The sequence below is a fragment of the Manihot esculenta genome, chromosome 16 (assembly GCF_001659605.2).
Source record: "Manihot esculenta cultivar AM560-2 chromosome 16, M.esculenta_v8, whole genome shotgun sequence".
In the NCBI taxonomy this organism is placed as follows: Eukaryota; Viridiplantae; Streptophyta; class Magnoliopsida; order Malpighiales; family Euphorbiaceae; genus Manihot; species Manihot esculenta.
In genome coordinates, this window is record NC_035176.2 from 2,480,961 (window position 1) to 2,585,147 (window position 104,187).

At 31.4% G+C, this 104,187-nt stretch overlaps 10 protein-coding genes, 1 long non-coding RNA gene and 1 other non-coding gene across 23 annotated transcripts; 3 read left to right on the forward strand and 9 right to left on the reverse strand.

Annotated features, from left to right (window-relative positions):
- Positions 1-1,857: 1,857 nt before the first annotated feature.
- On the reverse strand, positions 1,858-8,659 carry LOC110603736 (secretory carrier-associated membrane protein 3). Its single transcript, XM_021741621.2, has 13 exons — positions 8,378-8,659; positions 7,521-7,586; positions 7,176-7,283; positions 7,015-7,077; positions 5,665-5,698; positions 5,184-5,306; positions 3,260-3,322; positions 3,069-3,162; positions 2,765-2,810; positions 2,609-2,676; positions 2,436-2,484; positions 2,286-2,351; positions 1,858-2,200 (listed from the first exon to the last, which is right to left on the reverse strand). Exons 1-13 carry the CDS (start codon positions 8,432-8,434, stop codon positions 2,114-2,116), a joined length of 924 nt encoding a protein of 307 aa, XP_021597313.1. The 5' UTR covers positions 8,435-8,659; the 3' UTR covers positions 1,858-2,113.
- A 3,343-nt stretch (positions 8,660-12,002) lies between these two features.
- Positions 12,003-12,581, reverse strand: LOC110603971 (secretory carrier-associated membrane protein 6-like). The gene has a single exon (XM_021741978.1). It carries the CDS (start codon positions 12,579-12,581, stop codon positions 12,003-12,005), a length of 579 nt encoding a protein of 192 aa, XP_021597670.1.
- An 837-nt stretch (positions 12,582-13,418) lies between these two features.
- LOC110603154 lies at positions 13,419-20,803 on the reverse strand. 6 transcript variants are annotated; one of them, XM_021740848.2, is made up of 17 exons: positions 20,628-20,802; positions 19,747-19,895; positions 19,296-19,380; positions 19,056-19,172; positions 18,342-18,377; positions 17,910-18,020; positions 17,612-17,695; positions 17,414-17,532; positions 16,821-16,922; positions 16,205-16,321; positions 16,056-16,121; positions 15,584-15,650; positions 15,225-15,278; positions 14,294-14,389; positions 14,165-14,191; positions 14,010-14,045; positions 13,419-13,921 (listed from the first exon to the last, which is right to left on the reverse strand). In XM_021740848.2, exons 3-17 carry the CDS (start codon positions 19,341-19,343, stop codon positions 13,757-13,759), a joined length of 1,245 nt encoding a protein of 414 aa, XP_021596540.1. In that variant the 5' UTR covers positions 19,344-19,380; positions 19,747-19,895; positions 20,628-20,802; the 3' UTR covers positions 13,419-13,756. The 6 variants fall into 6 exon arrangements, with proteins under 6 accessions (XP_021596540.1, XP_021596541.1, XP_021596538.1 ...); XM_021740849.2 differs by lacking the exon at positions 19,747-19,895 and having other exon boundaries at positions 17,414-17,520; positions 20,628-20,803; XM_021740846.2 differs by lacking the exon at positions 19,747-19,895.
- Positions 20,804-28,006: 7,203 nt separating this feature from the next.
- On the reverse strand, positions 28,007-38,347 carry LOC110603531 (katanin p80 WD40 repeat-containing subunit B1 homolog KTN80.1). Of its 2 annotated transcripts, none has more exons than XM_043951805.1 (18): positions 37,994-38,347; positions 37,242-37,372; positions 35,907-36,024; positions 35,078-35,304; positions 34,887-34,989; positions 34,506-34,576; positions 33,354-33,428; positions 33,131-33,274; positions 32,744-32,924; positions 32,102-32,626; positions 31,455-31,511; positions 30,712-31,367; positions 30,061-30,183; positions 29,657-29,731; positions 29,408-29,520; positions 28,993-29,109; positions 28,782-28,850; positions 28,007-28,435 (listed from the first exon to the last, which is right to left on the reverse strand). In XM_043951805.1, the coding sequence occupies exons 1-18, from the start codon at positions 38,016-38,018 to the stop codon at positions 28,321-28,323; spliced, it is 2,925 nt and encodes a 974-aa protein (XP_043807740.1). In that variant the 5' UTR covers positions 38,019-38,347; the 3' UTR covers positions 28,007-28,320. The 2 variants fall into 2 exon arrangements, with proteins under 2 accessions (XP_043807740.1, XP_021596974.1); XM_021741282.2 differs by having other exon boundaries at positions 28,007-28,440; positions 37,994-38,346.
- A 9,836-nt stretch (positions 38,348-48,183) lies between these two features.
- Positions 48,184-49,107, forward strand: LOC110603972. The gene has a single exon (XM_021741979.1). The coding sequence runs from the start codon at positions 48,184-48,186 to the stop codon at positions 49,105-49,107; it is 924 nt and encodes a 307-aa protein (XP_021597671.1).
- Positions 49,108-50,797: 1,690 nt separating this feature from the next.
- LOC110603378 (uncharacterized protein At5g65660) lies at positions 50,798-54,827 on the reverse strand. The gene is made up of 2 exons (XM_021741086.2): positions 54,259-54,827; positions 50,798-51,367 (listed from the first exon to the last, which is right to left on the reverse strand). The coding sequence occupies exons 1-2, from the start codon at positions 54,520-54,522 to the stop codon at positions 51,173-51,175; spliced, it is 459 nt and encodes a 152-aa protein (XP_021596778.1). The 5' UTR covers positions 54,523-54,827; the 3' UTR covers positions 50,798-51,172.
- A 4,159-nt stretch (positions 54,828-58,986) lies between these two features.
- Positions 58,987-60,217, reverse strand: LOC110603660 (kelch-like protein 21). Its single transcript, XM_021741479.2, has one exon. It carries the CDS (start codon positions 60,187-60,189, stop codon positions 59,077-59,079), a length of 1,113 nt encoding a protein of 370 aa, XP_021597171.1. The 5' UTR covers positions 60,190-60,217; the 3' UTR covers positions 58,987-59,076.
- Positions 60,218-66,340: 6,123 nt separating this feature from the next.
- Positions 66,341-70,200, reverse strand: LOC110604251 (protein GID8 homolog). Of its 5 annotated transcripts, none has more exons than XM_021742402.2 (7): positions 69,957-70,200; positions 69,744-69,852; positions 69,079-69,238; positions 68,859-68,962; positions 67,898-68,029; positions 67,484-67,640; positions 66,341-66,708 (listed from the first exon to the last, which is right to left on the reverse strand). In XM_021742402.2, the coding sequence occupies exons 2-7, from the start codon at positions 69,792-69,794 to the stop codon at positions 66,587-66,589; spliced, it is 726 nt and encodes a 241-aa protein (XP_021598094.1). In that variant the 5' UTR covers positions 69,795-69,852; positions 69,957-70,200; the 3' UTR covers positions 66,341-66,586. The 5 variants fall into 5 exon arrangements, with proteins under 5 accessions (XP_021598094.1, XP_021598093.1, XP_021598091.1 ...); XM_021742401.2 differs by having other exon boundaries at positions 67,484-67,637; positions 68,859-68,965; XM_021742399.2 differs by having other exon boundaries at positions 68,859-68,965.
- Positions 70,201-70,669: 469 nt separating this feature from the next.
- TRNAQ-CUG lies at positions 70,670-70,741 on the forward strand. The gene has a single exon. It is a non-coding gene; the product is annotated as a tRNA-Gln (tRNA).
- Positions 70,742-76,707: 5,966 nt separating this feature from the next.
- On the forward strand, positions 76,708-79,747 carry LOC110603466 (serine carboxypeptidase-like 31). The gene is made up of 10 exons (XM_021741201.2): positions 76,708-77,021; positions 77,473-77,580; positions 77,764-77,859; positions 77,944-78,036; positions 78,121-78,206; positions 78,288-78,575; positions 78,653-78,783; positions 78,879-78,974; positions 79,050-79,155; positions 79,347-79,747. The coding sequence occupies exons 1-10, from the start codon at positions 76,745-76,747 to the stop codon at positions 79,491-79,493; spliced, it is 1,428 nt and encodes a 475-aa protein (XP_021596893.1). The 5' UTR covers positions 76,708-76,744; the 3' UTR covers positions 79,494-79,747.
- A 9,718-nt stretch (positions 79,748-89,465) lies between these two features.
- Positions 89,466-91,211, reverse strand: LOC110613231. Its single transcript, XR_002487577.2, has 2 exons — positions 91,150-91,211; positions 89,466-89,743 (listed from the first exon to the last, which is right to left on the reverse strand). It is a non-coding gene; the product is annotated as an uncharacterized LOC110613231 (long non-coding RNA).
- Positions 91,212-99,087: 7,876 nt separating this feature from the next.
- LOC110604223 (NAC transcription factor 25) lies at positions 99,088-100,686 on the reverse strand. Of its 2 annotated transcripts, XM_043952117.1 has the most exons (4): positions 100,448-100,686; positions 100,043-100,359; positions 99,749-99,956; positions 99,088-99,646 (listed from the first exon to the last, which is right to left on the reverse strand). In XM_043952117.1, the coding sequence occupies exons 1-4, from the start codon at positions 100,629-100,631 to the stop codon at positions 99,369-99,371; spliced, it is 987 nt and encodes a 328-aa protein (XP_043808052.1). In that variant the 5' UTR covers positions 100,632-100,686; the 3' UTR covers positions 99,088-99,368. The 2 variants fall into 2 exon arrangements, with proteins under 2 accessions (XP_043808052.1, XP_021598060.1); XM_021742368.2 differs by having other exon boundaries at positions 99,088-99,956.
- Positions 100,687-104,187: the final 3,501 nt, after the last annotated feature.

The window sequence follows — 104,187 nt, forward strand, 5'->3', positions numbered from 1 at the left end:
AAAACTCGCCCGTTTTCGGCTAATGGACCCTTTTATAGTGGCGCTGGCCAGGCCACGTTTGGGGGCCGAACGTGCCTCCGCATGCATGCCATGTTCGGCGGCCGAACCTAGGTTTTCCTCCAAAGCTATCTTCATGCAAAAACTCATTTTCTTTCATGCTTAAAACATAAAACACATTAAAACATTTTATGAAAACATGGTTTTACCCTTCTAGAAGCCTCCGACAACCGAGATTCCACCAGATGGTAGGAATTCCGATACCGGAGTCTAGCCGGGTATTACATGGACCTGCTGTTATTTTTTTTGTTACGTTTTAGGATCAAACTTGTGACGGACAGGCTGGATTTATGAGTGACTCCATCCACTTGGCAAGATTAAGTCATAACTGAAAAACTCAGGCCGGTCCATCAAAGAGAATTCGTGGACCTCGGATCAACACTGTCTTCACGGGTCTGGTCTCGTGTTGAAACGGTGAAACCAACAGATATCAATAAGTAAATATAAATCAATTAAAATTCAAAAATAATTACACTTAATGCAGATTGTGTCTAAATTTTTATTGATTGTGCTATAAACTTTTCTGAAATGACAGAGTTACTCCCGTCATTAAGGATAACTTTACCATTTATAAAAACTCACTTCACAGACAATAAAATGTGGACTACTTATTATTTTATTTTATATGTTTAATAGATTAATTTTTAAATAATATTTACTAAAAAATATTTTCACCATTTCTTACATTTGAAACATTAGAAAAAAATTTATTAATAAAAAATATTTTTTATTAAAAAATAAATTAATTTAAGGAAAATAATTTTCTATCTTAAAAAAAAAGTTATTTTCTGCACTTTAAAAATTTTATTAAAATCTTTATATATAAATTTATTAATATTTTATACCTATTCAACTAATTAAAAAGAAAACAGCAACGCTATGTATATAAGAAAATTTCTTGTAATTAACAAAATTGAAGGAAGAGAATGGGAAACTGAGAGATCTTGTCTTTATGAAAGAGTTTAGTCTCTATCCTGTAGTTGTAGTCCATATTTTGATCTTTTTGCGTTTAATTTTGAGCAAGTATATGAGTTATTTTTAGGTTTTTATCTGTTCTGACTCTCCCTCGTTGTGGATTGATGGATTCACATTATTATTTTTATTTATTCTTGTGTGTATGTTCCGACTCTCTTTCAGATCGTTTGTATTGACTTATTTAGAAAGTGTATATTCCAATAGAGAGGATTGCTCTATATGTGTGACATCGGTATTCTGAAACTAATGTGTGACATCGTTATTCTGGAACTAATGTGTGACATCGGTATTCTGAGACCGCACCAATATATTAAGTGATCAATGTTTCTATCGCCCTTTTTGGCGGAAGTGATCAATGCTTCTATCCCTCTTCTTTGGCCGAAAATCACTTCTATCATTTTTCTTCGGCCGAACTCTATAACGTTTATAGTTTGTCGGAAATAACTTCTATAACATTTACAGTTTGTCGAAAATAACTTTTATCGTTCTTCTTCAGCCGAACTCGGATAAGACTCGGAAATAACTTTTATCGTTCTTCTTCGGCCGGACTCTATAACGTTTATAGTTTGCGGATGTGAAAACCTAATTAATATTTAAGGCAATAAAAGACCTAAAAAAAATTCAGATTAAAGATTGAAATTATTGTCCGCTTCGGACCGGATATAAACTTGGAATTATTGTCTGAACCCTCTAGCTGATTGGATCCAAAATACTTGTGATTCAATCAGGACTTCTGAACGTTTCGAGATAGGTTTAGAAGATTATGCGGTCCAAGCCGGTTCAGATCTCTGAATCTAAGTCGGATATGTCACCAACATATTCATGTGGGCAAATCAATGCTTCTAAAGTTTCCAGATAAGGATCCAAGGTAACAAAACCTTTAAAAATTATGAATAAAGCATTTACAAGCACTAAAGCAAAGCAATAAACAGTAATGGAATTGGTCCAACAAAAGCCAGTCTCATGTTATGCCTATAGCAATCTTTCTATCTGAAATTTACGTGGCTAAGGGAGCTGACATATACAACCAAAACCCACACATAAACTCTTGAACAGTCGTCTCTTCACAAGCACAGGATCATCATATTGCTGCCCTCATTGCTCCTCTAGCGGCTTCTCGCTTCATCTCAGCAGCTTTACCACTGCCTCGGAAATACATGTATACTTGCTGCACATATGAAACCCAGATATGAGCTACCAGTATATTTAACATCATTTCGCCGGAGAAAAAAACCATAGTTCTAGAAATGGACCTGAATGACCCAGAGACTAAGCACCAATTCAACGCAGAATAATCCGAATCCAATGAAGTAGAAGATCTATAAGCAAAGAAATCATAATTATGACATCCCAGTTGAGATCACATATCCAAGTATCATATTCTTGAGCTTGGTTATACTTACCCCGACTAGAGCATGGTTACCCACAACATCTATTGCAGACAAAATGCCACTGTTCCAAAGGCAACCATAAGCAAACAGTCCAAAACTTTTCAGAGAGCCTCTTATTATAACGAAAATGAGCCCAAAACACATCTTAATACAAAGAAATATTTGAAATACTTGAAGAAACGTACGTGAAAGATTTCCCTTTGAAAACTATAGGAGGAGCAACCGCTGCTACGATGCAAAAGCCAACGTGAACCTATGGCATAAAAACAGAATTGTAAAATTAGATGTGTGTAGATTATTGCAGGAGAATGGAAGACCTGTTGAAACAAAGACGAGCTTACCATATAAAACAGGAAAAACCATCCAAACTTCATAGCACTTTCGGTCCTGCAAGCAGGCACATTTATTTATTATACTCATCCCAATAATATGAACTGGATAACAAAAGCCACTGCCTAAAAGTAATCTAAGCCAAGAAAGTGAACAATAAACAAACACTAGATGATGCAAATCAATCTCAATGTTTTCTAAGCTTCATAACAACAATCTTTTGGTCTCAGCAACAATGAAACAGTTCGGTATAAAGCTTCATTGGAAGCTGAAGAAAGGGGAGGTAAATCCATGTATAGAAGTCGAGATCATTACCTAAATGCACGATATAGTGGACGATACCACAAAACATATGCCCCTGGAACTCCAGCTATGAAGTAAATAATAGCAAGAAACCAGATTCTCACCCCTAAACATAAGATCAGATTCCACAGCACATTAAGACATCAATACATAGCGAAGAACTGTTTGGAGAGGAAAAAGGCAACATATATTTCTAAACCAACCTTCGCCTTTAATCCAAGCCGTTGTAACAGCTATAACGTTCCAGAAAAGACAGAGAACCAATCCTGCACAAGATAGAATCACAACTCATCACTTGTTTGGTCCATTCTCCAAGGCATATATCAACTCACTTTATGCAAAAGAACAGCATGTAGATAATTGCATGAGACACACACAGCAAAACAGAAGAGAATTATCTTACACACTTTTTTTAAGGAATACAGCACAATTCCAATAATGGTGAGCAACAAGTAGACAAGAGGTTCCAATCATTTCGTTTGATCAAGAAACTAACCACAAAGGTTGCAGAGTAGCTGACAAAACAACCATTTCCATTCCCAGGACCCCAACTAGCAGCCATAAAGATGCCTTAAAAACACAAGTATACAAGGTTCGACTTAAAACTCTCCTCTCTATGTTTAGACATGGAAGTTAAATTACTTTCTTCAACTTATAGGAGCTCTTCCCAAACAAAGGTTTGTTGTGGAATATGATGCGTTAACTTGTCCAAGCTAGGATATGGCAGGAAATTTGTGAGGAAACCACCAGTAACTGCCACAGTACAAAGGCCATATGCCACTACAGAAGCTCAAAGCTTCTATGCAATTCAAAAACCCCCAGATCTGTTTTGATTAAATGAGGAAACAAAGAAAAAGTTTGTTCCTTTTGGGCAGTTGGCCCATCACCTCAGTTAGGACGTAGCAGTTAGCAGTGGGTGGTGAAGCAGGAAGAGATGCACTTCATCCAGGAGAACTGAGATTTACCAAAATGATAGATTTACATTACAGAAAAATGAGAGAGCCAGTTAGCCACAGTTCTCAAAACTACAAGGCTTAAGCTTCAAGAGGGCTGCACTTAACAAAAATGGATATCAAACATCTTTGAAACTTAATTAAACCCAAACATGAAGATTATGACAGAATTTTTTGGTTATGAGATGATTGATCATTAAAAACATGTAAGACTCGATGAAACTGAGCAAACAATCTTGTGGAAGACACATACTCAAAATTACGCCTCAATATACAAGTTTACTAGATTACAGAAAAGAAAAAGGAGTTCCAATTTTTGGCAGTAATGATAAGTAAAGAGTCATCAGCCACAGTAATGTTAAATTCAATATGATAAATCATACTACCTGAGTTCATAAATACCCAATATGCCTCAAAACAACTGCCAGCATTGCCCTCCCACATTTTTTTTGAAAGAGAAAAATATGGCATCAAATGTTAGGTGGGGAGTCTTGACAAGAACCATGCTAGCACTCTTTATGTTGGAAATCCAAGACCAAATTGAATTATGATTTATAATTAAATAGGAAATTAAAAAGTTAACTTAAAAAAATAATTTTTTTTTTTAAAAAAAAAGAGAGGTTTAGGTGTTGCAATTCGATAAATATGAATTGATTGTGGAAGTGGAACAAAGAAAGTCCAAATTGGACTGTTTTTATCATTGCTGCAGGAGACTAGATCTGCATGCCTAAAAGTAGTTGGTAGGGCATATGTTGAGGCAGTTTGTGGATGTTGAGAAGAGAGCAATTAGGCCACCGAGAATTGTGAGTTTGTGTGCAATGATATACACAGGTTAGCCACATGAGTGATTGTGGGTTGTGTAACATACCGTCTTTCAAGTGATTTGTGAGGATGAAAAAATTTGGTGTTTGCAATTTTTTATGGAAGAGGCTTACGTCAAACCATCTTAAATTTTGCATTTGTTCCTTTGACTTGTGGGGGGTGAATTTTCACAGTAATTTATTTATTTATATTGCAACTTTAACAAGTTACAAGTGGGAAAAAGAAAATATAAATATAATAGCACATTCTCCATATTATAATCTCCTCTCTCACTAAAATTCCTTCTCTAATAAAAAGGGGAAAAAAGCCATTAATGTAAATGCATGGATTTGAACACAAATAGAAAGCTTACCTAAAAATGTTGTAAATGCAACATATTGAATTCTTTGTAGATGAATTGGTATTTCATTTGCAATATCATGATGGATAATGGGGAAAAATGGTGGCCAATTTTTCTCTTCTAAGACAATTCCAGCTGCATAAGAAAAGAGAGAACATGAAGTGTAAATTATACCACAGAACTAAAAAGGAAACTAGTAATGCTGAAGAATGTTCCATATAATATGGTACATAAAAAATTTAGTTTCCAAGTTACAATCAGAAAGAGCTGGTGTGGCAAATTTGAAGAATGCAAAGTTAAGAAGAAACAAGGTGCAAGTTAACTTGTAACTTATAAATGCAAAAGGATGGACTCAACAAAAATATCAAAAACAAAAAGGACAAGTTCATTTTCTTCATCTTTTTTTTTTTTAAGAGAAAAAAAAGTGCAAATGCCAAAGCCAGATAATATGAAATGATCATCCATGGCTAGTTACAATATTAAGAAAATATACCCCGTGCAGCTGCATCTTCACGCCTTTTTACATCCTGCATGTCACCAGAGAATGCAGGATTAATGGGATTATAAGATCCAAAAGTTCAAAAGGGAAGTCAATTAAAAAAAAGCTATTATGCTTAGATCAAATAATCACAGAATGTTTATTACAACACAAATGCTAAAAATAGCAACATATGCTAAACATAATAAACAGATCTGCAAAATCACTACAATTCCACCAAAAGCTTTTCATACAAGTCCTATTAGTATCTGAAATACTTCTTGCATACAAATTACAGAGGAACATGCACAGAACTTAAAAAACCCATGCATAAAATTGTTAATGGTAGTGAAAAAGGAATAAGTCAGCTAATAAGAAACTTAAGGAAACACTTTATGAACCAAAAGAATATGGCTTGTACTTTTTAAAATACAATTCTCAAACCAAAATGTCAAGCAAGAAATACTATATGAGAAGACTTTAATAGAACTCATATAAAAAAATTCTAAATAAGGATTAAAAGTTTTGCTATAACTTGGCTCGAATAAAAGCTAACTTTTACCCAACTTCCATCAACTTTAGGATTGTTTTTATTTACATACCTCAATTTACTTTATTACAAAAAAAAAATCACGACTTTAATTTTATGTAAGAGGAAGTCACTTTGACCACTTTTAACAAGTTTCTGACCAATATCCCTGATATAACCTACTACCACCACTTCTTTCTTCATTTTGTACTCTCTCCTATGTCCTATTTGGATTTGGGTTCAATTGCAAGGTCCATTCTAATATCCAAGATGAAAAATGCTACAATATCAATAACACAACCTCTAGTAAGGCTAGGTCTCAGGAACCCAAACTCACATTTTCTTCAAACCCTCCCTGGTTCCCTTCCTCATCCTCTCAACAACTACCACCCTCTCACCCCCCAAAACCCTCCTCCCCCCCCCCACACAAAAAATTACAAAAAAAAAAAAAACAACTAGCAGCAGTCTCCAAATCTCTTCACCACCATCATCGCCACATCTTCAACTCTCTTCCCTCTTTTCTCTCCTATCCGTAGAGCTTACTCTCTTCTTCTCCACATGGCTGACTTATCCCCCAAGTTTTTCTAAGTCTCCCCCACGTGATCCCTTTGGGTTTCCACCTTCACAAATCACTACCCATGTTCATTCAAGAGCCTTGTAAAGTTAAAAAACAGCTTGAAAGGAAAATATTTTTCTTTGCTTTCTTGCAAAATACTCTAAAGCACACGTGTTAAAAATTCCCAAAATAAGATAAAATTGTGATGCGAACATGCAAAAGATAGATCCATAATCACATAATAAGGATTTGAATTTTTTTCATTTTCACCGACACAAACCTGTTCTCGCCTTCTCAATTCAGCCTCCTTGGCTTGGAGTTGCTTCTCTTTCTTCTTCAAATCCTAATCCACACATATTAAAAATAAGAACTTTGAGAAGAAAAACAGGGCACATATACAAATAAGAAATTTCAACATCCAGAAATACAATTTTATCCTACCGTAGTTGAATCAATTGGAATGTCAACTGTTGCACCATGATCATAACCAAAATCAGCAGGTTCAGGAGGAAGTGGTGAAAGCCTTGAGTTTGAAACAGGAGGAGCACTCTGAAAATTAGGAATGTTATGTCAAAGAGTTCTTGATTTATTTAATATAATTAGTTAGTTTACACACTTGTCTTTGGTGCAAGGATTCCAAACCAAAGCACCTCCTAGCAGAGTCAAAATAATACACATTCATCTTTATAAAGGTTTTAACTCCAAAAGGTGAAAACAACATTTTCTATCTAATTGAATATAGAAACATTGAGCAATTTTTGCAAAAAGTTAGCAAATAAGCCTTACTGCTGTGTAAAATGCACCTCCACTGAACCTCTGCTGACCTGATGCTTTCCCCCTTACAGCTGGATCCTATTTACAAAAATTAGATTAAAAAATAAATAGCTTACTTTCAAATAGTGTTCAATATATATATATATATATAAGGCAGAAAATTTCAAATGGCCAAGCTTCTGCACATTGATTTCATTTTAGAACGTTCCTAAACTGTCAGAAGATGATAAAGGCTTGTATTGAGCAGTTTCGCTTTGAGCACATTAAGCATGCATATAAACCTGCACAAATCGCACAGTTGGGCTGCATCGGCTATCTCCTTAGCTAATTATCCTTAGCTAATTAACGTCATTTAAAGAAAAAGACAGCCATGCACGATCAGGACTCGGATAAGATTACCATCCCAACTACAGAACCACAATCCAAGCATTGGATTCTCCACAAACCGTTAAATTACTAAGAAGAATGATTATTCACACGAAAATTAGTACATCAAACAACAATCGATTATCTTCTTAATTCAATTACAAGTCCGAAATAACACCAACTCAAAATCAGAAAATATTGTAGCAGAATCCATGAACTAGCCTAACATACAGGGAGGAGTGGATTTTGAAACTGGAAAAAAAAAAAAACAGATAACAAAGCACCAAAATGACACCACAAATTCCAGATCATTAAGCTACATCAACCACGAAAGATGTCCAAAACCCTCGAATTCTTAGAATTCGCAAGTGTTTTTAGCATCACTTCCACAATCCATAGCAGAACAAACAAAACGACCCAAAAATTCAACTTCAACTATTCATCAAACAAAATAAAACCCAAAATCATAACCCAAAAAGGAAAGTAAAGAAGGAAAGACTCACAGAAAAGGGATTAACTTCTTCTTCATCAAACGGGTTAGGATCGTAGCGACCAGCCATGAAAGAAACCACTTGGAGAACAAAAACAAACCGAAGAGATAATAATAAAAAACAGAGAGAGCAAGAGAACTACAAAAGCTTGAGCAGGAAGCAATTTTGTAAGAAAAAAATTGAGGCAAAGTCTACGCAGACGAGAGAAATTCTAGAGAGAGAACATTTTGGTATACAAGTCTACGGAGAGAGAGAGAGGCCTGGGTTCGTCAGCTTATTGCAATTTTGGATTATTCTAAGAAGCACACAAGGGAAACGGCGGGACGATTTTGCTATTCTTTTAAAATAAAAAAAAATTAATTAAAAATATTAATAATTTCAACTTTTTTTATTTTTTGCAAAATTATAATATCACACTAATTTTCATAACTTTGAATTTCCTTATTAATTTTTTATAAAAATTTAATTATTTAACTTCATGCACTAAACTTTTAAAAATTAAATAATTATATTTCATAAAAATTATGAGATATAAAGCAATAAATTAAAATTACTGCTTTAAATATTTTTTAATAATATTAACAATGAATTTTCTCAATATACTTAAAAGTTCCATTTATTATTTATTATAATTAAATAAAATTAAATTATTTTTTATAATTAAATATAAATTAAAATAAAAATATCCATATAAATTGCGAATTAATAATAATAATAATAATAATAATAATAATAATAAGACATTGAAAAAGTAGTGGTTGAGTTGATTTTGACAACGACAGCTATGAAAAATAAATAATTAACGTGGATGTTGACCAATGACCAGCAGCCATTTATTTTATTTTATTTATTTATTTATTTATTTCTCCATTTGGTGTTCTTCTAGAGAGACATTTCTGTCTTCAGCCATCCCAACTGAATTTCAATTCTCATGATTATTTTGGTAATATTGGTAATAAATTAAATAGATGTTAATAATTATTAAATTAAATATTTTATATTTTATTTATATTTAAATTAATAAATTTATTATAAGCCTTTACATAATTTAATAATAAAATATAAATTTTTTTATAATGATATTTTATAAATATATCTAAATAAATATAAAAAATTTACATTTTATTTTTTCAATCCTTCATTTTTATTTTAAAAAAAATATACATTTTTAAATTTTAAATAATCACTACAAGAAAATTTTAAATTAATAATAAATTTTTATTAATAATTTAATAAAAATTTATTAATGAATAACAATTCGTTATTATGAATTATTAAAAATTTCATTAATAAAAAATTATCAAATATATGGTTTTTTTATTAATTAAAATAACAAAAAAAAACCATATATATAATATTTTGTATCAATTAAACATTATTAAAAAATAAGTATGACATCATTATAATTATTATTTAATTTTATAATATAAATAAATTTATCATTTTAAAAAATAGTCAATATCAAGGTGTTAAATTGAATTATTGCATAAAATTTATAGAATTAAAAAAAGAAAAAATTGATATAAATTTTAAATATATGAATAATAATATAAGATTTGAAAAAATTAATAATAAATAATATTTAAAAGACAAAAAAAAATTAGATATTAATAAAATATTATTTAAGAATATCAAATAAAAATAAATATAAATATAAGTTAATCAATCTAAAATATTGATTTTGTATATTAATATATATAATAATTTTTAATTTTGGATAGAAAAGAATAATTTGAGATTATATAATAAACCATTATTATATGAGTTTTTACTTTTAAAATTATAAAAATAAAATTTAATTAAATTATTGTGTGGATTTAATAACAACAAATTAATTTTGATATTTCAATTTATATTATAATAAATATGTTATAAATTATTAGGGATTAACAAAAAGTTTGAGCCAATAAAAAAATTAAAATTATTATAGTTATTTAAGAATTTTTTTTTAATAAAATTTGGAGGGCCAATAGAAATTTTAAATAAATTATTAATAAAAAATAAAATTTAATTGAAAATAAAAAAAATGATAAAAAGAAAAGAAAAATGATAGAAAATAAGAATTATGAAAAAAAAGGAAGAATAAGAGGTGCGAAAAAAAATATTAGAGAGATGAGAGAAAAAGAATAAATCAGAGAAAATAATAGAATAAAATAAAATTGGAGAAATTAATATATGATTAAAAATTATTGAGAAAATAAAAAAATTTTAAAATGATGAAAAAAAGAAAATAGAGAAAGTAATGAAAAAAGAAAATTATTGAAAAAATAAAGAAATTAAGAGAGGAGGAAATTGAGAAAGAAAAAAAGATAATAGAAAAAAGAAAAATGATAAAAAAAATTAGAGAAAAAATGTATAAGATTAAATACTCTAGAAAGAGAAAGAAAAAATAAAATAAATAAATAATAAAAAAAAGATAAAGTGATATTTTATTTATAAAAAAATTATTAATGAATTTAATAATAGATTCATAATTTATTATTAAATTTTAAATAAATATGAAATTTTTTTCTTTTTAAAAATTCATAAAGAACTTAAAATTCATTAATAAATGTATTGGTGAGTGAAAAATTAATAGAGATTTTAAAAAGAGAAACACGACAGTTTTATGCAATATCTTATTTAAATTTATTACTGAATTTATTAATAATTTCATTCGTTTTTAAATTTTAATATTTTTTAATTAATAATAAATTTTTTAATAGACATTTTAATTTCAATTTAGTAACGTGGTAATTTTGTAACCATTTTGCCAAATGATGCATATTTTGGAGTTATAATTTTTTTTTAAATAAAAATTAAAAATTAAAAGGGTAAAATTTAAAATTTTTCATATTTATTTAAATATATTTATCATTAAACTAAATATGTGGGTGACGGGGTATTGTAAGTGGCAGAGTGGCCTTGCTGCCACGATCCACTGAGATTCAACCCTTTATCGCTCCAATTCGTCCCGTTAATCATTACTCCAATTCCGAATACATGCCAACAGAATAGGACTGAAATCCTATGATGTTATCCCATGCTAATGTATACAGAGCGTAGACTTGCTTTAAGTATTCTAATTTCTTTTGTTTTATCTCACATTACAAAAAAAACACGAAACAATATGTTGTGAGATCAAGAGTACTATCTTCTCCATTTACTTTTTCTATAGCCACCATGCATGTTCAAGAACCGTCCGTTTGCCGACCCTCAAGGATAAACATTTATTTTTATAAAGATTTTCTTGATCATCGTGTGGTTTAGGAGGCAAGAATTTAGCAGTTTATGCTTTCGCTAAAGCAGCTATTGTATGGTAGCCTCCACAGTTGACATTTTATTTTAATTATAGTTGACATTTTATTTTAAGAGGTTGTTATAGATTTTTTTACTTAATATTTTAAGTTTTATGTTGAGATTATAAGGAGAATTATTGATCTTAGTTAGATTTGATCGAGGTTTTTTTAATTATAATAAAATTTAATTAAAAAAAAAAAAGTAAAGATGAGATTTGCTCTATTTCTTTTACTTGAATCAAGTATGAAGAATCACAACCACTCCATAGTTAAAAGAAAATAATAACAACATCAAAAAATTTAAAAAAAAAAAAGAGGATAATTACAAGCTTGGAAAATGTAATAAAATTAGTAAGATTCTAAATCCCGACAGAGGATAAACCAACCTGACGGCGACTGTAATAAGCTTTTACACGAATTAGAACCCAAAAACTGAGCAAGAGTTCAAGATAAAAAAGCACAGAACCGATCAAGTAGAAGATCCCAATCATCAAATTATTATTATCCAAATAAACATCAACAGCAGTCGAGATCCCTGTGATGTATCTTCCATGAAAATTCATCGAAGCATAAAAGCAGAAGGCAATTTGGAGAAAATAGTACACCAGAAAGACCTGATAAAGCTTGGAACCATTTTCTCCTTCTTCTTCTCTAAAAGCAAGACTAAGATTACGATACCAAGTTGCATATGCTGTGGGAGCTCCAAGAAACAAGAGTGCAATGGCCAAAATCAACGTTATATAATCTGACCCTTCAAGAATCCATAGACAAGTTACAGCAAAGAGATTCCATGATAGACATGTAATGAGTCCTACGTATGAAGCATAAGCAAGATTCTGCAGCTTCTGCTGCTCGAATTCTCTTTCGTAAACGGGAAGTGGAAAGGGTTGAGCCTGGGCTTTGTTCAAGGGAATAGTAGTATTGTATTGGGAAGCCATGTATGATAGAAAATGTGCAGAGAAAAGAGAAGAGCAGTTTTGATTATATAGATAAAGAGAAAAGCTTTAAATTCGGGGAAGAAGGAATGTTCCCAGAAGGAATTACACTGAAAGAAATTATGCATGAAGCTAAGAGAGATGAGTTTTAGTTAGTAAGAGGTGAATTGGTCTGCTACGCGTTATAGAAAAGTATATGAAGCAAAATACATGGAGACCATAATGAGTCCCAATTTGTTGACCAAAATTTTAAAAAAGATTCAATTCAATAATTTTGAAAAAATTCAATTTAATTGATTTTTTATTTTAAAGGAAAAAATTAATTCTTTTTTGTTTTAATAAATTTTATTGAAAAAAAATTAAAATCTATATTTTTATAAAAATTTATTTATTGTGAAAAAGAAATGCAGAGGAAGAAATTAAAGGAAACAAATAGAATAGCAGGAGACGACCGGGGTTGACTTGGTAACAGGACAACTGATACACACTTTTTTTTAACTTTTAAGAGAAGTACGCAAGCAAGAAAAAAACAATTTAGGATGCTATCTTAATGGAATGCCTGCCTCAAAAGAGAAAGGCAGAGCTTCTAAAGAAGTACAGTAAAATAAAGTTTTTTAAAATATGATTTTATAAAATAAGATTTTTTACAATTTTTAAATTTTAATAATTTTTTTTATTTAATTGAAAGTATTTGCAAATTTTTAAAAGTAAATTTTTAACATTGAAAAACTCTCCACTGCCTTACAAAAACTGGGAAGAAAATCGGAAAAGATTGAATTGTGAAGAAAGCAATGCATCCAATAATTCATATCAAAGTTGCGCAAAAGCTCTGTTCTTGAATGTAATAAAGTGGGCTTGCTTTTTCTTTTTTGTAACTTACCCACAAAAATCCATTTTTCGCCTAAAATTAATACATACATATCGGAACACCTTTAGTCATACTGCAACTTAAAAGGCTTGAAAAGCCTAGGAGAAATAATTAGCTGGAACTACATACAATGAACAAAAATCTGAATGGCAAGAACGAAACCATTTTGATGTCTAATGAATGAAAAAATAACTATAAATACCAAATGCAAGGCTACACAAACTAGATTACAGTATAGGTACCACTGTGCATACCGCGTTTCGATGAAGCTGAACTAACCATACAAGTGTGTGTATTAAGTCTGCTCGGTTTAAGTTAAATGGTTAAACTTGATGTGGTGGTGGTGGTGGCTGTGCCGTCTTCTCCTGTGTTTTTGGTTTCCTTTGAAGGGATCAACCCAGAGCTTGTCCTCCTTTACAGCTTCATTCCACCGCTCCTTGAAGATTTGAAGCTCCCATGAAGACTGTCTTCTAATCTGGCTTATTCCAATTAAAAATGGTAGAAAAGCATAAAATTATCAGACTACATATGATGATGATAAATTAGAAGAGCAGTGGTCTCACCTCCACTCGAGAATCCATGTGTGAAGCACCGGTTCTCTGAATATAAAACCATATGGAGAAAACAATTAGTGAAACATGCAGAATCACCATAAATGTCTAAAATTTGTATGAAGAAAACAAAAATAAAAGATCAGCTATTTGCTTGTAGACGTTACCTTGATCAGTTTGGCTCTTTTCGAAGTCTACAGAAAACCAAAAAGACAAAAAAGAGAAGATTTATGAACAAATATAGTATTCCTTTAAAAAAGAAGAAAAAAGAAAATAGAAGAGTAATTTGCATGCACCTTTTTTCGAGGAGGTCCACCCCCGCCCAGAGTTTGTATGCCCTGATGAACAATAAACTCTCTGTCGACAACTCCCACCTTTTTGGTGGGATCTCCCTGTGTATACATTTATCCAGACACTTGTGATTATGGTGCACATTTACTAAAGACCAAGGCGCAAGGCACAGGTGCACGCCTCAATGAGATGAGACTCCAAAAAGTAAAATTTAGTAAAGCAGCAACTTAGATAACCAAGACATACATGGCATATAATCAAGAAACAAATTACTTAAATAACATGTTAATATCTTTTTTGGAAAAAAAACATAATAATAAAGCAATCTCACAATAACATTGTAATAAATGAATCAAATAGTTGGAGTGGTATTTGAAAAGGTTAATTTTAGACAAACTAGAAATAGAGTAGTCACAAAAGCAGTTAAGATGAGATTAATAAGACATTATTGAAAAATGCATCAGGGTAGAGATTAAATGCGACTAGTTATCACTCGAGATACTAATTCCAAACAATTCTTAGTCATCAATAATTCAATATTGAATTCTGTTAGATCAGCAAATCTTGAATCGAGGGGTTTTCTTGTTAATGGAAGTATTTGCTGAAGGTGGAAATAAAGATGCAGCTTTGTAGAGCCTTGAAAAGTGTATACAGCATTAGGATTGGAGCGAAATGAGCCTTGAGCACGAGGCACACCTTTGATAACTATATGTTATTGTATTAACAAATATATCTAAAAGAAAAACAAAGCCATCAAGCATAAAAAGTTCATGTAAAATAGGTTCAAAATTAATTTCTAGTGTTATACTAATCAAAGTCTAACAAAATTGATACAGATAACAATTATGATAAACATGATTTTACACCTACAATTGAGAAACTGAACAATTAGGAAACTAAAACTTGTGTTAAATAAAAAAAAGGTAGTCGTCTTACCTGTGCACAGTATCCAAGTTTCATATCCATTCCCCATCCATGGACTAGATCATTCTGAACAAAATGATTAGTAGTTTAGACCAACTTATCAACATTTTGCATATGAGGTTCACCTTTCAACATAATGGTTGTAAAATGTGCTTTACAATAATGGCAAATACAAGAAACCAATCACATAACTAGATTATTATGGAGTACGCAATATTACAACTGAAGTCGAATCTTAATATATTACTTCAGGTACACTTATACATAAAACATAAATCTGATATACATCAATCTTACTTCGAATGTTGAGTCAAAATAATGATAATTTTATAATCATAAATAGTTGGCTTAAGTTGTTGAATCAATGTTACCTGTATAAGATGCCAAGTGCAGTACCAAGCAGATCTTGAGAATACTGGAGCCATTCCCTCCACAAATCTACAGATGCAATGTAGATATAATAAATTAGCATTTCCCTTGCATCCATAAAAGAATAATATAGAATGTCCTTCAATAAAGGATGATACAAAGGATTGAAGCCCATAATAGAGTTGAACTCAGAGATGTAGCTTGTCAAGTTGTGACAAGGTTTTCCAATACTTGCCGTAGATTTGTGAGTTTCAGTACAATACTTCCTCTGGAAATGTTGAATGGTAGTACCAAGGAAAATAGGCACTTAAAGCCAAGGCCATAGCGACCATTAAAAATTGCAAGTAAAAGGACAATGCTTTTGCAGAAAAATTGTCTAAATTATTATTACCCAGCACCTAGCCGTATAGCTGCCTAACGTTCTTTTTTTTTCTTTTTAAACAAGAAAAAGAGGATGATGATACAATAACTTACCCAGTACATGGAGGCCCCTCACTGGCATCAGAACATCTAGTACTGCCTCTGCTGTCATAGACTCTTCTGCAGAGACATTTCATGTGAGAAGTAATGCAAACAAGGACGTGTAGTTTTTAATAAACTGTTCCCAAAACCACCTCACTTACCTATGAAATTTCTTCCCTCTGGACCGTATAGTAATTCTATGATGTATGTCAGTCGAATTAGGGTCTAAAGCTGGCTGAGATATTTCCAGTCCTTCTGATCTTACAATTTCCAAGTATCTAGTAGAAAAACCTAGAAATCAATCAAATTGTTTTCCAAGCACAATACAAGCCTCGTAAAGCACAACCAGAGATCAAATAAACAGACAAATCCTAACGCTGTTCCACCATAGAAAATTTAACGCCAAGGTAAATTGAATTAGCAGGAAAAGTAAAATAGAACATCAAACAGATTGTGAATAGAGGTCCTGCATGACTTTTGAGAGCAGGATAAATAGCAGAGGATGGCATCTCGAAAAAACCAACGTTTGGAAGATATCTAAAGAAAAGAGTTAATGAACATGATCTGTCCTTAACACTAGATTCAGAAGAGAACATGAATGATACTAATCTTTACGAGGACTGAGAAGGCCCTAAGCAAGCAGTATTTTAAGAGTCAAAGTCAACTATAGAACTTAAAATAATATTACATTTACTGAAATCAAGAAAATGAAACATATCAAAGGCCAATAATATGAACATCTTGCAGAGTAGAAGTCCAACAAGCAAATTAGTTTACCTTCCTGGATGAAAATTCTCAACCCCTAAATCTTCATCCCATAGAAATATGTAATCATAGATAGATACAACAGCTGGATGCAGAAAGCGTTTCGCACACCACCTAAAACAGGAAAAGGAAAGCGGGGGAGTCAAAAATTGAAAATGTTTTAGTACTGGAGCTACTTTATCAAATTTAAATACCTTATAAAATGTAGCCAAAAATAAATAGAATTGGATCCTCCATCAAGTCATATAATAAATGACATAGGTTGAATATGGATCAAATAAAATGAAAAGAACCATTCATCAATTGAAAAAAAAATAAAATACACAAGAAGAGTTTTAGGCAATCAAAATACCACTCTTGCTCACTTAAATTCTGAAGGCTTTTATTTTTCTCAGCTGGTTGCAAACTGTGAGTAAATAAAACTGAACACCACAGACAAGAACTAAACTCTTTCATTCTTAAATAACCTAAGAAGGGGACATGATGAGAAGGACCATGAAATCCTTTTCATTTTCCTATCTGCATACTCTTAGGAAATCAAATTAAAAACAACAAAAGAAGGTAACAAAAAATAATAGAAAATCATTTACTAAGTTCAACCATACCACTTTGTTTGGTTCTGAGCAACTATGTGTATGGCCTTGTTGCTCCATGCAAGATCCGACCAACTATCCAAATTGCCATCATAATGGAATAAAATCACTGTAAAATTCTGTGGAAGAAACTGAATTTGAAGAAAAATTACAGAAAGAAAAAATTCTAAGCGTGAAATATGCAAGATTATACAAGACAACACGGGATACCTTCCGGACAATAGCATCAACATTATCCTTCAGCTTAATACCAACTGGAATAGCCAGCAAATTACGATGGCTAGAATTATCAACCTGGATTGATTGCCGTAATAAATCATGAATAATGCTGAAGCAAATGATCAATTTGAAAACACAAAGATCAGCAAACAAACAAATGTTAATCAAACCATTAGCGCCAACTGCTAATCAATCAATCAACATAAGTTTTCTACACAATTTAAAAAAAAAAGCATATAGAAGTACAACCTTTTATTGAAGCCAAAATATACTAGGACACAAAACCAACCTTTGACCTTGAACTACTGCTTGACCACAGAGGCTTTAACTCCAAATCTGAACTAGCTTGTACGACACCAAGAGGCAAACCATGCAATAATCCAGAAGCCACAGCTGATTCCTAAATTAGAATAATATATCCACCTTAAAATAACAACATACTTTCATCAAGCACATTAAAACATGGGAAATCGTTAAATCAACCAACTAAATTCTAAGAATAGATGTATTAGCAAAAATGCAACAAATATGAAGAAGTGAAGTTGTAACTCATTTTTCTTCTCTAATTCTCTTTATTCTTATTTCTAAGTTCTCTTAAAATTAGTAAAGATATCAGGTTGTAAGTTGCCATAAGTATCAATTATTATGAGTTAAACAAACATGAGAATATCCAGCCTAAAAATTAATAATTTCGCAATTTAAATGGTAGTTCTATAATTACCTTTAATGTGTCAAAAGGTTGCAACTCCAATTCCATCTAATAACAGCACAAGAATAAGGGGGAAAAAATTAGCAAACTTCCAACGGTTTATAAAACAAAGAAAAACAAGGTTAACTAAAGAAGCACCATTGAATACAAAGAGCTAAACCTATTTTGGAAAATACTTCTAGAATTAAGCTGCTCTGGATAAGCCAAAAAAAAAAGTTGAGATGTTGTAAATGGACTATTAATTGATTATTGCTATTATAAATTGGAAATCAAGGGCCCAAGAGCGTGGATGAACAAGAAAGCCTCAATGCTGAATTGGGATTGAAATTGGATCCTTTATCACCACAATGTGTTAGGCCATTTTGGTTCAGTTTGCCGTAAACTTTTATGCCCTTTAATTTTCTTATACTCTGTTGATGTGAGACTTTGTCCCTCAAGCCATTTCCAACATTATCAGCTAATAACTGTTACTAGATGAAGAAATTAAGTCGCACTTGAACTGACATGAATAACTGTAATACAGATAATACATATGATTTGAAATTACTGCAACAGATTAATCAAATACCATCAATAGTACCATTGTTGAAATTCAGTAGGTGAAAGCAAATGAAGTACATTAAACAGGAATAAAATAATCCACAATCAACCACTAGAAGGAAATCAGTAGAAGATTTGTGCACTCATTCGTTTACAATATCTAGATATGGAAGGGAACTTGTGTACCTGTGTTTGTTGATATTGATAACTTTGATAACTTGTGGTCCTATATACTATGAACAACATCACTGCAAGTAGAACTCCCATAAATGGCAGCTGCTTCCTTTTTAATCTACATTTTACCTATATCAGGATCATACAGTCAGACAGTTATCAAGGATAGACGGGAAGACGCAATTTACAGAAGCCGCCAATGTTTTAAGCTGCTTCCAGTTTTACAATTACTAAAAAGATAATAGACCATACCCCATCAAAGAAGGAATTCCTTTTCAGAGATGGTCTGAATGACATCATTAAACACCGGGGTGTTTTATAATCTTCTCATAACAAACTGCACAAAGAGCACAATAACTTATGGACAATGTTAAAAGAAATTCCAATAATAACTATATTAAATACTTTCTTTTCCAATTAACAAACTGCACAAAATGCACAATAACTTATAGACAATGTTAAAAGAAATTCCAATAATAACTATATTAGATACTTTCTTTTCCAATTAGAAAATTATATAAAAGAAATGCTAAAAAAAAGTTTGCAATTTGATATTGGCAGACAAAGATGCCTTGCACTAGAAATAAATTTTAATAGTGTGCAAGTTACTTCGTCCCTTAGAATAGAAATACAAATAAAATAAAATAAATCAGGTGGTGTAAGTGCACAAGTTACTTGTGATCAGCAACCAAAATCTCATTACCTCATACCCAATATTAAATTTACCCAATTTTGAACTATTAACTCCTGTTCTCTTTCTTCTTCGTTAAAAGAATAGCAAAGATGAAGGATTAACTCATTAATCATTTATGAACATCAGCTTGCACAGAAACCATGATAGGAGGCTATTAGCTGAAAAGAAGAAATTTCAACCATCATCTCATAAAAAGGGGAAAATATTAACAAAATATTTGGCCATATATGCGTGTTTAGGTGCAGCAAGCGTCAAGTGTCGGTGCAATGAGGAAAGAGAACACAAGTTTAGTCATTAGGCTAACACTAAACAGATATGAAATCTCAACTCACAATATACAACACATCAAAACAATTGAAGCTTAAAGGAAAAGATCTTTAGACGAAAATTTCCCCCAAACAAAAACAAATAACCAAGCTATAGTAACAAACATTCCCCCTAAAATTCCCAACATTTTCCCGCAAAATGAGCCAAACACTAATCAATTTTTTTCCAAAACTCATCTTTTCAAAATGAGCAAGAAACAGACCATCTACAGGTCCGATAATCCATACAGAGTAATAAAACACAAACATACAAAGATCTAATATCCAGAAACAGCTATTGCTCTTCGAGTTGACGAGAAACAAATTATAAACCGCATGCAAATTTAACAAAGCAATCAAACTTTTTTTCCGGACAACAGCAAGAGCATTCTGAAATTGAAAACAAACAAAAAGAACATCAAAACAGTAATAAAAGGACAGAGTATCGGATCTTGTAAGAGAGAACCAATCTAAAACAGCAAAATCGCATTCAAAATCTAGAAACGTAAATAAAAGAAAAGGCCAACCTTCAAAATCGGTGTATAATAAAACAAAAAAAGTCAGAGCCTAAGCTCAGACAGCTACCTCGCAGAAATGAAAATGAAAACAAAAGCACGCCGGATTCGGTATCAGCGGCTACCACCGGTACATTGGGAGAATCTAGCAGAGATGGAGACCGAGAGAGAATTAAGGAGAAGACGTAGAGAGAGTCGAAAGACGAAAGCGCAAGAAGCGCCACGTTTATGCAGGATCATTGAAACTGAGTTTAGCGTGCGCATATATATACATTTTATTTAATTTTTGTTTTTATTTTTTATTTATAAATAATTTTTAATTATTTGTCTCCTCTCCTCCTTTGTTTGTACCGGAAGAAGGAAATATATTGCATTATTTATTTAATAAATAATTAAATAAAAACATATTTAATCATTAATTTATTTTCAAACAATAAATATTGAAGAATAAACATGCGAAATTAAAAAAAACACGTGTCACTAATGAATTAAGATAAAAAAAATTAAGAACAGTTATATTTCTAAATGATTGTTAATCCTTTTTATTTTATTAATTAAAAAATATTTATTATATTTTATTTTTTAATTAATTATTAGATTGGAAGGTACTGAAAAATTACTTAAAAAATAGTTCTCCATAGCATTTTGGGAAAAAAAATATATAATGTAGAAGGTCACCCACCGAGTCCCGGTCGGTGGATAAAACAGCTTAGTGGGAAAAAATTATATAGTAAAATAATTTTACCCTAATTAGGTGCATTATTGGATTTGGAAGTGGGTGTTTGACCTCGCCGGAAGAAATGTTCAAAGACAGCAATTTTCAACATGGGGCGGATGTTTTTCCTCTAATTCTTTTAATGGGTTTGGTTAACGTAGGTGTGGGGTTGGTTCCAATATCCAAAGTTGGTTAAGCTTAGGTGTGCATGCGACAATATCATTATTTATTATTAATTAATAAAATTAAAATTAAAATATTAGGGTTTTTGGGACATGAAGCGGAATGGGTGGTGGTCCTTTTTCGCGGTACACTTCCTAGTTCTTACACCTGTTAAGATTTTAAGACAAAGGAAAAACAAAAGCGAAACACGAGTCAGAGATTTGCACCAACACTAGACTGGGGTTTCTGTCCAAGTCCTATACGTGCCTTGCATGCAATGCTGTTGGGAACTTAGGAAATGCCACTTGTCACTTGTTTCCTTTTTTTTTTAAAAAAAATATTATTTAATTTCAATAATATAAAAAACTCCCAAATTAATTTTTAATTTAATTTGGAAAATATATAGTTTTATTTTGTTGCTCTTAATGATGTTTATGGAAAGTTCACTCCAAAAAAGGCGAAAGATGATTGGATGACAATTTTTTTTTATCAATACATTAAGATCTGCATTTAATATGACCCTAAAATAAAAAATACAAAACATGAATTTAACTAATTCAGAAATACAAATCAATCCGTCTCAAACTATGCTTAGAAAACTAAACCAAAACATTAAAACAAATTTATAGGTCAAAAAATCAACCAAACTGAAGAAAAATGAAAAGATGAAATGAGCTACTGCCAAAACCAGCAGCCATATTACTAGATTCGTTATTCGCTCAAAATTCAACAGAGACTATCCAAATATAAAATTCAGACAAATAATATAATAATATGCATATTACTAGAGGAGACGGTAATAAAATTCTCAATGATTTTACCTGAAAGTCTTTACATTTAAATATGCATACAAATTAAAATATTTGTGAGTTATTTAAAATTTGATTTAAAAAATAATTTGATCAATTTGATTCGATTTTTAAATTAATCGAATTCAAATTTAATTTTTAAATTTATTTATTAAATAAATTAATTTTAAATTTAATAGTATTTGACTCATTAAGATTTGTGAATTAACTCATTAAGAGACTCATGAATATAATCATTAAGAAAATTTCCCATTAAAATATTCGTAAACAGTTTCGTTAAAATACTCGACAAGTAAATTCATTAAGAGACTCGATTCAATTTAATTATATCCGTATTTAAGCCACTTAATCTATTTATTATATACATTATTAATTTTTATATTTAAATCTCTTAATTATATAAATATATTATTAATTTATATATTTATTTTTCGCTATATATTTTTTTAAATAAAAATTATTTTTAAACTATTAAATTTTTTAATAAATTATTGTTATTATTATCTTTATAGGTTGATATATATATTTATATGATTATTTTTTTACTTAATATTATTTATTTAATTTTATAAATTAAAATTTTTATAAAATTTAAATATAAATTAATATAATTCTATTGATAGAATTTGAGTATATTATATATATATATAATTATATAATTTAAATTGATTATATTTATATTAATATATTTATTTTATGTAATATTTTATATTTATATTATATATATAATATTTTTTATATAATATAAAATAATTTAATATAAATTATATATTTAAATGAAAATAAATGATAATATATAAATAATCAATAATAATATATTAATAAATTTTATATAAAAATATCTATTGATACTAACAATAAAATTATACATATTTAATTAAAATTATATAATTTTTTTTATAAAAAAACTCTTTTTATTTTATTTGTATAAATTATTTATATATAAATTTATATATTTATTATATATATTTCAATAATTTTTTTATATAATATAAATATTTAAATAATTAATTAATAAATTTAATATTATATCATTAATTTTATATTAAATATATTTTATATAATTAAGTAAAAGTTTATAATTAGTATTTGAAAGTTATTTTACACATGAAATATTAAAAGTTACTAAAATAATATTTTCTATTCCACATTAAAAACTTATAAAGATGAAAGAGTAAAACTCCTCTATAAATAAAAATATTATTTTTTATTATATTTTAAATTAAAATTTTAATTATAATAGATTTTAATTAAATAATATTTAATTTTATTAAAGTTTCTTTTCATCTGTTAGTTTAAAATTTTAATATTTAAAAATTTAAATGAATTAAATTTTATTAATGAGTTTTCAAACTCGAGCTTAAATTATACTCAATATTAATTTAAATAAATTTTTTAATCGAGTTTAATTTTAAATTAGACTCGTTATTAATTTAAATTAATTTTTCACGGGTTGAACTCGAATATAGTATTTAAGTTTTGAATCGAATTCGAGCTAAATATTAGAGTTCGAACTCAAACTTATAAAATTTTTTAATAAACGAATTTGAATTTTATAAAACTCGACTTTATTCGATTCGATTATACCACTATTTATATTATTGGATATAGTGATAATGGTCCTGAAATATAATTATGATCATATACAAAATTTCTAGTAAAAGAAAACACAAATCCACTAATAATAGAGGCATATTGTAAAAAAAAACTTTCCTTAACAACAAAGTGTTACGATTTATCATAAAATACAATTAAAAAAAAATCGTTCCAAAAGAATCAAAAAATGAAAAAAAGGAAAAAATTACCGGACATAAAAAAATGATCAAGCCAAACACATTCACGAATCGCACCAATGTTCTTTTTCCTTTTCTCTCTTTCATTTTCATTTTCTACCGATATAAAAGTGATTGTTTAACATTTTTATTTTATTGATAAAGAGTATAATAATTAATTATTAATTATTAAAAATTAATGAAAAAGAAAATTGTAATTCAAAGTTTGCTGTTTTCAGTGAAATAAAAGCCAAAGTGTGTCTATAAATTGATGTGCAGGTGGAACCTATGCAAGTAAAGTGTTAAACAATAAGAGCATTGTTAATGCATATGGATGGTGAGGTGAAATCAAACATTGTCATGAATCAACCTTTAAAGGGTTTTAACATGTATGAAAATTTCAATGGGCGTTGCCTGAGAAAGGCAATCTACCAAAAATAGTTTATTTTAAAGCAATTTTACGTGGGAGAAAACATACTTTACTTCAAATTGAGAAATGAAATTAGAAGTGGTCGATTTTAATTTAGCAGTTTGATTAGTTGAAATGTTAGATTAATATTTTTAAAATTATTTAATTTTTAATTCAATACAATTTAAACGCGATTATTGAAGTTTGTTTTGAAACTAAAGCTCCTTAAAGTAATCGTAATGAAAATTTATCTTCCTAAAAAAAAGACAACCATTCGCAGGAAGGAGACGCGATTAATCTCATAATTTCTTAATAGCCTTGGAGAATATTGAGTCGTCAAGCAAGTATAAATTTGAGTACCACGCAAGTTCGCCAATCATAGTAGCGAACACTGGTTGTTCGCCAGTTATGGTGGCGAAGAAACCTTACTCGGCACCATAGGTGCCGAACAAGGTGAATAGTGTCACGGGAGCAGATTACTCTGCTCCCGTGGCTACAGCGTGGACACTCTTCGGCATCATAGATGCTGAAGAGTGATTAAAGTCCTGTTGCATGCGTGCAGGCACTCTTCCGCGTAGCAGAAGAGGAGTATGAATTTTGAAATTAAAAATATATATTATATTATTATTTATATTTTTAAAAAATAATAAATTAATAAATTAATATTAAAAATAATTAAATATAGAAAATGAGAAGGTATATATATTTAATTTAGAAAATAAAATATTTATAAAAAAATAATTAAATTTGAAAGATGAAAAAGTATATATAATACATATTAAATTTGAGAGATGAAAAACATTAATTATATAAAAAAATTGAAAAATTAATTATATATAAAAAAAGTAATTGGACTGAGCGTTGGCTAGTTCAACGGGTAATTTTTTAAATTAATAAATTAAAAATATATATTATTTTATTATTTATATTTTTAAAAAAATTATAAAATAATTAATTAATATTAAAAAATAATTAAATATAAAAGATGAGAGAATATATGTATTTAATTTAAAAAATATAACGTTTAAAAAAATTAATTAAATTTAAAAGATGAAAAGTATATATAATACATACTAAGTTTGGGAGATGAAAAAATTTAATTATATAAATAAATGAAAAATTAATTATATATAAATAAAATTAAATATATATACCTTCTCATTTTTATATTTAATTATTTTTAATATTAATTAATTATTTTATTATTTTTTAAAAATATAAATAATAATATAATATATATTTTTAATTTCAAAATTCATACTGCTCTTCGGTACTATGCCGAAGAGTGCCTCCTATGCACGTACAGCCCACTTTAATCACTCTTCGGCATCTATGATGCCGAAGAGTGTCCACGCTGTAGCCACCACCGGAGCAGATTCACAACAAGGTTTCTTCGCCACGGTTGTTCGCTACTATGACTGGCGAACTTGCATAGTTATCACACAAGATTCAAAAATATTTTTCAATCCTGCATAATTTTAATAATATTTTTTTATTTTTACATGATTTAAAAAAAAGCTCTATAAACTCTCCATCAACAATAGAAACTACATCTGCAAACCTAATAAAATCTAATAATAATAAATAATAATAAAATTATTTATTATTTTTAAGAAGATTTACGATTTAATTTTTGGGTATTATCATTATTAATAAGTCAGTCCCTGTATTTTTAAAAACCTATTACAACTTCCTTATTTTTTTTTTATCGATAAAATAGTCATTCCGTCATCTTTTCATTAAAATTAGATAGAGGAGAAAAAGAGAAAAATTTTAAAATCCAATTTTACCATCAAATAAAATATCTTATTTAGTTTTTGGATATTACTATTATTAACAAATCAGTTTCTACATTTTCAAAAATCTATTAAAATATTTTTATCTTTTTTAATATCTAATAAAACGTTTTTATCGTTTTTTTTCGTCAATGAAATAATTCTTATCTTTTCTCATATATATTAAAATATTTTTATCGTTTTTTCCGTCAACGAAATAGTCTCTCATCATCATTTCTTTCCGTCAACGAAATCATCCTTCCCTATATTTTTAAAAATCTATTAAAACGTTCTTATATTTTTTTATATATATTAAAACTTTCTTATCGTTTCTTTTTGTCGATAAAATAGTATCTATCTTTTCTCACATCTATTAAAACGTCTTTATTTTTTTTTCGTCAACGAAATAGTCCCTTCTCCTCTCTTCCTCCTCAAAAAATAAGAAGAAGATGATGATGAAGGAGAAGAAGAAGAAGCAGAAAAAGAAGAAGCAGAAGCATAAGTAAAAGAAGGAGAAAGAATTGATGTAGAAAAAAAAGAGGAGGGGGAGGAGAAGGAAAAAAATGGGGGTAATTTGGTCTTTTACTATATTTTTAAAGATAAAAATAGATGAAAAGACTATTTCGTTGGCAGAGAGAAAAGATAAGAACGTTTTAATAGATTTCTAAAAATACAGAGACTGACTTGTTAATAATGATAATACTCAGATACTAAATTATAAATCTCCCTTATTTTTACTTATTATTAAAAATTTTTATATTAAATAAAATATTTTTTAAAATTATAAACAATAAAAAAATGTTATTAGTTAAAAATAATATTATATGAAATGATAACTTATTTAATCTTTTAAGTAAAAGTATAATAGTTTCGTTAGTAAAAAAAATTTAGTTTATATTTATTTAGTCTTTAATTAAAAATATAAAAATTTAATTGAACTTGCTTTTTTTTTTTCATTTTATTCTCTTTTTTTTTTCATCATTTTTTCTCGTTTTCTTCTCTCTTCACTTATTTTCTTTTTTATTATTTTTTCTCTCCGCAAATTTTCTTTTCTATAATTTTCTCCAATTTTCAGTCTTTCCTCGTTCGCTTTCATCTCCCCCTTCCATTTACTTTTATCTCATTTCTCCTCTCATTTTCTATTTTTTTTTTATTTTATTTTATCATCTACACCTTTTCCTTTGCTAATATTTCTAATAAATATTAAATATAAAATAAAATTATTTTTATAAAAACTATTCAAAAAAAATATATAAACGTTGATCATTTTTCATATTTATATCATAATTTTAAAATTTTAAACAATAATATCAATCCTGTTATATTTTTCTTCATTTTTTTTAGTATAAATGTAAACAGAAAATATAATTACTTCAAAAACGAAAATAAAAAGGAAAAGACAATTATAGTTAATTTACAAATCTAACCTATATGTTAAAAAGGAAAAAGAAATGACTTCCAAAAAGTAATTTTATAATTTTGATATATAAGATACACTTTTCCTCCTAAATTTGATATTCCCTCTCCAAATTGGAGAGAAAATAACTTGGAAAAAAAAAAAGAAAGCTTATTTTCTTTCATCTTTTTATTTTTCCTGTTTGGAAAAAATATCAATTAATGTTTATTTTCCCCAACTTATACATTCCTTCTATTTTCCACCGGTCCAAACAACGGTAATCATATGATTTACCACTCTAAACTCTTTGCCTACACATAAAAGAAATGAAGGTTTAGTTTTTGGACAGACCACTGTTCTGGGAAGATACCAGCTAACCCAATAAAAAGAATCTGGAACTGGACCAGTCTGTGAAGAAATCTATGCATTTCATTGAATATCAGGAATGTAGTATACACAAAAATGGCCACATAATTACATTAATTTGAACAGTAAAACACAAAATACAGAACAATATCTAGAATCAAACCTTAACAGGAGGTACTGCCAGAAGGACTATGGTATTGAAAATTGAGTGCCTTCCATCATCATGCCATGATAGTGGCATGTAAAGGAACTGCTCTATCAAGCTGAAAAACTCTGTTGCTAATAAAGGCTGATAGGGACCGCAAGCAAGCAAGACAAAATTGTGGGGGTGCATAATGACATGTGAAATTAGGATTTTATTACGCCGTTCCCACACTTGCAGCAGAAAATGACTGCATCCTGCCATGGCAGGCTTCAGCTAGGATTCTTGAAGAACTAGATTCAATTCCAGAGCAGATTTTGCCACCATTCCACCTTTCCTGGAACAAAATTTAAAGGGAAAATTCAGATGAGTAGTTCTCATATTTGTGACGGGAAAAGCATCAGACTTCATTAACATAGAAAACAGGCATTCAGAGTACAGCATACAGCACTAAATGCTCTTTCAAAGAGGTGTTATAATGCAGGAAAAGTTGCATACTGACAATTGAAGAAAGTGACAAGTCATATGGAATCTGTGAAAGCACACTACAATATTTCTTGCAATTTAGAAGGAAGAAGTATGAATTTCTGTAAGCAGGGACGTCCTTCAATTAAATCTTAGGATTAAAGCAACATGACATGGCATCCCTTCCCTGGTCAAATTATTCGTTTAGTTTACCTTATAACTGCTGGAAGATTTTGCTGGATCTTTTGCAGCTGGACAAAGCAGTGTTTGCAGCATTCTAGCCTGCATCATTTAGGAAATTTTTAAGCAATATTAGGAAACTCATCTATCTATGTTAGTTATCCACAGCAAGTAACTCGGATTAATCCACATTATTTAGGAAACTCTTGTAGAAAGTCTATGTGGAAATGTTGGATAATTAAACCTTTGCTCTGCATGAAGATCAACACCAACAGCTCGACGAGCTGAAACAGTTGAGCGTATGACTGGGCCAAAGACTGCTACAAGCTTCAGTAGCATCTCCAATGAGACACTTGTGTGCCTGTAAATTAACAAAGCTAGTTAAAATTTTCCAATAGCCGGAAATTTATTCGTGTAACACATTACTGAATCCATTTGTATTTTTTCAATTATGAGGAACACACATTCACTGCAATCCGCATATCATAACCATGAAAGTATGCTTCCACCAACCAATCTGGTTTCGCATAATACCCATTAGTTACAGGGCAATGGCTGACATTTGGCAAGGGCTGCAGTAAATGACACAAATATCCCATATTCCATATCATCCTAACGCTAACAGCAAAAGTTTCTAGACAGTGTCCATTCAGATTTACCTTTCCATCTTGCTATCTAGTAAGCCCAAAAGTACAGGAAGTAAGCAAGAAAATAGGTCTAAGGTGAGAATCTCCATTTTCTCCATGAGGATACTGATTACATCTGCTTGTACCTGAAAGCAGGATTTAATTTTTATCAGGAAATGCCAAATATCCTTTGGAAACCATCAGTTACAGGTCATAATCATTTTAAAAGGTAAAAATAAATAAAAAATCAACAAGACATGAACTATTCTCACGAATACCCACAGAATGATCTGGAAGTTTTCTCAGAGCATTGATAGCACCCTTAATGTCATTCCTTTCCCAAAAATGCCGAACTACCTGCAAGGTAACATTAGAAGAAGTATTTTTGTGATTTGCATCCAAGAGAAAGGAAGATGAAGAGAAAGAATAGACACATGAAAGAAACTTTAGGATGTACCGAAGGTGATAAATTACAGATAAAAGACTTCATCAGTATTTGAAAATGGTAATATTTATAATAAATTCTACATTGTTAAATGGACTCAGGAAAGGCCAACAATCTAGAGGTTGCCTATAATTGAGAAAGAAAACTTCAACCATCTCAAGTTGCAACAAAAACTTTGCAAACATTGTGGCAATATTTTGCACAAGTCAGTTTAAAATATCAGTAAACTGGATAAATTTACCTGTAATTTTGTCAAGCGGGATTTAAGGGTACTTAAGAATACATCATGTGTTTGCATCAGATCTTCACTCATATCCCCATATTTAGAAGAAATTCTGTCCCTGCCAGAAATCTGAGGCTCATCCTGTCAAAAGAGAGACTCGGTGAATTTGGTTGACCAAAAGTGAAAGCAGAAGTTAATGCGAGACCCCTAAAGATACGCCACAAATGTCAGTTAAAGGAAAAATCTTTGGTAAGGGACATTCATTAGCCAATTACTTGTTGCAACATGTAAAAACTAACCAGTGACTTTTCCAATGCCAATTCATAGGTAAATAAAGAGATGAGTTGAAAAAGAAGAGTTCTAGCCATAATGTATCAATAATTAAGAGGCTTAATAAGGAAAGAATACCAGTGAAGTACTAATTCAAATGGCCATTATCATGCCCAAAGCACCTAAGTCTAGATGTTGACAAAATTTTGCAACCTTCTGTGGCTAATCCATGTAACTCCAGATGAAAGTTTTATCCAACTTGGAAGTTTTGCTCATCACATTCTAGTTTATACTTGTGAGCTTATCATATTTCAAGTGCGACCTATACTAAATCCATTAAAATGCCAGTGTTCATTTATGTTTAGATCACACAGAACATTAACGAGGCAAAACTCATACCAGAATTGAAGGCATTCTATCCATTTCACGTACAATGCGAGGAGTCTTGTCAGTTACCATGGAAGGTGATATATCAATTTCAGGAATAAATTGATTATTTACTGTGGTGGGTGTTCTATCCATTTCAGGTATTACACAGGGGGTTACAGCAGTTGCTCTAGTGGGTGTTCTTCCCATTTCGTGCACAATACCAGGAACCACATTAGTTGCTAAGGTGGTTTTGGTTTCAGGTATAACACGAGGATTCATAGTAATTGCTGCTGGAGGTTTTCTATCAGTTTCAGATATAACACGAGGGCTCATATTTGCTATGGGATGTTTTCTATTGGTTTCAGGTATAACAAGAGGGTTCATACTAGTTGCTAAGCGAGGTTTCCTATCAGTTTCTGGTATAACACGAGGATTCATAGTAGTTGCTGTAGGAGGTTTTCTATCCATTTCAGGTACAACAAGAGGGGTGATATTAGTTGACGAGGGAGGTTCTCTATCAATTTCAGGTGCAGGACCAGCATTGATATTATTTGATACGGTGGTTGTCCTATTTGTTTCATGCACAATTTTGGAGGCCATATTTATTGATTGATCTTCATTATTAAATTTCTCTCGTCTTTCAAACCTCTCAACCAGAGAGCGAGTCCTGCCTGCTACCACAGCAACTGCCAGAATAAAATAGTTAGAATACAATCAATTTCATTCAATTTGTGTACTCCTGCAAATCAAACAATTGGTAAGAACTGACAAACCTCCATTGACAATTTTAACAGAGGGGATCCTTCTATTGCCATTACTGAATTCATCACCTAAAATCAAGAGAATCAATCATTACCAGCCAGTGAATAAAACATAATAGAAATCATTACATGAAATGAAACCAAATTCAAAAACCATCAACAATTAAATAGGGATAAAAGTTGATGGAATGCAGGGAACAAAAGTAAAGATGGATTACAAATAATATCTTTAAGCTTGAAGCAACCATAAACTTCAAAAGATAAACATGCAAAAATAAACTAAAAAATAATAAAAATAGCACAGTTAGAAAGAAGGTATTCAAATGGAAGGCCAGATGAGATAACAAATGATCTGAAAGAAGACCAAACTGTGGCAAAGTAAAATCCTGTGAGAACTACAAGAAGATTGTTTGATCTACCAAGAAATTGGCCTGTGCTTCATGCAAATACAAGCAGAGAGAATGGAATGAAAATATGAAATCACTACAGAACTAAAACCATCAGGAAAAGGCTTTAATTATCTAATTGAAGTCCAAGCAAGGGCTAGAAGAAATGCATATTCTAGAAAAATTATCAAGGAAGGAGAAAAAAACACGAGGTGGAAAAAATCATAAGAACTAGTTAACAAGTGAAGCAATTTCGTAAGAATAAGAACTTACAATTTTCCTGACTAGAGGGTGTTTCTGGGGATAAAATTTTTTCAAACTTATCTGCAACACTCTTTATAGTAGAACTTTTTTCCTCACAGGATTTACGCGCCACATCTTCTGATAAATTCAGAGATTGCAATTTCAGATCCACTGCACTTTCTTTTTCACTTGTCACACTGCTAAAACTTTCAGACTCAGGAGTTACTGACAGCTTCTCAACATCATTCTTGCTATTTGATGGCTTCCGTATATGAGCTGGCCTGAGCAACATGCCAGGTTTTGTCCTTGAAAATGTGACAGTTTCCCTTTCAGAATTGGAAATTTTCTTTTGAATAGGATTGTCCTGATGTACAACAGTGGGCATAACAAAAGATTTATTAAGTGCTTCCCCACCAGCATTTCCATTCACTCCTTTTATGGGACTTTTCTTCTCCATTGGTGGATTATCCATCTCCTTAGTATCCAATGGGAGGGCCATGTTAGGTGGGTTCAAAGACCCAACTTTTTGTGAAGAAAATGGATTTCCACTAGTAGCTTTACATGACAGATGGAAAATAAATTAGCCACTGGAGAAAAAATAGAACAGAAGATAAATTGCATCCTACATGCCCCTTGCTTATACACATATGAATAGCAACTGTAGCAACTTACTGTCTACATAAATGTTCTTTATTTCTTTGATCTCATATTCAGGAGATAAAGAGCGTAAATCTGAAGTTGATCTTACTCCATTCCTTGCTTTGTCCGGGGAATCACTTTTGAGGATATTAAATTTTTTCTCTGTGCAGTCACTTTCTTCCGGTGAAAAACCAACCCCATATGGTTCAATAAGCTGAACAGAATAAGGTAAAGTTTAATGACATAAGTAATGCCAAAAGGATGACATATAAAATCAAATAAGTTAGTGTTTCAAAATTTAGGCGAGGAAAAAAAGGACAACAGGAAGCTGTATGACTTGAATAATCAAAAAATAAAGTCTCAATCGCTAGGAAAGGAATACCAAGGAAAAAAAGAAAGAAACTAATTAGAAAAGACTACCGATATATCTGCTACCCAAACTGCCACAGAATTTCGATAGTACGAGCAACCCAAAAGTTTGCCTTCATTAATGCAGACGTCACCAAGTGTGGACCATCCGATATCAACAGCATCATGGCAAATTACAGGCTCCCAAGAATAAACCTACAGTTTATGCACAATCCAAAAATTATGTTCTCTAATAGATGATGAACAGATGTTTTGTGATAACAACAATCCAAACCTTCAAAGAATCCTCCAATCCACAAAACAATGTCCTCCCATCAGGATGAAAGGTAATTGAGCGTACTCCAGTGTCCTGGAAAGAGGAAAAGGTAAGCTTTTTAGATAATGAAACTCAACTAAGAACTAATTCATGCAAAAAATTGTCAGCACAAAATGCTAAAATATCATAATTCAGACACAAGTGACAACATCCTTAGACAGCTTCCTGGCAGGTGAAACCCCCATTTCATTAATTTTTTTCCATGTTTTCTTTGAATAATTGCTTTCCTATTCCAAAGATCTAATTTGTTGGTGAAGTTTATCCATATCCTTGGTTGTGAGGAACTTTTGGGTTGTTAGAGTTCTTGTTTGTCTCCATTTTGTATGGAACATCTGTGCTTGTTTTGTTTTTATAAATAGGCGTGCAGTTTTCTTTGCACTGATCATTTTCTAAACGGTGATCTTTTTTATTGGGGCATAGTAACTTGTTCCTCCAATGAAATTACTGTTGTCTTTTATGCTCATCATATGCAACAACTTCCTGGATAATTAGGCCAAGTATGAAAGATCCAAAGAGTTGTTCAACTACATCATTATACTCACCTTCCCATTTAGTTGGATAGGATTTCATTTAAGACCATCAAAATCTGCTGTAACCTGTTAGCTACAACAGTTCTATATCTGGTCTTCAAAAGAGGAGTCATGTCCTTCCTATTTTATTTGTATTGATTTGATCAATGAAATCCTAGTTTGTTTATTTTCGAAAAAGAAGAGTCACTTCATCTTTCTTCTTAGGGAAAAAAAGTAGAAGCCTAGAAGTTAATTGATAATCTTGAATAAACAAGCACCAACCATCACACTACATGGCTCTCTTTTCTACTCAAATACATATAACATTATTGGCACATAGGACAGAGTGGAAAATTGACCACATTATATGATGCTCATGCTTATTGAAAGGCAAAACACAAATATTACTATCAAACTTTTAATATCACTAAATACTTTATAGGAAAAAATGCAATGAAAAATAAGCTGCAACCTGAAATTCCAAAATCACATTATTCCGTTTCAGGCAAGAATATAATCAATGTGACAGAAGCCTAAGCACTTCACAGCCAAAACTAAACCTTACTGCTCATCAATGCTTAATTAAAGTATGCTCTGTTACCTCAGGTCTGGCAGATCCAATCAATTCAAAAGTTTCCAAGTCCCAGAATTTCACAGTTCTGTCTGCTGAACCTGAAAAAAAGAGCTGCAAGTTACAATAATTTTAACCTAGTTTATGAGAAATTGATGAAAAAGTGCTGAAGGATGTGAAGGATACAGCAATCAATAATATCAGTTGTACAAAAGTGAGCCTAACTGAGCCATATAGAGCAACTATGTACTTAAACTTTGGATAATATATAATCACTCATAGAATATCTACATATTAACAAAGAAGTGGTAAACAAAGCAGCAATGATCATCTCACAGCTGATATTATTTACATGCAAAAATTGCAAACATGCCTCATCAGAACTAAGCCACATAGAAATGACGTGCTCACCTGTGGCCAGGAGAAATTCAAGGGGATGGAAGTCTATGGATCTGATATGTCCTTCATGGAATTTAAAATCATGTAAAAGCTTTCCAGCAGTGAGATCCCACACCTGCTTTATGATAATAGGAGAACCAACTAAAGGGACAGGAATGAAACTAAATACACATTGCATCATTGATATAGAGATCAAATTATACCTTTACAACATTGTCAAATCCACCAGAAACAACCCAGCGACCATCAGGAGTAAATCTAATAGTACTAATGCCTTGAGTATGACCCTTATATGTATGAATGCATCCCTTCTTTCTGATATCCCAAATTTTCAGATTTTTGTCTGTTGAACCAGATGCAAAGAACTCACCAAATGGATGAAATTCAACAGCAGTGCAGTTTGATCTGTGTCCAGTAAGAGTGCGAACCACTACACTTCATGAAGAATAACAAATATATTAGAATTTTACTAAGAAACTGATGCAGCAATTCTGGCTACAATACAAGGCTGTCCCACAATGATGGCTTATTTCTACTTAAGCATAGTTTGCGAAGATACAGTTAATATAGGGAAATCAATAAATTTAAATCCAAATATACCCTCCACATATATTACTCTATTAAAAATTAAATAATTCAGATTTCTAAATTTGAAAATAATACATTTTACTTTTTCAAAGCATATTAAATGGGAGCATATTAGTAAGTTAATAAATAAACTATCAGCTAAAAAAAGAAAGCGGCTTATAATTTGAGATAGACAGATAAAAAAATGAAAATAAGCCTATCTTCATGGAATAAAGGAAGTAATACGTTTTTCCAATAGGCGCTTGGTGACCTCAAACATGAGATCGTAAAATAAATATAGAAATTTAAACATGATTCGAGATTCAGGTATAACGAGTTTGGATTTTGTAGTCTCTATTTACATGTCAGAAAGAAAAAGCAGTCAGCCCAGAATAACAGATTGCCAAAACCATAACCCCAATTCTGATTTAAGCAAGTATAATGTAATCACATGAATCAACTTACTTTTTGCTTCTTCCAAATCCCAAAGCTTTATTACTCCATTTGAAGCTCCAGAAAGAACCAAAACTTCTGCTGTGTCAAAGGCTACAGATTCAACTGGGCTTGTATGACCACACAAGCTCTGCATTTGAAAACCATTATATAAACTACACATTGTAATAATGGCACAGAAAGTCTAACCCATGCCACAACAAATTTCCAACAAAATTACAAAACGGCATTAGATATCAAGTATAATGTTTAGTTTCAGCCTGCGGTAAAGAAAGGAAAAATCTGGCTAAGCAATTAAAAAATTTAAAATAAATGAAAATAAAAGCCAGATCATTCGTCAAACAATTATCTGGTTACCAAATCATCAACTGTATCAATTGCCCTTCTTTCAATTACCATACATACACGTACCAGAACCACATGAGAGAAGCTACAAGAGAGTCTAAAATAGCAATAAATGAATCATAAGATTTGAACCTCACGATTATAGATTCAAAACGCAATTTCCCAACAAATTGATTCGAATCTATGGGGCGAATCTTAAATGTACCTGAATCGTAGGATTCTTGATTCGATTCTTATGATTCTTATTCAATTCTTACAATTCTCAACTTGATTCTACAGCCTAGTGATTCAAATATATATATAGGGTAAATTGTAAATCCACCTGAATTGTGACTAAATTGAAAGAATCAATAGTAAATCAAGTGAATTAATATGAATTGATTGAGTCTTTACCTGATTCAATCAATTACTTATAGAGGATTTGTCTAACCTTATATTTTGATTTATTAAATTTATGACTCATTCATTTTTGCCATCAAAATATACATAAAACCTTTACTTAACTATTTTTCTTTCATCACCCATAGTTTTCCCTCTCTCTTCTTTCTTTTCCTTTTTTTCCTTTTTAGTTAATTTACTTAACTAATTATTGTTGTCAAGTTATGACAATTTATATTAATAATATCAAAATCTGCTTTTTTGACTATTTAATTATTTGATCAAATTTAAATGAGAATTCCAGTATACCTATAATGATAACTATTGTCTACAATTTCAGAGTTTATAATTTATAACATGAAACACATGTTATTTTATTATAAAGAATATTCCTAATATATAAATAATAATTATACATTTATTAAAACATGTCATTATAAGATATTTTTAACATATATTTAATTAATTTTTAGAATTTTTATTGAATCTTACTACGCGATTCGTTATCTATACATAAAATGAAAGATTTTGATTCTCAATTTGAAACTCAATTTGACAACCGTGGCAATAAATTGAAGCTGGTTCAAAGAAGAATTAAATAAAAAGAAAAACTTATGAACTGACCATTAAAGAAGTTGGTTTTCCAATTGCCCAAAGATTGACTTTGTGATCATCACCACCCGTGATAAACATCCTACATGCCTTTTTCCCAATATTAAGGCAGTTTACATTGGTTGAATGAGCCACAAACTCCTCTGTTTTATTTCAGTCAAGGAAATGCACAACAAGCTTTGGAGGGAAATTAACCATTAGATTTCTTTCAAATTTATTCACAGGTTTGCGTAAAAAAATAAATAAACTTAAATCTGTGGAACAACAAAAATAGAAAAACTGAAACCATAAATCTGCCCCCAACTTCCAATTCTGGGAAATAAACTGAAATTAGTAGAAGATCAGTCAGCCAAACCAAAATTAGTACCGATATAAGATAAACTTTACTCCAAAAGTGAACAAATGTACCAAAATACATAAACTTTACTACATAAATGAACAAAACTCACAGTTTATATATAACCCAAACGAGGAAAAAGAGTAGGGAAACACGTTTTTCAGCTAAAAATTCCCAATGAACTATGAAAAGAAGCTCAAATAAGCAAGCAACATTAAGGCAGAGCATTTCAAGATGAAAAGGGGAATAAAACTAACACAAACCAGAATTTAGATAACCAAAAACAGACGTTAACCTTCAAAACAAGCTCAATACACAATCAAAACACCACCAAAACTCTAGAATTATACCAAATGCTTCAAAATCCAAGCTGATTCAAGCTCAACATTATTACAATATAATAAAATTAACCCAAAGAAAAGGATACGCAGCTTATATCCACGCTTCACCATTTTTTCTACAATAAAGAGACCCAGAAACGAATTCCGCGCCAAGAGAAATTAGATCAGAGAATAGCTTGAAATTCACAGTTCATCCAACAAGCTTGAAAGAATCCAAAGGTGCAAGATAGGAATTGGATTCAGATGAGAAAATCTTAACCAAAAAAAAAGGAAACAATAAAGAAATCAATCTTTCTCTGGTGCTAAGTTCCTTCAGATTCCACAGTGAAAAATCAAAAACAGCTTTCTCTTTTCTTCTTCTTCTTTATTCTCCCTTTCTGCAAATTTGCTGAACAGTTGAATTCAGATTTCAGACTCGAGAGGTTCAATGAGTCAGAATCACTTCTATTCTAATGTATTGTTTTCTAATGCTTTTTTTCCCAAAATACCCTTTTGTTTTTACGTGTTTTCCCAATGAAATTACGAAATTGTATTACATCGAGAATGTTTTGACGAAAATACCCCCCTCTTACGATGTTCCCTCTGGTGGTCGTCGATTTTTCTTTTTTTTTATTTATTCATACATTTCTTTTTTGCTCTTTTTTAAATTAATAATAGCACATTGTGGCGGAAATAATTACAAGTAATAGTTCCAATAGCCAACCGAATTCTCTTTTTTTTTTCTTTTTAATTAAAGTTTAAAGCATGGAAATAATATTTAATTATTTTTATATTTTAGAAAAAAAATTTAATCTGCAAATAAAATAAATAAATAAATAAATATTAATGAAATTTAAATTTAACAACTATTTGAAGAAGAACCAAAGTTCATTCTTTAAATTTAATAATTATCATTTAATTATTTTATAAATCTTGCTTATTTATTATATAATTTATAAAAGTAGCTTAAAATAAATGGATTTATTAATTTTATTTTTATTTATTTAAAAATAATAATTTTAAAATTCGAATTTTGAAGTCCACCTACCTATGAATGTTTAAAAAATTAAAGCTAGAGACATTGAAATGACTGGCAGAGGGATTCCTTAAAAAATAAGTTTTTTTCTTCAAATATGATTTTTTTAATCTTTAATTTTTAAAAAATTAAAAATATTTGATATTGGTTTTTGTCCTGCTGGAAGTTAAGATGAAAGAGACATTTGCTTAGAGATTTAGTTAAGCCTTCAAAGCTACAGTTTTTCTGGTGGAAACCAATCCACATGGGTCAGTTTGCTACGTGTAATTATTAATTACTGGTGAAATCCTACCAAAAATTTTTTAAAAAAAACTGACGTGTGATTTAATATGATTAACTAATTTTTTTTATAAAATAAAATTTATATTAAATATATTAAGAGTATTTATAATACTAATTTAATAAGTACAGCTGGATTCAAACATAATCAAAAGTGCTGGACATGTCTTTTTCGTTGTGCGTTTTCCATTGTAGGCCTAATCAATCATTTTAAAAAAAAAAAAATTGTATTACTTTGACGTAATCAACTTTACAAAAAGATGATTAGATGAATGCTAAGCGTCATTAGTCTAAAACAAGCTTGTGAAACACGTGTTTCAACTAAGTGGGTAGAGCATTTCATAAAATTTTATATTCTAGTTATATTAAAAATAATTAAATTATTATCTTATATTTAACAAAAGAAATATATAATAAATTTTAAATTATTATTATTGATATATAATTACCATTAAACTATATAATATAATAATTTAATATCATTTTTTTGACAATTTTCTATTATATAGAATTTTCATTTATTATATTTTTTATAATTTCGTATTAAATATTATATATACTTTCAATTTATCATTTATCGCTGACCGTTTTCAACTTTAATTTACTTTTCTTTATCGATATGAGACTGTTATATTCAAAGTTTATCGTTTATCGTAGACGTAAAATCGTCATACTCGAAATTTATCGTATATCGCCAGTTAAATTTGCGATGTACTCATTACAATTCAATCGGATATAATTACTAAGTTATAACTGAACTTTCAAATATTATAATTTATTAATATTTTGAGCGGTTTTATTTTATTTTACACTGATAATTTAATTTTTTTATTCAAAATAAATCTAATATCAATTGAAATAATTTAGTCTATTTTTCATTTAATTTAAAATAATTAATTTAAATTATTTAATAAATTCATATTAATTATTATATATAATTTTAATTTTTCGTATATTATGAATGTGGACGGTCACACTCGAAGTTTACAGTATATCGCATATGTGGGACTGTCACAAAGTGAATCCGTAAGAAGCTAACATACCCCACGTGGGAAGCAAAGAGGACCAAGCAGTTTAACCAAAGAATCCAATGTGATGGATAGGATTGCATTTGAGAACTCATTTAGAAATTTGCATGAATGGGAAGTTACAAATTTCTGTAGCAATGTCTTAGCAATAACACACATGTCCCACTCATTTGCTCAATCATGACCCTTGGCAGACCCAGAATGATTCATCAAATTTTTTTTGCAGAATGCAAAGCAGTAGATGAAGTGTCTAGGGTTTGCAGTTATGAGGAAACAATCACTTTCATTCTGATTTTAAAATGTTTTTGTCATCCATTCATTGCATAGCATTCTGCCCCATTGGCCATCCTTAGAGAATTGAACTTGATCATGGGTGTCCAAATCAAATTGAATATGAACTAGTATGGTTGTTGTAATCCAACCAACTCATCTACAGGACAATTTTCAAACAGTGGAATAGAATCGAATCGGATATTTTTGATATTTAATTCAATTCGACTATAATGTAACATATTTGGATAATATAATTAAATTTAAAATGAGTTTAAATTTAGAAATTAATATCTATAATAAATTTAATTCAGATTCTAGTTTTATATATACGATACTCATTATTTGAATCAATTTATATAAATAATTAATTTAATATAAAATATATACTTTATAATAATATTTATATGTTTTTATTTAAAATTTAAAATTTAAGTTTTTTAGAAATATAAATTTTTTAAAGTGAAAATGATTAATGAAAAGCATATTTTATATAAATTATTAATTAAAATAATTAAAAATTAAATAAATTCAAATATTATTCATATAATAATAATCAAATTTAAAACAAATTTTAATAATTTAAAATAAAATTAAATATTAATAATATACATCGAATTTAAATTCAAGAGTAATTTTCGCATATAGTCTGCGCTCCATAAGACAATATTTATTTTTGTTAAACGATAGATAAATTAGTATATAAACCATAAAAATATATTTTCGCCCACACAAAAATAAATATATAGTTATATTATTAAAAAATATAATTTATATATTTAAAACAATAAATTATACACCATTGTTCCTAAAATACCGTCCACATAGATGAAGAAATTTCTTCTTATTCCGTTAAAATTAAATTCCTTTTATTTTTATACTATAATTAAATAATAAAAAATAAATTATTTTTTTATAAATTAATTTATTAAAAAATTTTGCATATAAATTATTTTTCAATAAAATAAATAAAATATAATAATTTATAACTTCATATTTAAGATGGTAAATGAGTCGTCTCGAATAATTTGTGAGTATTTTAATTTATGTGTTTTAATTTAAAATTAATAAATTTAAAATTAAATAATTTTAATTAAATATATATATATATATATAAATTAATTCATAAATCTATAAAAATAATTTTTAAAACTTAAAGAATTTAAATATTTATAAATTCTAAGAGTGAAATTAAATTAAAACTTTAAAAAAAACTTAGATTTAGCTCGTAACAAGTTTGAATTTAATTTTATTATGACATTAATCTCGACTTATTTAATAAGACTATTCGCAATTATATTCGCGAGTCTGTTCATAAATTTCTAAATGATTTAAACTCGCAAAGTCTTAAAAAGACGAATATTATGAAGTTCAAATTTTGCTAATTTATTAAATGAATTTAAAAATTAGTTTCAAGTTTAATTCACTTAAAATAAGTCAAATTTAATTGAATTTTTATCGAGATAAATATCAAATAGCTCACAAACAGTTTAACTTATTTACACCAGTATTATATTTAGATTTTAGAATAAAAATGCTTTTTCTTAGAAAATCTCAGTTTTAGATAAATTTTTGAAATAATTTATAAAAACACCGTATTTATTAGTTTATAATTTTATCATTAATATATGAAGTATAATTTATATTAATTTTTTATAATACTATGTTCCATTCTTCATAATATTTATCCATTTAAGGAAAGAAATTTTTTTATTAAAATTTCTAATTATTCCATTTTAAAAATATCAACTTTTTTAAATATTAAAAATTTTTTTATAAAGCAAAATTTTTTTATAAAGCAAAATTACTGATTGTATTAGTAAAATTAAATCAAATAAAAGAAGATATCATTCCAAAGAGAGACGATTAAGTCTGATAGATTCTCTAGCCAAAGTATAAGCAGTAATATTACGACCAATCTATATAATATAAATAGTTTAACAAAGATTTATATTCGTTCAAAATCAAATCCCTACATGAGATAATTTGGTAAAAATGCTTTCAAGTGCCTGTCTAAATTTCTTGCATAAGATAATTTGACAAAAATACTCATCATTCTTTTTCATCTCTCGAATATAAATCATTAAAAATCTTCCGAACAAAGTCACGGAAGAGAGCTTTTATGAGATAAAGGTCTAATAAGATTCTAAGACTGACACCGTCGTTGTGATTCTGAAAACCCATAATAACTAATAAATCTACATTGAACATTATCTTCCGAAACAATCGAATCAATAAAATTTGAAAAAAAGTAAAAAAAAAATAAACCTAGGACTCTTCTACATTAACAAAAGACCTCCTCCCAATCATTATTTATTGACTGAGAAGCAACTATCAAAATATAAATTATGAAAAAATTTCATACGAGTACTAAAACTTTTTATTTCCATCAAAAATAAAATGTCCGGCTTGTAACAAGAAACCAAATCCCTCAATGTAATAACTGTCTGAGAATTGCTGCCATAAATCTGCCAAACAGATCTGCATATTCTAAAAATTGATTGAATTGTATATGATAAATATTCCCATCATACAGAAATCATAAGTGATGATCGGAATATCTATGGAGCTCTTAATAAAGACAATAACATCTTCTTTTTTATCAATAGTCAATTAACGCAGATTGTCTTGTATGGAAAGGGAAAAGCATAAGTTAGATTTAAGGAATAGGAAAAGGCGAGACCATCGAGTCACAAAAAAATCACGGAAGGAAATTTGCGTTGAAAGTAAATATTAAAAAAAAATTTAAAAATAAAATAAAAAATAGAATTATAATAGTTAATTTATATATTGTTATAGTATAAAAAAATGGATAATAATTTTAAAATAATTAAAAAATATAAATAAAAATTATGCAATAAAAAATATAACTCTAACAATAATAAAAGAATAAATCTTAAAAAACTTATAGTGCTGATATGAAGCAACTGCCTAAATAATTTCTAATCTTTTGTATTCCAAATAATTTATAGTCTTTTTTATTCCAGGAGAAATATAATTGGCATGAGCAGAGGTAATAATAATAATAAAATTATTATTTAGTCCTATAATATATAAAAAAAATTTTAATTAATCTTTTAATTTTAAAAGTATATTAAAATATTAATAAAATTTTATAAATTTTACCAATTAATTAATTTATTAATTTTAATATTAAATGCTAACAAATTTTGAAATATCCTTGGAGAATTAATTAGTTTATATTTTTATAAAATTAAAAATTAATTACTAAATTTTGTATAATATAAAGATTAAATAATAAAATATTTAATATTTAAAATTAATTATTAAATTTTTAATATTTTTAAAATATTTTAATATATTTTTTAAAAATTAAAAAATTAATTAATAATTTTTCTAATACACATAAATTAAATAATAAATTATCGTAATAAAATATATTTTCAAACCGATTTTAAAATTTCAATTACTAGAATGCCCCTAAGCCTGGATCGCTGCGCTGGTAAGTGGATGACATCCGGTAGATATAACATTGGGCTTTCGGAAGCCCAAGATAATACTGTTAATTTTCAAGAGCAAACCAAACTCTCAAATTGGTAAATCTCGCATTTTTATAAAGATTTTATTAAGTAATAAAAGACTTTTAATATTTTTTAACTCCATTTGTATTTTGAATATCTAATAATTTTATGAAATATAATTTTGTATACCTTTTCTAATTTTATTTTATTTTTTTTTCATTCTATTAAAACAATGGGTAAGGAGTCTTTAAGATCTTCGAAAAACTTTTCAAAATTTTTTTTCTTCCCAAAATATGAAAATTATAGCATTGTTGATATTAGGCGTGTCGTTTATAAATATACATATTTTTCATTAAAAATATATTTTATAAAAATATTTTTTTTAAAAAATATTTTACTATTGATATAACCTAAAAATATAATTGTATTATAATTGGTTAGATCTACAAAAAAAAGAACGTGATGTAGTTAGAGGTTATGACATAGGATGAGTATAAGAAATTACGTACTTTTACCTTTGAAATTTTTGACTTTTTATATTATAAGAGGATGGAGGTAATTACAATATTTTTTGAAAGTTTGATAATAATGTAACTGTTAATTGATAAAAGATCTCGTTGACTTAATTAATCGAAGATCTCGTAATTACAAATACGATGGAAATTTGCTAGATTGTGCTTGTTAACTATAATTTTATGTAAACACCCAACCTTTTTAGAAAAAAACAAGTTTTAATGAATGATTGAATGCTGCGGTATTATAGTCTTGCCCTCCGTGGATGAGACTCTACATTGATTTACCGGACTTTTACTGTGTAGCTAACTCATGACAACAATTCACGACCTACTCTGTGCAATTATTATTTAAAGAAGCAATTAAATTCTTAAAAATAATTAATTAACATAATTCTTTCGATTACTATAACAATATTCACGTGTAGACACTGCACATAAATGAGAAGAATCCAATATGTTTATTTTCGACTTATGATACATAATCCAAATTAAATTTTAGTGTCTAACTTGATATTATTATGAATTGAAATTTTAAATAATATTATTAATACGAAATTTCATATTAATTTATATGACTGAGAATTCAGGTTCTTTCTGTCTAGTTGATAATTCAACATCGCCGTAAGATTGATGGTGAAAAAACTTAGCTTGATTAACAAACAAAAGTTAAGAATCGATTAAATCTACTAATTATATAGGACTTCCTTTAATTTAGGCCTTTATAAAAGTTTGGAGTATGTAGTTTTTTTTTTTTTAATAGTTTGAACCTAACCTTGTACTCTATTTACATGAAATTTCCTTGTAACAAAAAAAAAAGAAAAAAAAAAGGAAACTTACTGAATGTCAATAAGTGATGCAGATCCAACAATTTCACCTAGTTGGTTGCCATACATGATTTATTGAGGTAAGGTCAAACTGCATTACAGTCTCTTTTTCTCCATGTTCATTGCCTTGAGTAAATAAATGCTCTCATAAAATTCCAAAGCCCTGTGATCATATCCTTGTAACGACCTGAAAATCGGACCGCTACCGGCGCTAGGATCCAGATCGGTTTAATGCCGTCGGGACCCGTTCGGCCTCCGCATGCATGCCATGTTCGGCGACTGAACCTGAACTTCTCTCACTTATGCCTTCGGGGGCCTAAAGCATTCTCGAAATGCATGCATGTTCAGCGGCCGAACCTGAGTCTTTTTCTCAAGACTATTTTCATTCAAAACTTAATTTCTTTCTTATTTAAACCCATGAAACACATTAAAACATTTTATAAAAACATGTTTTTACTCTTCTAGAGGTTTCCGACATCCGAGATTCCACCGGACATTAGGAATTCCGATACCAGAATCTAGCCGGGTATTACAATCATCATTTCCATTTATTATTCTAATTTTTTATTTCAATTATTTTTCATAAATTTATTCCTACAATAATTACATTAAAATAATAAATTTGAAACATTTCAAATTCAATTGTCTCTATTTTTCTTTTATTTTTATAATTTTTGTAAAATCAAATTTCAATTTAAATAATAAATTTTTTATTTAAATAATTAAAAAATTTATAGTAGATGCTCAACAATTATTACTTCTCATGTTGCTAATTAAATTCTAGTATTATTATTATTATCCTTAAATAATCACAAATATTTGAAATTTAGTGCTCACTAAATCATGTGGCTTTAATATAGATATCTGGCATTAACATTCTTTGAAAATTGAACTTAAATTCCCTCCCAACATTGTATTCCTTTACCTTTTGGCCCTTCCTAATAATGATGCTTCCCCTAATTATTAGGGATGGCCCTAAAAACAATTAATACTATGAATAATGCACATGCCCTTATGGCTCAAACGCCCTAAAAATTATTAATATTATGTTTCTTTTGAAGCCTCCTAAATGTTTTGCTTTGTGCGCTAAATATTCGGTTCAAATTAAAAAAATCGATCGAATCGAATTAATTTAAAAATTCAGTTTAATTTTTTATTCATTTCGATTCGGTTTGATTTTTAATTTTAAAATTTTCAATTATTTTAATTCAATTCAATTTTGATCAGAAAAAATAAAAAAAATCAAATCGAACTAATTAGTGATAATAGTATATTATTAAATCGAACTAATTAATGATAATAGTATATTATTTTCAATAATATAGAGATTAAATTATATTAAAGTTAAAATATTTTAATTAAATTTTAAAAATACTAAAAATAAAATAAAGTGTAAAAAATAAAAAGTTTATTAAAATTAAAACTGATCAAATCGAATTGAACTGATTTAATTCAGATCGATTCAGTTCGATTTGATTTGATTTATGATCAAAATCAATTTGAATTGATTTTTATAAATTTCAAAATTTTAATTTTTGATTCGATTCAATTCGATTTTAAATCGAACCGACCGAATATTCAACCCTTAATTATTAGTAAGATCTTCCGTAAAATTAAGAATTATAATTTTGAAATTTGCATTATTAAGAGAGTTTTATATTAGAAATATTATTGTTTTTATAACTAAAAATAAATATGTTGTATACTGAATAAATTTATATATATCATATTTTTCAAAACGTAAATTTCTGAAAATATAATTATTGTGAAATATTTCTCTATCTTGAATTAAACAAAAACCTTTAAAATATAATAATATTTTATTATGATTCATATAAAAAATTAATTATATTGAATAAATATTTTGATTTTTTTAAAAAATGCTCTTAAAATATTTAAAATGAAATTGATAGCATTTACTTACAAAATTACGATCTTTCCTTCAAAAAGAAGAACAAAGTGTGAGAATTAGAAATGTAACTGCAACTTCTTTTGGAAATTTCTTATTTCCATTTGCATGATCACTCAACTCAACCAACAGTAACAAAGTTAATGTTAGCGTCTGCCATTGGAGAATGTCAGATTGGACAGTTTATGTCCTAATGATCTTTACATGGCGTTAGGTCTTGTGTTCCTTTTTCTCCCATTGTCTGGTCATTGTTTCCAGATTTTCACATCTACTCCACTGGAACCCACCCACGTTTTAGCTGTCCAATTTGCTCATTTTCAGGCCCCTCCCCCCTTCTTGTGGAGCCTAGCCAATGGATCACAATGTGATCATAGACTAACATGAGACTTGCTGGTCCCATGCAGCTGAGGATGCAGTTTTTACGTTTAGGAAGACGAGTGCAGCTGAGGATCCTCACCGTCGGATCACTCCACTACCCCACTAAACAAAGCCTTGTTAGGACATTATGCTGTCTGTTCTCGCACACTATTTCACATGTTCTGGCGGTTGTAATATTATAAACTCACAGGACAGAGAAGAACCGCCCTTGGTTAAAAAAAATTCACAGAAAAAATGATAAGACACAGATCACGAGATAATCATCAAAAGACCCAATTAAATTTTTTTTTAAAAAAAGATTTTTTTATTTTTATTTTTATTTTTTATAAAAAGCAGAGGAGAGACGAGAGAGCTCAGCAGAGCTTTGATGCTTGAAGGGCTTTAATAAATTTTGATGACTCTTTTCTCTTTGCGTAACTGTAGAGGACCTCATAATAAATACATTACAACGCATTGACTCCATTGGAGAGTTATAGATTCACACTCTTTAACTACTTTTCCTTATTTCTTTGAGATTCTTGGCCCTGCTTTGCTTATATAGTATCTGAAAGAAGCTAACTTTTTCTTGATTCTCCGATGGGTTGTTGTGTAAGCGCCACCCACGGCCGTGGAACTTCGACAAAGAGCCAGAATTTTCAAGTGGGATCTGAGCCTTTGAAGCCCAAGTCAACTCTTGAAAGTAGAGCTCCACCTCCTTCTGTTGAAGAAGAAACCGTTAAGGAAGTCCTCTCTGAAATTCCTAAACTCAAACCACCGCCAACACCACCACTGCAACTACCTCAACTTCTACAACCGATCAAGAATGAGCAGAAGGAAATCCACCTTCAAGAAACTAACAAGAAGAAAATCCACATTGAGCCACCGTTTCTTGATGAGAAGATCGAACCTAATAGGAAGAAGAATGAGTTCATTTTCCAAGAAGAAGAGATCTCTGAACAATTGTCAGAAGTCTGTAGCTTGAGCTGCAGCGAGACCGTGTCAACTACGACATTCAACAATGACAAAAGGGATGATGCTGATGATGACGATGGAGAGGAAGTGAAGCAAAGAGCAAAGAAATCTCCGGCAGCAAAATTGGCTCCAAGAAACAGGGGAGTCTCAAGCGATTTTGGCCCTAGGAGAGACAGAATTGTGGGGAAGTCACCGGACAAAAGAAACAATGCCAGTCGTACAGTGAGGTCGGTTCAAAGCAGGGAATCGGTTAATTACCAGGTGGGAAGGCGAGGGTTGAATAGGCCCGAGGCAAATGGGAGAGACCCAGGTGAGAGCTCCGGAAGGAGGTCCAGGTCACCTGCCACCACTAGATCTACAATGGGTCGTAGCCCGTCATCAAGGAGAGTGAATAGGTCTCCGAGTGGGGGAAGAACGAATCTCCCCCAGAGCGGTGGCATCATGGACATGGAGGGAAAGTGGCCAAGCACTTCAACTACAAATGATACTACAACAAATGAGTCACTCGAAAACCCACTTGTTTCTCTTGAATGTTTCATCTTTCTATGAAAAGCAAAACAATCTCGCCGGAGTTACTGTTCTCCGGTGGGTTTATTTATTAATTTATTTAGAGGAAGCTTGTATTTTAATTTGTTTTCTTTACGTGAATATTAGTTAGAGGTCAATTTAGGAATGAGGGATGATGAGATGGTATTGTATTATTATGGATACTTGATCGTAGAAGTGCAATTCCTTTAATTGACCTGTCGTTTTACTTCACTTGCCTCATTAGTTATTGTTAAATTTTATTATGAACTTAATTATAATTCAATTATATTTTCTATTGCAATTTAAATTGCATAAAAATATAAATTTATATTAAAAATGAAGGGATTAAGATGTGATATTTTGAAATTCAGAAAATAGAATTTTTCAGTGTAAGTTTAAGGTTTTATAATGCGTGTGTAAATTTAATTAGGGAAGATCGCGTCTCTCCTCTTTATTCCTTTTCCTTTTGGGATATATGTATAACTGCCTTTCTGTTATAATAATACATGTCTCTGTCACCTCAGACCGTACATACGGATGAGTTAGAACACCCTTTTATGCTAAACGGTCATTTAATTATCCAACGCGCATGCTGATAGGGCTGCAAAGTGATTGAGTCAGTTATTCTCCATCACTGACTATCACCGGGCTAGGCTACTTTCGGTTGGACTTGCGCTCATGAGTGATTGAGTCAGTTATTCTCCCTCACTGACTATCACCGTGCTAGGCTGCTTTCGGTTGGACTTGCGCTCATGAGTCAGCTATTATCCCTCACGTCATATCACCAGGCTAAACTACTTTCGATTGAACTTGCGCTCATGACTTATTCGGCTTGCTTCTCGTATTAGGACTAGAATTTGTAATATTGAATCGGTTCGTTTGAGGATGGCTTGATGGATTTTGAGTTTGTATTTTTTTTTAAGGTCTGGTTTCACCTTAAGCATAAAAAGTCCGACAGTGTTCAAGATCTTATAATTTTAGGATTTAAGGATATGGAGGAGGAAATGGGATTGAAATTTAAGGAGGGAAAAATCCTCATTGTAGCCGTTGAGGATTGGAGACAAGTGAAGTGGTCCTAAGTTTAATATTAAGGTTATAATGGTTTTTGTTGTTGTCTTTTTTTTTATGTGAGAAGCATGATGGCCAAATATTTCCATTGATTTTAATTGGTTCTTTTTGGTCTTTCCTGCACAAACAGACAGTAATATTTTTCCCAATCCAATTCTGTGATAAAGAGACTGTCAACATTCAAACTTCAAAAATTCAATTTCATGATATCCATTTATTTCAAAATTTGTTATTTTTAGCTGTTTGTTTCAGTAGTTTTGGATGGAGAATTTCCCAACATTCAAACTTAAAAAATTCAACCTCCATTGCCGGCGGCAAAAGGCCCAAAACGACGACTTATTGAGTAATGGGGATAGTTAATGCAGCATATGAATTGGGCCATATTTTTACTAGGCCTTAAGGATTAGATAGTGAGCCAGATTAAAGTTGAATTTTCAGTAATCAGAAGCCCATCCTATGGAGCACTTTTGAGGACTGAGCTAAATTTATGACGGCTGCCAATATCAAGCCCAACTTTTTTGGAAACCTCCCTTGCTTCTAGCCGGAAAAGTTCCTCGTTGCCGTTGGCAGTGGTGGCGGTGGTCCATAACATCATATTTACATTCTTATATCATTTAGAACTAACTGGATTGGAACAAGAAACTCAATATGAAACAAGGGAAGGCCCTTGAACTTTCTCTCCATAATATTATATTAATTACATTCCTCAATTTTCTCACGAGTAGAACAATCCAATTTGATGGGCAAACAATCCATCTTCAAGGATCCAATCCTATCTAGAACACTTTTGAATATGGAAACAGATGCAAATATGAAGCAAAGATGAACAGGGTCATAAGCCTTACCCACAGTTTGAAACTAAAAATTCTCAGAGCCAAGCTATCCAACCCATGAAATCTAATGCTATATGTACATGACATACTCTATTGATAAGTGAAAAAGAGTAATCTCCATTCAGAAGTATGCAGACTGTAGTTGTGATTATTGTTTTTCTATCACAACAGCTACTTTCACATGCTTAGTTTTCTCGACTCAAGCTTGAGCTTGTTCTTGAGTTTGCAATGGAGCTTGGGTTTGAAAATGAATTCATATGAAGTTCATGTGGGCAGCAAATGGGTTCAGGGGGACAAGGCACTGGTGCTGGGTGTGCTATAAAGGTGGGAACATTATCTCCAGGCATTAACACTGAAACTCCATTGGCATATACAGTCATCTGAACAAATTAAGCACTGGATCAAGATCATTAACAATTGAACTTGTTAAAGTGGAACTACCAATGTTAAAAGAAAGCACACAAAGCCATGAGATCAATATGTTAACCAGAAACATGCAATTCCAATAGACAATGAGATGGAAAGCAGACTGATCTCATAAAGTCATCAGGACTTGCACATTATACAGGACATGTTATTTGAAGCGCGGAGTCCAATCAATAAATGAATGGAAGCTGATCCTATGAGAACAGCATCTCTAAAAATGTCAAGAACAAAACACTTGTGGTTTTTCAGCAAAAATGCTGTGCACAATATCCTGATTCTAAACATATGCAGTAGATATATGTTTAATCTTCCTTTGCAACCATAAATAAATAATAAATAGATGAACATTATTCATAGGGGAAAGACAAAAAAAAGAAAAGAATTCCACTGCCAATAATGTTTCATCTGATATATCGATTCTGAATAAACCTACATTGTTTATCAATTCATACACTGATTAATTGATTATGCAATTCAAATTACATCAAGTTTTGTATCCATCTAATACATCACTGAACAAAACAGGACTTAGGTCAACTGATGATACAGTTAAGAGATTTGGAAACAATGAAAAAAAAAATGACAAGGAAAAACAACAAATTGAAAAATGGAGAGAGTCTATCACATGTTAGTGTTCTTATTAGTGCATACTCCTCTCATTTTATTCGTCATTAATGAGATGAGCTAATGACTTAATTCCAACAGCTGACATGTGCACTTGACTTTTGCCTATTTTATAGGATACTTTGAGTATAATTTGTAGATGCTTGAAGACAAAAATAATGGCTTTTTTTTTTACAATACTGCCAAAAGATGCAAACTTATAATTTCTATCCACTTGACAGCTTGATTTTTCTAAAGACTAAATGTGGGGCAGAGAAATAGTTAAAGAATTTCAATAGCATTCTCAAACTCTTATTCTAAAGAAATCAGTGTAAGCTCTGAATCAGTTGTGATTAAAGAACATCTTTGTAAACATGCTTCATGCTATAGCTGTACCATTTTTCTATGTTTTTTCCATTGGAAATTTCCTAATTGCCATGAGGCTTGATAGGTAACTAAACATCGCTTCATGTCAAGGATCAAGATGCTTATATATTAATGTGGAGCCAATGTGTCTGAAGAAAGGAAGCCCCCCAAACAAGAATAACTGTTAACTTACAAACCGGGACCCTCAAAATGCAATGTCTCCCCAATTGGTAATCTGAAAAGACATTAGAGCACATCCTGTCTAAGTTGATAGGAAAGAAGAATATGGGCCCCTAACAATTGCATAATTATAGGGTAAAATGCTTTACACTTGAGAAACATGGGTATTCTTATATAAGCTATTAGAGTGATCCTTAATTACCATAATTTTCTATGAACTTTAAGAATTGTTAATTCCACATTGGAGAGAAGGCTACTTATCGCTTGACCATTTTTAAGGCTGAGACAACTTCCTATGTAGACCATGACCCACATAAGCTTTTGCCTTCAAGTTGAACAATAAGGTTGAAACAAAAGGTGGGGCTTGTGTGTTTCTTAAAAGGCATGGCACAGGGGTAGACCACAGATGTGATGCATCATGCAGGACCCCCTCATAGGATGCTCCAAAAATAAAAAAATCAAACCTAAGATAGCTTATATCTCCCATCATAATAGCACACAACCACAGGACTTAATGCCAGTTGGACTGGACACAGATAGATTTTATAATAAGATGATAAACTGGGGCTTGTCCACAAGAGAACCTGTCTCCGACCAAGGGCACCAGCCATGCGGGGCAACATAAAAGAATGGTATTAATTGAGCATAGTAACCAACCAGTATGTTTTACTAATATATACAAGTGGGACTACGTAACAAGTAGCACATCTACTCTTGCAAGCTGTTAGCTTGGGACCAACCATTCATTCAATGGGCAACTTAAATTCTTGGATGGGACACTGCCAACAATCATAACTAGGAGATAAGACAGTTTCAAAATGATGAAATTTTGACTACAAAATGTGAATGAAGATGAGGAAACTTTAGTTTAACCATCTTCAAAGTTGGGACTTCTGCAAAAACACATGCACACACAGAAACCTTACAGGGGACCTTTATATATAGTCTTTGAACAAATCTCAGAAACCTTAAAATAGTAAACCAAAGGTCCAGTTAAACATGTAAAAGAAAAAACAAGCTCATTCTTTACAGGGAAATCTAAAAATGCTAAGACCTACATATAATACTAAAAATTTATACTAGAGATTCTGGCTATGCCCAGTCCACAGAACTCAGAAGGGGGGTGAAGAAAGGGTCAAAATTGCATGATCAAGGGTGTAGGCTAAATGGGTCAATGTAATTGAGATGGATCTGTTAATTGGCAATGAGAAATGGCAGCAAAGCAAACAAAACATGGAAATAGGAAAAGCAAACAAAGCTAAAATTCAGAGAAGCAAGAGAAGAAACAAGAGGAATGAGTTGATATATATAGATTCTAAATTAATGAGAAACTCCATTGTTATCTTCTGGACTAGAACAAAAACAACTGGGATAAAACCCAGTGAGAGAACATAAATTCACCTCCCACAGGCACAGGTATGACTTAACCAAACATAAAAATCATACACTAGGAAAACAACCCATCAGGCAGTAGGACTTATGTCAGACGAGCAAAAGCAATCATCAATATTTGCCACAAAAAAACAAGGGTCCAGTCCAGAACAGACAGGGAAGTAACTACGAAAGAAAGAAGCAATATTTCCCCCAAAGCTAAACCATTTCAAGAGCTGAAGAAAACAAGACATTAGGGAAACTAGACAAGAATATTTTCATCAAAATGTAATTCTATAAAGAATAGGAGAAAAGGGTGACTTACTTTTGGTGATGGGTGGCCAAGCTTGGCATTGAAACCCATCTGGGACTCGAGGTCACCATGGGTTCTGCCAGAGGTGGGTCTGAGAAATCTTTCAAAAATGGCCATGACTAAGAACATTGAGATGAGAATGGCAGTTGCTACGAACCCAAAAGACACTGCATTAACAGAGTTGTCAAAGTGCCTCCAACGGTCATCTCTTGGCACATTCAGTAATGGAGATCCAATAGGTGGCCAGGCACTGTAACCACCATGTTGTTCAACCATTTTGGGAGTCTAAAATCTAGCTCATGAGAACCTCTCTCCCATTATCATTACACTGTTCATGAGACACGCAGAGAGAGAAAGAGAGATTTATGGAGTGTTATCAAAAGAAAAGGCGGTCCTCAAGGCTTTTTGCAGCAGAATCAAAGCTTGAAAGAGTGCTTAAAACCTTGTTTATTTGAGGGCCTCAAAAAGTTTTGAGAAACCAAGAGAGGAGGAGGCATGTGGCCTATCTGCACATAGAGATGACGAGAGAGAGAAAGAGAGAGAAAGAGAGAAAGAGAGAGAGAGAGTTTTGGAATATGGAAAGCTTCCTTTAACACACGTCACTACAGCTTCTTTATAATAATTTTTCATTAACTATATTAAATATTAAATATTTTAAAAAATTATTATTTAATCGATATATTGTAAAAAAAATTTAATTAATTTTTTAATTTTAAAAAATATATTAAAATATTTTTAAAATTTTAAAAATTATATTTCCTACTATCTCTATTAATTTTAATCATTAAATATTATAAAAAATATAAAAATATTTTAAATATAATAAAACTAATTAATAAATATTAATATAAAATTGTATTATAGAGAAAAACATATAATTGATTATAATTAGCTTAGAATTAAAGTTTATTGATAAAAAATTTAAATTTTCTCTTGAATCATATAACATGAATAAAAATATTAAATTTATCGTTGGATTTAAATTTATTCATATATTATTATTGAAAATTATATATTTTAAAAATTAGTAAATTTAAATACATACTTTTAAATTTATATATATTTCGATTATCAAATAATTAAATTTAAATAAATAAAATTTAATTAGCATAATTATCGAATACAAAGTGATAATTAATTATAATCGGCATCCGATAGCCGATTCTAACTTATATACTCTCGATCTTATTCCAATAAAAGAAAGAAATGATGTAAAAGGAGTAGCATATGCTTCTCCTTAACTCTGAGTATATTCTTTTAGGGTAAGATGATTATCCCTTTGCTTTGACAACACACACACAAAAAAACTTTGCAAATTCTGGTTGATCTTCAAAGCATACAGCGATTTTTATGGATGTATTTATAAAAATTGAACCAAATTAATTTTGATCATAATTGAATCAATCTGATTTGATTTGATTCAATTTTATCAATTTAAACTTTTAATAAATTTTTTATTTTTTATACTTATTTTTAATATTTTAAAATTTAATTGAAATATTTTAATTTTAATATGATTTAATTTTTCTAAAAACATAATAGTAATAATATACCATTATCAGTTCGGTTTGATTTTTTCGATTTTTTTCTTATTAAAATTAAATTGAATCGAAATAATAAAAATTTTTAAGAAATAAATAAAAAATCGAATCAAAATTTTAAATTAATTCAATTCGATTAATTTTTTCGACTTAAATCGAATACTACTCACCTCTAACTATAATCACAAAAATTTATATCAAGAAAAAATAATCATTTGAATTAGATATAGAAATAACTGGATAAATTAGCTTTTCAATTAATTTTTTAATATAATTTAATTCGAATGTGACTTGAATTCGAGATCACTTGATTCTAAAAATGATTATAAAATTAATGAGAACCTTAATATCATCAACCGACACACTCAAAGTTAGAACTACCTAAGCTTAAACAATTGAAAACACAAAAGAAAACTAAAGAACTTCTCAAGAACCATTGGCTAATAGCCTTATGATCTTAGCCAACTCAGAGCCAACTCAGAGCCTCCTCAGCTTTACAGTGATTTCAACAAGCATCAAACCCTATAAAAAAAAGTCTTGAAATTTTTCCATATCTCAAATAATATTAAAAATGCAAAATTATAAGACACTTTAATTTTTAAAAATCTTTTTGCATAAAACAGTAGGGTTATAGTCTATAGTCCATTATTTATACTTTTTTATTGTAAATCTCACAATCATATCTTTTGCTTTTAGATGTGTTTTTGTATATACTTATATATATATATATATATATAAATTATTCGGTCTCTAAAATTTACTTATTCGATTAATCTGAATTCGTATCGACCAGACCTATTAAGAGGATAAAATATCCATTCTCAAATTTAATATCTAATTTAGAGAGAAAAGATTATGGCCATTTCATTTTACCATTCCATACTCTACCATTAATTATCATAAGTGATAACCTTCTGCCTTTTCTAGTCCAGGAATAAGGATGGATCCAAGAGAAGGCCACAAGTCCAAAACCCGTCAGATCATACGCTCGAAAGACGGCCCAACTTCATAAGCCTGGGACCAGCAACCCAGGGCAATTCGAATCAGATACGGACCTAGGCCCAAATAGGGAAGCAGGCCCAATCACTTACCAACCCTGTTCGCATGCGTGACAGGGAGAATTAAATGGCCACTTGGCGTGGAAAAGGGGTCTGACACGTTCGTATGTACGGACCTACATGGACAGATAGCACTATAGAATGGGGGTCTTCTCTTTGAGAGCTCTTCTTCCTTTCTCTCCTTCCGAGACTCCATTTTTACCTTCTCTCTACAACTCTTACTTAAATATACTACTCTAATTCATGAACTTGAACGTCGGAGGGTCTCTACCGGGACATCTCCGGTAGACCCCTGACCATTTTTCCTTATTTTGCAGGTATTTTCATCAAATAGGATATTGAGAGACTCATTTAATGGACCCATATGATGGATAAGAAGAAAATCAGATCTATCATGGAGGCAGAGGAGAAAAAGATTTATCAATAACAAAAAACACATAACATGGTATATTAAAAAGATGTGAATTCTCTATGCCGCTGCTTCTTCAAACAATCTAGGCCCAAATTATAACTTTTATGTCTTTCTTTCTGCAACATTTATCAAATTATTATTAATATTTTTAAATTAATCATATGTAAAGGGAGAAAAAAAAAAAGAAATGGACCCATTTATGGTCCAAAATTACTTTTTTTTTTCTTAATTATTAATGTGAAAAATGATTGATCAGTGAAGTTTAGATCAATGCATGGCCAAAGTAGACTATTGGTAATTAGCAATTGTAAATTTCAATAAATAAAATTTGAAATAATTATTATTAATTTTTAAATAAAATGAGGGTGCATTTGTAAAATTAAAAGCTGGTATATGGGCAAATAGGTAGGTGCTAGAATCCAAGGTTTCCAATTACAGGGACTCTGAGAGAGCTCAGATTTCAGATTGCACAGCATCTAATCTCTCAACTTTAATTCTTTCTCAATAAAGACATCACAAGTTTGTGGTCCCCATGACCCTTAGGAAAATTACTATATTATCCTTATAGTATATAAAAATTTATTATTAATTTCTTGATTTAATAATTACATTAAAATAATTTAAAATTTTAAAAATGTTTAAATTATTTTTTCTATTAATTTTAAGTTACGTACAAATATAAATAATTAATTCGTATTCTTTAAAATATCATGTATATATTAATATTTTTTTAAAATTAAAAAATTAATTAATGATTTTTCATAAAATATTCAATTTATGTGTTTATAGGTTCATAAAATATTCAATTTAGATGAGAATTGCATGCTAAATTGATAATTAGAAGTAGTAGATTTAAAAAAAAAAAAAGAAATAATAAGATGAGAATTAAAAAGCAAAAACAACCAACAAGAAACAAAGAGAGGCCCATGAAATAAAGGAAGAGAAAGTAAGCAACAAGACATCTTTAAGAAAATGTGAATAACAACCACAACCTTAATAAAATAGAAGCGTTGGCCGTTGGAGACTCAAACCAGTGACCCAACTTCAGAGACCCCAGACCCTCCTCCCACATGCACCATGTCTCCCCAGCACCTCCCCTTTTCCCACGTGGCACTTTCACAACTCAAAAAATAATAAAAAAAGAGAACAAAACCAACGACATATCAGCCACCCATGTCGGCCTTTCAAGTTTCTGACCAACATGTGGACATAAAAATCATCGAGATTGTCCCCTAAATCAACGCTCCAGATCACGTCTCAGGTCTAGATGTAAACTTGGGACGTTGATCTTGGGGTGTGGTCATTATTATCAAAGGGAAGAGAGTCAAACATACGAAACTGTAGTATGCCATGCGGACACAGTACGGCTCGCACGTGCGGTATAAGAGGAGAGTAAAACAAGTGGTGGTGTCAGGGCTTTGCAGCTTTGTGGGGTCAAATTGGGTCACGTGAATGGATCTTTTACGTGGTTTTGCAAGTAAATTTAGCTCACTTTCTCTTCTTTTCATGGTTTCTAATTTTAGCTTTCGGAGACGAATCCTTGACCACCTTCGGCTTGGGCTCGCAGGCGCAGGCCTAAGCCTATGCACATATAATACAAGTGACCCAACTGCGAAAGATGGTCCTGAAAGCTGATTTTAGCCCTTTAAATAAAACGCTATTGGCCAGAAAAGATAACTTTAAATTTAATTATAATTATAATCAAAATTTTTTATTATATTCATGAGTTATTAATATTAAAATATTCAATAAATTAATCGTAAAAACGTATATTTATTTGGTAATAAGCTAAGTAAAACCACTTCCAAATCAAAAACATCTAAGAAATCTGAACAACACAACAATGGCTACATAGCTGCTTTTCTCCATCCTCTTCTACGGGCTCAAAGCTTCTCCATGCATCACTGCTTAATGAGGTATCAAAAATATGAACCATTGAGATCGTACGTGGCAATTCTCCAGCCATTCGATACCCTGCCAGAAAATACAAATGGGTCCCAATTGGTGCCATCGTGAGGTACAGCCGTTGCCTTGGTGGCCTATTTTCTGAGTTGGCATCTGATGTGGAAATAGCAGAATTGAGAGTTTGTAAATGTGATCCATCAACCACATCCCACATATTAAGCCTCCCATCGTATACCTCTATGTGACCTTTCCAGTCTTTTAGACAATCACCGGAGCTGAATAGCCTCCCACCAGTGGCCACAATTTGATTAGGTGGCACATCCAGCTGCCACATTCCTGCCACGAGCTCCCATTTCCCTTCTTGAATGTCGTACACCTCAGCAGAACTTCGCTCCATTATGAATGGCTCCATTTTATCTGAATTCACTTTCACTGCAAACCCTCCGACAACATGGATCTTACTTTGAAATATTACGCCTACACATTTATACCTTAATGTACTCATACTAGGTAAAGAAGTCCATACATCAAGCACTGGATCATATGCCTCGGCACTTGAAGTTCCCCTGGCACTATCTAAATTAGACTTACCTCCTGCAACGTAAATTTTATTATTCCATGCAGTACATGCAAAATAATAACGTGGCATCTTCATCGGAGCACATTCAGACCATTCATTTAATCGAACATTGTAACGTAAAACCAACGAACTTACTTCAATCCCAACAACATTAACTTCTTCTTCACTGAATCTCGAAGGTGATCTTTCCTTGTGACATAATCGGCCGCCAATAATATAAATTGAATCAGTTAACGAAACCATTACAAAATCTTTCAAGACATGATTACTAAGTAGTCCTGGAATGGAACTAAGATAACTCCAAGAATTGTTAGAAGGATCATAACATTCTATCCAGTTGGAAGTGTTCTTATTACAAAATGAGGCACAAACCCTATATTTAGACAAAGAAAATTCCGATGAAGGTGGTGGCGTTATTGGCTGAAGAGGAGAAGCGAGAGCACCCATTGAAGAGATAGGGGAGGTGGAAGAGAGTTGTCTAAATCAAATGGGAAATGAGTCATAGAGAGAAATTGAACTTATAGAGAGGGCTGGCGGAGAAAACAACATGAAAGGTTGTTTGTGGGAATCATCGACTGAGAATTGGGCATGGAAGGTGGGTAGCTTCTAAATTTGGAGGTAAAATCTAAGGTTCCTTGTTGATCTTTGATCAATGATCAAGTCATTAAACGGTGCGTTTTTAGTGGATTATTGTCTCTTGTATTGTAATCTTTGCACACAAGCAAGCATGTTTCGGTGAATTCAAGGCTTAAGTAGAGAGGAGTCGCATCCCAGAACTTGGAGAAATCTTCATTAAAATAATAAAGTAATAGGAAAATTACTATTTAATCCATTTAATTTAATAAAGTGAACTACTTAGTCCAACTTTATAAACACATTAATTATTCTATATTTTTTCAAACTATTAACTATTATTTAGTTCTTCCCTTTATATCTATTTATCTGCTTTTTCCATGTTTGAAGACTTTGATGTCATTTTTAATGTTTGAAGACATGTGAGAAGATGATGAAACAACACTTTCCATCACCAATTATTTTATTTATTTATGTAAAACTCCATAGAAGAATGTACAAAAGCAAAGCAAGCTTTTGAAAATGAAGGGTATTGGGCCTCTGATTACCTTAACCTCAAGATTTAAATTTAAAACCTTATATTTAAAAAATTATAACTATTTATTATTTGAAAGTTTATGTTCAAGGATCACTATTCTGACAAGAGTACTTATAGATTTCTGGTTGCTGGGTTTCGACGCAAAGAAAATAGTGAGATATAGAGTCGTTTTTGGAAGATGAAGGTACCTTATAAAGTGCTTAATTTCTACTGGTGTGCTTCGGTTAATATTGTTCCTTGCCTCTCTTTCCTTCAGTCCAGAAGAGTTTTGGTTGATATTCTAGTTTAGTATCCTTTTGCCCATAGTTGCTAGTTGAGTTCGCCTTTGGGTTGGCCTACATCTCTGATGCCTCTCTTTGCTTCAGTCCAGGAGAGTTCCGGTTGATATTTTAGTTCAATGTCCTTTTGCCCGCAGTGGCTGAGTTCGTCTTTGGATTGGCCTGCATCCTTCGCTGCCTCTCTCAGGGAGTGGTTCTCTTTAACCTTTCTTACTGTTTCTGCAGAGGATGCTCCCCTTATTCTAATGATATGTTGGGTTTTGTGGCATAACATAAATAATGTTGTTTGGAAAGTTTAGGTTCGGACTGCAAGTGATGTGTTCTTCATGGCACTGAATTCTTTGCAGCAATGAAAGGCCTGTTCTGGTTCTACCAGCTGCACCAATGTCATTTCAGCTTCGTTAGGTTTTGGCTGTATAGTCCGAGATGCTAATGGTAGATTTATAACGGCTAAAGCATGCTGTTTTTGCAGTCGGATGGAGATTAAGTGTGCTGAGACAATGACTTTTTGAGAAGCGTTGAGTTGGATTAAAAAGTGCGGATGGAATCGAGTTTTTTTCGAATCAGATGCTCAGGTTTTTGTTGTGTCAATTGATAATACTTCATTAGATGATTTATCACCTTTTAGTATTTTAGTTTAAAATTGTGAATTATCTTCTATTCAGTTACGAGAAAACAAGATATGTTTTTATTTTCAAGTTTGCGAATGATATCGCTCATATTCTAGCAATATCAACTTATTTTGAGTCAGGTTAAGGAGTTTGAGTTCATATATCTTTTTCTTATATAATTTATTAATCGCTTTGAATTAATGATATTTTTTTTCCTTAAAAAAAAAATATAAAAATTTGACTTATCTAATAAACAAATTATTTTTATGGATGTAATATGGAAAAATTAGGCTGATTAGCTCTATTCTCTGTTCTTTAGTGTGTTCTTTTAGCCTTCAGTCACTGGTGTTGGGTTATTTTCGTTATGACCGGAATTCTGGAAGGGTGAGGGTGGAGTTCTTTTCGGATCTTTTTTAGGTTTAGGGTTCCAATAGATGGGCTTTTATATTAGGCTTTTTCCTTCCTATCGGATCTTATAGTATTATCGTATTAGGCTTTCTACTCTGTGACTGGCCTAAGTCTTGTTTATTAATGAATGACTTCTATCCAACAGATTCAAAAACCTCCAAACGATTGCACGTATTTATATTTTAATTATTATTTTTTTAAATTTTAATTTAATAATTTAATACTATTAATATCATTATTTTTTAATTGGTTAACAGATTGAAAAAAAATTAAATATTTATTATTTTATATTTTAATTTAAATATTTAAATTTTAAATAAATTAATCTAATATTTATATTTGATTGTAATTTTAATTACTTTTTAAAATTAAAATTAAAAATAAATAATTTAATTATTAAACATATACTTCACATTTGTATGAATTAATAATTATAAATATTTTATAGCAAATATATTATTTAATTTAAAATAATATATTTATTATAAAATTTTCATAATTATTAATGTAAAATAAAATTTATTTATTGTTATATTATTGTTATTTTTAAAATTAAATATATTATTTAATTACGATATGAATTAATATTATTTTTATATATAAAATTATTTTATATTTTAAAAAAATTAAATATTATATTCACGTTCTATTTAAATTTTTAAAAATTAACTAAAATTACACTTCAACTAATTCATTTAAAATTTATAAAATAATACAAGTATTATATCTTTTTCAGTTATTTAATCATTAGTTCTATATAATTCTATATACGGGCTGAGCAGTATTCGGTTCAAACTGAAAAAACTGACTGAACCGAATTAATTTTAAAATTCGGTTTGATTTTTTATTCAATTTGATTCGGTTCGGTTTTTAATTTTAAAAATTTCAATTATTTCGATTTGGTTCAGTTTTAATAAAAAAAATCAAAAAAACTAAACCGAACCGATTAGTGATAATAATATGTTATTTTCAATAATATAGAGAAATTAAATTATATTAATATTAAAATATTTTAATTAAATTTTAAAATATTAAAAATAAAGTGTAAAAAATAAAAAAAAATTATTAAAAATTAAAACCGATCAAACCAAATTGAATCGAATCTAATCAGATCAATTTGGTTCGATTTAATTTTTGACCAAAATTAGTTCGATTTGATTTTTATAAATACTGAAATTTTGATTTTCAATTTATTCAGTTCGATTCCGTTTTAAACCGAATCGACTGAATGCTCGCCGCTGCACACATCACAATCTCAATGCAAACAATCAACTTTCTACCAATTTACCATGATTGAAAGTATGAAAATGGGTATGGCTAAGGAGATACAGACAAGTAAAGGAAGTTTTCAAATGTCCATGAAAAAGGACACAACTCATCAGAAAGAAAAGCCTGTTGCAGAAAAACCTATAAGAAATAGGATCCATTGAAGAAGCACCTCACTTAGAGAGACACTCAAAACCAAAGGGTCTGAAAGAAAAATGAATATTTAAAAAAATTATATATATATATATATTTAAAAAAAAAAAAAAAAACCTTTTAAGGATTGGATGGCAAGTAGACATATTAGCCAAGGTTTAAGACAATAATGCAGGTAGATGATCTGAAAATGGGTCCACAAGTTCCACAGCTTTAGAAGGGAAGTGAGGGTGAAAGGAGACAAAAGGGAATTTAATGAGAATATTAGAAAGGCAAATGGGTTTTGTAAATGAAGACAAAAACAGAGAGAACCTCACAAAATCCATAAGGCAAAATGCATAGTCCCACTTTGCTTTCTGGCTGTGACAAAGCAGCAATTAGTTGCTAAAAGAGAAGTCTGATTTGATTGATCACTGAGGATTTACTTTTTTTTTTTTTTAAAATTTGGAATTTGCTTGTCATTGTGTACTCAACTTCTTCTTCTTATCTTATTTGAAATGCCATAGACTGCAAATCATTCTTATTGCACTGTTTTTTATGTAGCATCTCATTTCAGTAGTTGAGGTTTCAACAGTTGTGTTATTTGGATATTTCGAAAATAAAATTTGATGGTGTATATATAAATTTAAAAACAGGAAACGGTTTTTTTTTTATTAATTTTTTTAATTTATTAATAATATTTAATGATTTCTCTGCTACAACAGTATTATCTGTCTTTATCATTCAAATTTATATATACGAATGCTTTAGAGTCTCTTTCCGTACTAAACGGTCATTTAATTTCTTTCGACGCGTATGCAAATAGAACTGTGAAATGATTAGACCTGTTGTCATTTCTTATGTCAGATCACCGGACTGAAATTTTTCTTATTGAATCTAAACTTGCACAACCCGATCTGTCCCGTGTATACATTTCCAGAATGGATGAAACTCGACGTTTATCGATTTGTATAATTAATAAAAAATTAATATTTATAAAAAAATAATATTTTATCATTTTACTTTAATTAAAATATAATATACATATAAATTTAGATGATTGTTTAATACTTCCTAAAATTATAACAATAATAACTTTCCTACAATTTTGAGTTGTTAAGATAAGAATTATGGTTCCATGGATTTTGCTAAACTTAGTCCACCAAAATCAGAACTGATTCTGATATCCAAAGTGGTTAGATTATTAGATATCAAAATAGAGTTAATGCTTCTGAAAAAAACATGCCTCCTCTAGCAGACATAAGCCTAAAAACAAAGCCCTAACTTCTTTATGAAGTGGCCAAGAGAACACCAAGAACACTGTACCACTCTTACTATAACAACTATCTGATAGTGATAGGACCTTAGAAGAGAGATGGGGTGGCTCTCTGCCCACTGCAACCTCTCTTTCTCTCATCCTTTTCTTGTATTAGATGATGGAATTTGAGCATCCCAATGTAATGCCAAAAGAGCTCATAGCTCTGGAGACTGGCAGCTGAAGCTATAGCAGCTTCTTTGAAAGACCCAAAAGATTTGCTTTTTTCTTTCTTTCTTTCCCCATCCATTCTTGTTTCCTCCCCGTTCAAAAAGTTGGAGCTTTTTCTTTTTTCTGGGTTGTTTTTACTCTTTAACATATCTGTTTCTTCTGTAAGTTGAAGTTACTGTGCTTCTCTTCCTTTATAAAGCCAGAGAAAGATATTTTCCAGGCAAATTCTTCTTCATCAAGCTATTCCCTCTTTTGGGTTTGGGATTGAAACTAGATTTTTTTTTTTGTGGTTGTGAAAATGGGTTTAATGGGGAGATTTGAATGGATGAATAGTTTCAGCAAGAAGCAATGCAAGAGCTTGTTTTGGAGAGTGAAGGCAGCAGTGAAGAAGGCAGTGAAGAATGGAGGCAAACAGCAGGTCAATTTCCAATATGATCCTTCAAGTTATGCTCTTAATTTTGATGATGGCTGCTGCCACTTTGGTAGAGAGAAATATGAAGTGAGACCTAGAAAGAGTGAGGATGGAAATAAGACTATATGGGTTTATGTACTGTGGGTAGAATCTTGAAGAATATTTGTTTTATTTATTTGCTATTTTAATGTTTTGGTTTTAGTTTGGGATATTTTGGTAGCATTAATTGCTCATCCTTCCATTGTAGGTCTGGTTGGGTTTTCAATTGGTAAGGATATATAAACTATCCTTTCATTAACTTCCTCATTTTCTCAAGTCCCCTTTTTTTTTTTTTTCAAAAGTATTATAAGTAGAGCAATCAATGTAGATGGGGTATGCAAGTACCCACAAAGGCATTCATATCAGTGAAAAAGTTGGTGTCCTACTCTTGTTAGGTAAGTGGCCATAGAAGTGCTCCTTGCTGGTCTACCAGAACTCTGCACTTTGCAGCATTAAATGGCTAATGGCTCCATATTTCCTGAAATGCACCTCCAATCCTCATTATCAAACTCTAATCATTTAGCTGCTTGGCCAAGCCAGACCTAGTCCTAGAACTAGCTGCTGTACTTCTCGTCCAAGTTCTGTAGCTCCCTGTCCTCAAACTCATCAATTTTCCCAGCAGCTCCACTTGTTTGGAGTTGTGCCCTAATGGAGGAAACCAGCAATCAATCAAGAGGACATCATTTTTGCTGGTTTTTTTATTAAGATCTTCCCTTTTGCTGGCCTATCTTGTTGCACAATTTGGCCTATCTTTTTATGTTGCTTTTAATGAAATATTATGATAATTACCATTCAATTCACCTTGTGCTACTTCCCTTTATCCCCTGAGAAAATGTAAATTTAACATGCAGAGTCTTCAGACAAAGCAGATTGAAAGTAAAAAAAAATAGTTACACCGGTGTTTAAGCCATTGAATATCTTCAGAGGAAGAGAATGAGGGCCAACCAAATTCTAACATCATCCAACAAGTAACTGCCTAAGAGTCATCATTTAGTCACACAATACACAATTTGATGATTCCATCCAACTCTCTGTCATTCTATGTTGAACTTCCACAACACCACATAGCTTTTCGAACTGAAAGGGCAACCATATAGCTTTTCAAACAGAAGGATCTTCAAGGATGGCTGTTGATATATTGTTTATTCGAGGATAAGCAGCTTTCTCATCAAGTTGGTTCTGAGCCCACATCAACATTTTTAACAAACTTGGAAGCTTTGGATCTGCAATATGCCAAATCAGAAAACTCTTAATAACTCTCTTATGTGATGTATATTCTTTTTGAAATATATAGCTTTAAACATGATCAAGTCAAGAAAACAGACTCTCAAATAAAATAAGGAAACAAGATTGGTAGCAGAACATGAAAGAAAACATACTAGTATCAGATATCAAATGCACTTTAACTCTACTGTTAATATTTTGAGAGTTTGTCCAAATGTTGTCAAAGAGAACAATAAAAAATAAGCATCTGTTGCGAGCCAAATAATGTCGTTAATTACTCTGTAATTTGTTTCCAAACAGCTCCTTTTCATTCATGTTCAAAATTAATTGCCAAAGTTATCTGTAGAAGGAAGCTCTCCCTTGGCTACATCCTTCAAATCCTCCTCCAAGAAAAAGAACATGGGCATATATGGCCAGTTAAGTGAAAAAGAAATTTCTATGGTTTACTATTGTTGAGCAAAGGGAAACATCACTTGCTTGGTCCATAAAGGTCAAGGTACAAAATCAATGCGAACTCCGCAAATAGTCACAATGACTTGAAGAATGTTTAACGAGAATTAAAAGGCTATTATTATTCTACTGCTGAAATATAAAACTTTACATGCTTTAAATATGTTACAGCAGGGCATTTCCAACTTTTCCTCTATAAGGAGCTCACATTTTCTTAAAGGGAAGCAATTTTTCTTCAGTAAATTATAAGATAATTATTAGTTAAAATTCAATAGTTGTCACCAGTAAAATATCAAAACTAATTTTGAACACACACACAATTACCTTTTTCGTGACTCTGGCTACTAAGGATAGCCGCATTCACTTCACTCGCTGTCTTCAGGCGTTGTGAGATGTCCAGAAGTTCTCCAACAGGGCAGTTGGTGACATCTTCAAAAGCCAGCAGGGCAACAGTCCTCTCCAACTCCTCTAAGAAACTCTGCTGCAGAAAAATTCAACTTTTTCAGAGACATGTATAATCATTATGTACTTGCAGTTTAATGCTGAAAAATGGTCACAAGAATCTATTAACTAAAACAATATTGTTCTTTGAGTAAACAAGCAAATTTGAACAATAATAAAATCACTCAGTCAATGAAGTTAAAATCATATCCAGAAACAGAGCAGAGGGAACTTTGCTGACAAACTCAAAATGCAAACAAAGTAGGCATGACAATATCATCATCAATGCAGCATTACATTTTCTTCACCCCTGGGTGCAAGCTCCTCCTGGGCAAACTCCAAAGCCTCTTCCACTTTTCCGTTTCGAATCAATTCTATTAACCGCTGCTGTTGAAGATGGAAAAACAGTTGGGGATTTGTATCCAGTATCTGCAAACAAACTTTCACATAAGGAAAATCTAGATGAAAGGAATGTTACATATGACTGTTACATAACCAAAAACTGGAAAAAAAAAATAAATAGAGCAAGACTTAAAGCTATACCATGATGACTAGAAGATGCATCCTACATTTGAGGAGTACTTGCCACCAGAATGTATAAGCCTTCTACTTTTTCCCCAATTTCTTAATCACTCAACAGTTTAAAATGATACAAACCAAGTAATTGTCAATGACCATCTATCAGAGTTGGAAATTAGATCCAAATCATTGACCCGACTGGGGCTGCAGTGATGTAGCTTGCGTAATATAATATTGTGGCTTATTCTTCTACCACATAAACCATGTCCAAGAAACATCCATCCTTACCCAATTAAAAGAATTCATCCTGGAATCAAATCCTTTTAGCATACTTAATAATAGATTCATGGCATATTTGTATGATAATATAATATCAATAATGCAAGTAATTGTATCATAAACAATTAAGATCAGGCTAAAGTGTTAATTTTGCAAAAATTACTGTTAAGTGAACAAGAAAAATGGCTCAAAATTCAAAGGTAACACACATGTAATGGTCTAACCACACATCCACAGGTGCACAGATGACTGGCTAAAGTGGTCTCTTTAATTCTGATGTAGAAGAGGAGTCTACGAAAATATTCATGATTGAAACAACTAAACAGCAGAAGCACTTAAAATACTAAAACTTTAACAAAATAAAGAAACTAGCAAGCCAAATAAGCATCATCACAACAGAGTTTTACTAGACATAAAAAATGACAGTCACGATAAGGCTGAACATAACAACACATCCTACCTCAGGATTTAAATCATTAACTTTCTCAATTGCATCCTCCACATTTCCAGACTGTACCGCCTTCTTAACAGCCATGCGATCTGTGATTGTTGCAAGATCTATATCTGCTATTGGTTAATAAGGAAAATAACAAAATTTTTTCCATATATAAACCCAACAAAGTGCATTAGACCCCAGAAACAGGAAACTGCTACTATGAAAAACAAGAAACTAAGGATACGTTCAGTTCCAGACTCAATCCGGAATTTCTCAGCAGCATCAACATAACCCTCAGTGACAAGAAAGTTCATCACCAATTTATTCATGTCACTTTTCCTAATCTTCACATCATTGAGCTTCTTTTCCCACTCTTCTCTAGTAATTACCTTTTTTGATGTAGCCTGTGCACAATTCTAACTATGAATTTACTTAAACATATCGAGGCATTAGGGTCCAAAAAATTCTACACCATCATGTGGATAATATCAAACAAATGAACTTGTTATGGAGGCAAAATCTCATAGGCTCCAGTTCATATATTGGCACTACTTTGAAAAATCAAAGAACACAAAGGAGCAGTCCGTAAACACCCAATTGGATCAAATTTAACATAAAGATAAACTCAAAGCTCAGTTGCTCCAGATACTGATTTCAAACCAATAGATTCCTTTTTTAAGTCAAAATTTTATTGTCAGTGAAGTACATACAAACCACTCAATAACATCAATCAAACTGTAAATGCACCACTATCACCACTTATATAAGTTAACAAGTCAAAACACAATCAGAACCCTGAAAAATCAGTTCCATTCCATTAAAAAAAGCACTAAATTAACCACTTCACTTAATTTAAACTGTAAACAACATCATGAATCACTATAACCTATGAAGAACAATAACAATTACCATTGCCTCGAACTCTGCAAGATGACGAATCACAATCCAGAACAATGACATCAGTGCACTACCACCATCAATCCCATCGATATCCCAAAAACCGGATATCAGCTAATACCTGTACTAAAAAAAAAGCATACTCAAGTAAAATCTCTGGTTTTATATATAAAAACAACAGTGTTACACTGAACAAGATCTCCCAGCTTTCTCACTAACACTTACCAGTGAGGGGAGAAAGTACTAATTCTATCAAAGAAGATATTGAGTGGAGACTGTAGTTCTAATTTTGCCGGAATATTTTCCGGAAGAAGGTTGAGAATCGGCGTATATATGCATGAGATCACATTCCTGGAGGTTGAACAGAGTGGCCTTTCGAATTTCGATGGTTAGCTTCTCTGTGATATACTGATATTATCGCCACTCGGCCAGCCAGCTCCCTGCATTCGTCTATGGCGTTTGGAGTTGGGTTTGCTGTTTTCGGGTAATAATTCGGACTAAGTTGGTTTGTATCCGCTTTCGTTAATGGGCCTGATTATGGTGGACATACGTTCTGTGAGTTACGGGCCCATCATGGGATGGGTAAAGCTTAATAGAGCTTTATTCATTTGTTTACCATAATTTATTTTGAACAAAAATAGGTAAGGTTTCAATTTATTTTAAAATAAAAAAAATTAAATTCTTTAATTTCACCATGGAATAAGTTAAATATGTAAAATTATAAAAATTAAATAATACATATAATTAAAATTATATAAATTGAACAATATAAATACTTTAGGTAGTTAATAATTTTTTCAATAAAAAGATGTTTTAATTGTATGATTTAAAATATAAAAAATTATTGAATTTTCTAAAAATTCAGATGTATAATAATACTTTTTCCTTAATTATAGAATCAGTGATTAGTGCTAAAACGGGTAATACCTTGCACGTGAGGTCCCATGGTCTAGCGGTTAGGACATTGGACTCTGAATCCAGTAACCCGAGTTCAAATCTCGGTGGGACCTTATTTTTTATTTTTCTTTTTTCCATAGTCTTTCCTTGTAACAATGATTTTTCTTCTTCTCATTATTTAACCTTGAAGAGGTTGTCTTAAAATTAGAAAGAAATAATCCCTCATAGCCTTTAAACCAGTCTGAAAATTCCCAAAAACAAACCAATAAAAGAATGCCATCCTCTGGATCAAACAGCACAATTGGCATCCTGTTTCCCCCAGGCTCTAACGCTATATCTATTTCTATGTAACTTTCAATTGAGTGGTCATATTACTACAACTGCAAATACTGCAGCCATATGTCTTCTGGCAAGCTATATGATCAGGCAAACTCTTGGCATTGACAATTTTTAGAAGTTGGACCTATTTCTCAGAGCCTGGAGTCCTGGACAGGACATTTGTTCGTTTGCCTGTGTCAAATGTGTTATCTTTTGCTTAATACAACCTTTTTTGCAAAGTAGCTAGGGACTGCTTTACCCAAAAACTGAATTTGGCCTTGCTGAAATTCAGGGCTAAACACAACTTTAGGCTGCTGCACACATGCTATAATAATAAAGCTATAAACTTTACTTCTTTTTAATATCCAATAGGACAAGTTCTTTGCAAAAGAAGAATTAGATAACTTTTAACGTTTTTTGTTATTACAGCAATGAGACAACTCATCACTTACACCAGGAAAGAACAAGAGGGAAAGTAAAGTGCAAATATAGATGCCCTAATTACAGGTTCATGAGGTTGTCTGAAACAGGGAAAAGAGAAAAAAGATTAAAGGTTGTTCAAAAGAAGAAGGGCACTGAGCTCAAGAGAAAAACTTCAACAGCTAAAAGTCTCATTGGAGGAAGCTTAGCTTTCACTTAATAGTTTATAAACTGGGTTATTTGGGTATGGTTCGAATCCCATGATGTCTGGTCAGATTGGTTCAAGCATTCCACAAATAGACATATTGTCTCAAACTTAACAACCATACACATATTGAAAGAAAATCATGGATAAAAAAAAATTCCTAACTTGAAAATGCTATGTTACTTGTAAGTTTGTCAATAAAGGTGCATGATAAAATAGTACGAGTCTTTACTCTTATAAATATCGGGTTTGAGTTTGAACATCGGATATGAAATAAATTTAAAATTTAGAAGGAAGAACTTTATATTTTTAATAGGTCCGTCGATGTAAATTAAAGTTATTCAAATGATACACAAAGAAAACTAAAGATTTTATTTATTGACTCGATCAAAGTAAATGATGGCAATGTTTAGTAGGTCAAAATAGCTATCTAATCAGTTTTGCTTTAAGAAGTGGCAGTGGGTACTTTTGAAAAAGAATGGGTAATGTGATTAGGCTCAAGTATGAAAGAATTTTAGATAGATTTAGTCCTAAGCAATATCTTCTTTTGTAAGCATGTGAAAAACAACTACTTAGTGTCTTGTCAAGAATGGTGGGCAGTATAATAACCGAAAAGGGTGACTTTCGTGTAACAGTAAAGTTACTCGACTCATGATCTAAGCTCGTTTGTTCGAGCCATGAAAAAAGTCTCTTTGCAAAAATTGCTGAGTATCTTAGTTTAAGCATTTTGTGCCCATTATATCCACTTCCTCTAGTCATACAATCAATCATCAATTTTCTGTTGAAATGATCTGTATAAACAACAATGATTTGAAAGATCTATACATATTTTGCCTTCTCATGCGGCGGAAGGGCGAAAAAGGGCCACGTTTTTGGTCTAAGAGATTAGACAGATGGCTTAAGCAGTATTATGATAAGGACTACAGTTGAGTTTCTGATGATAACTTGTTGAACAACACAAATTGTGGATGAGATTCCTCAGTTTGTTCTGCATGGCAATAGACAACCTTAATGATGGTTGATACAATGAGACCTGTCTTTCTTACATTTGATATTCAACTTGTCTCTCGTTTGAAACTGCTTTATTACAAATTCAACAAATGTCACTAACTTCTTCATTCCTTGTCCACTAAATGGAAGAAAGCTTTATGCAAGACTTTTCACACAGGTTGTTTCATATTGGCGCACCCAGAAGTCACACATCAGATGTAGGTGTTTGATTCCTTGTAATGACACATACCCTATTCTTTAGTATAAATTATAAGGTATTTGCTAATGTGAGCACAGATTTGCACTTTTCTTTCTTTACATCCATTAAAAAAAGAGAAAGAAAAATCTCTCTTCTAGTGGCTGTGAAATAAACCAGAAAAGAAAATGACCAGATATGGTTATGAAGTTAATGGGTGGAGATCCATTGGCCAATTTACTTATATGGAGTTGGAAGTTGATGCAGCAAATCTCTTGTTGGTTGCCATTTTCTGATGGCAAAAGGATGGTGGGGATAGTTGTTGTAGATAATAAGATAATGTTGGTGCTGTTAAATTAATTATTGTATTATATTAGTTTCTTGAGATGCAAAAGTGATTGAATTATTCTCATTCATTAGTCTTGTAGGTATTAGATCCTACTAAATCAAATTTATTTTCTTTAATTCTTTCTTATACTTTAATAAAAAGATAATGAAAGGTTATGCTAATTCATTGTATCTTAATTTTCTATATAGATAAATTATTGGAGAAATCACAATAGGATTATATTTTTTAAGCATGAGATTAGGGTTATGAGAATTTGAACGTGCAATGTTTACGAGATGAGTATACACTGAAACCTTACACAAGCATCCAATTGATACTCCAAATATGAGGATCGACCCCAATAGCACTGAGTTTGTCGTCGGAGTTGAGATACTGATCGCCGAGTTGGATGGCGGGTCGTACTGCAGAGCAGGTTTCAACAATGATCCTTCCTTTCGCAGGTTCACCTACGGAAACCTTGTTACGACTTCTCATTCCTCTAAACTTCTCGTGACGTCGCCGGCGGGGAACTGCCCACATCACCTTTAGCCACTAAACCGATAAAATTATTCTTTTAACTCGAAAATTTTAATAGTTTTAAGGTTAATTATTTTAAGAATAAATATTAGAAATAATTTATTCTATTTAGTGATAATTGGAGTTGAATAAGAGTATTAGTTCTTCAATATTTTACACCTAACTTATTATGATTATTGAAAATTGATTTGAGCACTAAAAATTGAGATTTTATTTTTTATGTTTAAATCTCTTATATATATATATATATATATATATATTTATAAAATAGCTATTGATGTTTTGATATTCAAATATAATAGGGTTGTAGAGCGTGTGTAATCTTAGTAAGAGGGGTCATGTATCCCTTTTATTTCTTCTTTTTATTTATCCTGACGGATAATCGCCACCCTGCTATAGTGCCGCATGTCCCTGTCACACAAACTCGTACATACTGACGTACCTGTTTGTCCATTTTCGTCAGACCATTTAATTCTACTCCAGCGTGCATGTTGATAGGGCTGTGGTGTAGTCGGGCCTGCCCTTTTATCTCCCGTCACATCACACGAGTTAGGCTCTTCTCTGATGGGTTCAAGGCTTGGTCCAGTCCGATCTGTTTTAGTCGCGGTTTAAATGATGCGCTGATTGATGAATCTGCTTAGTGAATTATACTGGACAAACAGGTATGTCCGGATGCCAGAAGTTCGACGGTCTGATGACCACAATTTTAACTTGAATTCTAATATTGTTATTAGTCTATACATATCTATATTTTGATTATCTAAAAGAATTTTTTTTTTATGATTAAAATTGAATTAAAATTCCTATAATCTTAATATAGTGGGGATTTGAAAACTCTATAAGTAAGGATAATATTTTGCATTTTGAGCAATAAAATTGAGAATTTCTTTCTGACCCTCAAATCCCTTAAAAAAGAAAAAAGAAAAAAGAAAAAGAAGCTAAAATATGAACCTAAAGAGGACTTTTTTGTATGCAAAATAGCATCTTTGAAGGCATAAATTGATGATTTTGATGAGTATTTTAAATAAAAAATACAAGTTAGAATTGAAAATAAAGAAAAGTTGGAAAATAAAGTAACATATAAGAGATGATTTCCATCTCATTATTCAACTAAAGAAAGTTGGAATCCAGGTCATTGTTCAACAACCAATACAGTTATATTATTCCTTTCAGCTAGCTAGCTAGGGTTTCATTTCACCATCATCATCATCAGATTCAAGAGTCATAGATGACAAGGTTCGCCACAAAACTCCATCTTTCTACTTTGTGATGATGAGATTTTTAAAAAAATAGTTACCTTTTTGTCTATTTTAGAAGCACCACCAATTTAGAATTTGAATATATACCCCCCATTTTATTTCTTTTTCTTTTTTCCACTTTGGCACTTTCATTACATGATCACTGACTAGATACAACAGAGTCTTAATCTTAACAAACCATATCACCACGTGCTGTAACTTGGTTTAACCTTTTCAACATCATCGACATTTTCTATCCTGTGTTGTTGACTCTCTAACAGTTACTTCAACTTTCAAACTGTCCCACTATTCTCACACCACCATATTAATATTTATAATAATTTTTATAATAGTTGGATTCAAATTGATCCAAATAATTTTTAGAATCAAAAGATTTACTCATAGACTTATTCTCTTTGGTTATTATGAGATTCCTAGATATTCCCAATAGTTGATATACTTGTTCAAACCAATGGCTTCAAGATAAGCTTTAGAGCATTTTTTTCCCCTTTTGTTTTGATTATTGAAATGTTTCATCACGTTCAATGATCAATATAATTTTTAAAATGTTTTTTTTTTCGATTTTTTTAAATTTTTTTATTTCCCGATAATGTAATTAATGAGCTACACAAAAAAAGATAATTTTCTCTCTTTTTTACCATAAAAAATAAATATATTAAAAAAATAAACATAAAAACTCTAAATTTCACCTTTTTTGTTATACTATTGAATTGTTAATTATAATGTATTTGTTTGTACAAATTCGTAATTTTTTAAATCACTGAATTAAATACAGAGAATACAGAGTCTAATCAGATATTTTCAAATTCTATCCTTTTGTTTTATTCTTCTAGGGTTGATTAGCTTTTCTTTTGTTTTTTTGGTGAGTTGGGTTGTTAGCTTTTGATAAATTTTCTAGCAAACGATTCTCAAATTCCCAAAAAGTGGTATGCCAAAGGAAAGTTTGACTATATCCTCCTCCTCAGAAAGTTTATGCTTATCTATTCTCACATATATGAATATAAATAAATTTTTTACACACACTCAATATATATTTATTCTACTTATAAAATATAATTAAATATGAGATATTGCACTCTAAAAATTTTTTAAATTTGATATTCTGAGAACAGGAGAAAATAGGGTTATATAGTGTGTCTAAATTTAATCTGGAGTGAAACCGTCACTCTGCTATAGTGTCATCTATTGCTGTCACACCGCAGAGTCATATGTATGGATATACATGTCTATCCATTATGTCTGTCCATCCTCATCAAGCGGCTATTTAATTTTTCTTTAGCGCGTCCTGCTCTCCTATTCCTGTCACACCATGCGAGATAGACTCCTCTCTAATAGGTTCAGGCCTTCGAGCAGCCCCACCTGCCTTAAACGCGAGTTGGACGTGAGGTTGATGGAATGATATGCTTAATGAATTTTAATGGATTTTGTACTTATTTTCTTTTTTAAAATTCAATTTCAGTTCGGATGGAAAAGGCCTAACGGTTATTTAGAATAATTAATCATAGTATATTGGTTCAAAAACAGAGAACATGGTTCTGAAAATAACTTGATGTGATTCTTTGTCTATCAAGGGATCCTAAAGATTTATTTATCATCTCACAGTGGTTTAACAACCCATATAAACAAAAGGAGTCTCCACTGAACTAGTCTGCTCATGCAAGAATACTCTAGAAATTCTCTAAAAAATCCATGTCAGATGCTGTAAGGTTGCCAACCTGATAAAAATCACCATGCCACGTAAGGATAATCTCCTTTATCTTACTTTTTTTTTTTTCTAAATTATATTTATTCTTCTCTCCTCCAATAGTATAAATAGACATGCAAGTCTTCTTCTGCTGTCATCTTTTTTCTTTGGAATCCAAGATGGCAGCAGTCTTCCTCACTTGGGTTCTTGTTTCTGCAATCTTTTTTGAGCCTTTTGTGAATGCTAGGCCCTCACCGGTGGCTAGTGATAAGAGACTCAATTCATCGGACAATGAGCATCTCGTAACTAATTTGCCTGGCCAGCCAGACGTGGACTTCCGGCACTACGCCGGCTATGTTACAGTGAATGAAAAGAATGGAAGGGCACTCTTTTATTGGTTCTATGAAGCCACCACTCAGCCTGATGATAAACCTCTGGTGCTGTGGCTTAATGGAGGTATGGACATAAACATTCCATCTTACTTTCCCTTTGTATTATCAAATGCTTACCCATTGTCACATCCTTTAGCTGCACGGAAATGGCTAGAAAAAAATGACTGTTTAACCTGAAATTCGGAATCTTTACTGATTTTTTTACCAAATAGTTAGATAATGTAATGGAGAATGGAGGTCTTCTTTTTTTTTTTTTTCTCATTGATTTGATGTTGCCTGGTCTTTAGACAGGTCGCCACGCCAGATTAACAAACTTGTTGATAAACAATTGCATAAAGTTCTTTAAGGATATAATAAGATATTGTCCATTCTTAATAATTTTTTTCAAGTGGGGTATCTTGTCTTTTTCTCCTATTTTTTTCAAAGTTGTCCTGACAAAGTTGTTTCCTATCGCTCTTGAGTTTGGCTTTTATTCTATGTTGTCAAATAAGGTGACAAGATGCTTCATTTTTCAGGCCCTGGGTGCTCTTCTGTGGGATATGGAGCAACACAAGAGATTGGTCCTTTCTTAGTGGATAATGATGGACGTGGAATTATATATAATCCCTACTCATGGAATAGAGGTTGATTTATAATATAAAATAACAATTGATTCATATTAAACTTGATTTATTTATATACGGATCCATGGAACCTGGTCTACTCAATAGAATATGAGCTATGCTTTTGCGGTTGCACTCACATTATTCTCCATAATGACTCTGAGAGTTTTGATTTCTAAATTCTTGATACCTACCATGACGCAGAGGCCAACATGCTATTCTTGGAATCTCCTGTTGGTGTTGGCTTTTCATACTCAAACACAACCTGTGATTACAGTGCTTTGGGAGATGATTTCACTGGTAAGAAATTACCCTTTTTTGTTTTCATTTGTGATTTTGCTTGGATGATTGTCTAATTACTTGATACCCTTTTGTTTTTGTTAGCCAATGATGCTTATGCTTTCCTGCAAAAGTGGTTTCTCAGATTTCCATTGTACAGAAAAAGGGCATTTTATATTGCTGGAGAAAGCTATGCAGGTATATATTTCACCATTGGTCTTGCTTCCTCATTTTGTTTAGATTTTTCTTTGTTATTTAACATTGTTTAACATTCATTCACAGGAAAATATGTTCCGGAGCTTGCTGAGCTGATACTTGATCGGAACTCGGCGGATCCATCCCTTCACATTGATCTCAGGGGTGTTCTGGTGAGGCCCTTGATGTAGAGTTGGAAGCAAGTGGTTTCTTGATAAAATTTTACTAACCCTTTTTGCTCCATTAATATACAGATGGGTAATCCTGAAACGAGTGATGCTGAGGACTGGACAGGAATGGTGGATTATGCTTGGAGCCACGCTGTTATATCAGATGAAACACATCAGATAATCAGAAAAAGCTGCAACTTTAACAGTAACGATACATGGAGCAATGATGATTGCAATCGAGCTGTCGATGAATTATTCAGACAGTATAATGAGATTGACATTTTCAGCCTCTACACTTCAATTTGTATTGGTGATGCAGCAAGTTCAGACGACAAAGCTCTGCAACTCATGTTTACACGTTCATCTACAATGGTGACTCCTTCAAACAAAATGAACTCTGATGATTATTTTATTATGAGGTCTTTAACATAAAGAGATTTACTTTTCAGATGCCAAGGATTATGGGTGGTTATGATCCATGCCTGGATGATTATGCAAAAGCTTTCTACAATAGACCTGATGTTCAAAAGGCTCTTCACGTCAGTGATGGTCACCGGCTCAAGAACTGGAGCATCTGCAAGTAATTTTAATCCCTTTTCTCAGTTTTTGCATATTAAGATCATATTGAACAACTTGATACTCTGAACAATTCTTGATATACTTTGTTGGGTTCAGTCACAAGATATTCAAGGAATGGTCAGATTCAAAGCCATCAGTTCTTCCAATATACAAGAAGCTGATTGCTGCTGGACTTAGAATATGGGTTTACAGGTCTGTGTTTCCTTATAATTAGCTTGAAAATATCATACATTAATCTTAATATTATTATTCTTTCTGGTGGCTCAGTGGAGATACAGATGGAAGAGTTCCTGTGCTGTCCACAAGATACAGCTTAGGCTCTCTGGGACTTCCTGTCACCAAAGCATGGAGGCCTTGGTACCATCAGAAGCAGGTGATTATGAACTGAATAAATTAATTATGTAGACTTAATTTGTTTCCAAAAATAACTTGATAAGATCATTTATTTTTCATTATTTAATTTATTGAGCAGTAAAATAATTTCTATTGACTAATTTTCTTGAATGTTCAAACCCAAAAAATATAAAAAATATTTTTTTAAAAAATATTTTATCTTTTTATCAGGTGAGTGGTTGGTTTCAAGAATATGAAGGGCTAATGTTTGCAACATTTAGAGGAGCTGGGCATGCTGTGCCTATATTCAAACCAAGTGAGTCACTAGCATTTTTCTCAGCTTTTCTTCAAGGGGAATCTCCACCTTCTTCAAGATAGATCATCCATGCTCAGTAATGGCTTGGCTAATGCCTGCGTTGCTGGCTAAAGATTTGCCTTTCATAGTGTACGAGGTTGTAATTAATTAGCAGACTGTAGTCAAATACTAAAAATAAAAAAAAAAAACAAATTAAGTGTGCTGCTAATGTTGTTCCTAGACTGCTAGTTCTTGTCTTTGTGAGCAGAACAAAGCTCTTCATGCTCATCAAGAAAGATAGAGATAGAAAAATTAATGGATACCCAGTTTCCTATTACAGAACTATTCATTATATATTTTGCTGGAATATGATGAAATAAGGAAAAAAAATGATAATTTCAAAAAAAGAAAAAAAGGAAAAAGGATCCATAAATAGGGCAAAAGCTTTATACTCTTACTTAGTTCTTTAACTCAGTAATCAATTACAAGAGACGGGAAGATTTTAGCAGAGAGTGTTAAGAAAAGAAAAAACATAAGTAATAGATTATTTAAATTAAAATGTAGATTTTTAAATTTATTTTACCATATTTGCAATGTGGGATTTTTTAAAAGTTATTTTGTTCTTTTATAAATGTCACATCCTAAGTAATTAGCTGAAAAAGGATATATCTATTATAAAATATAAAATTCAATATACTGTTGAAAAAAAAAATTAAAGTATAGAATAAATTTGAAAAATTAAGTAAAGTTTGAGATTTTCTCTGATTTTTGTGAAGCAAAATTTTAGTGCACAATTACTCTCAAATTATGAGAATGGGATTGGGAGCATTGTATTCAACGTAAACAAATAGAAAGCTAGCCTAGAAAAAAAAAATTGATATTATGTCTATTTTATTGTATAATTATATAATTTGCGTCAAATCCCAAATTGGTGGGTTAGTCAATCGTGCAAGTTTGCTGAAATTATTAAATAATTTAAATTAGTAATTTTTGATCAAGTAAAAAATATTTTAAAAATTATTTAAATTCGTCTCATTCGATAATTATAATTTGTGTATATAATACAAATAAAAAATACTTAATATGTTGAATTTTACCGATCTACTTATTAAAAAATTTTAATTTAATTCATTCCTAGTTTTAAGTCTAAATTAGGAGTTGAATTTAAATATTATTGACATTGTACAGACTAAATTGATGACGTTCAATTCAGTAATCTGGTGAATGAGGCGAATATAAAACTTGAAAGCATTTGTGTTCGAGAATAGTATAATTTTGCCTCTATGATCATTTCATTTTTATACTGTAAGAGGATGGAAATAAATATGGTATTTTTTTATAATCCGGTGATGATGTGGCTGTCTCGTTAGTAAGAGATCTTCACCAGTTAATTGGTTGAGAATTCCGTGATCACATGCTTAAAAGGGATTTACTGAATTATAGCTGTTAACAGTAACTTTCTTATGGAGTCTTACCCTAAAGTTGAGAGGGGGGAGTCTATGTGACTTGAGGCCAACCTATTCTGAAGCGTTTGAGTCTTCTTCGCTATGGGTGGGACCCCATATAGGTTTATCAGATCCTTATTACATGACTTTATCTTATGGTGACAACTCATTGTTTACTTTGGGCAAATCTTATGTAGCATTAGAGGTCCTGAAATAGTCCGGCCCAAACTGGCCCAAATAACTTTTGGATCAATTTTCCACTTGGCCCAAAATATTAACCCAAGTTATTTAGTAGTTTCGTGCTATCTATTATATACAATTTGGAATTGCCGTAATTTCTCAATGTGGGACGATTTCCCACAAGCTGGCAGCTGACCGTTACACTCGGTCCTGCTAAATTTATGACGTCCTCGTTGCTACTGAATCGGATACAATTGCTAACCAAGACTGGACCCTCGGGTATTGTGGTTCGCTAGTACCTCAGGCGGCTCCACCTCGTCTCACACGGATAGCCCTTTCCTCTGAGATCCACTAGCTCCGCAATTTGTTTGACCTAACCTGTCTTTGATACCAATTGAAACAGTCCGACCCAAATAATTTTTGGACCCACTTTCCACTTGGGCCAAAATGATTAACCCAAGTTATTTAGTAGTTTCGTACTAGCTATTATATACAATTCAGAATTGCCGTAATTTCTCGATGTGGGACGATTTCCCACAAGCTGGCAGTTGATCGTTACAGGTCCCCACACTGGTTTTGTCACACCTATTCTCTAATCTGTAGAGACGAATATGATCCGGAAAACTGACAGAACTCTGGGCAGCATTGTCCTACAAACGGAAAAAAAAATACGAAAAGAATTATCAGAATATAGTTAAAAATACTGACTCGAGGAAAGTCTACAGAATCTATAAACCTAAGCTCTGATACCAAAAATTGTCACACTCATTCTCTAATCTGTAGAGACGAATATGACCCGGAAAACTGACAGAACTTCCTCTAATATTTATACATATAAATACATATAACCTGCTATAATTTCCAAATATTAAACATATAAGAGAAAACTGGTGGTGGATCTAGTCAAATCATAATATATATACATTAAACAAAATACATTCTTCACTTGAATGTACAATCTATACATGATCTTTCAAAATTACAAAAAGAAATGATAAAAGACTTAGGATTGGTCCGACCTCCTCTAGACTCTGAGTGGACGATGGGAAAGGAAGGACAAACAAGAAGATGAGGACTGCTGAGCTGATCACCAAAAAGGAGCTGTAATATTAAAAGTATAAAGGTGAGTATAAAATACTCAGTGAGCGGATAAATAAATAACAAAGGGGAAAAGATAAAGTTTAGGTACTTAATAGTACCAAATATTTAGCTAAAAATAAGTCAGCTGAATAAATATAATTTAATTCAATCAACATAAAATATACTGTGAATAATAGAATCCGCATACACTCATAATATGTTCCCTGCAGATAATGCTGGCATCTCAGGTGTAATAAAATAATAACAGCCTGAGAGCAATGCTGGCATCTTAGGCTCTATGATGACAAATTTGGCCTAAGAGCTAATAAAATACTGGTCATACACATGTGCAGAGCTACCCCCAAAGGGTGACCACCTGACATACGCCCCAAAGGCTGTCTGTATATCAAGCGCTGTCCCAAAGACAGTATAAATATATGTCATGCTGAAAATAAATCACCTGCCATCAAGATGTTATCTGTTCGATGCATATACAGAGTGTAATCGGCTATTTATTCAGTTGTGCTTTGAATTCAATTTTCATTTATTCAAGAAATATAAATTAACTTTATCCTTTTCCATTTTAAATAAACAAAGTAACATATACATATATAAATATATTTAAGAAAAATATCAATGTTATATATTTATCCACTCACCAGTACTAGAGACAAAAAGACCTAGGTCGCAGGAGCACCCCTATTGTCTATCTTGGAAGCTGGATCCTCCTCTAAAATTAAAAAGAAAATAATATATTAAATAATAAATAAAAAAAATTTTAGGATGATAATATAAAACGTAAAATACGAAATTTTAAATATATTTTATATATATATATTTTTAAGAAAATTTCGGCAGTATTTCGGCATAGTTAGACCTCCCAAAAATACACAAACTCAACAAAAATACTCAATAACCTATAAATATTATTTAGATCAACTTATGAAAATCATTAATCCCAAAAATAAAAGAAGCAGAAAACAAAGTAAAAGCTCTGTTAATTGTTTTTTAAAAAATTTCCTCCTTAACTCAAATCTCCTCCCCCTCAACTCATAAACTTTTGAGATCCTCAGCTAGATCTTATTTTAAACCTATATTGTAACACCCCTTACCCTATCAAAGTGTAGACAGAGCAAGGAATGTCACAAACTATACCTTTTAGACATATCAAGACTAAACAATTACCTTTATCTGTAAATACCAATTTTAGTTATGTAAGTAACTTTCATCAAGATTAAAATAAGCGTGAGATTTTTAAACCAAAATTTTCGGCAGAGTTTTCTCTGTTTCATTAGCACTTTAACCTGTAATACATATGAACATCACACTTATAATAACACTAACAACTGTCACTTGATATCTTACTATTCTTTGATTTACATAACCTTCACAACTCACTCTATTTAATATGTACATGCCAAAATAAAACTGTACTATGACTCCGAGACTCAAAACAACCAGCTATGATGATGGCCTTGATATCTGATGTAGATCTCTGATAACTTCTGTTGCCCTATTTTATCTACAACCTGCGTGAGGTAAAAACCAACACGCTGAGCTAATGCTCAGTGGGTGATAGCAAACAAATAACAAAATAGAGCAAACAAGTTCACGTAGACAGATAATCGGAATAAAAACATCTTCTTTTTCCGTTATTGCACATTTTCTCTTTATAATAAATTACCACAGCTTAGTGCATGTAAGAGATGCAAACATATTAACACTCACTAATAAGTTCACAAAATCAAGTATCAATCTTAATTAAGATCTTAGCCCTTATAAACACATAGTAGGATCGTCTAGGTAGATAAGGAGTTATAACGGTAGGCACAGAGTGCCGAACGGTAGGCTCAGAGGCCAAAACTGTGATAGCAGGGCTCTATGACCGTGCTTATGAGGTACCTGATATGTAACCTCAAATAAAAATCATGTATCGGTAGCAGTACTGCGAACTCTGTATGTTTATATGGCATGCCATACCTTTAAGCTAACCTCGACTCCTATTACGTTTACCAGGGCCAAGTACCATTAATTCAATGTATCAATGTAAAATGCATGCCATTTGAAGCTATTTGAATTCATTTTCCAAAGTCCATATATCATATGCCAAGATTTACAATATGGAAAACTCATGGCAAATAGTGCAAAACTTTATCAACATAACATTCCAATTTAAGAAAACTACATTCTGCCATCTTTTGCATAAACTTTTCAAGTAGCTTAGAGTCACAATTTGACTTCAATTTCTTCATAAGAAATGTAAATTTATGTCTTATCTTTCCAACAAGATATGGTTCATGCAAATCTGATCATCCTATCTTAAGTTATGAATTTTTCTTTACAAGCTGCTCCATAAGGTCTTAATCAGTCCAGAATTGGTACCTGTTTATAGTATCACAAAACTTATCAGATTCATGCATTTCCATACTAATTCAAGCTAAAGTGTCTTCTACAAAGTTTTAGGTATACTTCTTAAGATTCAATTGGAACTGGTCTTAACAAATTTCACTGAGTACAAAATTAGTTATGGTATCATCAATAGACTCTGTTCCGGATGCACTACCACTGTATCCAGTTTAGGTTCACTTGCAATTTTCATCATCTTACATACAGATTTCGAATTTGGTCAATTCATAAAAGTTTTAGATCTTTGTCTTATCTTTCATTTGGTATATCTTAGGACTAATTTCAATAAATACACAATAAGTTATAAGGCTTCCAACACTGACTGTCCTGTTAGAACCTATTCTGGCAGATTTGCACTTTTAGCTCTCATGTTAAATTTCTTTACTCTAAGCCTTTCAAACATCATTTTAACATTCATATAACATATTTATACAGTCAAAGCAACATTTCCAGCAAGTAAAATCAACCCCTAATTTCACTTATTCATGGCAGAATCCAAGGAAAACAGAAAATCATACAAACACCAAACCTTTCTTGAATTCCTCCTTTCTTTTCCTCTTCTAATCTCTAGCTATCTCCTTTCCCTTTGATGTTCCTTCACCTAGGTCAATTTATGTCTTAGGAAAGGATTGAATAAACTATAAATTAAAGCTTTATAATTCAAATCCATGCATGAAGAAATGAGATGATGCTATTTCCTACTCATTTCTAAACTTACCTTTGATTTTCAAGCTTGGTGTATATGGAACCCTAAACTTTTCTTCTTCAATCCCTTCAATATATGGCTCTTCCTTTAGATCTTGATCTTAGGATGAATTTTGGTTAAAGAAAGAAGTTGATTTGGTGAGGTTTTGGCTTGGCTTTGGTGGGAGAAAGAAAAGAAATTCTTTGGTTTCCTATGGTGTGAGCTACGGCAAAGTGAAATGGAGAAGATGACAATCCCTTTTTCAAATTGCTTGGTCATTTCTTCATCCAATAGCTAGGTGACACATGGAAACTTTAACCCACTAAACTTTTTACCATATTTCAATTTAGTTTTTAAACTTTCAATAATCATAGATTGACCTACTAACATATGCTTTTAGCCTTTAGAAGTCCTTTCCACTTAAGCAAGCATGGCGGATTTAAAACAAACACCTCAAGCAAGCACGTCAGAAAACCCTAAGCACCTCCCAAAAGTGACTCGTTCCCGACTCGCTAATCACACTGTCTACTTTATTTCTGAATATGTCCGTTTCTATATTTGAGTTTTCTATAATTCAGTTATTAGCAGATTAGAGTTATGCTAGTACCTCCCCTAAGTAGCTCGGGGTAAGCTAGCACCTCCCCTAATGCCACTTACTTTAGTAGTGAAATAGCCTAACCCATACCTAGTGATGTCACTGCTCTAGCTATGGGTTTGAGGATGTTACAACTCTTCCCCTCTTAAGAAATTTCGTCCTCGAAATTTTACCTGCTTTGAATAGCTGTGGATATTGTTGCTTCATCACCTCTTCACTCTCCCATGTAGCTTCTTCTGCCTTGTGATTTCTCCACAACACTTTCACTAAGGGAATCTTCTTATTCCTTAACTCTTTTATTTCCCTTGCTAAAATTTTCACTGGTTCTTCTTCATAAGTCAGGTCAGACTGTACATCAATGGTTTCAGCTGGAATGACATGTGATGGGTCAGATCTGTATCTTCTTAGCATGGATACATGGAAGACATTATGTATTCTGTCTAACTCTGGAGGTAAAGCTAGCCTGTAGGCTACTGGACCCACACGCTCAATTACATCATATGGACCAATAAACCGAGGGCTTAGCTTACCTTTCTTGCCAAATCTTAGCACTTTCTTCCATGGAGAAACTTTCAAAAACACTTTATCCCCAATAGCAAATTCTATATCTTTTCTTTTCAAATCTGCATATGATTTTTGCCTATCTGTTGCAGCTTTCAATCTTTCTTTGATAATCTTCACTTTCTCCTCAGTCTGTCTTATCAACTCTGGACCTACAAGTTTAGCTTCACTGAGTTCTGTCCAGCACAATGGGGTTCTACATTTTCTGCCATATAATGCTTCATAAGGAGCCATTTTAATACTAGCCTGATAACTGTTGTTGTAAGCAAATTCTACTAGTGGAAGATATCTTTCCCAGCTTCCTTCAAATTCAATTACACAACGTCTGAGCATATCTTCCAAAACTTGAATTACTCTCTCTGACTGGCCATCTGTCTGAGGATGAAAAGCTGTACTAAAATTCAATCTTGTCCCTAGAGCTTCATGTAGTTTTTCCCAAAATCTGGATGTGAATCTTGGATCTCTGTCTGATATGATAGAGATAGGAACACCATGCAGTCTCACAATTTCATTAATGTACAATTCTGCATACTTCTCCAATGTGTAATCCATTCTGATTGGCAAGAAATGCGCTGATTTAGTTAACTTGTCAACTATTACCCAGATGGCATCTTTCTTCCTTGGTGTGAGTGGCAATCCTGTTACAAAATCCATGGTAATTCTATCCCATTTCCATTCTGGTATAGCAATAGGCTGCAATAATCCTGATGGGACTTGATGTTCTGCTTTTACCCGTTGACATGTCAAACATTTTGTTACAAATTCAGCTATATCTCTTTTCATACCTGGCCACTAATAGTGCATCTTCAGATCTTGATACATCTTAGTGCTACCTGGATGCATAACATATGGACTGTTGTGTGCCTCTGTAAGAATACTCTGTTTCAACTCTCCAATGTTAGGTACACATATTCTGTCACCATAGTACAAGTAGCCATCATCACTTATCACATGCTTCTGCTTCTTTCCCTCTTGTACTTGTCTAGTCCATAAAGCTATTTCTGTATCTTCTTTCTGTGCTTCTTTAATTTGCTGCAGTAAGTTGGGTCTAACCTTCAATTCTGCTATGATAGCTCCATCATCCGCTATAGTCAACCGCGCATTCATCGCTCTTAATGCAAATAACGATTTCCTGCTAAGTGCATCTGCTACCAAATTAGCTTTGCCTGGGTGATAATCTATAATGCAATCATAATCCTTCAGTAACTCCAGCCATCTTCTCTGTCTCAGGTTTAGCTCTTTCTGTGTGGGCAAGTATTTCAGACTTTTATGATCTGTATAGATGTCACATTTCTCACCATATAAATAATGTCTCCATATCTTTAGTGCAAACACTATGGCCGCCAACTCTAGATCATGAGTAGGATAGTTCTTCTCATGTGGCTTCAGTTGTCTAGAAGCATAGGCAATCACTTTACCTTCTTGCATCAAAACACATCCAAGTCCATTGTGAGAAGCATCACTGTATATCACAAATTCCTTGCCAGAAACAGGTTGTGTAAGTATAGGTGCTTCAGTGAGCATAGTCTTCAATCTGTCAAAGCTTGCCTGACATTTATCATCCCAAACATACTTAACATTCGTATGTAGTAATTTAGTCAATGGAGCTGCTATAAGTGAAAACCCTTTCACAAACCGTCTGTAGTACCCAGCTAGACCCAAGAAACTCCTGATCTCTGCAACATTCTTTGGTGGCTTCCATTCCAGTACAGCTTTAATCTTCTGTGGATCTACCCTGATTCCCTCTGCTGATACAACATGTCCCAAAAATGTTATTTCATTGAGCCAAAAATCACATTTACTGAACTTAGCATAAAGTTGCTTTTCCCTCAGAGTCTGTAATACTATCCTCAAATGTCTGTCATGGTCTTCTCTAGTTCTAGAGTATACCAGAATATCATCAATGAATACTACAACAAACTGGTCTAAAAATGGATGAAAGATACGGTTCATCAAATCCATGAATGATGCAGGTGCATTTGTTAACCCAAATGGCATAACCAGAAACTCATAATGTCCATATCGTGTTCTGAATGCAGTTTTAGGCACATCTGTCCCTTTAACTCTCAACTGATGGTAGCCCGATCTCAAATCTATCTTAGAGAAAATGCTGGCCCCTTTCAACTGATCAAACAAATCATCTATTCTGGGCAGTGGATATTTATTCTTTATAGTTACCTTATTCAACTGTCTGTAATCAATACACAATCGAAGAGATCCATCTTTCTTTTTCACAAACAACACTGGTGCACCCCATGGTGAAACACTAGGTCGAATAAAGCCCTTATCAAGTAACTCTTGCAACTGTATTTTCAACTCTTTCAATTCTGTAGGAGCCATTCTGTAAGGAGCAATTGAAATAGGTGCGGTGCCTGGCACAACTTCTATAGCAAAATCCACTTCCCTTTCTGGAGGTAACCCTGGCAACTCTTCAGGAAATACATCTGGAAAATCACACACTGTGGGTAGGTTTGACACATTAGGACCTTCCTTCTTAGTTTCAATCACACTGGCTAGATAAGCTGTACAGCCTTTTCTAATCAACCTCCTAGCTGTAGTGGCAGATATGACATTAGAGAGGTAATCTGACCTCTCACCAACAACTATAACCTCAGAACCCTCTAATGTTTTGAGTATAACCCGCTTTAACTTACAATCAACTATGACATGATGTCTAGACAACCAATCCATACCCAGAATCACATCAAACTCTCTAAAAGGTAACTCTATCAAGTCACCTAAAAAGGTATGACCTTGCACACATATAGGACAATCTCTGTAAACTCTATTCACAATCACAAGATGTCCTAAGGGATTGGTCACTGCTATGTCATGTTCTAAAGGTTCTACTTGAATTCCCATCTCATTATTAATGGGTATGCTGATGTATGAATGTGTGGAACCAGGATCACCTAGAATCGCCTAAACCTTTGCTCTGATACCACTAATTGTAACACCCCTTACCCTATCAAAGTGTAGACAGAGCAAGGAATGTCACAAACTATACCTTTTAGACATATCAAGACTAAACAATTACCTTTATCTGTAAATACCAATTTTAGTTATGTAAGTAACTTGCATCAAGATTAAAATAAGCGTGAGATTTTTAAACCAAACTTTTCGGCAGAGTTTTCTCTGTTTCATTAGCACTTTAACCTGTAATACATATGAACATCACACTTATAATAACACTACCAACTGTCACTTGATATCTTACTATTCTTTGATTTACATAACCTTCACAACTCACTCTATTTAATATGTACATGCCAAAATAAAACTGTACTATGACTCCGAGACTCAAAACAACCAGCTATGATGATGGCCTTGATATCTGATGTAGATCTCTGATAACTTCTGTTGCCCTATTTTATCTACAACCTGCGTGAGGTAAAAACCAACACGCTAAGCTAATGCTCAGTGGGTGATAGCAAACAAATAACAAAATAGAGCAAACAAGTTCACGTAGACAGATAATCGGAATAAAAACATCTTCTTTTTCCGTTATTGCACATTTTCTCTTTATAATAAATTACCACAGCTTAGTGCATGTAAGAGATGCAAACATATTAACACTCACTAATAAGTTCACAAAATCAAGTATCAATCTTAATTAAGATCTTAGCCCTTATAAACACATAGTAGGATCGTCTAGGTAGATAAGGAGTTATAACGGTAGGCACAGAGTGCCGAACGGTAGGCTCAGAGGCCAAAACTGTGATAGCAGGGCTCTATGACCGTGCTTATGAGGTACCTGATATGTAACCTCAAATAAAAATCATGTATCGGTAGCAGTACTGCGAACTCTGTATGTTTATATGGCATGCCATACCCTTAAGCTAACCTCGACTCCTATTACGTTTACCAGGGCCAAGTACCATTAATTCAATGTATCAATGTAAAATGCATGCCATTTGAAGCTATTTGAATTCATTTTCCAAAGTCCATATAACATATGCCAAGATTTACAATATGGAAAACTCATGGCAAATAGTGCAAAACTTTATCAACATAACATTCCAATTTAAGAAAACTACATTCTGCCATCTTTTGCATAAACTTTTCAAGTAGCTTAGAGTCACAATTTGACTTCAATTTCTTCATAAGAAATGTAAATTTATGTCTTATCTTTCCAACAAGATATGGTTCATGCAAATCTGATCATCCTATCTTAAGTTATGAATTTTTCTTTACAAGCTGCTCCATAAGGTCTTAATCAGTCCAGAATTGGTACCTGTTTATAGTATCACAAAACTTATCAGATTCATGCATTTCCATACTAATTCAAGCTAAAGTGTCTTCTACAAAGTTTTAGGTATACTTCTTAAGATTCAATTGGAACTGGTCTTAACAAATTTCACTGAGTACAAAATTAGTTATGGTATCATCAATAGACTCTGTTCCGGATGCACTACCACTGTATCCAGTTTAGGTTCACTTGCAATTTTCATTATCTTACATACAGATTTCGAATTTGGTCAATTCATAAAAGTTTTAGATCTTTGTCTTATCTTTCATTTGGTATATCTTAGGACTAATTTCAATAAATACACAATAAGTGATAAGGCTTCCAACACTGACTGTCCTGTTAGAACCTATTCTGGCAGATTTGCACTTTTAGCTCTCATGTTAAATTTCTTTACTCTAAGCCTTTCAAACATCATTTTAACATTCATATAACATATTTATACAGTCAAAGCAACATTTCCAGCAAGTAAAATCAACCCCTAATTTCACTTATTCATGGCAGAATCCAAGGAAAACAGAAAATCATACAAACACCAAACCTTTCTTGAATTCCTCCTTTCTTTTCCTCTTCTAATCTCTAGCTATCTCCTTTCCCTTTGATGTTCCTTCACCTAGGTCAATTTATGTCTTAGGAAAGGATTGAATAAACTATAAATTAAAGCTTTATAATTCAAATCCATGCATGAAGAAATGAGATGATGCTATTTCCTACTCATTTCTAAACTTACCTTTGATTTTCAAGCTTGGTGTATATGGAACCCTAAACTTTTCTTCTTCAATCCCTTCAATATATGGCTCTTCCTTTAGATCTTGATCTTAGGATGAATTTTGGTTAAAGAAAGAAGTTGATTTGGTGAGGTTTTGGCTTGGCTTTGGTGGGAGAAAGAAAAGAAATTCTTTGGTTTCCTATGGTGTGAGCTACGGCAAAGTGAAATGGAGAAGATGACAATCCCTTTTTCAAATTGCTTGGTCATTTCTTCATCCAATAGCTAGGTGACACATGGAAACTTTAACCCACTAAACTTTTTACCATATTTCAATTTAGTTTTTAAACTTTCAATAATCATAGATTGACCTACTAACATATGCTTTTAGCCTTTAGAAGTCCTTTCCACTTAAGCAAGCATGGCGGATTTAAAACAAACACCTCAAGCAAGCACGTCAGAAAACCCTAAGCACCTCCCAAAAGTGACTCGTTCCCGACTCGCTAATCACACTGTCTACTTTATTTCTGAATATGTCCGTTTCTATATTTGAGTTTTCTATAATTCAGTTATTAGCAGATTAGAGTTATGCTAGTACCTCCCCTAAGTAGCTCGGGGTAAGCTAGCACCTCCCCTAATGCCACTTACTTTAGTAGTGAAATAGCCTAACCCATACCTAGTGATGTCACTGCTCTAGCTATGGGTTTGAGGATGTTACATATATCCTGCTCAGAAATTCAATATTTTCTTCCAGAGGCTCCAAAATTGGATAGGTGAGTTTTATCCCTTTTTATTCAAATTTTTACGATATAATTTATTTTCTCTTATATATATATAAAAGTTATGGGCCTTATCTCTTTTTATTATTATTATTATTATTATGGGCCAGATATGATAGGTTTTTTATTCTTTAGATTCAAAGGTAATAGTTGTCTTCATGATCTGGGTTATGTGGCTTGTTTGTCCGGGCTGAACGCACGATGTTCTTGCTTTTTTCTTACTTGCCCTGCTGACTAGTCAGATCCAAAATCTTGTTTGGCAAAAATTGACCCGAGTGCTATAGTAATGCCTTGACGAGTTTTCGAGCTCTTTTTAGCAGCAACCAACCCTGAGGATCATCCGAGCATCTTTTAGCCCTTACAAGCTCCTTGGTCTTTTTCAGCCTTATCGTGCTTCTAGACATTTTTCAGCCTTGACCGTGTTTTCTAGATTTTCTTGCCCTGACTAGCTCTGATGAGTTTCTAGTCATTTTCCTTGAGCTTCTGGGCATTTTCAGTCCTATGTGAGCTCCCTAGCCTTTTACAGCCCTGACGGTCTTGTGCGTATTTTTTCAGCCCCGACGAGCTTTCGTGCACTTTTTTAGGCTCGATGAGCTTTTGAACATTTTCTCAGTCTTGACAAGTTCTTTGGCTTTTTATAACTTCTAGACATTTTCCAGCTCTAATAAACTTCTTGGCCTTGTCGAGTTTTTAAACATTTTCCAGCCTTGACAAACTTCTTACAAACTTCATGTGCTCACTTGGCAGCCCATCCTGTCTTCGTAAAAAGTCTCGCCCGCCTGCAAGAGGCCTTCCTCTTTCGCAAAAAGTATTAGATTTTCAGAATTAATTTGTAAGAGCAGCGACATATGCCTGTGATTCTCTTTGTAAGATGGGACCAATGCTCTAGGTCGCGTGGCCTGACTCATACCCACCTTGTGGCATGACATCAAATGTCTCAGAAACTTTTGAAACTAACACTTGGTTGGTCGGCTTGGCATATTTCCGTCTTGAGATCTAGTACTAAATGTCTTAAAAACTTCTCGGGATTAACACCCGATTAGTCGGTTTGGTAGGAGCCTAAACCCTAGAATCCTCATAAAAAAGAATGAACCTAGCCTTTAGATTTCAAACTAAAGAAGATCAAACTCCACGAAGTGGCGAAGAAAAGCTTGACAACACTGGCCTAAGGCAGACTAATCACTGAACGTAACAGTGGCTCTCTAATATTTCTTCATTAGAGTCATGGAGTAGAGCAATGATGAGGGCCAAAGACAAACTTGGTTTCATTGATAGGAGAACCAAAATGCCAGATCTCGATTCAAAAGAATTCAAGAAAAGCAGAAAACTAACAGTGTCATAATCTTTTGGTTACTCAAATCTTTGTCAAAAGAAGTTGTTGGAGCCTTTATTTACTCACTTTTTGCAAAAACTCTATGAGATGAGATTAAATTTAGATTTGTGCAAAGTAATGGATCTTTTTACCAGATAGAAAGAGAAATTAGCTCTATCAACAAGCTGAAATGTCAGTGATGGTTTATTTTACCAGACTTAAATATTATGAGATGAGTTAAACTACCTGACCTATGCCTATTTGCAGCTGTGAATCAGCTATAAATTTGAATGAATTAGATAATGGGGATACGGTGATTTAGGTTTTAATGGGATTAAATGATACTTATGAACATGTTAAAGATCAGATACTGATTATGGATCCTCTTCTTGATGTCAATAGAGCATATTCTATGGTACTAAGTGTGGAAAAGAAGAAAAATGTCATTTATACGATAAATGAGTTTAACACTATTACACTGAATGTAAAGGGCCCTAAAGAATAAAAGGAAAGAGCTGATAAGAAAATAAAAGGGAAATAGAATTTGTAGTCATTGTAACAACTCAGGGCACATAATGAGACATGTTTTAAGATTCATGGATATCCAGACTGGTTCTATGAATACATGCTTAAGAAAGACAAAGAAAATGCAAATGCAGCTGTGAGTGAAACACATTAGAGATTGGAAATGAAGTCTCAAAACCAGCAATATGGAACATGGGAATCACTAGCATAATCCCACAAGAGATCATGAAGTATATGAAGAATCGGGGCTAGTATGGAAGTGAGGCAGCTGGTTGTGTGGGACTTTTAGATTTTGAACGTAAAAAATTCAATTTATTACTCTCTTGCTTCTAAGCATTGTTTAGGACTATAAATAGTAGATAATGGTGTTGGATTTTAATCGGATTGAACGCAGCGAAAAAATAAAAAAATAAATTTTTTTATCAACATGATCACATTTGAAGGAAGAAAGCAATAATATTTAAAGAGAAAATAAATACTCTTTATTTTTCTTGCACTACCAAAAGTAGACTATCATGATAGTTTATTTTATTTCAAAAATTATAACAATGAGAGTTTTTCTGGCTATAGCTACAGTAAAAAATTGGGAAGTGCATCAATTGCATATTAATAATACCTATTTACATGAGTACATTGATAATGATTTATACATGAAAACACCATATGGTTATATTATGCTAAAAGAAGTATGTAAACTGGTAAAAAACATATATGAGTTCAAACAGGCTGGAAGGCAATGAAATAGGGAATTAACCTCAACACTTTGTGCCTATGGATTCAAACAATTTGAAATTGATTATTTTCTTTTCACTGAGGGATCTAAAAGTTCATTCCCAGCCCTCAAAGTCTATGTAGATGACTTGTTAACCATAAGAGAGGATAAAAAATAAATTCTAGAGGTCAAAACCTATTACATGAAGCCTTCACAATCAAAGATCTTGAACATATGCGGTATTTTCTTTTTCTTGGTTTCGAGATAGCTCACTCAGCTAAAGACATGTTCCTACGCTAACAAAAATATGTCAATGACATCATTTCTAATACAAGCTTGCAAAATGCAAAAATTAGTCCCTTTCCTTTTCCAAAGAGTTTGAAGTTAAACATAGACACGAGAGAATTACTTAATGACCCGGAATAGTATAGAAGATTAATAGGATGCATATTGTATCTCAGTCTTATAAGGCCAAACATTACATACTCAACACAATAGTTAAGTCAATACATACAACAACCCGAAAAAACACATCTTGATACAACTTTGCATGTTGTTTGTTACCTTAAAGGAAGTACTCAGAAAGGCTTGTTCTTCCCAACCAAGAATGACTTCAAGTTCTTGGTTTTCTGCAACTCAGATTGGGTTGTATATCCTACATCTCAAAAGTCCTTAATCGGATTATGTGTTTTCCTTGAATATTCTCTAATTTCCAATAGATAACATACATGTTACAAGGATTTCATATCGAGCCTCAACTTTCCATTCCGCTTCACTAAGACAAGGCAGCTCAATATACTGCTGCCAATCCCGTCTTTCATAAAAGAACCAAGCATGTGGAGACAGATTGTCATGTCATTCATAATCAGTGAGCAAATGAATTCATCTCTACCAGACATGTCTCTTCGAAAAATTAGATTGCAGTCCTCTTTATAAAAACCATTGGATGCCTCTACATTTCACCATCTCTTGTCCAAGATGCGACTACCTCCTTCAAATCTGTCTTCATCTTGCGAGCAAGATGAAAAGATTGTGACAAGAGGCAAAATGTATCATTTATGAAGAAAGAAAGACGGCATCGTTTATGAAGAAAGCAAGACGACAACGTTTTAATCTTGTTAGTGAAATGGCGTGGGGAGGTTTTTTAGTTAATCTGCATGGTTATGCACATTGTACTTAATATCGGTATGTTAATTAACTTTTCTATTTTATTGTATATTTATTAAGAAATATTTTTTTATTTAATTCAAATATATTAAATTTAAATCTCAATAATTTAAATTACATTAAATTTCTTAATAAAGTAGTAGAATTCTAGTCACAATAAAATATTATCTATATCAGAATATTATTTTTATCCAATAGAATTCTTATGCTAGATATAATTTTATCATAATAAGCGCACAACCTTCATAAATATGGGAGAGGTTGTTAAGTTAACTCGCCCATTATTCTCTCTTATTTAAATATGATATGTATAACATCATTCATAATTTTAGAAAATAATTTTATTTTCTTTAAAATAGATTTTCTTTAAAAGTGATTTAATTTACACAGCAAAATATTTTTTTATTAATTAATTTTCTTGAATATTTTAAATGTCAGAAATATATATTTTTTAAATAAAAATTTCTATAAAGGCCTAATAACCAATTATTATCCAATCCCATTGAATTTCCATTGAATAAAAGAAGGAAAAAAAAAAGAAGACAGGCTTTTAGATGAGTTTTTGGGCTAATGTTTTACTCCGTTTGGTTGTAGGGCTCCCTAAAACCTTCAAACTTTGCATTATATGCATTTATTACAAAATACATGGGCCTAAGGTTGAAAATCTATTATGAGCCACCCCATGGTTCAGTTCAAAAAGCATCCAAAAAATGTAAATGAAATGTGAAGAAATTCTTCAATTAAGCTTAAAAAAATTAATTATTTAGTTTTTTTATTTTTAAAAATACATTAAATAATCCTTATTTTTTAAAAATATTAACTATTTAGTCACCTTCGTATCAAATCTGATATTTTAAGATCTAGAAAATATTTACTGTGGATATATAATATGGATTTTCTTCCTTTTATCACTTTTTCTTTTGTCTGCTAGTGACGTCTAACCACTTCTCTGCTACAGTACTATAAGTCTCTGTCACTCAGATCCGTACGTACGGAAGCGTCAGAATATCTCTCCATGCCAGGCGATCATTTAATTTCTTCCGGCGTGCATGCTGGTAGGACTGCGAAGTAACTGGGTTTTCTTCCCTTATCTTATATCACATTACTGGGCTGAGCTTTTCATGGGTAAGTCCGAGCACATAATCAATCCGGTGTACCTCTCATCGCAGGGCTAGTCACGTGATGTTGAGCCGACCTACCTGCGTGGGGTTTAATGAGTTTTGGACTCTAATCTTCTCCAAGACTAGGCCTCATTTCCTAGCTAGAGAAGGCCGGCGGTCATCAAAATTGTTAACTATTTAATCGTTATATCTATATAAGTTATAAGTAATGTGTAAAATAAATAGTAAATTTGTTATAAAAACATTCATTTCAAATCGTTAACTATTTAGTATATTTTTTTAAACAGAAAGACTAACTGTTAATTTTATTAAATTATTAAATTAAAGAGCTTAAATAGTAAATTTTTTTTAATGGGTTTTAAATAAAATATCTCGAGAGACTTTCTAGAGGATAGTTTCAAGAGAAGAGTATGAATTGATTTATGATGTTATATATTTCCAATAAGAAGGAGAAATGGTGAAGTATCCATAGAAAGTATTTTTGTTATGTTGCCCAAAAAAGGAAAGTGATTAGAGGGCTAAATTAATTTGGAACTATCAAAGATGTGATTCTTCTTGATGGATGGATGGATATATGGCCCCATAGTCAACTACCCTCTCTATTTCTAACCTATTTCTTATTATCTTGATATCTCACCTTTTTATCACAATTTTTGCTTTTTTCAGATTGGTTTATCACATAATTAATCCAATTCTTTTTAATCTAATTTTAAATTTTTTATATAATTTTAATGATAAGAGTTGAAAAAGAGTTTAAGGTTATTAAGGAGCACACAACACAAGCTAAAGATAAAAGAAGAATCTAATCATGGTTTGGCTCAATAATCAAATGACAGCGTTTTGATTGCAACGGCAGAGCATAAACGAATTGGATTTATTTAGTGGTGTTTTCATGAGCCAATCATAAAACGATACGCAAAAGGATGAGATAACATTCCATTAATTAATTTTTTAATCAAAGTAATGATCATGATTAATTTTTTATTAAATGAATTAGAATATTATATTGAAAAAGTCAAAAAAGAAATACGTATTGATGCAAGCAAGAAATCAAGTAATGTACCTTATTCTTTCTCGTTGAAATTAATCATCACCACCATATTGGATATTATTTTGTAGAATATTAATTAATTCATCATTGAAAACGATGCTTTTTTATTTAATTTTTATTTAAAATAATTTAATTTGATCGATTATTTCAATTTAAACAAAATATTTCTGCCTCTAATCAGAAACGCACCGTTGCAAAACATTCTAGCTTTGACTCTCCATGCAAGAAAACAATCCTCTCGTTCTTTATCAAGATTACTTAGCAGCATGTGATAAAGAAGCAACAGAAATTACTTATCAGAAAATGAAGGTAGCATGTAAAGGGGAGGAGGAAGAAGGCAATACCCAAATCAACAAAACGCTTGTTTCTCAACGATCTCGAAAAGATCAAAGAAAAGGCGAGCCAGTCTATGATAAATAGAATGAGATCATCAAAACCATTCATGACTTCTGGTTAACTACTTTTTTAAGCCATCTTGTTCTTTCAGCATTTCTTAATGGAGAGATCAAAAGATATTCAAATATATAAGAAAGATGTTAACTTTCAACCTAATCCATATTTTCAGGATACAAAGCTTACCCAAAATTCAAGCTAGCACTCAAGACATGAATTACAGGATTCTCAGCTGGAAGGGCGTGAGACAACGAGAGTGGTGAGTGTGAGACGGCGAGAGCACATGCAGCGCAGCAAGCAGAGAAGAAATGAGGAGTGGAGATGATGCTGCAGTTCGGGAAGGTGGGGAAGCAAAGAATTTGTGAGCTAGAAGGCAGAGTATATAAGTGAAGGCCATTAGAAAGGAGGTGGTGAAGGCCAAGCAAAATCTGTGAGTGTATGATCCGATAGGGAAGAGTTTAACTCTTTTAGGTTTTAGGGCTTGAGTCTTCATTCCATAAATAATTTTCTTAATTTAATTAGGGGCATAAGTGTAATTTTTTCATAAACTAATGGCAATTTGAAGGATCATTTTTTAACATTAATTTAAAATCTTGAACTTATAGTTGTTATATAAATTAAAAATTTTTTTAATGTAATTTCTTTTTAATGTAATTCTGACTATTTTTTCGAAGATTCTGAGTTTTTAATATTTGTTATTACAAAGTGATCTCCATAAACAAAAGTTACGATAAAAAGACCTCACCTGTATGGTTACTTACAATGAAGTTAACTCATCAAAGCCTTGTAATAGGTCCATTTTTGACGAATCAAACCTCTGCAACTAATGATCTTGGCCTATAATCTAAGACAAGAAACGACCTAGAGCTTCTCGACTTTCTTTATCTTCGTCTTATAATCACTGCGCATGCACAGATACATCGACCTTATCTCTCTCTATAAATATATGTCTATGCATACATATACATATGAATATGTCTATGATCTCTCAAACCTATGAGTTCCAGTTCATGCTGGGTAGCTGAAACTGTTGTCTTAAAACGCCATCTCCAAGAGAACCCAGAAATGTATTAGGGTGAAATGGTGTACTCTGTGGAAGCTGGCTGAGCAAAGAAACAAAGGATGTGTTGTCCTGATCAGTAGCTGTGCTACAACTGTTAAGATCACCATGAAAACGCTTATTCCCCGAGGAAGCTCCCATGGATGAGCCTGTAGCAGCAGCAGCAGCAGCAGGAGCTTCGTTCCAATACTGAGATGGAAGTAAACGTTTTGCTGCAAGAGTATAGGAAGTAGAAACTGAGGGTGGTATAAAGATATGTGGCTTGGTGTTTGAAGAAAGTAACTGAGAAATAATATTTGAGCTATTTTGCATACCATCGTTTCCTGTTAGTATCCCTTCAAAGAAATTTTCTTCATTTTGATCAAGAACCGATACAAAAGCTGTAGGTTTTGAAGCTGCTGGGAGTTTTGGATGTGCTGCTACTGAAGAAAGCAAGGCCTCCATTGAATCCTCCTTCTCCCTCTCCATAGGTCTTTGCGAGTTGTTTTTCTTGTAAATCCGGCATAAAACCCAATCATCAAGCTATTGAAATAACAAAAAATATTAATCACCCATCAAAATATTATACTAAATCTCAACAAATATGAGATTAATGATCACAAACATACCCTTAAAGATCCTTTCTTGTTAGCTGAATCAACACAAGGAGGCTTTGATGAAGAAGTATTATTGTTATTATCCACAAGGCGATATTCATGCATAATCCAATTAGTTTTAATCCCTTTAGGAGGCTTACCACCATAAAAAACCAGAGCTTTCTTCACACCGACCTTTTGATTTCCATTAGAAGATAGTATAGGCTTATCAGTTCCGGTGGCTTTCCAATACCCTGAAGTTGCAGCCCGGTTAGGCCTAGCTCCGTTGGGATACTTCCGATCTCTAGGACTGAAAAAGTACCACTCTTGCTCTCCAAACGTAGCCTTACCTACACATTAAATTCACATATTAATCCATCAAAAAACAAAAAGAAATCAAGAATGATCGAGTAATAAAGAAAGATTTAGAACATATACTCGGTAGCTCCCATGGATCAAACTTGTAGAGATCAACCTCAGCGATGATGGTAACAGGAAGCGGAGCTGAAGCAGCCTTCTTTTTAAGATAGTGGACGACAAGCTCTTCATCGGTAGGGTGGAAACGGAAGCCCGGCGGAAGCTGAGGGTGGTGGGAGCCGGAGGATGAATCGGTGCTCTCCATTGGATAAAAAAAAAATAATAATAATAATAATTTTAAGAGAGATTATAAAATGGGAGTTGATATATATTAGGAAGGTGTGGTGGCGATGGGGAAGAAGAGAGAGTGTTGGGTAATGTGGAGAAAGTGGCAAATGGAGAATCCGATCATCGAGTGACACGTAGAAGAGAGAGAAGAGAGGAGATAGATACACGTGTAAGGAGAAGAGGAGGTGGGGACCACAGTGAGGGGAAGAGCACGAAGGAACCAAACAGAAAAATGGGAGACTGGCAAGGATTTTGAACTGCCTTATACGCTTTTCATGTCATGCTTTTCTTATGTAATCTCCCATTTTTCTTTTTCATTTTCTTTAAAAAAAAAAAAAGAAAAATTGAGAGAGAGCGTGCAAATGTGTGGATTTCCACGTGCGCATTATTTGCTATTAAGAGATTATTCATTTAATATTATGACTTGCTAGAATAGTTGCCAAATTTAATCTCATTAGGTTGGAAAACATCTGTTTAGTCCAGAACTACCGAATATAATATTCTATAAATTTTTTTTTAAATAAAATTAAAAAAAATAAAATACGAAATTTTTCATATTTATTAAAATATATTTATCATTAAATTAAATTTGAGTGTTTTATAAAAATTATTATACTCATTAAATAATATTTTTAAATTTTTTTACATTAATATTAATTTAAATATTAGAATAATTGTCATTAAATATTAACTTCATCTTAATTTTTTTGTTAACAAAATATTAGAGCCCAGTTAAAATCACATCAATTTTTTTTTTTTTTTAAAAAGAATAAGTTCTACAGTTTCTTTAAAATTTTTCGTTTTTCACTTTTTTTTTTCTTCCGTTAATAATTTGTCTTAGAGTGGACATTAGAATTTTGCACCATGGCTCCTTTTTCCCTTTCTTTTCTTCAAACAAATCACATGCTAATAATTTATTTGGATCGATAGGCTAAACAGTATTTAGTTTAAACTGAAAAAATCATTCAAATTGAATTAATTTTAAAATTCAGTTCAGTTTTTTATTCAATTCGATTCGGTTCGATTTTTAATTTTAAAAATTTTGATTATTTCAATTCAGTTCTATTTTAATCAGAAAAAAATCAAAAAAACCGAATCGAACCGATTAGTGATTATAATATGTTATTTTCAATCATATAGAGAAATTAAATTATATTAAAATTAAAATATTTTAATTAAATTTTAAAATATTAAAAATAAAGTGTAAAAAATAAAAAAATTATTAAAAATTGAAACTGATCAAACTGAATCGAATCAAACCGAATCAGACCGATTCAGTTTGATTCGATTTCTAACCAAAATCGATTCGGTTCGATTTTTATAAATACTAAAATTTCAATTTTCGATTTATTCAGTTCGATTCAATTTTGAACCGAATCGACCGAATGCTCACTACTATTTATGGATAACTTTTCTCTTATCTACCCTAATCAATAGATCTATACCTTATTTAATTCAAATTAAAAATATAATTTAATTAAATTAAGAGAAGTTATTTCCTTTTCAATAACAGAAGAAAAAACTCTACTTTTTAATAAATAAAAAAAATCAAACAGACAAAATTTTAAGGCTTTTTAAAAATTTTAAATTATCTAACTAAATTATTTCAATTAAATAAAGTCTTAGAATTTTTTATTGCCTTACTTTAGCTTTTTTGGTGTAGATATTGATATTATTATTAGTATTATTATTATTTATTAAATTTGAATCAGGTCTAATTCACTTAAAATTTAATTTCAGAAAATATTGTGTTTAAAATTCTTATCAAGGGCATATTCTTTTTAATTTTAATTCGATATAGAATTCAACACACCTATCATATCCAGAGTTATATTGAAATATGATATATTTGAAAAATTAATTTTTTTATTAAAATTTATTTTATTTTTTATCACATGAATTTTTTTTAGTGTATCCGAAAATTACTACTATTTACTAATAATATGATACGATATATACTATTTTAATATAAATTAAATTATAAATTTTGAAATAAAACAAATGAAATTATAAAATATTTTTTTTATATTTTTCTAAAAATTAATTTAAGAATGATCGGCAGGGCGATTTTTGCACATCAACTTGGTATATATTCGAAATAATTAATCTTTGACATACTTTGTGATTAACTGTACAAATCCGATTAGATGCTTGCAAATTAAGTTAACTTCAACTGACGTGGCTCTCAACGAGTGGATAATTGCAGAGAATATAAACTAAAACATGGACTAATTGATTAGAGACAATGAGATCCACGTCTTAAGCATTCAATGAATTTTCTTTTTTCTTGCACTTTTCCTCTCTAATTAACTTTTCTCGAGAAAATTTGACAAATTAAGACCATAGTGAGATTCTTTATTGGAATAATTCATGATTTATAATGAACACGTGTTAATAATGTAGAAAATATACATTAGTTTCAGCCACCCATTTGAAAATATAATTTTAATTTCTTTTAAATTAAAAAATATTAAAATTTTAATAATTAATGAGAATAAATATGATGGAAGAAAAAGACTTTGTGGGTAGAAGAGATGTTTAAAGATAGAAGAATTTCCATCACCTTTCAGATTTTCCTAGAAAATCTTTCATCTTTGATTTTTGTCTAAAGCTCATGAGCTCATCTTTAACATTTATAAAAATAAATAAATAAATATGTCATGAAATGATATGATGTAGCGTATTAAAGATTCTTTTTAACGTGGGAAAAAAAGCAGATAAAAAACGTGCAGTATATTGATTTTATTTTAAGGCTTGTTGATATTGACAGTGAAATAAAACAATTCTTGAGATTTCTATTTATAAATTTAAATTTTGGAATTAAATTAAATTTTTATAAAATTTTATTTTTAAATAGAGGATAATAATTAAAATATTTTTATAAATATTTATTCTACTTATAAAAATTCATGGATTAAAATTATATATTATATCATGATCAATAATAATTAATATATAAATTTCAATTCTATATCTTTTTTTTTAAATTTAAATATAACATATTAAAATTATATAAATAACAAAATAAATTTACTAAAAACTATACAAATTTACAAATTAAAAACATGTCAATAGCATCACCTTCCACCAAAATAATACTATTTAAATTTTATTTAAAAATTTATATATTTTCTCTATTTATCATATTGTTACTATTCATATTTTAATTTTTATTTATAAAAAATAAATTGATAAATAAAACAATATTATTTTAATATTTTTAAAATGGATAGTTCTTGAATCAGTCCGATCCAATTCGATCGATTTCAAAATAAGCTGATACAAAAACTTTATTTTAAAAATGGATTTGATTCAGTTTGCGTGGGCTCGATTTCAAAACAATACGAATACAAAAAGTTGATTTTAAAAACAGATCTCAAATTTTTTGTTCAAATTCAAAAAAATATGGATAATTTCGAACTGTTCACAGGCTCAAACCCGTTTTGATAATACTGTATAAAATTTATATTTATTTAAATAAATTACACTTTAATTCCGAAATTTTAATATAATTAATAAAATATAAAATCGAA

Coding starts and splice junctions, on each gene's coding strand:
- LOC110603736 (XM_021741621.2), bottom strand. CDS start 8,434: ATGGCTGGTCGCTACGATCCTAACCCGTTTGATGAAGAAGAAGTTAAT. Junction 2,811..3,068: donor CCACTATATCGTGCATTTAG/GTAATGATCTCG, acceptor GCCTGCTTGCAG/GACCGAAAGTGCTATGAAGT. Junction 2,677..2,764: donor GGTTTTTCCTGTTTTATATG/GTAAGCTCGTCT, acceptor TTTATGCCATAG/GTTCACGTTGGCTTTTGCAT.
- LOC110603971 (XM_021741978.1), bottom strand. CDS start 12,581: ATGGCTTCCCAATACAATACTACTATTCCCTTGAACAAAGCCCAGGCT.
- LOC110603154 (XM_021740846.2), bottom strand. CDS start 19,343: ATGATGTCATTCAGACCATCTCTGAAAAGGAATTCCTTCTTTGATGGG. Junction 19,173..19,295: donor GGAATTCCTTCTTTGATGGG/GTATGGTCTATT, acceptor ATCCTGATATAG/GTAAAATGTAGATTAAAAAG. Junction 14,390..15,224: donor AACTTGGATACTGTGCACAG/GTAAGACGACTA, acceptor ATGTATACACAG/GGAGATCCCACCAAAAAGGT.
- LOC110603531 (XM_043951805.1), bottom strand. CDS start 38,018: ATGGTGAAGCGTGGATATAAGCTGC. Junction 31,512..32,101: donor ACCCTCTAGTCAGGAAAATT/GTAAGTTCTTAT, acceptor TCTTGATTTTAG/GTGATGAATTCAGTAATGGC. Junction 30,184..30,711: donor ATAGAATGCCTTCAATTCTG/GTATGAGTTTTG, acceptor CTCTTTTGACAG/GATGAGCCTCAGATTTCTGG.
- LOC110603972 (XM_021741979.1), top strand. CDS start 48,184: ATGGGTTGTTGTGTAAGCGCCACCCACGGCCGTGGAACTTCGACAAAG.
- LOC110603378 (XM_021741086.2), bottom strand. CDS start 54,522: ATGGTTGAACAACATGGTGGTTACAGTGCCTGGCCACCTATTGGATCT. Junction 51,368..54,258: donor TTGGCCACCCATCACCAAAA/GTAAGTCACCCT, acceptor TAATTTGTTCAG/ATGACTGTATATGCCAATGG.
- LOC110603660 (XM_021741479.2), bottom strand. CDS start 60,189: ATGGGTGCTCTCGCTTCTCCTCTTCAGCCAATAACGCCACCACCTTCA.
- LOC110604251 (XM_021742399.2), bottom strand. CDS start 69,794: ATGTCATTGTTCTGGATTGTGATTCGTCATCTTGCAGAGTTCGAGGCA. Junction 68,030..68,858: donor TTAATGATTTAAATCCTGAG/GTAGGATGTGTT, acceptor GTTTGTTTGCAG/ATACTGGATACAAATCCCCA. Junction 67,641..67,897: donor CACCCAGGGGTGAAGAAAAT/GTAATGCTGCAT, acceptor ATTTTTCTGCAG/CAGAGTTTCTTAGAGGAGTT.
- LOC110603466 (XM_021741201.2), top strand. CDS start 76,745: ATGGCAGCAGTCTTCCTCACTTGGGTTCTTGTTTCTGCAATCTTTTTT. Junction 78,207..78,287: donor TTGATCTCAGGGGTGTTCTG/GTGAGGCCCTTG, acceptor ATTAATATACAG/ATGGGTAATCCTGAAACGAG. Junction 78,784..78,878: donor AAGAACTGGAGCATCTGCAA/GTAATTTTAATC, acceptor TGTTGGGTTCAG/TCACAAGATATTCAAGGAAT.
- LOC110604223 (XM_021742368.2), bottom strand. CDS start 100,631: ATGGAGAGCACCGATTCATCCTCCGGCTCCCACCACCCTCAGCTTCCG. Junction 100,360..100,447: donor TGATCCATGGGAGCTACCGA/GTATATGTTCTA, acceptor TTTAATGTGTAG/GTAAGGCTACGTTTGGAGAG. Junction 99,957..100,042: donor ACAAGAAAGGATCTTTAAGG/GTATGTTTGTGA, acceptor TTATTTCAATAG/CTTGATGATTGGGTTTTATG.